The sequence below is a fragment of the Strongylocentrotus purpuratus genome, unplaced genomic scaffold, assembly GCF_000002235.5.
Source record: "Strongylocentrotus purpuratus isolate Spur 01 unplaced genomic scaffold, Spur_5.0 spur5_scaffold_14, whole genome shotgun sequence".
In the NCBI taxonomy this organism is placed as follows: Eukaryota; Metazoa; Echinodermata; class Echinoidea; order Camarodonta; family Strongylocentrotidae; genus Strongylocentrotus; species Strongylocentrotus purpuratus.
In genome coordinates, this window is record NW_022145599.1 from 7,912,906 (window position 1) to 8,028,463 (window position 115,558).

Consider the following 115,558-nt stretch of genomic DNA (forward strand, 5'->3'; position numbering starts at 1 on the left):
ATGAACTTCCCCCTGTCGGCTATTTTCAATCCCTGGCTGTATTCCGAAGGAGAGACTTCACACCAGCGTATGGGTCTTGCAGCTAGACAGTAATTTCCTTCTTCTCGTTTACTTTCAAGAGAAATATTATAAATAGCATGTAGCAGAATGTACTTTCATAGCGTCCATGTACAGAATGTTGTTACACTCGTTGTAGTCTGACATGGGAGAGAAGATGTTTCAGGAAGAGTAAATTCTCTTGCACATTTGACAGCCATCCAATCGATCACGCAACCATGCTACTGACGCTGTGAAGGGGCAGTCACTGGAACACAGCAATGAGATCATCAAATCCCATATCTAGGAAATGGGGAAAAGCGAGTGAGAGAGAGGGGGAGGGAGAGACGGAGAGTGAGAGAGAGGATGAGAGAGAGAGAGAGAGAGAGAGAGAGAGAGAGAATGAGAGAGAGGGGGGATGAGAGAGAGAGAGAGAGAGGATGAGAGAGAGAGAGAGAGCGCGAAGGGGAGAGAGTGAGAGTGAAAGAGAGAGAGAAAGAGAGAAAAATAGAGAGGGAGAGAAAGAGAAGAGAGGGGAAAAAAAAGAGAGAGAGGAGGAGGAAGGTAGAGGGGAAGGGGAGGAAGGTAGAGGGGAAGTGGAGGGAAACAGGGGGAGAGTCGGGAGGAAGGGAGAGAGGGAAAGCAGGGGGAAAAAGAAAAACATCATATTAGGTTTGGCAATGCTCACATTTCCTTGGGATTACTTTCTAATTCACCACTTCGAATTAGAGCTTACAAGCGGTGATCAAAATGGGAAAATCATGATCTATGAAAGGTTATCGCTCAGAGGTGTTTCCGAAGTACAGATAACTTGTTATTCTTCAAAACAAAATGATCACATTAGATAAATGATAAGAGATATGAAACTGTTTTTCAAGCACTGTACAGGTACATGTATCAATCTACTTTCAATGTGAACCTGTCTCAGTTACGTTAGTTAATTTAAGGGGAGGGGCTGGGATTGTTTTTTATTCTACCAAGAGAAGGGGGGGGGGGTGAACTGAATTGGACTACAACAAAAAATTCCAATAAGTCAAAATGTATTCAATTTTTTGTTTAAACTACAAAAGAATTTCTACCAGAGGATTGATTTAAATAAGATTTAAAGGAGCATCTCGTTTTTAATAGGAAGTCACAGTAAATTACAATTACAATTCAGAAACCATGATGAAAAAGGGCGGGGGGAAGACTCTGTAGGTGCAAGGCACTAGCAGTTACACTGGATTCTGTCCATGAGTAAATACATTTATAGAAGGATTCACACCTGTTAGCAAATCACCCGTTCATTACCCTTGGAAATTTGATTATTTAAAAATTTAAAAAACTCCTCCGTAACTCAAGAATGAAAGGTGGACTGACTCAATGAGGGCCTTTGTAAAATAGCCTTTAGGTGTAAGCTTTGATAGGTCACATTCTCAAGAAATATAAATTAAAACAAACCAATTTTTCACTTATTTTATAAAACAAATCCAAAACTTGAAAAGGGTATGAATGATTACATGTAGTTGTTAACCTTACATGTATATGTAGAAGGTTTCACATAGACATTCAAAGTACAACTTTAAGTGTAAGTGCGTTTACTGCTTTCCATACGGCCACTGTGTACATATATATATCCTTGCAATCCCACCATTTGACAGCTTAGTCGCAATAATCACCGCACTCCTCTATAGAAACCTGCCAATGAGTTGTTACAACTAAAGGGGGGGCTTATGTATACAGACTTCAGTAAGCTCTTATTCAATCATTGACCCCCTTTTGTCAGCTGCCAAAAGAGATTTACATGTTAACTGCAGATCCTGTTGACATCTTGCCAAGGTGCTGCTGTACCATTCAGGTTGAAAAGTAGATCTATCATTGGACACTGGACAGGGTCCTTTTACAATGTATTTCATTTCCTACATCAATGCAGAAGAATCTAACACAATCAGTTTATACTAAATGTAGGCTGTGTGTGCAGATATTGAATTGATCACATTCACCTGAACTTACATTTACCTGACTCTATGAGAATATTATAAGGAAATAAATATTGCATTGATTCACTTTGTACAGTGTAATAGTTAAAATAGTTTTTAATCTAAATATTCTGAAACTTTGGAGGTATTCTGCATTAAAATATTGACTTTAAAACCCTTTTAAGCTTGCCAAATGCTGATTGTGCAATTGTATGTCCAGTCCACTTACCTTCCAACAAAAATAACACAAAAATCAAACAAACAGATTGGTAACAACTTGAACAAAATTAGGCAACGATTTTGAACTTTATAATATTAACATGAAAATAAGTGAAAATTTCATTCAACTGTGGCACACGTACGGTACCTAGACAAATCCCATTTGTTTCCAGTTTTCTTCTAACTTTCCCCGGAGGGCAAAGTTACAATACATACATGTAAGTCTCCAAAAACAGAAGTATTCTACCCAGCCATACATTTTTGAGTAAATGTGACTTCTCCTGTCACTCTGTGTATTACAACATATTGAAGAGTTGTCTGCCCCTACATTGTACATCACAAAGGAATTACCAATTAGATTTAGTGATCTACCAGTTCCACAAAGTTCATGAACAGCAACTGAGGGATGCAGCTGCAGAATAAGCGACATAATTTCTCCAATCAGAAATCATATCTCTCATGATTGGTTGAAATTATGTCATTTTAAATTTCAAAGTTTATCCAAAAATGTATTTTCTCCCTCTTCTTCTACATGTATTCAAAGCTTCATCTGCTGTGTCCTTTTTATGTTCCTGCCCTTTTCCATTTCCTTGTTGATTCATATGTGCAATGTTATTCTTATCATTATGCATATAACTGTATTTTATCTGACAATTTTTCTATGAATTGTATTTCAATATAATATGTAATACTTTGTATATGTTTTTAAATTCTATTTGTTTCAGCCTCTCGCTGCTTTTTTAATGTATATTTTAAATTCAATAAACCAGTTCTAATCCAGAGAGAAGATTAGTGGATACAAAATGGACAATCATTGCCAACTTCTACAATACATGTTCATGTAGGTGCTAATGAGCAACGGTAGGCGACATTTTCCTTGGATTACTACACCTTTGAATAAAATGCCAGATGAGGAAGAGAGATAGGATATTTAAGTTTTCCTCCTATCCAAGAATAATAAGGAGCTGGAACCATCTACCAGGCTCAGCAGCCAATGCAAAGGGAAGAAGGGCAATTCCACGGTAACGGAAGGACACTCAGACAAGATTTTTGAACTTCAGGTTCATACTAAAAGAACTGTTTTATTAGTATAAGATGTGAAACAGTACAGATATAATACCTATATAAGTGCCTTTAATTCTCCCCCAAAAAATTGTCATTATAGTTAAGTAGTTTAAGAATGTGCATATTAATTATCTCGGTAACGGAAGGACATAAAAATGGACATGGTTTTTCCAGTTAATTAGTGTTTATCCAAACTTTGTGAAGTTGATGAAGCTTTCCACTTGACTGAAACACATTTTGTTCCCCATAGTTTAATACATACTAATAAAACATTTCTTTTAGTATGAACCTGAAGTTCAAAAATCTTGTCTGAGTGTCCTTCCGTTACCGTGGAATTGCCCAGAACCTACATCAAGGAGGCTGCTCTATCCTTCATTTAGAATGATGTAGCCTCATGTAGGCTCTCTCATAGTTTAAGTTTACTGGCAAGGTTTTTACTTGCACTGGACTTATTGAACTGTACATTGTTTCACCAGCTTTGTCTACACACCACTTCTGTACAGTACTGTATGGCACACCTTGCAGCCACTTGCCTCACCAACTATCACAGTATAGCTTCCAGAGTGAGCTGCTAAAGGTATTTAACTCCATCAATTACCAAGTATCTTATTATTCAAACATTTATAAGTTTCTTATTATTTGTTTAATTTCTTTCAAACTTTCCCCATCTTCTGTATTTCATTTCTATTTTCATATCAATCAATTTCTTGCAAAGGTTGTTTCGATTTATTACCGTAATTTCTTAAGGTATGACTAACTTTTAAAATAGTGTAAGTTCATAACAATTTTGTAGACTGAAGTCTCAAAAATCGATAAAAAATGAAAAAGGCAAAAGGAAGCATTTAAAAGGTACAAATACATTTTGTAGACTCTAGACCTCTACATGGATTTTGCATGTTTAGATCTATAAGATCTCCACTGGCACTGGTACTGGCAAAAAAAGGCAATTCTAACCAAATCTTAATAATACATGTAATATAATAATAATATTTATTATAGTAATAATAAAACGGTGCTTACTCAGCTTAGTCATATTAATAAATAATTAAAGCGCTTTCCACCAAAGTCTCTCACACACGACGCGACACACACACACAGCTGCTGCACAGATACTAAGATAAACAGTCTTAACTTATTAGATATTGTTACCGTAGTTTACTTATTATTTTACCGTAGTTTACTTATTACAAATGCAAATTGTCTTGATGCAAATTAGACACAACATATGTTTTAAATAGTTGTTCCATGATAGATTTGATGGAATCATGAGAACGCTCATTATCATTTCCAGCCAGAACGCGTAGGCATTCAACACCCATTTCTTCGCCCGTCCGGCCCCCGGCAATTTGGTGGAAGAAAGCCCCCACCCAAATTTGACAGCAAAAGTAACAAACACTTTCACGCAGACATTCAGAAAAGAAGACACACAAAAACCACATTGTCTGAAAAACAAAACATATTTTGGTAATAATAGCCCTTTAAACATGACAACTTACCCGTACCATATCACATAACGATGGTTTTACCACAGTCTTTCTTTCCTCAAGACAGAACAAGACGGACTTTGAAGATGACTCACTCACTTGGCCCTTTACTGGTTTTACACATTTACGCTGCACGTACGGACATATAGCACATACGTACATGCGATCGCAGGATATAGTAGCGCTAGAGCTGCCATTCAGCAGCAGCGCACAACATATCACAGTTCACGCGCATTGAGATATATCTTCAAGACTTTTCGACTTCCGCATTGCTAAATGCGTTACGCTTCTCACTTGCGCTACATTATCAAGGTTGTGAAATTTAATATTGTGGAAAGAATTCTATTTTCTTATGAGCGCTGATTCGATGCTGAGGGACACGCAAGCCAAGAAATAGGTAATGAATACAATACTAAACATTATTCAAAACAGAAAAAACATTCCAGTGTTCAATGTTTATGCCAGAAACAAGATTAAGACAATGATTTCTATGAGCTTGATGCAAAGTGTAGTCCCAGATATTGCCCTTTGTGTTAGTTGTTTCAGATATTTATCGTTAATTTAGGAATAAGTTACAGTTGTACTTGTAAGAAACATGTCATTTAGACATCCACTTCTCTTGCTCTACTACTAGACGTAGACTACCCTAGTACAAAGCATGACGAAAATTTGTAAAAACAGTGTTTTGTTACGTGATGCTAATCAATCCAAGAATCGGGGTTTTTTTATGTAAAATTTCACTCAGACAATTACGAAATACGAGACACAGTCTTCTGAATCTGTTCTGTTCCTCGTGCGGATCATAGAAGTAAGAAAAAGCAACCAACAACTAATAAGAACGTTATCATATGAGAGAGAGAGAGAGAGTGTGTGTGTGTGTAATTTATTTAATGTATTTAGAGTACATTTTGTACTATAGAACTCCGTGTTGAAATTGTTGCAGCCATATTTTAAACTGTCAATGTCAATGGATGATGTCATCCTGATCTTCCTTCATGCAAAGTAACAGTTTAAAATACGGCTGCAAGAATTTTAACACGGATTTCAATTTTGATGAAGAAAATCTGGAATAAAGACCCTTTAACGCATCATGTAGTCAATCTGGTAAGTGGAACCGATGTGTAGGCTAAGGCCCAATTTTCGAGAATAAATGTATCGGATATGAATCCGCTAAAATGAAATTTTTAGTCGAAAGTCTGGTGGCACAATCGTGCCAACAAAGTTTGCAGAGCAGACCCTTTGGTCGGCTTCTATCTCTAAAGAGAAGAGCTGACACTACCCAAATAAGAGACAGAAATTTTTGGTCTAGCCTAAATCCTCTCATTAAAGACTGCACCAAATAAATGAATAATTCATCTTTTAATCTTTAATTTAGAATCAGTTAATCTGCCAGCTCTATTGTTGTAAAGTGTGTGGACACACACCCTTTTATCCCATATCTTGGATTATATCAGGTAATAAGAAGTGAATATCTGTTTTTAGTAGAAATTTACAATGTTGTTATTTTCTTCTCTTTTTTAATTTTTGTATTACAAGAAATGGAGAACACTCCCAGTGGTCGGTATGACGGCAATCTTGGTGACATCATGCAAAATGAGCGACAGATAGACAGATTCCTTGATGTTGTCTTTGAATTTTTATATCGCAGGTAAAAATACATAATACATCAATTGTAGTGATATCTCTCTCTCTCTCTCTCTCTCTCTCTCTCTTTCTCTCTCTCTCTCTTTTCTCTCTCTCTCTCTCTCTCTCTTTCTCTCTCTCTCTCTCTCTCTCTCTCTCTCTTTCTCTCTCTCTCTCCCCCTCTCTCTCTCTCCCCCTCTCTCTCTTCTCTCACAACCCTGTTGAACTGTTAAGCAGTAACTTTGAAAAAAGTTTGAATTTTTATTGCTTTGTTATGTTTAGTTAGGTATGTACAGTATATATTGATATATTATTGAAGTATCATTACAAAAATTACATGCACATGCACATGTTTCAAGTTCAATGGGTTCTTGTTACACTTTCTAAATGTGATGAAACTGCTCTCGGTAAGGTGCTCATTTAAAAAATGCAAATAGACTGCATTGTAGGATAACAACTAAAATCTGGTCAGTTCAAATAAAATTTTACAGAACATTTATGAAATTAAAAATGAAACATGATTATATTCAGGAATTTATCTTAGCCAATTTCCCATTTCAATTTTCATCGTGAAGGGTAGAGGTATGCAGTAAAACTAATTCTTTAGAGGGATACTAAAAACTTTCTTTTCTCCTCAGGTCTGATTTTTATCGCCTCATGAAGCATGAGAACGATTCCATGGGTCTCCCTCCAGGCGTAGCTCGTAAACACGTCATGCAGGTAAGCCTACTTCTTGAGTTCATGATTATCATGCCAGTGATAGTTAAACATGAATCATCAGTAGTATCTGAAGATGTTTTGTTTTGTTAATAAGTTTGAAAAAGTACCTGTAGTTCAATGCTTCCATTTTTCAAAGCTTTGCATAAATGTTAGATGCTTATCTAGTAAACTTTATCATTTTTTCAGCATATTTCACTATCAATAGGCTAATTTTATAAAATGTTTTGTATCTTCCAGATATGTCAAATGTGAAATGTATGTCTTCTCATATTTGCTTAATATATGTTAATTTCAGATTCTTTTTCAGAGGCATGTAATTTGTCATTAGACAATCACTGTCATAAAAAATATGATGGGCTTTTAATATCCCTTTGTTTTTATTCTATATAGGCCTTTATGAAATATGAACGCATTGCTCAAGGGACAGAAAATCCAGCCTGTAGACCAAAGGAAAAGAAACAAGCAACGAGTGAACCTTCTGTTGGTAAGATTTACACTATGAAACAGAGACAGATCATTTGTGTGATACATGCTCTGCTGCAAATTGCTCTGAGCTTCTGTATCAATTCCCTGCACTAACCAAATTCCTAACTCCAACCCTAGACCTAACACTTTACCTAACCCTAAACATAAAACTAGGAAACCCCTAATAAGAGCTACCATGATTGGTCCTAACCTTATTATTATGTCTTAGACAATAAAAAACTCTTAACAAGTGTCGCCAGAGCATATGTCAGAGTTTTAGACAGATTGAAATGCTGGAGAGGGAAACGTAGTATATTATTGTGATAGATTGGTACAACTTACAGTATAAATACTTGCTTAAACTATAATGCCCAACCTTTTGTCTAGACCCATCGAAAGAATTGACAGCTTCTAGAAGACTCAGAGACAGAGTCTGAACTAAACCTATTTAATGATGGTAATGATTAGTTTCATGGTTATGGTTATTTCATGGATGGCTATGGTTTCATATTACATCAATCCACCAATAGTTATCCTTGAACAATTGTGTATGTTGCCAACATGATTTATTGGTGATTCTGTTCATAATGTGATCTCATATGATATTCAGCATTTAAAGGTCTAAGAAGTAATTTCAAGAGGATTTCCAGTATGGTTTCATTGTGTCTGTCCTAACCTAGATGCCAACCAGTTGTATTGTACATTTGTACCAGCGTCTAAAGAATCTGTGGTAAAATTAACAACAGCCACTGAAGAAGCTGGTCATCTCGTGTATGATCAGCAATGAAATAGGATATTAGAGGATTTTACTTTAAAAATTATGAAATATTTATTTTAGAGTTGGAATTTTTTTCTGTTAGAGAGTCAGAAAATTAATGTTTATTGCATGTTGCTCAATCTACCATTGAACAGATGTACCTGCAGTAGTCGAGTCTATCGTGGAAGTCACAGCAACTACTGAAGTAACTGATCTTCCAGGCAGCCCCTCAGGTGGCCCTTCTTCTTCATCAGCTAGCCCATCACCTGTAGGCACTAGCCCCAGTGCAGGGGCTAGCGGTCCGAGGTTGAACCCAGATACGGGTGAGGTGATAGCTGACACAGGGTGTTGTACCAAAGGCAAGACATCAGCAGCTCCTGATAAACCAGCTCAAAGGTATAACCATGTAACATATTCCTTTTATTTGGACAGCACTTTGGTATACAAAGGTGCATATGCTATTGCTAATGAATTATGTATTTTTAGGTTTCACAATGGAACAATCGATTATTCCAAACTCCTACTATCAGATCTCATAATAGAAAGAGTAGCAAATGAGATTTTTTTAAAGGGAAATGGTTAATTAAATGAACATTATCATTAATTAATCTTTAAATGTTGATCATTCATTTATATATGTATTACAAGTGCCAAAAGAGGCACAGAGTGGGATAATGGTTTTGTAGGTGTAAGTTTTTTTTAAAGAAATTTGCTTTTAAATAACTTTGGTGAGTAAATGTATACTCCCATTTCCTTTTATCAAAGCAGTCTATTATGTTGAAATGTTTATAGAAACTACTATAGCTAAGTACTGTTCATCTTCTTCTTTTCAGACATAAATTGAATGTTGCAGACACATACAACGGTGCTTCGAGAGATAACTATGCCTGGTCACAGACATTGAAAGATGTAGACCTGAAGGTTTTTGTGCCACCCACAGTTACCAAAGCAAAACAACTCTCAGTTGATATCAAGAATGACTTTATTAAGGTAAGCCCTGTCAAGCCCTGTATTCGTAGCTTCCTGAATGGTTTACCTATAAAAACATAAATTATTTTAATTAGTATTATAAAGATCTTTGTTTAAACTTTTTCTTCTTGGGGGGTTTTGAGACTTCATAAACTAAAAATGAAGGACCAATATATGTTGGAGAATTTTGAATTTTGAATTTGCTGGTCCAGATAAATTTCAATTGCACAATGAATGAGTCAGAACTATCTTTAGCTATTGTTCTCGAAATGCAATGCCACAACCAATACTCAAGATTACCATTTAAGTGACTCGGTTACATTGCCTCAGATTCTGAAACAAAATCCTGGATTTATCTCATGCTGCAATCATAATTATAAACCTTTAGGTCAGTCAGGAATCCCATGACTTTTACAAGCCGATGGCCTGTCTGATTATCAAGATATTTATGATTGGAAATCAAAATTTCATTTTTTGTTTTCCTAACAGGTTTTTATAACACTACAGTCTATTGGGGAAAATGAGTACCGGTATGATAAAAACCGGTCACTTAAATATTTCCACTTTTTTAAGGCACTTTATGATCATATTAAAGCGCAATTTTTTTAGGGCTTCAATATTACCGGTACACCATATTACAGACACTAATACCACGTAGGGCCATGCATCGCAGATTTAACATTGGTAAACGATGACTTTAAGCTGACTGCCAGAACCCTCTTTGTTGTGTTCCTTTGAACTAGATTGCCTTGAAAGGAAGTCCTTCGGATGGACAAGGTGGGAAGATTTTAGTTGAAGGTAAACTCAAGGAGAACATCAAAGGAGAGGAAACTATCTGGAGCTTGGATCCAGGAAACTGTGTGCAGGTAAGGACAATGATGACAATGTGCATCGATCAACAGATCTGGATAGCACATATTAGCAAATTATTTTGAAAGGGATTGCAGCTTCTGCATAGGTTTAATGTGAAATGAACTTACTAAGCCCCTCTCATTCCTTTAAAGAAGAGAATAAGAGTGACTGAGGATTGTTGAGAGGAAAAGAAAACTTGGCCTATTGGCACTTCCCACACCCAAGTACCATTTTTGATAATCCATGGAAACATCTATTTTCATCCATCCGAAATGAAATTCTTTATTAGAAAATGGTCAGCATCTATATTTGATTCAATACCCTTGTCTTGAAGCTGATATTGTAACATGATGGAAGAAGTACAACAATTTAGTGAAGAGAAACCCAACCATCCACACTACATGTACTTCTGACCTAGATTAGCAAGTGTGCACTTGTAGAAATGCTCCCCTGGGAGTGGAGAATGTGCATACATTGTGTGCGGGTAAGCCTGAATCTGATGACCAGGGTAATAATATATATATCTGTTGAGCGCTTTGAGAGGGCCTTCGGTCCTGAAAAGCGCTATATAAAAACCAGCTATTATTATTATTATTATTATTGAATTAATTTTCATTTCATTTCATTAGCTGAACTTTGAGAAGAGGAGAGAGATGTGGTGGAAGGGCGTTTTAGAAGGTGAGCCAGAGATCGATCAGAAGAGCATTGATAATACCCAGTATGTACATGAGATGGACGACGACTCCCAGGCAGACTACCAACGTGTCATGTATGACATGGAACGCAAGAGACAGGGTCAACCATCCAGTAAAGAAGAGGTATTAAAGCCCCCCTACTGCACTACTTATAGCTACTTGCACCCTCTATATAGCAAACAATGTCTAATTGGTGACCATTGGTCCCCCATGGTCCCCTTTTGTTAATGTTAATTGAGAGCTGATTTGATGAGATAATCACCTGCCAGTGACCATGCAGGGAAGTCTAATCCATCCTGGTCAAACTAGTGCAGATAGGCTTTTAAGGATTTATACATTCTGTATGCTAAAGCTTATTAGATAATTTTTAAACTAGTCTTTTGTCTGTCAGGAAAGGTAATCAAGTATTTCAAATGCGCAAGACAAGATTAAAACTCCAATCATCTTCCTAAGCTCAAGTGAAATATATTTGTAAACCAATTTATAAATGATATAAAAGTATAGCTGGCATTCCGTCAGTCATCCATAATTTTCCAAAAACGTTGTTACCTATTTTCATTGCATCATGTATATAAGGACCCTTTTAAATTAAAAAGAACAGATTATAATTACCCAAATCATTTATCATACTCTCCATTTCATTTTCATATTGAGAGACTTGTAACTGTATTTTTTGACATGTCACCTTTTTTTTGGTTATTCACTCTAGGAAACACAAAACATTCTAAGGAAAGCCTGGAATGCTGAGGGGTCACCATTCCAAGGGTCGGAGTTTGACCCTTCAAAGATCAACATATCTGCATCTTGATGTTGCCTTTGTTCTGAAAAGATATGTGGGACAGTGCATATAAAGTTAAACAACTATTTTTAATCAATTCAAGCCTTGCTGGCTACTGGATTAAATCCATAATCAATTTTCAATTTGCAAGATTGTCAATGACACTTGCATGGTTAAAATTGCATAAAATGATTTCAAAGCCATTGTACATAAAATTGTGTGATGTTTGTACTTTAAGTAATCTTATCAAGATGTGTGCATGTGTAAAAAGCCAAAGAGTGTAGATCGTTTGGATGGAATGGAGGTGCTTATGTCAGAAATTAGTTTAAATATGTAAAGGGTGGATAATGAACCTCTGCTACTGTTGTATACAAAAGAGTAGTGGTGTTTGGTATTCAACAACTTCATATTGCTACCGTAAGGGCAGCCATGCTAAAGCCAGGGTAATGAAAATGGAGCGCCAGGAGTGGCAATGTGCCAAACATGTGTGCTATATAAGACTCCACTATTGTTATTATCATTATTACAAGCCGTATAATATGAACTGTATGCTGTAAATGGAAGTTACAATAAATACTTTCATCTATTCTTGTGCATGACGTATGTATGTGCATGAATTATTTTCATAAACAAGAACTTTGGTACACTGTGATTGTGGAAAGGTGAACATATCTTCTTTTCATTGTAAAATTACTTCTTTTGCTCAAAGCTTGTGACCTCTTCTTCACGAGGCAAATACACACACTGTTGTTGAGTACACAACTATTTTCTGATGCAAAGAAGGTATTGTTTAATGCCAACTACAGATGAAAGATGTTAATATGATGGTTCTTTTGATACTGCATGTATGAACATTCCTGCATTCCTTTTTGAATTTTGCCTGGAAACTACTTACATTTTGTCAGGTGTAGTTTATTAACCCAGAATATTTTGAACTTGTACAATTACCTTTACACAAAGATTACAGTTCCATGTGTGATAACAGAGTTATGTACTTTAAATTTTGAATTGCATGGAACTATTTATATTCTCCCATTTGTTGCATGTCACCTTACATCTGAATGAGCATTATGAATATCTGTTTACCCTTTATAACCTTTAAGTGTTAATAACTTTATGTCACTTTTCAGATCAGAATTTAACCGTAACAGTTGAGTTTACCAAGTTAAAACAAATTGTTCTTTGTTTGTTTTGTTTTTCTGTAAATTTATCACTTTGTATTTATGAAATGCTGAATTTTGTATTGTTTTCACTGACCATTCCATATGGTGAATGTTGTATTCAATAAAGAAAACACTTTCAAATCTGATATAGTGGAATATTTCATGTCATTTTATTACTCTCTGATTTATCTTCAATATAAATACATGTATAAACATCTCAAAAATATTCTTGTTATACAAAGACATTAAAACAGACTTCTCACATTTGGCTTTCTAATTGTATCATGAAAACTAATCCAAAATCAGCAAATTAAATTTGGGACTTTTATCTTACACTATTTACTAAATACTCTTCAATGTTCGAACCAAGGGGAAAATCAAGTATTGAACAATTTCCCATGGTACATTGTAATGCATGTACCAGGAACTTTCATCTAATGAAACTTCTGTTAATTGTTTATAAAGGCCAATTTTTTCTTCAATAAAAGCATCCCTATACTAGTTCAGTGTTGTGATTCAGTTATTGTATGGCGTGCAACTTTTGCAAATCTGGGCCCTGTTTCAAAACACATTTTATCAGTCAAATTTCTATAAAAAAAAGCAATGATTTCAGTAGCTAACCAGGGTTATTGTAACTCACTTAAAAACCAGACCAATCCCCTCCTGGAATTGGCCAACGTTTTAATGAAAATTTGGGATGAGTGTTTCATAAATTCTATGTTGGAGTTATTAACACAAACATGTACCAGTTCAATTTTTTATTTTGTATATTTGGGATGAGAGTTTCAAACTGTCAGCTGGTACAGAATCATTACCACAAGACAAACACATTACTTTAACCCTGATGCAGGGTAGGTTCAGGTATCAAATTTTCAAGTGTCCCAGCTTTTATCAAAGAGGGCATTTGATGTTGATTGGAAAGTTATAGATCTTGATAGCAAGGAATCATGCCTCTTCACATATGTCATGATGTGGAAGGTATCTTCTTGGTTCCATTCATAGAGTAATTTCAGGTAACAAGTTTTCAAGTGTTCCAGCTTCCATCAAAGAGGGCATTTGATGTTGATTGGAAAGTTATAGATGATGATGATAGCAAAGAATCTTGGTTCCATTCACATATGTCATGATGTGGAAGGCATCTTCTTCTTTGTCATCTGTTTGTTGATGACTTTCCTCTCTGCCTTCTTTTCCCGGAGGACCTCTAATTCCTGGATCTCAGCTGCATAGAGATACTTGAGGGTCGGAAGGAACTGAGGAAGCAGGTCAAGCTCGGAGAATGAAACCTATAAATTAAAAAAAAAGGGAAAAGAAATGGATGTTTGAATAAATGGGAGAGCTCTGGCTCCACTCATTAATTATAACACTTCATGGGGGCTCGCTGGGAAGAATGATACTCTGCATGAACCATTGACAAATTAATACCAGCATGCTTCTCCTGGGCTGAGATTGCCTATGATCTTAATGACTCTTCTTCCACCCTCTCTGTCTCTCTCTGTCTCTCTGTCTCTCTCTCTGTGTCTCTCTGTCTGTCTGTCTGTCTGTCTCCCTGTCTGTCATTCTCTCTCTCTCTCTGTCTGTCTGTCTGTGTGTTTCTCTCTCTATGTCTCTCTCTTTCTCTCTTTCTCTCTCTCTCTCTCTCTCTCTCTCTTTTTTCTTTGTCTGCATTTCTCTACATCTTTATGTTTCATTGTCTGAATTAATGTCTTTTTCAGAACTATCATATCCCTTTATCTGTCAGTCTATCTCTATCAACATCTGTCTGGTTGTTTCTGTTTTTTCTCTGACAATACATTCTATTTGCCTGTTCACGCTTCTTTTCTACAACATATTGACTGTTAAGAGCTGATCCCCCACTTTTTGATACACTAGAAATTTTAGAACAATATGTAAGTCACATTTTGTCATCATTAATACAATGAATTATACAGACTCCAGTATTTTGACACTATAAACTTGAAAGTCATTATCCAAAACTACGGTATTACGCAACAAAATGAAAGAGAAAAATCCTACACGTTACAAGAAATTAAGAATCCAGGAAATAACAAGAATCCTACAATGAGTCTGAGGCTGGTACCTTCATACAAATTATTTTATTTTGTGTACAAATAAAAAATGGCTGACGCAGTGTTCCTCTACTCACCCTCATGTTATCAAATGCGATGCCTATCTTGCTGGTGGAGGACGTCTCAATGAGGGGTACCTTGGGGTAGCGTTGACTGAAGTGAGTCAGGAGCAGAAACTTGGCCTCCATGGATTGGCCTACCTCAATGGCCTGGGAGATCATGCTATCAGAAGAGACATATAAAATGTGCATATATATAAAGTGTGCATATATTAAAGTGTGCACATACATGTATATAAAGTGTGCACAAAAAGCGTGCATATATATATAAAGTGTGCATATATATTACAGTGTGCATATATTGAAGGTGGTAATTCATGAAATAAGAGCTAGAATAAATGTCAGCTCCTACTTTAATATACAGTCAAACCTGCTTTAGTGAACACCTGTCTAAAAACTTAACAAAGACCATATTTTTTGTTTCTCTCAAAAACCGTTTCTCATTGATACATGAACTAAAGGAACCTGTCTTCAAAGACCACTTTTTGCTTTCCCTTGGGCGGTCGCTATAGACAGGTTTGACTGTATATACTAGTTCCAAGACAAATGATACATTGCACTATTTAAAATGGAAATGGAAATATTTCATGCTCTAACATATCACATTTTTAAAAAATGGTAAGGATTATGAATTCAATATCCTCTATTAATGTCTCTATTGAAGAAACTAGAAAACCATGACATGGGAAATATTTCTTTTATTGAGTCATGATATGGGTCTTGGTAAAGACCTACAGTATTTAACATCACTTTTACATGGAGTGTAATGAAAATAAACCACATTCTGTTTGTGAGACTGAACATTCATTCATGAGAAATTGTTTTATTAAAGCAGTGTGTGAGACTGATGTGGAAAAAGTTGAAACATACTGGTCAGAAGGGCATTTAATCCCTGACATCATCTTGTGTAGTAATGGTAAAGTTGCCTTGAATAATCATCAAACGTATTATGACAGAATTTGTATGTAAACCTACCTGTGTCTTTTCTTCTTTGCCTCTTCTTCCATACCATCCTCGAGAGTAGCTTCATGAATCAACAGATCAGCTCCCTTTCCTGTTATGATTAATATCATGCAATTAATTTGAATCAAGATTTATCTATATCTGGTACGCCTTGTTACCAACATGGAGAAGTGAAGCTCTGATCTAATTGAGGAAAAGCTTGCTCGCCTTCATGACTTGGAGGTTTCGGTAAAAGAAAGGCTTCATGAGTTCAAAGCTGTGAAGGAGTCATTGGAAAGGGTTACAGAAGACACAACACGAGTTTCTCGTGAGTTAGACCAGCTTCGGCAGTATTCTAGGCGTAATAATATTCAAATCCTAAGTATTAAAGAGACACCGAATGAAAACACCCGACCAGTTGGTCTGTCAAATCGCAAGAAGCATCGGAGGTAGATCTAGCTCCAACTGATCTAGACCGCTTGCATCGCGTATCGGGACGTCCGCAGGAAGGACCAATCCAGGACCCGCAAGGAAATCGCTCATTTGCTAACGCGACACGACGCGATCTTCAGATTCGCGCCCAAAGGCCATCATAGCCAAGATGATGTCCTACAAATCAAAGGAAGAGCTAATAAGAAGTAGACGCAAATTAAAGGGCTCAGGTCAAGCCATCGTGGAGGATTTGACAAGAACAAACGCGGAACTACTGGCAGGCACATCGAAAATGAAAGTCAAAGTGAGTTCGGCCTGGTCGATTAAAGGAAGAATAATGGCGGTGCTGACATCAACAGGAAAATACAAATAAGATCACATTCTGACTTGAAAATTATTTAAAAAAAACATTTTTTGTGCAGCCATGGAAGTTCATGGTGCAATAAATACTATCCAATTTATATGCTGATGAAGATAAACACTTAAATATGTTATTCATTGTAGGCTTCTGATCTTCTTTTTATCAAATTATATAAACTTTTGAATTCTTAAATGTATGTACTTTTCATTGTGTTAATGTGCTTATTTACCTGTCTTTTCTAAATATGTCTCCCTGTATGTTGTATCAAAGTGCAATTGATAGCTTAGATTTGAATAAAATATCAAATGTCTTATCACCCATGAATGGATGAGGAAAATTGCCCTGGGATAAGTCTTTTTTCTTACCAGATGAATTAAACGAAAAACTTTCTTTCATTACAATAAATTCCATTAATATTTCAATGATGCATATTAATTGTAGAAGTATTTTGAAAAACATGGATGGCATTTTATCACTGTTGAATAATTTATTTTCAATGTGGACTTCCCCTTTAATATATGAAGTTACCTGCTTTGATGAGGTTATCACAAGGCATGGTGTCTCCAGAATAGACCATCTTCCAGCCATCTTGATGCGTGAGTGTTACTCCATAGGCATTAGCACAATGCCTCACATACACTGTGTTGAACTGTATGACATAGCAAACATATCATTAGATGCTGCCTATACACCTTGAAATTGCCTCATATCAGCTATATCTAACAATATAGTTGCATAAATAAATAAATCAGCATGAAAAAAACAAAAACATGCTTAAGCGCAATATAGACACCTTCAAACTGATATACACTTTGTTGTGTGTGGTAATTCATCTTTTGCAAAAAGAAGATGGTACATTGGACATACGAAGTATCATATACTTTATAAGAACTGGGCTTAAATAAGCCAGTTCACGGTTGCAGTCTGAGCATGAGCAGATAAAGGTCATTGCAGACCAAATTGTGAAATACACAGAGACAAAATACTGGATACATGCTCATGAAAGTTATGTAACCATTATTCATTTATGCACAAGCAGTGCACTCCATGATACACAGGTGAAAGTATTCTTTGAAAATGGGAAACAAAGGCTATTTATGTAGCACCTCCATCGCTGTAGGAGTGATTATTTCAAAATGTACAAAGTGGGACCTCTTCATGTTTTGAAGATCTTTTGATATTTGGGGTCATTTGGAACATGTGCTCACAGTGAACTGGTCTATTACCAAAGATACTAATGCAAACAATTTTCATAATACTAATTTCTCCTTCATATCTTTCTTGTTGTGATCTACCTACCTCTTTGAGATTAAACCTTGACAGCAGTGATGCTTCATGTCTTGATCTCTCTCCTTGTTGGTTGATGTTCAGGTCTGCTAGCTCCACAAACCTTCAAAAATATATAAAGAAAGCCATGAAAACAAATTCCCTAGGACTGTAATAATTATATAGGAGTGTATTAAATCCTGGATGTTCTGACACACTCAGCTTTTGTTAGTTCTCTTGAAAATAAACTAGATTCACTTACTTTCATTTTTATTCAATCACTTGTACAAATTTGTACAATTCAAATTGATGGCTACAACACAGATTTTCAATGAATATACCATAAAAAGAAACAAGAACGTAACAAATTCAAAACGATGAAGAAAGGGAAATTAGAAAAGTAAGGATACCAGGTATTTTTTTTAAAGATACACAAGTATGTTGTAAATAGAAGGTGGTCTATGCAAACACATGGAAACTCATGTTATTATGAAAATGGGATCACATCCAGACCTACCTGGTTCTATGGATGAACGACTCACAGTGCTGGTCAAAGAGATTGAGCCAGATAAACATCCTCTTCGGACCGATCAGAATCAGATTGTTCCCAGAATCATCTGACTTCTATTCAAATTCAAGAAAAAAAGTATAAGATTAATAATGACAATATATGACAGAAAGCTAGTGTCTCATAGTAGAGATAAACATCCTCTTTGGACCAATCATAATTAATTAACTCCCAGAATCATCTGAATTCGATCCAAATGCAAGAAAAAATAAAGTTACAAATTAGTAATTTAAAAGTAAGATTAAAGTTTCAAATTACAAATTTGACAACAAGTACCTTTCAAGTTTCAACAAAATTTTATCACAGCTCTGAGAGACCAATGGCCTTGATTATATTTTGTTGATTACACAGTTAATATGGATTTTAAAGCAAATTTGTTTCACACACATTTGTTATTTGAAGCTTTCACCACTCAGTGTGAATTTGTTGGATTCTGTAACAGTTCGCTTCTTTTTTTTTTGTCATCATCACCAGAAGAAAGTTGAGATTAATAAGCATGTGTGTTAAAGATAAAGACCAGTATTGGAAACGCCCCAATTTCAAAAAATGAAATGGAAGCTCTCATTACCAATCATGTGAAAGAATGTTTTGACTAATACATGATGATAAAAAATTTGCCGGGAAACCGCCTACTAATTCATATATTTGGTAAATTTGTTTCTCTCATGGTCTGTGAGAGATATAGGGTAGTATACATATACATCTTTCTGTGTATAGTGCTTGTAACTTTTCGAAGAATGGGCCAAATTTCTTATCATTTTGATGATTCCAGAACCTTGCAGATGCTAGATGCTAGATGATCAACCTTTTCTGATCGATTCCACGTTTCTTTCACAATGCAATTGCATGACCATAACTGGTCTTTACCTTTAAGCATCTACATACATGTGTGGATTATTCAATAAGATTAAGCAAATCATAGATGATACTTACTGTAACTCTCTTCCAATGTTTCAGTAGATTGATTAGACCCTGCAAATCAAAAGATCACAGAAATAGTAAATAGAAATATGAAAGGTGGGAAGGAAGGAAAGAAATAATACTGCTGTCCCATTCACATTTCTTTGTGTGTTTACACACAAAATGGTAGTAAAATCAACTTGTCATGATAATTCCCTCAAACTGAGTACAGTATTTGTCAAATGGAGCAAATTATATCTATGCTATCAAATAATAAATACTCTCCCGACCATTTTCTAAAACAAAAAGTTACAAAATTGTTGTTAATTTTACATCATGTACGAGGAATAATGAAGAAAATAATAGATAAATTCTAGCTTTTAATGACATATTGAAGCTTTTCATCTTGTGCTCATTGAAGTGGGATGAAAGAATACAAAGTCAAAATCACAACAATTCATTGGGGAAAAGGGAAGAGGATCTAACTCTGAATGAATGCTAGAAGAAAAGTTTCAGCATGTCTTTCAAAACTATTCTTTGATTTTGTAGTACTGATCATCTCTCTACGTACAATTCAAACAGACTTTGGAGACACATCTGTTCTGAAACCATACGCATTCATCAAACTCACAATGTCACTGCTTAGTATAACTTGTCAAGATTTTAACTATAACACTGACTCATGGGTGGCGTCCAATGTGCTTTATATCCAGTGGAAAAGACGTTATACAAATTGGCATGAATGACTACTTGTTTGAAACCGTATCCGGACACCTACCCGCTAGACATCCATCCCCCGGATAACCGCCCCCAGTCAACTACCCCCTAGGACAACTACCCCCTAGGACAACTAACCCCTAGGGCAACTACCCTCTAGGACAACTGCCCTCTCGGACAACTATCTCCCCCCCCCCCCCCCGCAACAATTACCCCCCGGACAACTACCCTCCAGTCAACTACCTCCAGACAACTACCCCCAAGGACAACTACCCCCTAGGACAACTATTCCCCCCCCCCCCCCCGGACACCTACCCCCTAGGATAGTGTCCGGGGGGGTAGGTGTCCTATAGGATGGTTGTCGTAGGGGGTAGATGTATGGGGGGTATTTGTCCAAGGGATAGTTGTCCGGGGGTGGATGTCCGGGGGGTGGATGTCCAGGGGTGGATGACCAGGGGAGAGGTGTCCTAAAACCGTTTGAAACAGATACTTACCGCATGGTGATCAGCATGGATATGGGAGATGAAGATACACTGGATGCTGGCCATGACACCATCAACTTTATCACCATAGTAACGACACAGCTGACCAAACGTTCCTTCTCCACAGTCCATGATCATTGACTTGTTCTCACTAAGCAAGAAAATTACAAACAGAAAATCACAAATGTAATAAATGTAGACAAGTTTGTAGGAAATAATGATTGAGCAACCCTTTAGATATCATGATTCATGTAGTATTTCCTGGGCCCCGTCTTACAAAGAGTTATGATAGATCCAAATCAATCGTAAGTCCTCCAATCAATCGCAAGTTTGCAGTCTCATATCTCTTATACATAGTTGCGATTGATATCAACTCTTTGTAAGACGGGGCCCAGGGATTCTATAGTATAGCTTTGGGTTCTTCAAGGATTGCACTCTGCAGGCACTCTGCCATACTGTATTCAAGCATTTCAATCACTGTTTGTTATTGCAGCTAATAATCAAATCAGGTTAAAGGTGATATTTCTGTTCCAAATGGCAATAAAGATACAAACAATTAACATAGTAGTCTTAGGCCCATAATATATATATATTTACTTCATAATAATAATAATAATAAAGTTTTTATATAGTGCTTATTACAATCACTAGGTGCGTCCAAACTGGGAGATTATTACCTTGTTCACCTTTTACATTTGTTAAATTTGTTAAATTGGTACTGGTAGGAAAGAATTCCTTGAATGCTGTGAGCACTGAAATTAATAGCAGAGCAGAGCAGGAGTCATGTTGGAGCATCTTGAGCACCTTGCTTGGTGGATAGGTGCGATATCAAAATATCCAATACAGTCAAACCTGCTTTAGGGACCACCTGTCTACAACAAGCACATGTTTTGTTTCCCTTGAAAATGGTTTCTAATTGAAACATGTACTAAAGGAACCTGTCTACAAAGACCACTTTTTGTGTTTCCCTTGGGTGGTTGCTGAAGACAGGTTTGACTGTATTATTATTACTACCTGAAATTGAGAAGTATCCCTGAGACGTTACGAGCCTTGTTAGGCATGGCTGATCCTGTCCCCAGGAAGACCACCTCAGGGTACTTCTGCTCCGTTGACTCAGTGTGGTCACTCTTAGTCTCTTCCAGTGTAGCTTTGAGTGTCTTCAGACTCTCCTGGAACCCTTTCAACGGTCCCAGCTCGTCAAGGAACCTCTGCCGGTCTTCTGAGATGATGAAGTCTCTGGAAATCAATTGAAAGATTTTTTTATTTTTTTTAAACATTGATTTTTAGCCATGTTTGTGAATTCCAGAATGAGATCATTCCTGGAAAGCAAGAAAGCTGCTACATGGACATGTATAATACTTTTTTGAAGGGAGTCACTCGTCAGTTTCCATGTGCAGAAGGCCATAATTGGGTGACACCAGACGTGGTGGATAAAAATCATTAACGTGTGTACCTGTATTAGGTCTACACACAGCGAACCCGTAGGCCAATCGAGAAATACCCCCTAGCTATCGGAGATCTCCGGGTGAGGGAAAAGTGAGATAATGACTTTACCATGTGGAGGAATGGTGGAAAACACAGTACATTACATAAGGCCTGCTGGTCATAAAACTGAAGGCTAATCCTGGTGATTGACAGCACCTCTTATTGGGTAAACACCCGAATGGTGTTAAATTCCCCATGAGAGCTAACTACTGAGTGTTTTTAATATTTAGTCCAAGGTTGTTATTGCAATGCTTGCATATAAAATCAGCACCCTGGCTATCCAATGATACTGTAATAAAGAGGAATTGGAAAGATTCTTTAGATAGAAATTATTGTCTGTTCAGAGCCAGAAGGGCTTTAACTCAAATACTTTACTATAGCTTTGACAACCTTCAGGCTCTGACCAGATGATATGATAGATAAACCTGGTGATGTAACTTTATTGTTTCTATTATGCTTCATATTTCAGATCTATTAACTTGAATTGTCAGTAAAATCTGAACATTCATTGCACTCACTTATAATTTACTCCACGCAGAAGGAAATATGCATGCATTTGGGAGAACAATCAAATAGCTTTCACATTTAATTAATCAAACTTCTTTCATCTTTAATGAAGAGACAACAAATTCTATGGTATGATTTTTATCACCAATCTCACCTTTCCCACCCTTTAGCTGGCTTGAGATGGAGTTTGTTGTATATCTCTGCATATGTCACTTTAGCTATAGATTCACTGCCATTGATCTGCAATGTGGAATAGCAACAATAATTAGCACACAATATTAAATACAAAGAGCATATTAATTGGTTTGTGTGGACAAATTTCCATTGTGTTTATTTACATATTATCTGTTTGGATCTACAAGGGCCTTAAAGGGCAATATAACCCTTGCAATAACTCTGTGATATGGTACAGAAAAAAGGGGGAAATTGAACGGCAAAAATTTGATATAAATTGGGCCAATAATAAGGGAGTTTCAAATGTTCGAAATATGAGATCATTATGAATCTATGCAAATCTCTAATTGGCAGTTTGGTCAATAGATTATATGGGACACACTGCATGGAGAATCATCCAAATGTATATATGTACCTTGATTTGTGGAGGAATGGGAGTGGCTTTCAAGGTGTGAGTTGGTAGAATTGGAAAGATGCCTTCATGAAGCTGATTGAGTAATGTCTGCTGCCCTCTACTTGCGTCTAACCTCAGACTTTCACACGACTCGTTGAAGATTATATGCTCCGCAGTTGCTCCAAATCTGCACAAGACAATTCCATTTTGATTATAAAACAAACTTTGACAAACATTGCCTGCAACAAATACCAAAAGCAGAATATATCGTTACCAATCCTTCATCTAGAAAAACATACTTCAAAACCGCAAACTTGACGTTAACCTTTCACAAATCTTTCATCTTTCACAGCAAGAAATTGGAGTGGATAGAAAATAAAAATCAGAAAAAAAATCAGGGGTGTGATTCATTTAATTTTACTGCATGCAACTTTTGCAAACATGGATCGCCCACGAAATGAACGTAACTTTCTGGTTTTAGAGTAGTTTGCTACAATTTCAGTCAACCCAAAAAATAGGTTTGTTTATTCATGTTCTCATTGGTAAATAGCTATTCCATTTACTCCCTTCTTTTTCCTACTTCTGTTAATTGCCTCCTTACAACTACATCAGTGTTTTGGGATGAGTTACCTGGTGATCCATTGCTGGTATCTCTCATCATGCAGGACCTCCTCAGGGCACATATGAAGAACCAAGCTAGCTGCATCCTCACCACAATCACTGAAATGCCTGTAAAAGTAATGACAACAATTGTGTGTCTTTATAATAACAGTAAGAATGAATGGAACTGTCTCCCCACTGAAAAAGGGGGATTTGCAATCCTTAAATATTTCCAAATGACGATATAGAAAAATCTTACTGGAGAAAATAAAAAGACATCTCATGTACTTGATTACAGACACAAAATAAATTTTGTTCTTGTTGTTGTTGTTTGTTCTGTTCTATTCTCTTTTGTGTGTTTTTGTTTACACTATATCACCATAGGTTTTGCAGGTACTTTTGTATTAAAAAAGAAGTAGAGAATGGGTCAGCCTCTTTTAAGGGCTCCTCTGGTTTAGCAGATACCCACTTTCGCAATGAATTATTTTACATTTTTTATCCACATTTTAATTATTATACGTTTTATTGTATCGTGAATGTGATGTTTAATTGTTTGTAACGGTCGTTGTATAATGGTTCTCTTTGAAAAGTCAAACGGGTTGAATAAGAGATGGAATGGCTTACCTGGTGAAAACCTCATTGCTCACGATGGGCTCAATGTAATCTACTGATGGACATTCCAGAACTAAAATAGAAAAACAAACAGAGAAGACAGATAAAGGAAATAAATTTTCACTTTTTCAATTTCGATAATAATTGAAACTATATATTTTTAATGTTTCATTAACAAAATATCTCAGTGTATATTCAAACTACTGAAGTTATTGACTTAATATCAACATTACAAAAGGAATTATGTATACATATATGCTGGGTATGCATTTTTATATATACATGTAACTAGTAATTAATCATTGTATTTCAAAATACATATACCGGTAGGCACAGATAATAGGAAAACTTTTACATTTTATACAATTTGTTACGCCTCGGAGAGAATCAAACAAATTCAAGACAAATCGTTCACTCAAAGTGACTTACCAATGAAAACTTGGCCAGGTATAACTGGGCCCAGGCAATCTTCAGCTTTCACCTGCCACATACAGAAACAAAAATCACCAACATGAATCATTATGTGAGGGTCTACACAATATAATAAATTCATTCAAATCACTTATTCATTTCCCAAATACATTCTTAACAAAATAATGTCAGAGCAATATGAAGTAACTTTATTTATTATTCACATGTCTTTGCATTTCTATATGCAGTTCCATCAAATAATAAATTCTTTAATAATGACAAACTACTTTAAAAACCCATTCAAATATCCAGATGTGAAATATATATATTTCAATACACGTATATATATATTTCTAAATTCTGCATATAACCATACGTACCACGGTACCGTCGTCCAATGTAACTGATTTTCCAGATTTGACAAGCTCAAAATGAAGATTCCTAAACCAAAGAAGCATGTAAAATAATAAATATGAGAATCAATACATAGATTGGCAGATTAGAATTAATATGATACAGACGGATATACAGAATATGTTGACGTAAAGCAAAAGAAAACAGAAATATCAACTACTTTACGGTACCCCCTCTCATAACCCCACCACAATTCCTCTTCCCTGTCAATTCTAAATGGCAAAAATCTGATTTGTTTGATTCATATTTGTCAGCCAACAGTCAAATTGATCAATTACATTTTCTGTAACGATCCAAATGGCTGTTACCTCTGTGTAAAGTTATATGAGTTAACATGATTTTTTTTTTTTAAAGTAAAATGTACTCACGGTTTGAGCCCCATCTGAACAGCTTCCTTGACCAGTAGCTTTCCAGGTTTATCATGTAACTAGAAAAAGGGAGCAAGAAGTATTATTATGTAGTGATCAATACAGTAGTCAGTTAGTAGTATCAATCCCATTCCAATACACAGTGACTTATTCATTAATCTTTACCACTGTGAGGAATAATGATTTGATTTGATTATTTATTTCTGTTTGATTTCCTTTTTCTTTCGCATTTTTACAAATATATAACAAACAAACATTTCAAATTTACACATGACAAAAGAATATAATAGAATAAATTAACTAATCGAAAACTCAAAAAGGAGGGTTGACAAAGTAAGCAAAGCTTGATAGCATGACTACCCTCAAAGGATACATAATAATACAAATATGGAGGAAAAAATATAGGTAAAAGTAGAAAAAGACAGAAAAATATAGCACATAATACGTCTCTGATGTCTGCATTGCTTTACAGATAAATATTGTCTTACCTTGCAAACATATGCAATAGTCATATCTGGTAATCTTTCCGTTTTCCTCTTCTTTGCAGCTGTAAAAAATAATATATAAAGAAAGAAATAAAAACAAAAATAAACAAAAACAGAAATAGCTATTGTTATCAGAGTATGATTGATGCATATCAGTTGAGTTTTCCTTCCACATTTAATGTATAAGCCATTCTTTTTGAGAGGGTCTTATCTTTGTGATTTATGTAGGTTTGCAATGCTTTGTTTAACAACAAACAAAACTGTGCTGGTGAAGCACATATATGAGCATTGTATAAGTAGTGTATGTAGCCTGCATTAATTGTTACTTACCACGCGAACAACTCTTGAGAATGTCTGTGTCCTTGTATATATCATTCACAGTCACTTAATCATGTCTTTCACTGTATTAATTGAAGTTGTGTAATTTCACCTAAATTTAAGGTTCCTGGGAACTTGTCAGAAATATTGAGATTATTCAGCACTTACAGGCACCTGTGCTTTGTAGTTTTACGTTCATGTCAGCTATCACATCCAATGGGCTTGCGGCTTTCCTTTTGACTCCTGATTCTTCACTTGGCACAGGGGAGACATTATCTTCCCTGTCACTGGTTTCGGAGCAGCCTTCTTCTCCTTGGTTATCATCTGTTTCTGTTGAGACAATTGTGTCTTCATTCTTGGTCGCTGATGGGAAGAGTTAATAAGATAAAGAGAAATTGTTTGTCTAGTAGGGAATAAAATGCTTTTGCAGCATCACTTTCCAATCAGTAATTTCCGTTCTATGACTAACTTTGTGAACAGACTGTTTTATGAGGCTGATACGATACCGGACTATAAGACAACTATTTCTTAAAGGGATTGGGTTACTTTGTCTCATATTCTGAATCTAAATCCTGGATTTAGCTCATGCTGCAATGATAATCATAAAGCTTTAGGTCAGTCAGGAACCCAATGACTTTTACAAGCCGATCGTCTGTCTGATTATCAAGATATTTATTGTTGGAAATCAAAATCAAATTTTGCGTTTTCCTAACGGTTTTCAAACACTACAGTCTATTGGGGAAAATGAGTACGGTAAAACCGGTCACTCAAAGATTTTTACTTTTTTGACGCGCTAAATAATCATTTTGAAGGGCTTCAATATTACGCCATTTCACAGACACTGATAACACCTAGGGTCATAAATCTCAGATTTAACATTGTTAAACGATGCCTTTAATCGTGAAGCCAAATTGATTTTGTTAACCCTAAACCTCTGACTTGGACAAAATACAGTCTAGAGAAAATTTGCCAAATCAGGTGTTGGGGGATGGCCTTAAAAAACACTTACAAAAGAGAGGTACAGCAGTCACAACCATGGTGTCATTCATGAATGGTCCTTCACTGTAAGGCTTCAGATCTACAAAAGAAATAAAACAACAATAAATACATAATTGAAAGTCCTTCAGCAAAATCACATTTGTAACATCCTTGTAAAGGGATATTTTTGTTAAATATGTCTTGATGAATAATAAAGTGAAAAATTCACAACTTCTAATATAACGCTTCAAAAGAAACATCATTTTGTTTAATTACAAACTGTAAAAACAATTTAAAAACTTGTATGACAAGGGTTTTGTCATAAACATATCAAATATGAACATGTATATCTTGTCTGCAAGATAAACTTTAAAAACTGTATATTTCCTTCACCCTTGTTATGTGACACAGAAACTGCCATGGCTTAATTTACAGAAAAGTACAGAATTCATTTATAAACGCTCTTAAATTTTGCAAAGAGCCTTTCCAACCTCACTCGACAGTAGGATGCTTGACATGAAATACTTACTGATGTCAATAGCTTCATGCTTTGCAAAGATTTGTATTGCCTTCTTGAACTCTTCCTGTAAAATAAAATCATACAATTAATCAGGGAAAAAAATTAATATTCAGGGGCTACTTTTCAAGCTTGCCTGCATGAAAATAACATTCTAAATTTGTTTTGCACTGAACTATATGCAAATTTACAGGGCTCTTTTTGGCATTTCGGGGGCTATTTCTCCCCGAACCCCCATGTATTTTTTTCACTGCAACAAATAAAAAACATAGAAATAAATTACATTTAAAACAAATAATAACTTTCTGCTTTATCTATTGAGAGCCCGGAAATTTCCTCCTGTAAGAATGTATATTCAAATTTTAAAAAATAATAGAAAAGGAGACTTTTCAATCATTAACAGGAATAACATTTGTTGACTGAATCCAATTCAAGCCAAACAAGGTTTCATTTTATTTTCACAACAAATATGTACATTTTGAAGACCATTCTAGCAGAATTGTAAAAAAAATGATGATATGATCTGTAAATTGTATTGTAAAATGAATGCACGATATCAGCAAATGGGTATATATTTGCATTGTTTTCTAAGATTAAAAGGTCTTACTTTGGTTTAGGGATTCACCATAATTTTCTGCCATGTTAATATGATGTCAATGAATTACTTGAAATCAAATACAAGATCTGTTCTGAAATTCCACTAAGATGAAAACATACCATATTTGGTGGTCCATACATCGTCACTCGTGGAATTCCAATGTTCTTCAGAGTAATGGTCATGCCTAGTTTCAAAGAATATAAAAAAGAAAGATTCAATATCAGTAATGAAAGAATGCTGAAGAGTTATCAATAAATCAATAATTGCTCAAACTGATATTCTTATTGCAAGAGGATAACTCGTCATCTCAGCTACTGGTGAATGCTCAATGAGGCTAACAAAACAAAAATAGTACTAGGCCATCTTTTGAAGCAATTTTATCTTTTTAATGTTGGAGAAAACGATTTGTTATAAGAAACTAAAATTGCACAGAATTATCACATACTACATTGGTGCTTGCACAGATGCCTTTTTTAACTTCACATGAAAATAGCCAGCTTTGCACAGATATCAATCAATGACTTGTCCTAATTTTGACTTGCTATGACAATCAACATACATGTTGTTTTACCCACATGAAAGACAACATCAAATTCAGAATGCCATCCCTGAACGGTACCAGTCCTTTTTAAATACAGCATCATGAAGTATTTTCCATTTATTTACTAGGGCTTACCGATGGCTCCTCCAACATTCTCCCAAGACATTCTGGTGAGGAATAAGTGTTCAAGCTTTGACAGATTCCTCGTCCTGTGAATATGGTAGAATAACATGAATAATGATGTATTAGGTAGTACAAGAAGTACTGTACATGTAATCTACACAGCCCCTCCCCCCTCCTTCAAATAAACAACTAATAACCCAAACATCTATATATGTACACCATGTCACAAAACTCAATTAGCATGCCCCATTGGCCCCGCCCACCCAACCGGAATGTATCTGCTGTACTTTGATTTTACACACTGTACCTCCAAAAATAACTAACTTCTCTCTATCTCGATCTCTCTATTTTTTTTTTCTTTCTTTTTTAGTTGCTCGACTGATATTTAGGGCATTGTAACCCGACAGGCTAAGAAAACAGCCCACAAAATTATCAAATGTTATTGTTTCACATCAGTAAAGACTCAATTACACATTTTTTTAAAATCTTACCCACACTCCATCAGCAACCTCTGAGTGCCTTCTCCACAGTTGAAAATATATCTGGAAAGAAAACAAAATATACCATTAAAAACAATTCATAATTCAAATAGCATCTATTAATTAACCTGTATAAGAAAGTCTAAAACTTTCTAATATAATATCAAAGTCAGCAATATTAGTCCAATCTGATCTGAACAGTATTTTTTCTGTATTTAGGCCAAGTACGCCTTATTCACACCTGAGCTGAATTGGTCACAATACTTTAAATTACATTACATCAATGGGCAAGGAAATCAAAATCACGTTTTAATATACAGTAATAATGGTCTTTTTAAAAAAAAATAAAAATTGTCAAGTGTTTTAATTGATATTTACTTTTTTGCCCACCTCGCATGCTCACATGAACAAATTTGACCAATGGCGATCATTTAATGATCTTCAATATTCTGGTGACAATTAAGTGCTCGCCATATATACAGGCTTCATTTTTTATTTTCATTTTCTTCCATAAAAATATGGCAGTGTACATTTTTATGCACTGTGCTAGAAACAAAAATTCTGGTAATATCAGAAATATTTGTAACATATTTGCACAGAACTGTAAAATCTATCATTAATTTGAATACAATGTTCTCATGCTCTTTCTCTCTCTTTCTCTTTCTATCACTCTCCCTCTCTCTCACCATCACTTCACACTCCCTTCATCAATCCTTTTCTCCCTCTTTAATTCTCTCTTCTGTCTTGCTCTCAACAGGATTAGGATAATAATAATTTATATTTTCAAGCACTGATTCTGGTGTTATCCATTGAACACACACACTCATTCTTTACCTAGACGTATCAGTGATGATAAGCACAGATGGAGGGCAATCGATTGATCCATTTCCAACAATTTGCAGTGAAACTACTCCACTCTGCTGCGGAGCTTTATCTAGTTGAGCTCTTCTCTCTCTGTTCTTCAAAAATCGCAATTTAGCCTTGTCCGCCGCCATTTCCCAGTGTGATGATGCAGCCCTTCGCTGGATGCCAAATTGTGATGAAAAGCTCCACTTGCTCCGGCTTAGCCTTATTTGACTTTCGCTTTGAAATGGATCAGAGTAAAATGTTTTTGTACACCTTAAATTCAGCCAGTTCTTTCCGCTGGAGATTCTTCGAACATTACAAATGCTGAGAAAATTTGTATTTTCAGTGACAATTTTAAGCCTAGATCTACTCAACAGTCCCAATGACAATGATGTTGAGCTCGTGCTCGAGTGTTTACAACTGAAAGTGAAACTTGGGCATGCTATCCCATTTTTTGAGAGCGTGTTCCTAATAATCACATTCTTGCAGCATCTGGCTGTGGATACACTGAACGACGAGAGATACATAAACTTGATATAGCTCTGAAATGGCAAATCAAGTCTGTTGGGCAGCTCAGCTAGCCTATTTGTCAGTGATGCAGTATGTTGCAATAATCAAGCAAAAACAATCTGCACATGTTGCACAACTCGCTATCATGCATATCAGCAAAGTCGAGATAGGTATGCTACGCCCCTTGAAACTGGCGACCATTAAGCCCGCGACTAATAAGGAGGAGGCTAGCCACCAATAATGAGGCTGTAGTGTCTCCAAATCGTACAATCAAAATGGAAAAAGAAAATTTTGCACGTCTCGGCTGACGGTAACGGCACCAGAGTAAGAGATTAGAATAGATTTGGATGTTTTTAAAACTATTTTATGACATTTAAACTAAATAAATACCCACACCATTGTAAAGCTGAAGTGTTGATCTTTATTTCATATATGTCACACTCCAAAACTTCTTGTCTAGGTCTTATTGTCTTTTTTGTATCGGCCTATGTACAGTGCCGAAAGCCTTCCGAGACCCAGGCATGAAGCTTTGGCATGTGACATATATAAGGGTAAAGAACAGGTTTTTGACCTTGAAAATGATGTAGGTCATTATTTAGTTAAAATTTCATACAATATTCTTAAAAGCTTTTAAACTTGAAAATGTATTTTAGCCATTATAATATACATTTACAGCAGGGGCGGATCCAGCCAGCGTCGAGGGAGGGTGCCCAATTCGTGAGAAAATATTCAGCGGCGCATAGGCAGGGGGGGGGGGGGGGGTAGTGATCGAGTACTATTTTTTAAACTCAACACCCCCCCCCCCCCCCCCCTTGAGCAGAACAAAAAGGTAAAATATCTCCTTTTTTTTAAAAACTCCCCTCCCCCCAAAAAAAAAATCAATGTGAATACCCCCTGTTGCAGATTTAAGATTAAGGTAAAACTGTCGCTATACCATCTTTTTTTTTGCCAGGGCAGATAAACTCATAATCGTTAAATTGAGCACGAGCTAACTTGAAGACTCCGGACAAAAAAAAAATTGGAATCATTCAAGTTTATGGGAGTAATTACTACCTTTAATCTGATAAACGTCTTTCCCCCTTTTCACACAGGGGTAAAATTCTTTAAAGCTGATTATCAGATTAAAGGTAGTCAAGTGAGTCATTGAGTAGATGAGTGAGTCATTATCTCAACTTGAAACTATAATCAGACGTTTTCAATGCTTTAAATGTTTCAGTTTATAAAGTATTTGCTCTGCTTTAATACGCCACGTTTTATAGCTTAGTTTTATCTAATTTTTCTCCTTTTTTCACCCAGTTACACATTCATTTTTGTTTTTTCTTTTGAAGACACCTTAGCTTGAATTCTACTGATTTCCGCGCTAACTTCGACTGAATCCTTAATGGTCGCCAAATGTAGCGCCCTATTATTATCATGTTGACTGTGCGAAGGCTCAACTCCAACTTGACAGTTGTAAGCAGATTTATTCGTACAGGATCCACATTTACACAGCCAAGCGATCAGCAGAGCCCAAATTTTGGAGGTATGTATTTAATTTTATGTCATTTCATGAAATAGAACCTAGTACAGTGATCAATCAAAGCTGAAACGTCCAAAAATTTGAATGTAGTCCCATGTGTTTTAATTTGCGTAGTGGCCTGGGGGTGGGTCGCATGAACAAAAAAAAACAAAAAAAGAGGGGGGGGGGGTGTAATAACCTACTTCTACTATCGCTCTTTTTCCATCACAAAATTGATGCTTCTCGTTCTAAGACTCTCCAAAGCTCCTAACCGGTCTTATTTAAACATTTACTTTATTTGGACTCCAGGAATCTCCAAAACAGTGGAGGGATCAACTAAAAAGAAGAAGAAGGTGTTGATTTAAAAAAATTGGTGCTCCAAATCGGTACTTTAGTGACAATTGATGACACCTAAATAGCATTAAAATACAATTTTTTTTGAACTAACTGATGTTCTAAATATAAGGTAATAAATCAAGTTTTGCCAACATTTTAGTCATCATAAGTCAGCCCTGACTGTTGAATGTTGGATTGCAGAGCAACAATCTACATGATAACAAACAATCAATTGCAAGATTGTAGGTTGAGAAGTTGACTCGTAAAACTAAGTTCCCAGCCTTGAAATACATGCACAATACTTCACTGATGCCATTAATTTTTAATTTTTTTTTTAATAATTATTATTAGACCCCTAGTTATTATTATTATTATTTTTTTTTTAATCGTTTAACCGAAAACTGTCCGGTTTTGACTAGCGGTTAAACGGAATATCTGTGATGTTACAACACTAGTTAGAAAGAATAAATTGTGGGGCTACTGTCGTACTTGCTTGCAGCCACATCGGCATCATTGTGTGCATTTGTGTGTTATTTGTGTATTGACTATTCATGTGTGCAATTGCTGCCTATTAGCACGTAGTGCAGCACTAGAGGCCAATACGCATTAGCACTGACTCTCTTTGCTTTGCTGGAGTGCTTCAAGTGGGTCCCAGAGTATGGAGTCCTCACACCTAATTCTTCTTGCATTCATCTTCTGATTTTAGGCAGCCGGCCTTCTCTAGCGAGATTGCACCACATCCAGACCGTGCTCCGGCCCCAACTCAGACTGTGCCACTCTGCTTCTACAGTGACGAGCCTACCAGACATGAAGATCACACTTCTCTCAGCCCTGGAGGATAACTACATGTACCTCCTGACTGATGAAGCCACCAAGGAAGCCGCCATTGTAGACCCTGTCGACCCAGAGAAGGTTAACCCTCTGACTACTGCATTCTCCCTTTTACTTAAAGCCTATCTGCACTAATTTGGCCAGGAGGGATTGGACCTCCCTGCGTAGTCGCTGACAGGTGGTTATCTCATCAAATCAGCTCTCAATTAACATAAGAAAAAGGGGACCATGGGGGACCAACTGGCACCGCTTAGGCATTGTTTGCTATATAGAGGGCGCAAGTAGCTACAAGTAATGCAGTCCTGCTTTAATACAGGAGCCACCCAATTCTTTTATGCAATCAGTTAACATTCATTTCATCATGACTTGAGATATTATAATCACACCTGGAAGTAATAAAAATGGAAACAAGATGAGCGGTTACTACAGGCAGGTTTTCTTCTGTATAAATATTCAACTATGAAATATTGATCGAGGAAATCAGGGAAAGTGAAATGATCTGTTTGGAGCCAGAAGAATATTCCCCCGTATTCTTTCACACAAAGTTAACAACTCCCTTCTAGCTCTGAACATGAATAATAACGTATAACTTAGCTGGCTAAACACAGAAATCCATTTCCTGAGGCCTGGATATACAGGAATTACTGTTGTTCCACACTGTTGTTGAAAAAATCCAATAGACGGGTTCATATTCTGAAGACCATTTTGTTAATGAATATTGATACCTGTGTGTTATTTATTTTGTTATTACTTTCTTTAAGTGGCAATGACTTTAGTTGAATGGCACTTCTTTTACTGATTTTTTGTTTTCTTTCAGGTTTTGAAAGCTGTCCAAGAAGAGGGTGTCAATTTGACAACAGTTTTGACCACACATCATCACTGGTGAGATTTGTACCAAATTTCTTTTTCTCCACTTCTCTTCCCCCAAAATCACAAGACTGTTTCGCCCTGTCATAAACTGTATTTCACTATGTCTTTTCTTCTAACCATATGAGTCCATCTTGAGCTACACCTAATACCATTCAGTTCTTTCATTCCTGTCTTCTTTTTACCCTTCTTCATCCTTGTGTCTTTGACTGAACTACAACGTATGTAATTGTACTTTAAAAATGATATTGCCACAAATTTGTATCCTACACCTTTCTTCATGCCATCATGCAATATTAATAGAAGAACCAATCTAAACACTTAATGGTTACCTTTATAGTATGAACATAATTGGATTACCTTCCTGTCAAGAAATATATGAGAAGCATAATTATGCAGACCACCTTCTCTCTATGTTCAATTCAGAGTAATGTTGTCAAAAAATGTATATATATAACCTATAGAATCTTTCTTTGTTCCCAAAAAATGCATATTACAAGTTGGCATGCATTCCTTAAAGTCACAATAAATGTATGGCATGTTTTCCAACTATCTGTGCCAATTTTCTTTGAATAGTCTTGTATCTACTCTACTTGGCCAGATCTACATGTATGTAAAGAAGTCTAATGGTATCTCTTGGCACAACGGTCACAAAGAAATCTCATTGTGATTTGTTTGAAGGGATCATGCTGGTGGGAATGAGAAGCTGGTCAAGTTGACCAGTGGGCTGACCGTCTGTGGGGGAGACGATCGCATCGGTGCGCTCAACAAGAAAGTCGGTCATGGGGATGAGTTCAAGGTTAGCAGTACTATAGAAAATGCAAACAGAAACTCTTTTAGGATTTGTTCAGTTAAATCAGTATTACGTCTCTGTAATTATGTTGAGTTACTTTTTGCATATTTGGACCATTTGCAAATTTGCCAAATTTTCTGGTTTCACAATAATCATATCTATATATGAGGATATGTGTGATTAGACTTTGAATTGAATTGACTAAAACCAGCCAATGATCAGAGATTTACAATCAGTATCTGTTTGTGTCATCATACGTTGATATGTTCCCCAGTTTTCATTTACATTTTTAACATCAAAATTTTAAAAATCAATTTGAAAGAACCATACAGAACTTTATTTTTTCCAACTTTTTGATGATGTTACTTTTTTTCTGCAGCTGAATTTGTTGTTCTCAATTGCATTATAACCAATGCATGCCTGTTCACAGTGTTTTAACTTACAGGATTAAACTATTTCTAGCTTTCATTTTAACAGTCATGTTTATTAAAGAGATTGCTCCATTGGATACAGACGCTTTTTAATGCCAAATTATATATTTTCAAGGGGAACTCTACATTCACATTTAACATAAAATATGCATATTGTTATTCTTTTATTAACTAGGTTGGTAATCTCCAAGTGAGATGTCTGTTCACGCCATGTCATACAACCGGTCACATCTGCTATTTTGTCCAAGGAGATCCTTCCGAAGCCCCAGTTGTATTTACAGGTGAACTTTATACCCTAAAGTATTCATTCTTTTGTTGAAGTTTACTTGCAAAACACTTCACAATGCGAGTTCAAATTCCCAAATATTTGTTCTTTTCTAGAATCACCCTGTCAAAACACTTTGAATGTGCAGCACATTGGCTGACTATGCGAGACACATTTACGTGTAGGCACCATACTCTTTGATTAGTTGTTCAGTTTTGGGATATTTGACTTAGGTATTTACTTACCAAATACCACACCAAGGGCTGTTTAATTTGTATTTTATTTGCTCATATATTTCTTTACTTAGTTTAAGATGTATACCCATCTTCAGGTCACATGCATTTAGAATTTCCCTAAAGAACTATTAAGCTATATAAGTTTAGGCTTGAATTTTCTCTTATGAATTATTTATATACCCATTACTACAACCAAGGGCTCTGTAATTTTTTTAAGTTTTTTTTTTTGCTCCTTGATTTACTTTTTTCTCTAGAGATATTCCTTAAAAGATATATATGTACATCTACAGGTAGCAAATGACAAGAATTCTCTGTAAAAAAGTTTACTTCTGTAGGCTAGAAATTTCTATAGACTTCATTTTCTTAATAAATTTTGTGTTCACACTCTGTAAACAGGTGACACACTATTCCTATCTGGCTGCGGGAGATTCTTTGAAGGCACGCCTGACCAGATGTATGCTGCCCTCATTGAGAAGCTCAGCAAACTGCCTGATAACACCAATGTCTTCTGTGGGCATGAATATTCAGTGTCTAGTTTGAGCTTTGCCCTCAGTGTGGAACCAGATAATGTGTCTATTCAAAAGAAGTTAGAGTGGGCTAAGGTGAATGAATATGTATTGACTGTTTCCTATATATCTATTTCTAAGCAGTAAGCATCATGAGGTGCTTTTTTTTTTTTTTTTTTTTTTGAGCTGTCAGCCATTTTGTAATCCAGTATAAAGCATATTTTCTAGATGTAGAGTTGGTCTCAATAAATGTAAAAAGCTTTCTAAGGTTTCTCCAGTCTATGTGATGCTGTTATATTCAAAATTTATGTTAGCGAATTTTTTTTGGAACAGCTGAATAAAAATGACTTTTCCTTAGCTATTGGGCCAGAGAAGAAAGTTTACTTTTGTGAATATGTTATGACATTGACTTTAGCAATTATAAGTTGTTGACAGATTTTCAGCTAATTTGATTCTGTGAAGAAAATTTTTTTTTATCTGAGTAGGTTCACTTATAGAATAGAGGATAATAGATTGTTGATTTCAATTCATCAAAATAGTTCAGAATTTTGTGATTTTAGCAATCTTTAAACAAAATTTATTTCAGATGTAGAAATACCTAAAGACCGAGAGCTAATGAGAAAAACAAGTATATTTAGATTTTGGTGTCAATTTAAATAATAAAATAAACCATTGCTTTTTCACTATTTTACATCTTTGATTACAGGATCAAAGAGCCAAGAAACTCCCGACCATACCCTCTACGCTAGCTGAAGAGAAAGCATACAATCCTTTCATGAGAGTTGGGTAAGTTTGTTTTTTCTTTTCTTTTCCATCATTTATTAATTGACTGATTAAAAAACACATAATCTTAATGATTACAAAGAAAAACACATAGATAATACTTATATCACAAAATTAATTATATGTTTTTTCACATTTTAACATTTCCTTTGATTATATTTTGAATATGTTTGTAAAGTTACATTTTCTTTTTTGTTTAACAGTATATATAGTTGGATAAGTTATAGAGACAAGAATGTTGTGCCATCCTACAAATCTTTAAATGACTAACTTAAAACTCGATTCAAACATAGGAATGTTACAAGGAAAGCTACATAACCCAGGCTATTTTATGTTTGAAAGTTAAACCTTTACAAAAATGTTACCTCGCTGTTGAAGGCTGTAACTAAGCAGCTACAAATTTCAAGTGGTGAAAATGTTGTATTAAGATCAAAATTTAAATTTCAAACACATGTTTCACCAATACAGATGAACTTTCATGGTAAAATTCAGGCTTTCTTTATCTTGTGAGATCAGATGTATCTCTTACATTTTTATACTGTAGATTTTTTTTTACCTCTTGTGATAGAGATTATATTACTAATGCTCACTTTAATATAAATATTTTTTTTAATGAACTTTCTTAGAAGAATAAGAGATTACACAGTTGTAATTCTTGTATTTTCTTTAAAATGCATTGTTCCTAGGACCTGGTCTAAGTGGTATTTAACTTTTATTTATTTAAACTCAATCCCAATGTGCTGATACCAATATGATATATTAATTCTCTCTCTCTCTCTCTCTCTCTCTCTCTCTCTCTCTCTCCCTCCCTCCCTCCCTCCCTCTCTCTCTCTCTCTCCCTCCCTCCCTCCCTCCCTCTCTCTCTCTCCTGCTTTTTCCTTCTCTCCCCCTCCCTGCTCTTGCCTTCTCATTTTTTCTCTCTCTTTGCCCTTTATTCCTTCCCTCTTTCACTCCATCCTTTCTTTTCTCATCTACAGAGCCAAGTCTATTCAGGATCATGTAGGTAGCACTGAACCCATTGAAGTGATGGGTAGGTTACGCAAAGAGAAAGACAACTTCAAGCCTAAGAAATGAAGCTGTAAACTAAAAACAGTTAACACATTTTAATTGTTCTCAATGACTCATGGTACTACACAGGTGTATTCATGATCTAAATTGGAAAAATGATCAAATCATTCAAATGTCTAATTAGTGCGGTGTATCTCTGTGTGTCAGAAATTAAGATTTCTTTCTTCTGCCTAGCAGAACCTTGTAGACACCCTGCAAAATAAAATTATTGTTCTTCATTAATCCTGTAAGAATAGAAGTGTTGTTACTACATTGATGTATTCATAATCTAAATTGGTACTACATCTATGTATTTACAATCTAAATAGGAAAATGATCAAATGTCTAATTAGTGTGGTGTATTTCTCTCAGTAGAAATTAGGATTTCTTTCTTCTGCCTAGCAAAATTTTGTTTTATTCACCCTGCAAATAAATCATATTGTTCTTTACTAATCCTGTAAAAATAGAAGCATTGTTTGCCCCCTCCCCCCCCCCAAAAAAAAGCAAAAAATTAATTACAGCTTTCCTTTTGGGGGGAGCCTAGGGGGTATTATAGTGAAAGTGTTGCCAATGAACAAAATAGATGTATACTTCTGGAGGTGTTGTATCTGAATTATTTTTCGAATAATCAAACAGTATTATCATATGGCATATGTTATAATGACGACTTAGAATTTGTTTTTCTTCTGAGAAATGTGTCTCTACATCCTGTAAGTTGTTACAATAATACAAGTCATATGCAAGGTCTATGTCTAACTGTGGACCCTGCCATTGACCTGCGATATAAATTATCAAAAAATATGTTAAGTATAGATGTATGATTTACAAGCAAGATTTAATCTACTGAGAATCATTCATCATGTACATCAATTTTGCAATAAATTATTTGGGTTTGAACATGCTTTATAGGTTTGGTTCAGTATCATATCATTTCAAATGGACAGAAACGTATACAAATATTGTTCAAAAATAGAAAAATGAAGTATGTAAAGAATTTAAGGAGGCTTATAAATTGTGTGGTATCTGAAGCATTTGATGAGGTAATAAACATCCAAGGTATATTTTATGCTTTTTCCTCTCAGTTGATATGTTGGTGAATGAATGTGATACAGATTATGAAAGAATCGTGCTTCCATATGAATTTTATTTTTATGTTTTATGTACCAGATGATGAAAGTTCTTATGAAACTGATACAATTTGAATTAAATGCTGCTTATAATTATGATGATGCTTATTAATTATGTTTACATTTGGTTTAAACATTACATTTTAACTAGCTAATCTTATATAAACCCATAATCTTCAATTCAAAAATCATTTCATGATTTTGTTTTCTATACTGTATTATTATATATTTCAATTATCTTCTCATTGTTTGGGAAAGCCCAATAAACGTTAATTATACTGTAATCATAATACCTAGATACAGACTTTTTATACATATATGTTTGTTATTTAATGATTGAATGACGAATGTGTATAAAAATGGTAAATTGTCATGGTCAATGTTAACATTAAATTCATTTTACCTTTGTATCTATATTATTGATGGGCTTGGGCAAATATTAATATATTTACCTATATTCTTACACTCTTAAGCTATTTTCAATTTTGATATCAAATCCAATTTTGCAATCATGTACATGTAATTGATGGTCATGTTTTGTTCAAATTATTATTTTTGTATCCCTTATATTTTGTTCAGATATGATATTTTATGTTTGTGGATGTTACCATACATGTCCAGCTAGTACAGTAATTAGTTTTTTCTCTTTCTATTTCCCAAGCAACCTGGCATGCTATCTTCCTAATGTTCTTGTGGGTGTTGATGAGATACTGAATAAAGTATTATTTATTATAATAATCAAGTTACCTTAATTTGTATTAAATTTTATATGAAGATTATACCAAACTTTCTTTTGAGCTTAGGTTTGCATTTTGTTTATTAGAAAATATGGGGAATGAGTGCAGGATGTATTGTTGGGAGAATTTTAGGCAATTAAAATATTCTTGGATACACATGTTGATTTAGAGAAAAATAAGTTAGGAACAGGAAAATTGAGCAGGGATGTGACTAGACTATTTTTTGATAGGGGTGGCCATGGTGTGTCGGACAAAAAGTTTTACTCAATTTTTTCTTGAATATGTTCTTACATGAGAAAAGAAAAGAAATTGATAACTTTACTTTGTGGTTATCAAATTTACTGACAGGAATTGTGAACAATTTGAACAGGAAAAAAAATATATATCCACAACTTTATTCATTTGCTGCCAGCTTTTTACAAATTCTGAATTTTAAATTAAATGTTTACATTTCAACACCATGAAAATATGAGTCAGGAGTGTCATCACCCATCGCCTCCTTCCCTCTCCATACCAATGGCCCTATAGATGAGGATGAGAGAGAGAGAGAGAGAGAGAGAGAGAGAGAGAGAGAGAGAGAGAGAGAGAGAGAGAGGGAGAGAGGGGGGAAGTGAGGGATAGATCGATCGAGAGGGGGCAGGGGGAGAAAGAAGGGTTTCATTATAATTAATGAGTGAGGAACATAAACAGATTGAGTAGGTGAATGTATTATAACAATTAATCAACATATTCATTTAGATAAACTTTATGATAGAGAGATTGCAGGACATATTATAGAGATCGTTTTATCAGAAATTGATTTTTTTTTTTTTGGACAAATATCAAAGAGAAATCAGAAAAAGATATGAATCTAATATATAAATATGATCGTTTTGATTAGAAAATGATTGTGCAAATTCACTCATGATTGAAAAATCAATCAATCATCTGAAGATAGGTTGCCGACGAACGATTATCAATTTTGAAAGGGGAAATTCAATTTAGAATTTATCGATTGTTCTTAACCTAAATCGTGCATGGTACTACCCATGTACCAGGGAGAACTTCACATCTCCCTGTACTCGAGATCGAATGAAATGATAAACGAAAAAGAAGCCCCGCCCACTTATACCGTGGGAAATTCTCATTAGCACTCTAATGTGTATGAAAAGCACAGCGTGAATGCAGTCATGAAAACCGAGATTCGCCAATAGCAGAAAAGCACGTAAAACTCGCAGTATACTGCATGCTAGGGTCCAGGGAGCTTATTGAATGCTGTGAGAGTTCAGTTGAAATTACGGCCGGGAGATCTTGGACAAATTCAATCCAGAAAAACGTTGGATTGCTATGAGAAATGGCTTCATTTTATATGGCTGTGTCCATGTGCATATTTTACTGCATCTGTTTGATTTTACATGCCGTCCACCTCGAAGCAAAGGTGACAGACCCGCACAGGGAACCGTCAAAATGCGAAGGTAAGAAAATTTAACACTATTCTGTTGAAGAGCATGACGAGGCCGATGATCTTTTAAGGACTCCTTTTATATTGAGGAGCTTTGAAAATATTTATATTGTGTAAATATGTACAGGTTTATGTATGAACGCCTTAATGTTCATATTTTATCACTACAGATTTGTGCAGGTTTCACCTCATGAAAAAAATGAAGAATTTAAACTCGATCTCATTCAGTCTCACACAAGTCACAATAGACCCTATTGAAGAATTCTTTGAAAGCACATCTTTTCTACTAATACTGAACTTCTTTCTTGTTTGTTGATTTATTCTGTATCCCTTGAAATGGGGCTTTATAAATGAAGTGTATTATTATTATTACAGAGTTTAGTAATATTTGTATTTGTAAACCCTCTTGAGTCTTGTTATACTCGAAGAGTCGAAGTATACCGGTACTGGGTATTGGCGGGTAATTAATATTATAGACTAATTATTGTTGATGTTGTTGTTATTGTTATTATTACCTCTAGTCTCTACTAGGCCTACAGTCAAACCTGCTTTGGTGACCACCTGTCTACACAGACCACCTGTCTACAAAGGCCACATTTGTTGTTTCCCTTGAAAATGGTTTCTCATTGAATCATGTACTAAAGAAACTTGTCTACAAAGACCACCTGTTGGGTGGTCGCTATAGACAGCAGAGACGCCAAGTTCAAAGATCGGCAATGCGTGACATTTTAATTTTTCGGCGCACAAGCGCGCGTGCGAGGGTATAACACAAGGTATGTATAGGTATAAGGTATAGCCTTTTTTCTAAATCTAGCGCCGTGCATGAGAGCATTTCCAGACCCTCCAAATGCGTGATGTCACGCCTAATGCGTGTCACTTGGTAGCTCTGAGACAGGTTTGACTGTACTAGAGTAGATTCTAGAGCAATTATACTATTAAAAAGTATTATTATTTTGAATATTTATGTAAATTATAGTACTTAGGCCTACATCATTATCATTATCATTCATTACAGTTTGTAAGTTTGTAGCCACTGAGCTACAGGATACGATGGCTGATACAGGGAAAACCTCTGACGTCCTCCATCTTGGGTATCGGATAGATCAACCTAAGAGACACATCAAATACAGACTATCGTGAGTTGGTGTTTTTCATTATCATGGAAAAACTGTAGTATTGTTGAGTATAGCCGTTGCTAAAGACATCATAAATTTTTGTCTCACTCATTCTAATCAACTTTCCTCCTTTGTAATGGTCTTCATAAGCATGCTCATCCTATGTCAGTTCTCACATCATTTCCACAAATTGTTTCTGTTTTTTGTACAAGTACGCCCTGCATGTACAAAATGGAATGATTTAATGTTTAAAGTCAAACCTATCTGATGTAGGCATACTCTACTTCTGCAAGCATTTCAAACTGCTTTACTGCTGTTGAGCAATATCATTTTAACATTGTAGTTTGTTTCAGCCATCTGATGGATAAAGTACATTACTTAGGTCTGGGCTTTTTGTTTGGGGGTGGGGGGGGGGGTCAATATGGGAGCTCATAATTATACTCACAGAATTATTCCACCACAAAGAGCTCGACTAAGAATTGAAAAAATAATAGACTGTTCTAAGTATTAAGTAACAATTAAACCAGCTTATCCTTCTTTCCCACTGAGATTCGAATCCAAAAAAGACGGAACGCTATTCACTGTCTGTCACTGTAATCCATTCTAGAGAACAGTGTGCCCTCATTAGTGGCCTGCTGACAATAGACAGATGTCCTTGCTTGTGGTATACATCTCCATGTATAGCTTCTAAGCTTCCAACAAAAGGGTTACAACCCAAGAAAACGATTAGGAAGGTGGAGACAAATTTAACACAAATCATTTTGCTCTTTCAGAAAAGTCACTGCACTTAAATTTTAAGGTAATCGCACTTACTAACTTCAAATCCATGTGACCTGACTGTGATGAAATTTCTGTTTTACTCTCTGTATGATTTATTTGCATATATATTGTATATATTTGGTTTACTGATTTGGTTTCTAAACATTTTGTTTCAGGAGCGTTTGAGCTCATGTGGCAAAAGGTGTAGATAGATAAAGACTTTTGTTGTTATTAATTTATAAAACGCCTCTGAAAGTATTTCTCTTATATAAAACGCCTCTGAAAGTATTTCTCTAAGTTATTTCCTTGCTGAAATGGAAAAGCAATACAAGTTTTTAATGTAAAAAAGTAGGCATTATGGAGAATTGGAGATGTCCATAATTCATTTCCTTATTCTATGGACAAAGGAAATTTGAATACAAAAATGAGAGTTTGTAGCTACTTGTGGAAAGTGGAAGGAAAGGGAAAGTTCACTAAAAAGATCATTTCCTTGTATGATTTATATGCTGAGCACTGATGAATAAAGACTACTCTTTGCTTGAAATAATGATGATACATGTTATTAATGATAGCCATTAATTAGTAAGTGTAAGCATAATAAATTAATTAATAACATCTTGAGTCTTGAATCGCAAAGACTAAGACTAAGCAGATAATACATGCGTATGAGGACATGTTCATACATAGTATATTTTTTTTTAGTTTACACATTTTTGTTCTAAAGAAAAGCATTAGATAAAATATCATATAATTGGTTTTTGCTCATTATGTCTATCACATGAATTTTAACCACTGATAAATAAAATAAAATAAAGTCTACAATTTTGATAAAATGTTTTGAAAAATGTTAATAATATATTTCTAACATTTGACAACAAAATTTGGGTAGTGATGGGTGTAATTTGATAAACCCAACTGGTATTAATAAATTAATTAAATTGCATGTAATATTAAGTACATGACTCTACCTTTTTATAATATCACAGGCTTAGAAGTATATTTCATAGAACTCTTCCTCAAACTAGGACAACCCTCCCCCCCCCCCCCAAAAAAAAAAAAACAAACAAACAAACAAACAAACAACAACAACAAGTCAACAACATAGTATGTAGATGAATATCACCACCTTTTGCTACACAATTTGGTTATACAGTAGAGTAAACATGTGCACTCAGGAAAGGCGCGCACTCTGTGAAGACCTATAGATGCAAGGAAACCTGCCTCATTATGTATGCATTAAAATTTCACAAAGCCATTATGTAGAAGCTTTCCATATATTCTGAGCTTAGCTAGGCAGGCCTTAGAGTAGGAGAAGGATATTAAAGATTTGCCTCGAGCAAACCAAGTAATTAGATGTATGTATTTCCTTGTTTCAGTATCCATCTCATAAATGATGGTTGTATGTCAAGTCATTCTAAGTTGTTGTTTTTTTCTTTATCAATTACATATCGGAACTTGATGAAAATTAGCCTGGAAGACTTGATGTACGGTATTAGAAATGCATCTGTCTTAAAGTTACTTTTAAGATAAGATATTGGATACATAATTTTATTGATATAGTGAACCCAGGATTATTCTTTTGTGTCAAAAATATAGAAAAACAATAGTCTTTTGGGGATTGAGACACGAGACCCGTAGTAAAATAAAATATAATAAATACAGGAATAAACAAAAGTTCTAAAACACAAAAGATATTGTGATAATGGTAAAATTCAGGAAAATTTCACTTGAAAAGATTCTAGTACATACATGTACCAGTATACATATTTAAGCCTTCTGCAGTTTTACCAGCCTCCCGTCATTTAGAGACTGATCAATGATGAAGTTGTGAATTTAAATAAATTTAGCTCAAGGTTTTGCATACTGGTAGTTATTAAATGAGATACAACACATATACTACCCCTCTTCAAGTGTTGATATATAGTGCTGTATAGTTAGAGTACCTTAAAAAATGATAGAGAAGTAAGTGATATTTTATTACGAGAGCTCCACAAATCACTACGCTGTTTTAAATTTGATATGGTAACTATCACTTTCAATGCTATTAATGACTTGTTAAAGGTACTATGTCCCTTTTGCAGCCAACCTCAAATTCTGTAGAACTTTGCAGGAATTATGAATATGTCATGTATGTCCTATCTGTGAAATTTAAACGTTAACAGTGTCCTCATATTCAAATTATGCAAGGAAACCCGTTTACTTGCTAGACTTCACTGTCAGACACTATTGAGTGACTGACTGGCTTTTTTTCTTCTTTGCTAATAACATACATGAAAATAGTTGTAAAGGGTACATGAGCATTTGTCTACATCAATAACCCACTTCTTGTGGCGGCCAAGATTAAACTGATTGAATCTTTGCGCAGCATAAAACGTATGACCTTTCGGTACAATTGTCTGAAAATCAAGACTATTACTTTTGGGCTCTATAGCCCTAAAGTCGTTTTGACAACTAATAGTCGTTATTTTCCCACTTGAAGACATTTTCAAGCCCCACCTTTTTCAGGGAAGTTCTAAATTAGTATTATCTTTCAAATGCAGTTGGAATTTAACTTTTTCATTTTTTTGGCCTGCAAATTGGACGTAGTACCTTTAAGCTTCCTGAAAGTCTTTATTGATAAATTGCTTTCTCTCAATCATAAAAAAAGGCTTGCATATAATTAAGTGCTTCATTCAACATTTGTACTGTCATTATGCTGTATACCTGATATAACTACCGGTAGTTCTGCTGCTTTCAAAAGATACCTATCACCAAAAATTATTTTGTTCTGAATGTTAGTAGAACCGTGTTGTAATGCTACTCAAAGTATGAGCTTTAAATACTTCCGTAAGAGATTTTGCAATTAAGTTTAAATACACTCTCATAAGCGATTTGTGAATATTTTTCAAAGTAATATTGGTACACTTTAACAGACATCATTATTTTGTATTTCAGAGAGCTGAGATTACTGGAGACTTTAGATGAGGTTTGCCCCAAGATCCTACAATATAACATCCATGCTGAGAGACACAATTCAAGAAGGTCAGTCATTTAAACCCATTGTCTACCAGAACTGGGTGTTCCCTGTGTTAAGCCTATGAAAATTAGAAAATTCAGTATTCAATGGATTAATTATTGGTTGATTCTATTGACCATCTGTCAGCAAGTATTTCCCAGAAGGAGCTCTGATTTTGTCAACTTGTAGTTCCCCCTTTTTAAAGGGGGGGGGGGGGGGAGGGGAGAGCAGGGTCCCGTCTTATAAAGATTTTATATTCATTGCAACTTATTAGTGATTGATGTGAATCGTAATAATGTACATAAGAGATATATGGTACTGCAAACTTGAAATTGATTAGAGGACTTGCGATTGATTTGGATCAATCGTAACTCTTTATAAGATGGGGCCCAGATAGAGCAAGAGAATGTAAGAAATCAAAGGCATGGCTAGCTTTAAAAGGATCGTTTAACAATGTGTTATCAGTGTCTGTGATATGGTGTAATATTGAAGCTCTAAAAAAATTGCGCTTCAAAATGATCAAGAAGTGCCTCAAAAACATAAAAAATCTTTGAGTGATCGATTTTACCAAACTCGCTTTCCCCCAATAGACTGTAGTGTTATGAAAACTGTTTGGCAAACGGTTTTCAAAATTTGTAATTCCAATTATAAATATCTTGATAATCAGACGGGCGATCGGCTTTTAAAAGTCATGGGGTTTCTGACTGACCTAAAGGTTTATAATTATCATTGCAGCATGAGCTAAATCCAGAATTTTGTTTCAGAATCTGAGACAAAGTTACCAGATCCCTTTAAATAAATGGATATACAAATACAGGAGTTCAGATCAGGTGAATGCACATTATGGACGGAATATCTGCTACCTCAAGTATGTTTATACTGGTAGCATCATATATCAGATATTCATGAATTTATACCAGTCAGTGGTGTACTTTTTTTAAAGTCTGTATTAACTCTGAAAAATTGCACATTTCTTTCATTCTTTCATCAGATTCTCCAAGGGCATGAGTGAAACCATGGGAACGCTTCATGGCCTTGTCGATAAAGGGGTCAAAGTTGAACTAGGCATACCGTTAGAGATGTGGGATGAGCCGTCTGCTGCAGTGACTAAGATGAAGCAATATGTAAGTAAAATAGTCTTTATAGATGAACCCTTCTATTTAATTGATCTCATAATGATGTCTTTATCATGATTGCTAAATCTGCTTCTTGTCAGGAGTGCAGAAAAATATGTTATTATTTGGCACCTCTTTGTACAAGGAGCTCTAATCTATGACAGTAACAAATATCAGAAATGGTCCACAGTGCCTGATGTCTGGGAATATGCAAAGAAAAATTCAGTGATTAGAGACATTTTGAGTGTGAGTTTGCATTTTCAACCCTTTTACTCAAGATTCTCATTAGGAACTGACACTTTAGAACTTAAAATTCAAACTCATAGTCATACTCAAATTGCCTCAAGTACGTTAAGAGGATTTCTCCTTGTGATATTGGATTCAGTGTTTAATAAAATAAAGTCCTTTTGCAGGATTGACCTATGTCTGGGCCACTTGTGAACTGAAAAGTTCTCTACCTGCCACACTTTCTGGCTTTACATTTAAACAATTATGAAACATTACAAGGCACTATACTGACACAAATTCCAGACAACCTTATGTATCAATAGGACACTTCTGCCCAAATTTGTTGGCATCGGGATGGCCGCGCCCACTTCCCAATGATCGGTGTACATGTTGCGCCGATGGCAACCCAAAATGTTGCAATGGACACTGAAACCAAAAAACGAACTGCAGGAAGTTCCTGATTCGGCAATGGACTCCTTCCTTCCAACCGAAGTGCCAAAACATTTAGGCAGTAGTGTACAATTTTTTCAAATTGTTGCTATGATGACACCTTATTTTTTGCAGTGTGATACTATGGTGGAACAACACGAGGAGGCGATAGAGAACTGGTTCTTCAAGACCGACCAAGAGAAACCTTTGTTGGAGTATCTTTGTCGGGAGAGGGTATTACCTAAAGAAGAGTCAGGTGAGAGGAAATATGTCCTGATAAAAAGAGGTGTCATAGTCAAGTGGTTTAAAAATTTGTGTTCCTACGATGACAATCGCTCCAGGCTTTATTTTGCCAAAGGCATAAGGTTAGGGTTAGGGTTGCAGTTGGGTTTTAGGTTAGCTTTAGGATTATGATTAGGTATAGTATGGGTCCAGGGTTGAAGTTAGAAATTTGGTTAGTGTAGGGAATTGATGGCATGCAGAGCCTTCATCACAGGAGCAAGTGTCATACAACTGTTTAAACATGTGACTGGACACATGAAGGTCTTGGGTTCAAGCCTAGGGCCCCATTTGACAAAACTTGTCATCAGTGCAAAAATGACAGTTTTTGTTATAAGCTAGTGAAATCCTTGCTTCTGATTGGTTATCAGCAGATTCGTCACAGATTTTTGTCATTTTTCATTGAAAAAAGGCTTTGTGAAAGGGGTCCCTGATGTGACATCAGTGTGCTTGACAAAACATAAGCTACATTTGCAATATTTCTTTATTATCATTTTAATAGTTTTCTGGAGTTGTGGATTTTAAGTTGACATTTTATCATTATACTTTCTCTTTTGGCAAAGAGTATCCCTTTTTTCAAAAAACAGGTGTTATTCTACCATTAGCTCATTGTAAAAAGAATAGCAGCCAATGCTAGTGTTGCATTATTTCTGATAGCCAATCAGAGATTGTTACTTTATTCCCTATAAATAGTTCCAGTTTGTATTATGTGATATTTGCTATTTTGTTCATTTTTCAGTAGACCTTTATTTAAAGCTTTTCTCATTAATAATTCAATCTCCATATTTTCTTTCCATGGCCTTCTTTTGTTTTCAACTGCAGAATGTCTAGACGAGGAATGGACAGGGAATGAGAAAGTAGATTACAACAGGGAGGCTGAGGAGGAGAGAGAGGAGGAAGAAAGGGAGGCGAAGTTGAAGAAAGAGAGAAAGAAGAAAAAGAAGCAGGAGAAGCTAGCGAGGGAGAAGGCGGCCAAGAAAGCCAAAGGATTGACGAAAGGCGAGGAGGAGGATGAGCTGGAGGACGATGATGACGTGGCGGAGAGGAAGAGGCAGATGAGGAAAGAGATGGCAAGACAGAAGAAAAAAAAATCACCGAAAGAGATGAATAGAGAAAAAAATGAGGATATTTCCAAACAACTCAAAAAGAGGAAAAAGAAGACAGAATTATGAGGAATATATCATGTGAATTCATGATAACATACCTTTGATATATTGTCTAAAAAATATTCAATATTCTAACCTCCAGAAGTTTGCAAACAATCAGGAAAAAATTGAATTCCAATCCAAAAGGGTGTGATCATCTGATTCTTCTACCCTCTAAATTATTCTTGCCATTGGGGAAAACTATGACTGTTTGCACAATGTAGGTATAACAGAGTAACCCCACTTTGTCTACACATTTTAATGCTACTTATAGTGTATTGTGACTAAATTCTACAAGAAAATATTTTATGAATGATTTTAGAAGCAACAAATTGCAATGAAATACAAGGTTTTGTTACAATGTAAGTACTTAAATACTTAATAGGGACTTTTAGATTTGCGTAGACTGATACGTGTGACGTCCATTCAAGGCAGTGCATTAAAAGGACGTCGATCATAGCAATCCCCATTGTCCTCGTGCGAATCTAAAAGTCCCTAATGTCAAATTCTTGAATACATACTATCAGAGTCTTGGATACTTATTGTCAATGTATTGTTGTAACTGAGCAAAAATATATGATTACATTTAATTAATTCATAATTAGAAACTGACAATCAGTAAAGTGCACAAATATTGGAGTGAATATGAGTTATATGATTTATTGGTATGAACTATCACTTGTGGAGTATAGATGCTTATATCCATGAATACAGTCTATGCACAGGGAATTGCTCCTGATCAAAATTTATATTTATAAGTCTGTTATTAAGCTGAACTGTTTAAAAAAAAATCTTTTTGCCTTCTTTAATTAGACTAGTGGTTTTAAAATAAATATTTACTGTTCTCATCCATGCATTCCACAGTATATTTTGAAGTACTTTGCATCTTAATTTTTGCATCTTTCATGCAAACAGATGATAGTCTAACATTAATTTTTGATGTTGGTATATCCAAGGAAACAAAATGAATTTGTATTACACAGCCCAAGAATATCTTTTTTTTAATTTTAATTCGAACATACCGGTATATATTTTGGTCAGAATTGATTGTATTGAAGCGAGTGAGAGATAGTAGCAGTGCTAGTAATCACAGGGTCACATTCTATAGTCATTGTACTTATAATTCAGGGAAGCAGAAAATACCAAAGTAAAGATTTGGGTTGATTAAGAAAGTATGCATATTTGAATCTTTTAGCGTACCATTCACATATAAGAATATTTTGTGTCGATAAAATTTACTCCTAAATTCACCCTGCATTCTATAGGCTATTAGGAGTTTAAAAAAAAAAAAGAATAACATAAACTTGTGCATTTGAATTCCAAGTCCGACCTGGGTCCGAGCGGCCCCATCTTATGCAAGCATGTATGGGTGCATCATACAATATACTCACAACGAGGCACTTTTATGTTAATTCAGAATGTATTTAAACTTCAAAATCTCTTCACAGAGGTAATATTTAAAGGCCTTATATTGGACATAGTGTTATGACATGAACTACTAACCCACAGACCAAAATATTTTTTGGTGATTAGTACACTTAAAGATTTAATTCTTTTGTTCAGTGAGCACCGGTAGTAGTGAGTATGAGGAACAAATCATCTTTTTATGAGCCAGCTGGGTACTGGCTGAATGTAAGGATAATGTGTAGCACCTTCTTGGTACCAGCAGACAAAGCTTTAATTTCAGAATCATTGCTAAAAGTTGTTATTTCTCTGAACAGACCCAAATTATGACAACTCTCAGTAGTCATTCAAATTGGACTTACATGAAAGGCCTTCTTACCTTTGTTCCTCTTAGCAAAGAGCTCATGCACTATAGGAAAGAACAATGCACGGTCACATGGTGTCAGTTTACCAATTAGATTGCCTACCTTCTATGACCCGTTTTATGATTCCTAATGGTACCAGAGTACAATTAGAACGCTGTAGCTGACAGGGTCATTACATGTATACAAAGTTACAAACATTTGTTGCTATAGCATTTCACTGCACCTTTCGTCACGTTTTTCCTTCTTAAATCATCTGGAAATACAATGGTTTGTTTTAGCCATGTCCTATGTTGTGTATATGTGGAATCAGCTCATTTTCTAAGTACAAATTTTGTTGAAATGGAATATCTTATGTTCCATTGTTGTATATTTTATTTAAGGCTGCTTGTACATTTTGTTGCATATTTTGTAAAGATGTTTTTCATGTGTAGTTATAGAAAGTTAAACAATATTTTCAGGTCACTGTTAACATTGTTGTGTCAAAAGAAAATGTAATCAAGTTCTCATATTAACCGAGTCACTTTAATGACATACACATTGTATGATTAGAGAAAATTTTGTTAATTTCAAGTTTTCTGCTTTTTGACAATCCACCGTCATTACCTGTATGGTTAATTGTTCATGATTTTATTGTATTTTATTGCTTTATTGTACTATTTATGAACTGAACTGTGTATAGTCTTTGTAGTGTCTATGTCCTCTTCGTTAGTTAATACTTACTAACAACTCTGATTTAAAGGTGCTATTCTTGATTGGGTTTCATGCTGTCTAATTATATTTATTATTATAATTTCTCTGCACCTGGTAATACGTGTTCAATCTATCACTTTGTGCCTTTAGTCATCTAATTTTTTATTGTCAATTTAACCGCACAAATGCACAATGAAATGAATACAGTATTAGATTCAATTTTTTGAATGGCATCCTTTTAAAAATGATAATTCCATCGCTGTCTAGTACTTAATCGAAATTCATGAAGATTGTAAACTTATTTGTGTGATGATAATGAAAAGATATGATTTTTGTTTTTACCAATCACCATTCATAGATATGTATGTGAAAACTTTTTTTAATGGAAAACATGATCAGTAGATGAGAAAGAGAAAGGCTATGATGTGAACTACCTGATATTTGCCCTATTTGTACTCTTTCAAATCTTTTTGAACTGTTTCCTAATACTTCTCAGCTCTTGTATGATTCTTAATTTCTTATGATTCTCCATTTTACAGATGTACAGTGATTAATGTTTAATAAACAGTGTAGAATTAAATAGTAACAAATCTTATTTTGGACTACATCTGTAAATGGATTTGTTTGTACAGGAAACAACATTTTATTTTAAAGGTATAATGAATTAAAAGAATCAGTATTAAAAGGATTAAATGTATATATAAATGCAGGTATTGTAATTTGAAGATGATTGATTTCCTTTCATAAAAACATGTGATGAAAGATATAGGAAAGCAGTGTGAATGAATAAATGTCTTGTGTTGTTTTTAGGTACTGTTGAAATGATATCATATCTCATTGTGAGGCTGTACAATGCATACATCTGTGCCTTAATCAAAAACTGTGCATCACATACTTAAAAGCTGTTGGATAGTACTGGATCTATTGCACAATTTTTCATTAAAAAGTGTGGGACAGTCTGTTTGTTGCCACATTTGACCAGTCATTTGATTAAGATCTAGGAGTGATCTGTTGAATGATATGAATATTATTAAACATAGCCTTGATTGTATAATCTCAGTTCAAGATAAATCGTAATATGTGGCATTGATGTTATAGTGTGCTTGTTAAATGGTACATGGAATATTTTCCACCTGTATGTATATATGCGATTATTGTTGTAATCAATTTGGAACCAAAATGGTATATTTGAAATTACTGTTTTACAAATGTGCATCTGTAGCTGATTAAGATCTAGTCCAAGAATTAAACTTGCAACCATGTTATATATAAAGAACCACTTGGAAAACAATAACCTATCACCTTGTTCCAGATATCGTGTTCAAAGTCACATGGTTTAGTGACGATCAGTCTGCGGTCAGTATACAACCCAAACCAAATTAATAACCTTAACCCTGGACCAAACAATGTGTCTAACCCTAATCGTAAATCGAATGTAAACCCCAATTGCTATTTTAACCCTAACCTTACATATTTTACAAATAAAGCCCAGATCAATTATCAGTAGAGCAAATTACGGGGCACCCTACAATCATGAGAAATTTAGGCTCTGTGTACATTTACCGGTAGCTTGATTTCTTTACTACATTTCCTGTGTTTAAGGCCAAAATGAAATCAATTCACAGATGAACCAAGAAACTCATTTAAATAGTATCCCTGTGCCCCCTTTGTCTTTTCACTGGCTGTGCAATAGCTCTTCATAGTTTTGATAAATATTTTGTAAAGAAAAGCTGTATATACATTTTGTAAGATATAACCAAAATTAACGCTGTCTTGAATTTCAAATTTCAATGTACAAGTTGTCTCTTGTGGTTTGTTAATTCAGAATTAAATGAATTTGTGATGTATTGACTGCTTCTTTCTAACAAAATGCAGATATTTCAAGTAGCCATTTCTGCCTTTAATTGATCAAGCTATTCATAAATGCTTGATGTTGGAAGTAAATTGTTCTGATGGTTATTCGTTGTGGACATTTACCATTACTGTGGGATCAAGAGGAGGACATGAATGTAAATGTAAACTTCTACTAAATTAATTTGACATGCATTTGCTATTTGCTCCTAAGTACCATGTAAAGTCAATTTTAGGATTCCAGTGGAGTATACCATACAACAGTTTTTGAAAGGCCTAACTGACTCAAGACAAACAATTAGAAATAGGAGCTTATGTTTTAACATCTTGATGTCTATGGATTTTCATTTAAAAATATCAAGTTTGGAAGATTTGATGCTCACAACATTTCTCACATTGAATATAAAATTGGTATGTATGATAAGTTCACAGCAAGTTTTTGTAATAGTTGTTAACTTGGGAGATGGTGTTACATTAATGTAATCAGATGCCATGATATCTTTTCTTGACCAGGGATCGACATATGAGAGAGAAGAGCAACGGAGGGGGAAATAAAGTGGTCTGTGAGGCTTACCCCCACAAGTTAGAATATGAAGACTTTGCCTTATAGGGGGAAATGGAATTCAACTCACTTTTAGAATGCAAATATTTTTCACATGTTCACACCAATGCACTTAATATTATCACTTGATCGCTTTGGGATATAAGATTGTATTTGATTAGCTGTGCTCTTAACACATTTAGTAAATGTTTGCTATTATCTTTTACACATGCTGTTATGTTCCAAAGAAAATTGGTCAAAATAAATGTTTGAATACATATTTCACTGCAACAACATTTTAGCAATAGTTTGTGTTTATGTGGTGTGTGTGTAAAATATCAGACATAACCCTTCAACACTAGACTTTAAACCAATATCATGGTGTGCAATGTAAGAAAAAACAAAGTTTACTCATACCAAAAATAATCATCAAAAAGATAAATTGATGTTGATACTTGAATATTTTAAAGGAATTATATGAGAATTGAAACTGACAGAAGTTCATGCTTCCCTTTCAAAATTATTAGCTCACTATCCAATAGAAGAAAAAAAAATAGAGGAGAGGGTTGATGGGAAATAAAAGATGTACAGAGAGAAGAGGTGAAAACTAATGTGAGAGAGGGGGAGAGGAAGAAAAACGCGAGAAGGAGGGGGGAGAAAAGAGAGAGAGAGAGAGAGAGAGAGAGAGAGAGAGAGAGAGAGAGAGAGAGAGAGAGAGAGAGAGAGAGAGAGAGAGAGAGAGAGAGAGAGGGAGGGTGAGGGAAAAGAAAGGAGAGAGAGAGAGAGAGAGATATATATATATATATATATATATATTCCGGGTATTTCCCTAAACTGCTATGTATAGAATACTGTTCAGACCCTAAGCGGCTATCGTCATCAATTTTAATGTGCCAGTTTTTGTCTAAAACTCTAAATGATCATTTAGGATGACTAGTCAACATCAGTTGTCGATACAAAAATTATACTAAACTATCTTAGTACTTTTCGTAATATTTGAGATCACATGAGTAAACAACTAGTTGACAAAATTATTAAAGTTATGAGAGTTATCTGAAAAAAGACAATCTCAGATTCAGCGCTAGACTTGCGGGAATCGTGGAATCCGACTTTTGCCTTTGTTTTGGCGAGTAAATTTGGTGAAGACAGAAGATCCTTTTCTTTGGTGGGTTTCTATTCATTTACAGTGAATCCAATCCATATTGTATGATATCGTTCATTATATTGTATACATATTTAGTCATAATCCTGAATGTTATCCCTAATAAACTATGTAAACATCAGTACAAACGTGAGTGACGGAGTTTAACATTGCCATTGGGATAAGGTAGCGGTAACTGCGTGAAGCTTGACGGTGAGGCGTCGGTGCCGAGAAGTGGTGATAGCCAGTCAATATAGACTCAGCTCGACAGTCACGACAGTCACGACAGTCATGATATTTGCAGTCCTTAAAAATCTTGATGCTTAATATTTCATTAACAAATCAAAATGTAATTTACCTCGCTACCATCATGATCATGTGGCATTTTAATTTTCAGGCTTGGATAGCCAGTGATGATCTTCCTCGATCCTTTACGCCGCGCCCCTAGTCTAGACCTAGTAGTTTTAGTAAATGTGCGGACAGCAGTAGAGTAGACTAGTTGAACTGAGACTGAGTAGGCACAGTTGATTTTTATAATAAAATCATATCTGACTTCTACCAGGTTAAACATTTTGCATATTACCTAACTTTATTTTTGTATGTCATTCGGTATATTGAATTTTTCTTTATTTTAATCTCCTCTTTCCCTTAGATGCCGATATGTATTTTTTTAAAGTTACCTGAGAGTGAGAAAACATCAGTGCTGGCATTTACACCCATCTGGATTTCACAAGTGGTGTAATATTGATGCTGCTAACATTTAACTAAATACAGGAGTTTATTGAAAATGAAAAGGCACAGATCTGGAGATACATTTGCAGCAAAGAGGACAAAAGTGGCAGCCAATTTTGGAAAAGAAGAAGCCCCAAGAAACCAAGGTGGTCTCCAGATGATCCGACCATTTCCCATCAAGCCAATATCACGATTCAACCAGAAGTTTCCATTCTTCAGACAGCCCACAGAAGTAGGACATTTCTCTCTGGACTCCAAACGGGGCGTCCATTGTGACGCGAGACTGCTGAAGGTCTACTGTCCTCCAGCGGACCCTCGAAGGACCGACTTTGACCTGAGGAAAGGTTACAGGGATTATATCAAGAGAGATGATGATGTGAAGGAGAGGTTGAACAATATTACCAAATGGATGCAGGAGAATAAAAGACTCATAGCTGCCCCACCCACCAGTACCTCTGAGAGAAGTGAAGACCAGGGAAACGAAAGCACAAGTAGGCATTGTGAAAGGTACGCTGATTAGGAAATGACTACGCCCCTGCAAAATGTTCAAACAAATATGCCAAGCTGTAGCAATGAACCCTTATGATTGGAAGAATTTTTTTAAAGATGTAAGATTTAATCTAGATTTTATCTCTTGGTTGGAAATTAAGTCATGCGTTCAAGTTAATGCACAGAATTTATATCCTAAAAAGCAAGGTACATGCTTGGTAGATTGTATGACCTGATTAAAGGCGACTCCCTAAAATTTTACCTAGTGGAGTGTATTGACAGAATTTAATGGGGTAATGATGCAATGTAAGCACTTTCATCAATGAATGACTTATATTAAGAAGGACATTTAATGATTTTTTAAAACTATTATAGAATTAATTTCCATTGAATAGAAAACTCTGTGCTCTTGGAAAATTGAACAAACTATCAAAACCATGCATTTACAAGGAACTAAATTCCTGCAGGTGAGTTAGCTGTATAGCTTTCATTTCTTTAAATATGAACAAATTCTAATGGTTTCCCAATTTTTCAACAGAATCAACGCTGACTTTGTAATGTGGAGAGGCCACATGACCAAGTTCCTTTGCACACCGTACGAGGACCGAGAAGGCTGGGCTATGGCCGTCACCCTCTACCGAGGGACGTACTACATCAGTGAGGTAGAGACAGAGGAGAACAGAGCTAGGAGGAAAGGCATGTCTGACCGCGAGCAGGAGATGTCCTACTGGGGATATAAGTTTGAGCAGTATGTGACAAGTGGTAATTGGACTTTATTTGATATCAAAGGATTTTTTTTTTAAAGTAATGTGATTTATATTACTATTGTTATTATTATGATCATTGTTATAAATATAATTATGATTATTAGTAGTGGTAGGCTAGTGAAAGTAGGAGTAGACTTGTAGTAGTATTATCATTTTTATTATTGATATTGTTATTGACATTATTATCATTATTATTACTTTTACAACTATGTGCATTGCACATTTTTCAGTTATCCTAATTTTAAAAGGGTTGTAATTTCAAGTTCTTATTACTGAAACATATTCTCATACTGGTTAATGATTTGTTATCACCCTTGCTTGCATCTTGCTTTCTTCCTCATCTCTCTCTCTCTCTTTCTCTCTATCTCTATATATATATCTCTCTCTCTCCCCATCTTTTTCCCTTTGTGTCTGCCACAGTGAAATGATCATGATAGCAAATCAAACAGACCCACAAGTACAATCATTTAAAAATGTGACATTTTCATTGTCTCTTGGGTAGATGACGAGAGGAGTCAACCAGACACCACCAAGCCTGTAGATACCCATGAAGCCTTCTGTTCGGTGATCAGAACAAGGTTAGATTCTCACTCCCTGCTGTATAGTGGTGAAGTAGACTGTAGGATACCAAACTCAAAGAAGAAACCTCCAGAAAACTACATGGAACTCAAGACGACAAGGATTTGGTACAAACACAACAATGAGAGGAACTTTTACAGGTACATATTGTTTTCTTTATGACTTTGATTTTACTCTAATGATTTTTCCCTCTCACTCTTTTGTCATTTTTGTGTAATAGTATTGAATAAGATATAGAAGGAACTTGGACCTCAAATATTCTACTCAGGACCCAAGAATTGTTTACATGTCAACAAAGGTTCTTTGCAATCTGACCCAAAATTCGTCAACCAGAAAATGTTTAATGTGGAGCCATTTAAGGAGAGGAAGAAAGAGACGGGAAGGAAATCATACAGAAATGAAGAAAAAAAAAGGAAAGGGGCAAGGAAAGAAAGGACTTTGTTGTATTTGCTTACACCTTTGTCATGGATGTAATCCAAACAAATATATTAATCAGTATTATAGTCGAGACTGAGGGTACTGAGAATACGTCCTTGGGAACAAAATTAGATTGGATTATCTTCATTTAGTTAAAGTTTTCATGGTCACGAGTCATGACCTAGACTCTTAGAACGAGATCCATTTCATTATCGCATTTGAGTTTTAAACAAAACACTTTATTGTTCTTCTTAATTTAGGTTTAAGCTTCTCAAGGTGTGGGCCCAGTCTTTCCTTGTCGGCATCCCGGAAGTAATCGTTGGTTTCCGTGACGACGAGGGCATTGTTTCGTATCTCAGATCATTCCAGACAATGCAAATGGCGAGCAGTTCACAGGTATTACCATGTTTGATTGTTTTTTATGGTAATTGTAGGATTTGTGCTATTGAGTTGGTATGGTATCAAGTTTAGAAGGAATTTATTGATTTTTTTTTTCACCCGACAACTTGTATACATTACCGTAATATGAAAACATGTAAAAATTTGTCACTACTATCTTCGCTGAATTATTCTTTGTGATAAGTTGTCAAGAAATGTTTTTAATGCCTTGTATTAATAAATCTTTCCGTAAATTAAACGATAGAATGTGTTTGTACTACAGACTCTGTTCTCAGGTGTTTTTTGTTAATTTATATATACCCCGGTATATACATATACAACTGTATATAATTAGGTTTAAGAATTGTTTCCCATTGTAGTAAAGTGGGTTATCAAAAACTCCAAATGTACTGTCTTCCAATTACAAGCCATTCATTTTCAAATACTGCTTTTTAACATAACCACTCTTGACCCAGATAAAGTAATGGGTACCTATTGGGAAGAAACTTATTAACATGCCTTATCATGGAAGCTTGATTAAGCAGGATTATGAAAATATGCAGCACTTTTATGCTCAAGGGGGAAAATGCTATATAGGTCCAACTACCAGTAGTTTTATCAACTAGTGAAAAATTTGATTCTTTAAGTTTTATGTTTTATGTCTAATAGTTTATGATAAATTATTAATAATCCTACTGGGGCAGACATTTTGTATGAATAATCGTTTCAATTTCTCTTTTTTTTAACAGGGTATGTGGGATGCTGCTGTCTGCTTTAACTTTGCCAATCAACTTCTGACATACATCAAAGAGATTGTGACAATAGACAATCCTAAGTGAGTTACATGTACACAAATATAATTCTTTCTTCCTCCTCTCACTTTGCTTAGTTGAAAAACTTTGATTGTATGTGTTTTGTATTATAATTATTATTATTTTCAGGAATTGGATCTTCATGTATTATATTTTGAGGAAAAACATTTTTGTAAATTGAAGCATTGAAAAACTGCTTCTGAATTAGATTCTAATATTGATAGAGGAGAAAATTTGCAATGAGACTTTTAAGATAATTATTTTTATCTTATTAGTGTGAAAAATCATGAAGAAGGTGTAACTTTCATTTGAGAAACCAAGCGAAGCATGATTGTGAATGATTAATGATGTGTACCTAAACTAAAGCAAATTTTCAAAGAGACAAATATCAAAATATGACACTTGTATGATCAAGTAAAACGGCAAATTAAGACAAAAAATTAAGATATTATTTTATTTCTTCCCATGATTTCATTGCTATAAGCATGTTATTTCTCTGTTCTCTTTCTTTCTCTATCTGTTGCAGGGTTGTTTACATGTTAAAGAGAGCTCCGGGGTCATCTGAGGTCACCTGCACACTGCATGCCGAAGGGGACGAGCAATTCTTGTCTCAGGAATATATTGCTTCATTTAGATAGTTGGAGTGTGAAATGAATTGTCTAGTAAGGGGATGGAAACACTATTCAAAACATTCAGTATAAAGCCTCGGTCACAAATGCCATTACGAACTGCTACGAACGCCATACGAACGATTTTCAGACAATGGAAATTCGGGAAGACAATGGAAAAACAGAGAGATTCGTACAAAATTATCGTTCGTACGAACCTTTGTGACCGTAGCATAAGGATGGTTTAAGATAACCTTCAGATTAAGACATCAAATAAGTAGCGGTTCTACTCGCCCCCCTAATGCAAAAAATTATTGATTATCAATGAATTTATGTTAGGCACATGTAGAAAATGGATGCAAGAGCCCAGAGCCCCAAAGCCAGCACAAGCTACACCCCACCAAACAAAGAAAAAAAAAAGATAATTTTGGAATTGGTAAAATCTTTAGATATCTTTAGATTAGCAGGGCTAACACAACAAAAAACAATAAATGACAAAAAGAGTGCGACCAGCAATATTACCTTGTTGTACTTGGACTCTGTAGTAATTTATAGTTATAATGAGGCTCCTTTATAACAAGGTTCCGTCAAATTATAAAATATTTTTTATATCTTTGTAAATATATGAAATAATTATTGACAGTTTCATAATTGGCATTCAAATTTAGCTTATTCTGAGTGGTGAAAAGACTCTTAAAGCATGTTGTTTGTATTCATGTACCCACATTGTACAACATTAGTGCGATGACTCGTGAAGCATGTTTGTTTTCATGGAACCATGTTTTTATTACATACAGAGAGACTGTGTTAAGATGATTAACATTTGGCCTTGTGTTTGTCTGAATAACATGTACCATAACTGTAATTGCCAACCGTTTTGCATCATCTTTATCAACTGTATCCTGCCAATAGATGCCTTGATAAAGCCCAGATTTTCACAAGCCATTCTTAATGCATTTACGTGTGGGAGAGATTATTGTAACTGGTGGACTTGGAGGAACATGAAGTTCTATGAACTTGGGAAGAAATCGAGTTCACAAATAAACCCATTTTCGTTACTGCTTGTGTCACAGAAATGCATGTTGCTCATATAAATCACACAAATTTATGCAGATCGTTATCGTACCAACTTACCAATATACTGTTAAAGTTAAACTAAGTATTTATCCTGGAAATTCAAAACAATTCATGAATTTTTTCGGTGAGATGCAAATAACACACCAATCCTTAGAAATTATTCAAATGCATTTATATCAAGATTGATTGCATTAAATATTTGATACAGATGTCACCCATTTATTTGAATGTGCAATATCCGCATTCAATTATGATTAATTTTCTCTAGAGCTTCTATATCCTTCATTTGATATGTATCGACGTGATCCAATTATTGTCTGTGAGTATAGGATTTAAAAGAATAGTTGAGTTCTCGTTTAAGACCACAAACGCCTTCAAAATGCATGGTTATTGCTCTTATTCTTATTTATGCCACATTTCTAGTGCCCTTTTAGAACCTAAAATTGCTATGAAGGTAATTTTAGACCCCGAAAATGTGTGAATTTAGATTGAATACGGTCATACCAATTCAGCTCCACTTTCGAAGAAATATGGTGACCGTTAATTAATTAATTAATTAATAGTAATACACAGGCCGGCTGGTTGTGCGTATTATAACCAACACAAAAAAGCCAATATTGGCATTGGCTGGAATAAAACATATAAGGCGCTATCTCGTTTTTTAATGGCTGATTGGTTATATTTATGGATATTTCAGCCGTCTCTGAACCCATTTTGATGAAACAAAGATGATTTTGTCATTTCAATTGTATATTCTCTCAAATTTGAGACTCAGTTTTTCATAATCTCACAAAAGAATATTTTGTGTAGCGCCCTCTCCAACAAAACTCAACTATCCCTTTAAAACGATGGATTTGGCAACAATTTTTTTATCTGGATGAAGGGAGTGGTATTAAGATAAACTTGAATAAAGTTAATGATCATGAATGACCTGCTGTTTAAATTGTTTAAATTTATCATTGTAACACATATTCTGTCTTTTATTATGTTATTTTTCCATGCAGTCATGTAAATTGCGTTTTCTTTATCTCTCATTTAAACCTCTGCCAAGGTTAGGCTCCTTTTCTTCCTATCTTCCATGCATTTTCATATCTCTCTCTCTCTCTCTCTCTCTCTCTCTTTCTCTCTCTTTCTCTCTCTTTCTCTCTCTTTCTCTCTCTCTCTTTTCTCTCTCTCTCTCTCTCTCTCTCTCTCTCTTCTTTTATTCTCTTCTTCTCTTTTACCTTCTTTTATCTTTCTTTCCTCATGTTTCCCCCTTCAGTTGACCCCCTTTATGATTTGTTGTAACGCTAGTTGCAAATCATGAATTTGTATATGGGAGGAAAAAAATAACCGAAGAGAGTGAGAGAGAGAGAGAGAGAGAGAGAGAGAGAGAGAGAGAGAGAGAGAGAGAGAGAGAGAGAGAGAGAGAGAGAGAGACTCGATGCATTTTAGCATTACATATTGGCCTCGAATGGCGAATATTTGTTTCAATGATTAATACACATCACTATGCCTACACTATTTTTGCTCTCGCTTTTTCAACACTTCATTCAAGCGTTCGTGCTCACGCTCACCTACTATCATAGTATAATTAATTAGGTTTTTATTCATTTATCCATTTATTTGTAAAGTGCAAGCACACAAGATTGTTTTGGTTAAAATTTGGAGACATAATTCGAAAACTTTACAATGTTAATTTTTCTTTTGACAAGTTCGTTTTAATTGAAGGTTATAAATTGAAAAACAAAATATTTAAAAGTTTAAATTTTCTTATCATATATGCAAAATACGCAGTTTATTTAACATTTATGCAAGCAGAAAATCGCAAACTCATGTTTCATGAAGTCTCTATTCTTTGTATTTTCAAAAGACTAATCCACAATCGATTAAAGATCGAAAGGAACTGTAAAACAAAAAAGATATGCATTTTTGAAAACACTGTTATTCAAGAAAACGAAACATGTTTTATTTGAACTATGCTAAGATGCTACGATGTTATTTCAATTGATTGTGTATGATTGTTTGTTTTGTTCAAATGCATATATTTATCAATAAATTCATTTTACAAAAAAAAAAAAAAAAAAATTAGGTTTTTATTCAATATACCAATAGAGGTGTTCATGCCATGGTTCATTGTATGGATCATGATGATATGTGTATGTCTAACACGATTCATTGCACTTCTGGTCGCCATGGCGTTCATTCTTTCTCATCTCGTTTCTAGCTGTTACCAATGCTGAGAAATAATGGTTTCATTTTTATCGTACTTTTTCACTCCACATCAGGGATTTTATTGATTTTCATTTGCAATAAATTAACAAACATATTCATTCAAGGTAATTCATATTTATAACATGAATAAAATTGACTACTCTAGATACAAATATTTGTTGAACTGTCGAGTTAACAGAAGACATACATATTTTCAATAATGTATTTCTGATATTCATGAACAACAAAAATGGAAGAAATAATATAAAAGAGACATAGACGTATTATCCTTTGATTATTGGGCTATAATATACACCTACTTTGTTATGACCACTGCTAATGATTAAAAAAAATAAAAAATAAATAAATAAAAATAAATATATAAACAAATTCCTGAATTGAAATCATTTTCTTGTGATCTTATTATTTTTACAATTCGAATCTGCAATATACTCTTTATTTTTGAAATAATTTAAAATCTAAACTCTAATATTTCACCCCATGCGATTTTGTGCCCTCCCCCCTTTCCCGGTAAGAAATGCCTGAATCCGCCAGTGCATATACGTCATATATCACATCACTTGCTTAACTATTCTCCGATTCTGAGTCCTCAAGTACATCACTATATACAAAAATAAAAAATGTGCTCTTACCCCCCCCCCCCCACCCGCGGCTGGCAGAGGCGTTGCGAAATTTTCGACCCGATTTAAAAATGTTAACCCCCCCCCCCCCCCTTGAAAAAAATCCTGCGTACGCCACTGTCCACAGATATATTTACCACTGCTTTTCAAATTTTACAAACAAGTGAGGGGCAGTTTTTTTTCCTTTTTTCTTTCTTTTTTTCCCCAAATTTTAGTTGCCACTTCACCCGAATAGGTTGATTTATATTTGTCCCCGATCCTGGATAATTTACATATTGTAGGCAGGGGTGTCGATTTGTATCCGTGGTTGAGGGGATGATAGGTGCCAAAATATTTTCGGCAATGGATCAAAGCAACCAAGAGGTAGAAGCGTGTGGCAGGTTGCACCCCTCTCTTCCAGGTTATTAACTTGTTCAAGTCACGCTCAATAACGATAACATTTCAGAGAATATGGGACCCATGTGGGTCCCACATGAGCTTGCTACCTGGGTTATTATCCTCTCAATTAAGCGCGTAGCCAGGGTTTTATTTTAGGGGGCGGTAGTGAGCACGCGAAGCGCGCTCCCTAGGGGGTTGGTGCCAAATTAAGGTTGGTGCAGGCTCCCACGCGGAAGCTTTGATGTTTTATTAAATTTTTGGAGAAAGAAGACGATTCGTTGTACCGTTCTAGACTCTTAATCCTTGTTTGAATCAAGTTCCCCTTCCTCCACGCGTAGCAAAGCAACCACGAGGTAGAAGCGTGTGGCAGGTTGCACCCCTCCCTTTCAGGTTATTAACTTGTTCAAGTCACCCTCAATAACCGTAACATTTCAGAGAATATGGGACCCATGCGACTGCCCCCGCCCCCCTGGCTACGCGCCTGTATCCTCTTTGTCTCTCATTATCTCTCTCTCCCACTCTCTACTTCTTTTTTGCACCTTTGCGCTTCGCGCTTAACATTTAGCTCGTTGCTTTTTAAAGCTGCGGCTTTGCATTTGGCGCACTGCATTTCTATGATGCTGTTGATTGAATAAATTGAATAATTCCATCAATTCCTGATGAAACCGTATGAGCGAGAATTTAATTTATTCTTGTCTCATATACGGTTGTCTCATTTACTTCGTTTTCTATTTATACATGTATGTATTATGAAAATTAGATAGCAAAATGTGTATAGTGATGGTCATCTTGCGAGTAATAACCATTAACTACTCTCATCGGGCTCTCATCATTAATTTTTCTCTGAATTGTGTGTGTGTGTGTGTGATGGTGAATTATTGGGGGGGGGGGATGATTGTACAGGCCACCCCCTCCTCCCCCCCCCCACCTGAAATATTGGGGAAAATATCCCCCCCCCCCCCCCCCCCCCCCCCCCCCCCCCCCCCCCCCCCCATCCCCCCGGGATCGACAACCATGATTGTACGCCTCATTAGCATACGCGCTACGGCACGCGCGTGGTCTGACTGCAGGCCAGTGTGACCCCGGCCGAGCACGCGCGAGCGAGAACAAAAAGAATCTGACGGAATCTGGCATGGCCTGTTGATTGACGTGAAGCGACGTCGATGGCGACTGGATCTGTATGATGCACTGAGATTACAGTTTACTGTACACGGACCTTATCTACTCAAGATTGCAATGAATGAATGTGAGATTTAAAAATACAAGCTATTCGGTTTAATTGTCATGGCTAAGATCTAGATTTGTGTATATTATTTTAAGTCAGCTAGATCGGCCAAATAATGCATGCTTTTTTGGTAACATGAAGTGTGTAGATTCAGATGTTTGAAGAATTTTTTTAAGAATCTACTAGAATAGTATTTGTATTCACAAGTGTCGAGTGAGTGAGGAGGAGGCAAGGTCAGCGTAGCCAGTGGAAAAAATACAATTATGCTATAGGGCAGAGCAGAGAAAATTATCTTGCTACATCGCCAAAAATTATGCCACCCCCCCCCCCCCCCCCCCCCCCCAGACATCGAATTTTCAGGAAATATTTTGCGCCAACTCAGCCAGCCGCTGAATAGCGGGGTGGGGGTCTGATTTTTTAGGAAATATTTAGCGGCGGCTTAGAAAACAATATAGAAAAGTGGAATGATTTACCATCATAACTACATGTACTTCAAAAATGTATTGAAATTATGCTTAAAAAAAGCTCAAATTATGCCAGAATTGTGCCATAAACAGCCAAATTATGCCAGATCTGGCAACGTTGGGTTACTACCATCAGTGGCGGATCCAGGGGGGGGGGTTGGGGGGGTTGCAACCCCCCCCCTAGGGCGGCCCAAAAAAAAAAAAAAAAAAAAAAAGGGAAAAAAAAAGAAAAAAAAGAAAGAAAAAAAGAAAGAAAAAAGAACGCACGCTGGAGAGAAACCCTTTCAAGTGCAAATATTGTGAGAAGATATTCAACTCATCTGGTAACTTAACCAAACACATGATAACTCTGGATATAACTATGTATTAAACTGTTACTTGATTTAAAAAGACGTTATCATGCACTGCTTTTTATGGTCTCCATTGTGTTAATAGATGCCAGGAAAACATCACTTACGGGGTTCAAATAAACACCCCCCCCAAAAATCGGCTCGCCGCTTCGCGGCTCGTGGACGATGCTCCGCATCGTCATTATTTTGGTCAACCCCCCCCTTAGCAAAAAGCTAGATCCGCCCCTGGGTAGGCCTACTATGGAAGAAGAATAAAGCGATCAAGTGGTATGGATACAAGAGGTTTAATTGCTCTCATCCTCCTTCGATTGGTATATGGTAAATAGAGAGAGAGAGAGAGATAGATGGACAGAATAAGAGAGTGAAAGACAGTTTTCAGGGAGAGGGGAAAGAACGTTAAAAAAGGAAGATCAATTACGACATCTTCACACTCTCCCAATATATTGCAAGAAAGAGAGAGGGGGTGCACGGTGTTGTTCTCCTCGTTTGACCTAATTCCTCAGTTTTTCATTGCGTCGGCAAATAAATATGAAAATATATTTTTTTCTGTGTCATTATTTAATATTTTGCTTGATATCTTTGAAAATGTTGTCGGACACCACTTTCAAATTTAATATAGCAAAGTTCTACTTCCACCCCTTCCACTCCCCCTCCCCCAGCTGTTGGCCATGATTTCCCGCATATCTTTGAATTCCACCTGTACCTCTGACAATTAACCTCTCACTGGTTGGATCGAGTTTACATGTACGCCACTGTATTTTAAACGTCTCTGATTTAAAAAGGCCTAGATCACAAAAGCTATCGTTTGTTTGATGAGGATCCACGGTGCATTCCAATACGTATTTGAAAGACACTGTTAAATATATTCACCTGTTCAATTCGAGTATTCAGCTGATTTTGCATAAATTATTGAAATCCTCTCAAGGATTTAATTTCATACTTTTCTTTTCCTTTCTTTGCCTTTACCTTTTAAGTCTTCGCTCAGTAAAATTATTCAAGAGAGAGAGATCATCAACATGTGAGAGAGATCGTCAACATATTAAAGATCCATCTCGATTAATATTACGTGCCATTAGGATACGAAAGAGTGCGAAGACGGTTTGGTGCGCTTCACGATAAATAATAAACTTGGACCTTCTTCGAGACTGCAGCGCAAATCCATTGTGAGCGCCCATCTGTAAATAACATTCCTTGATGTAAATTCATGAATTAGCAATGTCTTTCATCGCATTCGATCCATTTTGAACTGTGCGTGCACCCTGTATACACAATCAAACCCAAACAACATTGACATACTTTTTTAATAGCTGCATGTTGTCATCGAATCTCCTGGTTGCATTTAAAATGGAGAATAATCAACTCTTGGAGGAAATGCAGATGTAAGATTACCAAACTATGAGCGACACAAAATGGAAAAATGAGGCAAAGGGCTTCTCTGAACACGTCCATCTCGGAAATTTCTCTCTTGATGAAAATCGGAACTACTGCGACGACCACCGCAATCGTAAATTCTTCGTCGATCCGGGGCTATGGCCCAAGTTTGACCTCCTCCCAGGTCATTCGGAGTATGTTGATCGTAACCGTGGCGATGATGATGACGGTGTCGACGTGAAGTCGTTGGATGTTTTGTTGAGATGGATGCGGGATCATCAAGATGACCTTCAACGAAGGAAGATCTTGGAGATTCAGGCAGATGGTTCGAAAAGGTATTTTACTTTGAATCGCTTGGTTTACTTTTAATTGCATGTATAAGATAAGATTAGAACCAAACACTTATCCATGATATTGGTTGGCTTTTATTTTGTCTATTTCAAGCTTTTTTCGCCGGAAATTGAAATTGCTTAATATAGGCTGGAAGTTAATCTGAAGCTCAAAAAATTATCCATTTGGAATTGGCAGACCAAATTAACAGATGAATGTTGTTTAAAAAAAAAAAAAAAAAAAAAAAAAAAAACTGAAAATGAATATTTTAAAAGATCAGTAATATGGCAAAGAGAGTATGTTGTGTAATCGTAAGCATTTTAGCTTTAACATAATTGGTCGAACTTTTCATGTGCAACTAGCATTTCAAAGCCTCAGAAAGCAGGTTTTCTAGTTTAAAAAAATAATGATAAAGATAGTTATAACATTGAAATATATCCTTTTTTTTCAATCTTGTAATGAAATGTAATTATCGTTAATGTCACAAAGTTGATCCAGGGGCGGATCCAGGATTTGCCGATAGGGGGGGGGGGGGGGGGGCCTAAAATGTGAAAATCGCGCCGACCAATATCTCGCTCAGTGGGGGGGGGGGGGGGGGGGGGTAGTGATCATAATTTTTTTCTCGTAATTGACCTCGAATGTGTGAAAATCGTGCCAACCAATATCTCGCTCAGTAGGGGGGGGGGGGGGGGGGGGTAGTGAGCATCATTTTTTTGGTATATGACCCCGAAAATGTGAAAATCGAGCCTACCAATATTTCGCTCAGTGGGGGGGGGGGGGGGGGGGGGGGGCTAGTATGCATAATTCATTTTTTGTATTTGACCCCGAAAACTTTTTTCTTTTTTTTAAACCAGGGGGGGGGGCCGGGCCCGTCGCCCCCCCCCCCCCCCCCCCCCCCCCCCCCCCCCCCCCCCCCGTGGATCCGCGCCTGAGTTGATCAATAGAGGGTGGATTGGAATTGTTTTTTTCGGACAGGGTGTGGTCAGTGGAAGGGTAACATTGGCAGGAAACGAGAAAGTAAGAGAGAGAAGCATGAAAACAATTATTGATCTGGCCTTTTTATCACTAGTATGTTACTTGCTTCCTTTTGATTATCATCATCAATACCGAAGATCTTGTGAGCCATCTCCAGGGGCGGATCTAGCTTTTTGCTAAGGGGGGGGTTGACCAAAATAATGACGATGCGGAGCATCGTCCACGAGCCGCGAAGCGGCGAGCCGATTTTTTTGGGGGTGTTTATTTGAACCCCGTAAGTGATGTTTTCCTGGCATCTATTAACACAATGGAGACCATAAAAAGCAGTGCATGATAACGTCTTTTTAAATCAAGTAACAGTTTAATACATAGTTATATCCAGAGTTATCATGTGTTTGGTTAAGTTACCAGATGAGTTGAATATCTTCTCACAATATTTGCACTTGAAAGGGTTTCTCTCCAGCGTGCGTTCTTTTTTCTTTCTTTTTTTCTTTCTTTTTTTTCTTTTTTTTCTTTTTTTTCCCTTTTTTTTTTTTTTTTTTTTTTTGGGCCGCCCAAGGGGGGGGGGTTGCAACCCCCCCAACCCCCCCCTGGATCCGCCACTGCATCTCTTATTAGATTTCTATTTGAAATTAGACCACTATCGGCTCACCATCCGCTTCAGTAATGCATTAACACTATATAGAGTTTCACAATTATTGTAGAAGGTGAGATGGATAGGAAGGGGCATTTTCCTCACCAACTTCAAGATAAAACTAAAAGGGAGTGTTCAACTTCACGGAGATAAATGACAACAAGCCTATGTAACTTTATATATTCTCAACAAAATTTCTTTAAAAGAATCAAAACACTTGCATCTTTGAAACATGCATGTCAAAAATGTCCCGCCTTTTCCACTAGTCTTGTTAGACGATGATAATTGTTTTAAAATTCGTCAGCACCCCACCACACGCCACACCCACACCCTCCCGTTCAATTCAAACCGATTTAATCAATATTCAACCCTATGGTGCCCAAACAGATTGGCGTTGGATTTCGTCACCCGGCGAGGCGCTTTGCACGACCTCTTCAAATCGGCCCACCTCAATGATCGGACGGAGTACCTAGTCACATTCTTCAAAGGAACTTACTATCTGGAGCAGCTGGAGCTACCGGGTCGGCACGACAATCCAAACGATCCTGACGGGACGCAGGTGTACAGCGGGAAAAAGTTTGCCCAGTATTGCACAAGCGGTGAGTGTGCGAGACTAGTGGCGTATCCAGCAGAAGATAGGGCTGGGGGTACGCCCCCATCCTTCTTGATACGTCACTACCGTTCGTGAACATTGGGTGGATGCAGAGAGGAAGAGAGAAGGAGGGAGAGAGAGAGAGAGAGAGAGAGAGAGAGAGAGCGAGAGAGAGAGATAGAGAGAGAGAAAGAAGGGGTAGAGGCGAAGACAGTGATGAACTGCACTATAACTATAATGTATTGTCATTAAATTAAACGAGGGAAAAACTAAAAATGAGGTGCCTCGTTTGGTCTGATTAAGAATTCCGGTCAAGTTCTGCTTCATAAATTTTGTTTAATTTGAAGGGCAAAAAAGATCTACAATAAAACTTCGCAACAATTGTCTTGTTTTATCCTGTTTCATTTCTCCCATATTTATTTGCTTTTGGTTGTGTTTTGGGGGTAAATGATGACAGAGGTTGATTACTTGGCTTTTATTCCTTACCATTTCGATTACCTATTTTCAACGTCATAATCAGCATGGAATATAATAGGCCTATATCCTTTCCCTTACCATTTCTAAGTTTGTTCGAAGGCCCTTTTTTGTTTAACCTCCCTCTCAAGAAAATGGCGCCAAGCCAGACACCACGCAGCCGATCAACGACAACCTTTCCTACGAGGCTGTCATGGCGGCACGATGCGGCGACTTCAAACTGATGTTCGCCGTCGAGGTCCATGCCGAGAGCAAAGACAACAGAGAGATTCCCTCGACCTATCGTGGTTTACATCATCTGAACTACGTGAACATCAGGACTACCAGAGACTTCAACGCATTGACTGAGCTTCAACAGTCAAAGGCTTTCTTTCGGTTAGGATTTTTATCAGTATACAATAAAATATTCCTTTTTATTTGTATTATGTAGTGTTTAAGGTTGTCTATTTTAGAAGCTTGATTGTTTATAAAGGCATAATCCTTTATACCTTAGGTTTACACTGTTTTATCGGCAATTCTGTTGATTTTTTTCTTCTTCAAGAAGTAAACTGCATGGATGCAGAACACAATACTAATGGATTACGACCTAAAAGTTACTTTTTTAACGCAGAAGTACTCCGGAGATATTAATCACAAAAATTGTTCATATGATGATGATGACCTGCATCACTTGTATGGCGCCAATTATCAGTTTCAAACATTCAAAGGCGCCCATAACGTTCTTTTCCTCTTGATTACCTTATAAATATAAATAATCTTTATTCCACTGTCATCTGTTAGTTCTGTTTATCTTTTCCTTTTCTTTTTTAAATACGAATTATATACTAATTTTAGATCCCGAGCATTATGATGTCAACAATTTCAATGCTATTATATACGTGATGTGTTTTATTATTTTTTGCGACCTTTGTATTTCATTTCAGTTAACCCATTGCCCCCTGGCACCGGGGATTTCTGTATAAGCCTATGGCAAAGAGAGAAATTCAGTAGTAAACGGGTTAAGAAATGAAAAAGCTATACATTTACTCCTGTCCTCAAACCCCAAAGGAAGAAGCTGTTTCAGTTTTGGTCCCAGAACCACATCGCTGGTATACCCCGTGTGATCCTGGGCTGGCGGGACGATGAACGTCACGTGATCACAAGAGCAGAAACATACAAGACTGAAGACATTCCCAGCTTTCCTTTGGTAATCATCATCTTTATATTTCGGATATTAAAACAAATCATCATCAAAATGCATGCATCCAAGCAATATTGCTTGATAGTGTATTATTCTTTCTCTTCAATTCTTCAATTTTGTAAGCGCTATTGTAGATTAACCTTCTGGTTTTCGTTCCCATATTTCCGATATTTTCATTACCCTCTTTTCAGTGTTTTTCTTTCTTTTTAATGCAATTAAATGCGTTGTTATAGATGTTTTGAAAACTGTTAAAACATTGACAAAATGAATAAGACAACAAAAAGGGTAACTGCATCTAAAAGAGAGCCTAGGGAAGAGAAATTTGTTGTCGATCCGGAGAAAGGGAAACAAAAAGGGGAAGACTCAGAGGGAAAGAAGTAACGTCAAGAATTTCGAAAGGTAAAAAAACAAAAACGTTCTGCACTAGTTTGGCCAGGAGGGATTAGACCTCCCTGCATGGTCACCTTCAGTTGGTTATTTCCTCAAATCAGCTCTCAATAATTAACATAAGAAAAAGGGGATCATGGGGACCAATGGTCACCGATGAGGCATTGTTTGCTATAAAGAGGGCTTAAGTAAAAGTAGTGCAATGGGGATTTAAAATAACCAATTTGATTGATCTGTTTACTTTCATACTTATTATATAATATCTTGTTTTGACAAGTTCTGATTATGATACATTGTCTGTTTTATATCGAAGTGCTCGTGGAAACCTGGTAAATACTACGCGGCGATTCAGACTCTTCTCACCGAAATCACTCGGCTTGTGACAAATGATGACGATCCAGGGTATGTCAATAACTTTGTCTGTCTGACTGTATGTCTAGTTTACGACCTTTCCATCTGTTTGCAGAATACCTATATATTTTATCCTTCATTGTGTTTTTGTTTAAAACTGATTAATCTCCACGAACTCCATTTCTTTCGATATACACATAATATATGAAATCTTCTTTTTTTTCATCAATAGTATATTCCCTTGTGAATGTGGCAAAGACGGGTGTCGAAACGCAACGGAAAACTTGCCGATTTTTCTCCTCTCTGTCTCTGTTTTCATCTCTCTTGTGTACCGACCTGCGAAGAACAGTTTCCGTCTGCGCGCTTCAAAGAAATCAAAGGAACAAACACCGTTATCTGTTATGCCTCCTCCTAGGCAGTGCCGATCGATGTATTATGTTTGCACATCCGTCCGTCCCACTTTTTGTTACCGCCATAATCTGATAAACGTATTGATGAATTCTAAATATATCTCTCGCCACTATTCGTTATTCTACCGCCCATATTTTTGTCCTATTCAGATACTTATGGTAGCTTCGTCGTTTCTTTACATGTCATTTACTTTCAGTGTTGTCCACCATCTTGTCTTGGAGAGGGTCGAGAGTGCCCCTTATCCAGAATTGGCGGCAAAGCTCTGCAACCGGACATTCAAGATAAAGAGACACGCAGACGGTCATCATAGGATCGTCACAGACTGGTTTATCAAGGATGTTCTGAACATCAAGTAGCCATGACATCGTAAAAAATAGTCGGAATAACACATTACATGATGATGATGATTATAGTTGTTATCACTACAGACTATACCACATATCTGAAGATATTACTTACGCCCCCGCCTTGACAATAAATCATATCGTGATCATAAACGAGAGTGTTATGCCAGCACCATGCAACGAGCCGAGATTTAATACTTGTTATAGGGAAATATAAAAGCAGTGAGGTATTACTGATATGTATAAAGCCCGAAGATTGAATGTGTCGCCATGGTTGCAGACATTAACTGAGTAGTAAATGTGCAGGTGCAGTCTTACATGGAGAACATTACGCTGTCATACTAAAGTCCGTTTTGTTTATAACATGGGAAATCATGAAATGTTCTCCCAGTTTTTTTCTCTCCATTTAATCATGCTCAATTTGGGATTATTCTATTGTTCCCATTATACTTTTCTTCCAAAAAAAAGTGCCATTTGTTCTCTTTTGTCGTCGTTTTGTTTTGTATGACTGTAATGGAAATCCGAAGTAGATGTTAAAATACCAATTGGTTTCGTCTTCTTGTACAATGGAATTACACCTTGCAAATCTCTTTCACTTCTTCCCCACTCTCTCTATTTCATCTCTCTCTCTCACACACACACACACACACACACCTCTCTCGACCCTCTCCCTCTCTCTCTCTCTCTCTACCCCCTCTCTCTCTCTACCCCTCTCTCTCTCTCACACACACACACACACACACCTCTCTCGACCCTCTCCCTCTCTCATCTCACTCGTCTCTCTCATCTCTCTACCCCCTCTCCCCCTTTCTCTCTCTCACACACACTCTCTCTTCACCTTCCCATCTCTGTAAATTAATCCTATATCCATGTGTCTTAAGGTGTTTAATTTCACCATGCTAGAATATATCAACCAAGTCTGCTCGTTTCAGTCAGGCCGGAGAACATCTAACAAAAACCAAGTTTTCATGGAATGCTCTTCTTTATTTCATCATTATTTACATTTTCACATTGAACTAATGTATATTTCATTCATTTTATTTAAACTAACAATATGTATACTAATTAATACTGCTTAGTACGCATTGATAGAGAAGAGGTAAAGATTTACTTTTACAAGATTATTATTTCACAAAGATTCAGCCTGTAGATAATAGTTACATCTTTAAAACAAGACTACTACCGTTAAATGGAATAATCATGATTTTTTACAGCATGATCATCTTTTTGAAGTACAGTTTAAGTTTCAAAATGAGAATATTAGTATGAATCTATAAAATATTAGATTTTGTGTCTTTTAAAATATTGTTTATTTTTAGTGTTGCAAATAAAATAAAAAATTGCTTGAAAAAGAGTCTACAATGATAATATACATTTTATATAATCATAAAGTTTAAATATTAAGAGATAGAATGGGATAGTAACAAGAGAAAGAAAGAAAGGGAAAGGGAGAGAGAGAGAGAGAGAGAGAGAGAGAGAGAGATAAAAGAGAGAGCGAGCTATGGAGGGAGGGTCGGAGTGAGAGAAAAAAAGAGAGAGAGAGAGGAAGAGGGATAATAGAAGTAGCTTCCTGTTACTTGAGCAACATGAAACAGGTAGGAAGAAAAGAGACAGTGGAGAAATGAAGTCACAGAAACAGCAGGGAAATAAATAAAAATTGAAATAATAGTACCAATCATTTCTCTAATAGATCCATAGAATAGTACAATTAACATTTTCTACTCCATATAGAATAGCTGCTAAAGTAGAATTATCCAACAAACTGGAAGCGTCACAGAAACCAAAAGGAAATTCTCCAATCAAACAATGTTTTCTTTCAAACATGTCACAAAGCAACCCCCTTAAAAAAAAAACTTACTACAAACAGTAAACTTCACTCAATTTGGCACTGAAAAAATAGCAAAGTGAACTCAATGAGCTAGCTACCTATCACAAGAAATGCTCCATTCTATAGTTTATACAGATCTTATATCACATTGTAAAATCACAGATTAGAAGAAACCAATTTTGGAAGTTTTAGACCAGAAGAAATAGGAGACATAGTTTTAAGGCACCAGGAAAAATGTTGCTTTTTTTGGAAAGGAAAAAAAAGCATAGACAAACACGTGATTATAATACAAAAGAAGTAAAATGTTCTAACCAAACTGACAGTTTACAGGAAATCAGAAAATGTCATTACTTGAAAGAATTATTGTACAATTTTTAAAATGTTTTATCCTTTCTAACAAAAGAAAGCTACATTCATCTGTATCTAGGTACTGCTGACCAGAGATCCTACTGTGTGGTATGTTCCTTATTTTTACTGGTAAATTCTAGCACACTACATCTTCAAGCATCTACAAACCTTGAACAAGGTGATAAGATATTTGTCTTTACTCTACCCTGTTTCTTCCTACAATTCTTTGAAATAATATATACTTAAAACACAAAAGTGGAGTAGATATCGATATTCTTGGGAATAAAATGGCAAAAGAAGAATAGCAGTGGAAAAAGATATACTAAAACTTGTCTGTCATAATATGTCTCTATTCACTGTTATTCTTTGATATTGTGGAAAAAAAACAATTATATGTATACCGGTAGCAAAAATAAGCAGATATAATACAGCTTTGTGTATTCTTTCAAACCTCTTACACACACCTGATGTGCACAGATTTGGAATGTAAATACAAGTACATGTACTAATTCACATATGTAGTACTTGAACATTTCCCAGCATATTCATAAAAACACATAAAACACAAGCTTTGAAGACACACTGAAAGACTGAAGTGTACAAGTTAAGGAAACATTTTGAGAAAAAAAAAGATTTCTTTGAAGCGGTAGTATACGATACAGACTTGTGATTTCAGTACCAGTATACAGAATGAATTGGAATTACGCTTTGTTCTTTTGCAAAGCAAAATGGAATGAACAGACTTAAAAGATACTTTTAACCATTAAATATGAAAACGGAAGAAACAAAAAGAACACATGTGAATGGATACAAAAAATTGACAAATACCATCAATTCTACACATTAAAAAAAAGACATTAACACTAATTCTTTTCCGTTTACACATATTTCCCCCTTACTGCTGTTGCATGATTTAAACTTACTCAAACGGAGAGATCCAATAGATACAATCTTCAATTGTTTTGAAAATTATAGACAGAAAATTCTAACACATAACAACTCTTGGTGTATGAAACAAATTAAAATTAAAATGGAAGAAATATTGGAGACATTTGCTGTAGCATATGATGGCAATATTGCCAGGCAAAGATTTTAAATCTTTTGAGAGCAAAATAAAGTCATTTTTGGAAGTATTATTTTTCTTTTTAGAAAAAATCAATAATTACAGTTCTTTCATAAATCTTGATCTCAAGACCTCTTGTATTTCAAAATGCAAATTAACAAAATTGTTGACAAATCTAGACAGATGATTGCAAACCACTTAACAAGGTTCAATGAAAAGCATCATTTTGTCAACATTATTTTTGTAAAGTTTTGCTTTCCTGTTTGTTTGACAAAGGTGTGTTCACAAGCGGCTGTTGTTCTGTATCAATTTTATTTTCAGAATTTGTTTTTTCCCCCACTATTTTTGTGTTTCAACAACTGTTAAGGTTATTAAACAATAATTATAATAACTGTTTTTCATAAAAGCGCTTTACCAGTTAAAAGTGATCAAAGCACTTGGAGCATAATAGCCTGAATCATGTTGAATCATTATCCCTACAATTTGTGGTATTCATTGTCTTTTTATTTTTTTAAAGACAACCAACAAAAACACACAGGCAAGACAAGACAGGAAGATTCTATTCAAACATTTAAAATTCTATAATTTTTTATAAACTATTTCATTCCAATAAACTTTTCTCACTGGCAAGTGGCAACTAAAAAATGTCTTAATTAGAATTTCTCGTGTTGTCTTCACAAGCTCAGGACTTCATACCACTTGTATCATCATCCAGAGTGTTCACCATGAAAGTTTAATATATACACATGATTTCATCACGATACTTCATTAGATCCAAAAGAAATAAAACAAGAAGCACATTTGTTCTAAGCCACTGACAAGAATGCATACTGCATACTGAGAAGAATTTCTCGGAAATTTTGAAAGACTCGTTCGCTAAGTTACGAATACTGATCATTAGGAAAATTTTGAAAGATGATCTAAATTGTATGTGATCCTCAAAACAATGATAAAATAATTATCAACCTCATGTATATATCGATTATTTGTTCTTAGAGCAAGTTTAATAAATGCTCCACTCATAAAATACCGGTAAATGTTTAAATAAATGACATTCAATGGCATTTTCCGATAAGAATTGAATTGAAGCATTAATGTATTGCTATACTATCAATTTAATGCCTCAAAGGCAAAATCATTATTCACATCATTGTACTATAATTTACTACACTGACATTTTACATTCTTTATCAAATTAATAATTCTTTCCATAATGATGGATGTGAATATAAGGCAAATTTACATTGTAGAAAATATACAGGTAGTATTATTTCCGTGATCGCATCGAAATAATATATGTTGGTAATCGTACAATATTGACTCCATTTAAGGGGTGTTGAATGTGATTCATGATGATGATTTATGGTCAATCATTAAATTTGTTTACTGCAAAATCGTCAAAGATACTTTGTGCTCAATCTGACTGCAACAAATACATGTACAGATTTAGATCTGAAATTTTAAAATCAAATTCAGCCCTTTTCCATTGAAATTGATTATGTCAGTGATAGAGATCATGAAGGTCTTTTTATGAAGTATTCTTTGTGGTCCACTGGCACTACAAGAACACGCTATTTGTATTTTTAATTTCTTTCTTGAACCAAATTATCCTGTCGATGCGTGGGTTGTCTAGAAACAAATGATATGGTTTTTGGAATGAACTTTTTCGATTTGCAATGTTTTCTCAAAAAAATTAAACCTGTCATTGCATGGGTCATGGAGATGTAGAAACAAATCAAAATGTCTGTTGGGTATATCGTAGGCAGCCTCTAAAGGGGTCCTAAAACCATTCACTTTATGATGTAATCAACTTAATGTTGATTAATGAACTATTACCAGTCTCTTTTTTATGTCAAAGATTATATCATGTTTTGTGTGGTTTTGAATAAAAATGAACTTGAAATGAAACTTGATGTCTCATCATTGGCAGTGACGATGGCGGCATGAATACATATCAAACTACAGCTAAGGGGTTTCAGCCTTTGAAGACATCTCCCTCCAGACCTCCCTCACAGCTTCCTACCGATGGAGACGGTCTTGCGTGGTACAGCCAGCCCGGACACAGAGAGAGATCCCCTGCGCACCTGGGAGGGGATGGCCACAGGCTTGACGGGGGGACCCCTGGAGGGTTTGGTGGCAGGGACGGGGGAGGTCCGTTCGGAGAAGATGTCATGGTTGGATATTACACCGGATGGTTGGGCTCCTAAGATGCGGAAGAATTAGGCAAAGTAAAGAGAAGATAAGGATTTAGTTGTATGCATACATTCAACATCACTCATAAATACAGTGTCAGAAAAGTTACTTTTTTCTTATACATTAGGTTATTTTGATAAACAAAATTGAATAGTGTCAGAAAAATTACAATTTTTTAAATTTATTAACACATTTTAATTAACACTGATAAATGCAAAGTAAGAACAGATACCTCTTTCTAAAATATTAGAACAATTTGAGCAGCGAAAAAAGTTTTAAAAAAAATATTAGCTCCAAAAGTATTGTCAAATATTAAGCTAAATGATTTATCAACATTTCAAATTCTACTATTGACATTATATGCATTTTAATCTCTTAATTTAGAGTATGCAAAATCATATGCACATCCTTTGCATTTCCCTTGTTATCAGGTTACATTAGACAAGCAGACTATGATAAGTACTCAGCCCCTGGAAACCTGGATGCAATATTGAATTTTTTCGGAAGGGGGTGACTTCTTCCTTTTTTAACCAAAGCACATGCACAAACAACCTGGTCATGGTTATAGATACTTGATATCTCGCAATCTTGCATGGTTATAGATACTCGTCCCTTGGATAGGACGTTAAATGGAGGCCCCGTGTAGAGAAGGGTCACTACCTTTCCATGTTAAGAACCCACTGCATTATTCACATAAGAGTAGGGAGAAACCCCGGTGTAGTGGTCCACCTGCACACACCCCAGTATAGTACGATAATACTCTGTAAAGAGGTATGTACTCAAAATGTAACAAGAAGAAGAAAAGAATGTTACTGAGGATGATAATGTCGTACCTTTGTATCTCTTGACGAGAGTTTGGCCTTTGCCCCTGTCTGCACCAATCTGTCGTACTGTGGCAGGGGGTGAGGTGTTCCTCACCATCAGTGTGCCAATGTCTTGCTCTCCTGGTTAGAACAAAATAAAACAAAATGAATGGTTAAGCTGATATAGATATTGGGCCAGAATTCCAAGGCAATATACACCTACATGCTGATATACATGTACACTTATTCCAATCTACAGAAGAGGTTTACACCTCCTTCATGAATTTGGACCATGAATATTATTTGTATTTTGTATAATTTTTTTTTCAAATGATATTTTATTTGGTACTCAAAACAATTTAACCTGATATAATATAATACATGATTAATAAAAACAATATTATAAAAGCATTCTAGTACATCTTGTAAAACATGACACAGGAAATCAATATTTGATTTTTGGAGCTTAAATTAATTAGATTAGATTAGATTATTTGTATTGACATCTCATGAAAAGGGGCATATCTACAGCAACTTTCAGCTTTCAAGATTAACTGTATAGATTTTGAAATATAGCCATGATCCTACAAGTGACATTACTGTGTATGAATACAATGTCTAGTATGTTATTCATGATGATTTATAAGAAGGAGCATTTGTGTTTTGAAATTGACTTAACACTTTGGAACACAGACATTACGAAGCTTATTATGAAGTACTATTATCATTCTATTTCTTCTACTGAGCACCTATGTAAAGATATCTAAATACTAAGTTTAAAAAAATTAAAAAATGATTGCGCATAAGTACAAAGTGAGGTCTTTGAGTTAGTTGTCTTACCAGCTTGGTTGACTTGAAAACGCTTGTTTGGTTTGCTGCCCTCGTTGATGCTGAAAGGCGTGGACTGCTGAATGCCCCTCCTGGGGGATACCTGAGCTACAGCGCCACCTCGTCTGACAGCAGGCTTAGGGATCAGGGATAACTGGGAGAAAAATCAGCGACAATCAATAAATAATGATAATACTAATTTGGATATATATATAGCACTTAATACAAAATACCGTCTCTAAGCGCTTCACAAATATTATTACCCCGGTCATTGGATTCATTCCCACACAATGAGCACCATCTCCACTCCCTGGAGAGTATTCCTACCATAAAATCACTGTGAGGGCATTTGGCAATTACTAACACAAATGCTTTTGTCACCCTATTAGGTCCCCATTTGTCTCCTGGGTATGGAGTGGCAAATGTAGATTAATGCCTTGCCAAAGGACATTAGTGCCGTGTCGGGGATTAAACCCATGAATTTTGCATTTCAAGTCATGTGCTTACACCACTCGACTATGACACATGTACAAGTATATAGCAAGTATATATATATATAGAGAGAGAGAGAGAGAGAGATGGGTAAGATCAGAATGGATACAGGATACATTACAGTATGACATTTTCCAAGGAATTGATATCACTGTGACTCTGGTTTGTGCTTAATATTCACCAATGGTTCGTAAAATTGTACATCAATACACTGTTTTTGTAGCGCATACACATTATTATACCATGTATTATAAAGCCTTTTAATAGACTGTAAGGTTACTATTAAAGTGGCACATTCCCGCCAGTGTAGTTATCGCTGCTCTAGTCATTGTCATCTTGGTTCCGAAGATCGACTTCTAATTTGCATACAGCTGTCAATCAAAGTACGCGCGGCCTGGCCTGCCTTCGCCAAGCCAGCTGATCGCTGACGATCGCGACGTCACGAAAGTGGGCGGAAACAGCAGCCGAATCTTAGAGCCGAACTGCGATTGGCATTACTTCGGCACATGTATGCGATAATCGGTATTGTCCGGGCATTCGGAACATGCCATCTGCGTAAGAGCCGTATTCTGTTGGTGTCAATAGGCAGCTAGCACCGTCCGCCAGCGGGTACGTATTTTGAACGCCCTCTGGAATACGGGGAACATGCCTCTTTAAGCGTAAGTCTATGGCTCATCGTGTATTGATCAAATTTATGATCAATCGTAACTCTTTATAATACTCTTTAAAATCAGGTCTCTTTATGCCTGCAATCGATATTGGCAAACAGCAGGGCCCGTTGCATAAAACTTATCATTGATGGTAACTTTGCCATCAAAGGCAACTTCCATGGTAACAGGGCTCAACAGCCAATCAAAATCAAGGTTTCCATGGTAGTTACCCATTCTTGGCAAAGTTTTGTGCAACGGGGCACAGGTATTTATTTCACGCCTGGGCCAAAAGAGACAATGTAGATAAAATGCCATGACTCGGAACATATGCAAACATGCAATAAAATCTACCTACAAAGGTCCCTTGAGGGAAACAGTATACTGAAAACTTGATACAGTTTACCTCTAAATAATGATACAGTCACTGTAATATTAGGGGCTGGAAAAATTAAAATTGGCCACTGTAAAGCACTGGCTGATTTTTTAAGGTGATCAAATTTAGTAAATCTTCACAAACCTGGTCAAGCGATTCTCTCTTCTGTCTTTTCTCTGCCACACTCCTTGCAAATCTTGACTGTTGCTTGTTCTTCAAGGGAGTATTGTGATTATCTTGAAACCTCGTGTCATAGGATCTCACCGATGACGTGTCATCAAAGTCACTCACATGTGATTCGATCGGAGAACTTGTATAGTGTATCCTACTGATCTGGGAAAGTCGGCTATTTACAAGTCTGCTATCCTGAGTTATTCTGGGTTCTGCGACTTCTTCCAGAGCTCGCATCGATGCGAACCCTCTCTCATGAAGATTCAGTTTCTCCGGTCTGGAGTATCGGTCGTTCACTTTCTGGGATGTGCGCTTGCGAGCGGCCACGGCAGCGATTTTCTTCGTCCTGTGCACAATCTCCTTACGATTAATGTCGGCTTCCGACTCGCTGAGGTTAAGTTCTTTGAAGGATTTGACAGGATGTGTCATGATGCCGTTGGGAGGGGTGTAAGGACGTTTGGTAGGGTGCTTGGTGCTGTGGGGGCCGAGGTCTACCAGGCTCTCATGTTTGGTGATTGGAGGGGTGTAAGGGGATTCTACCATCACCCTAGGGATGGACCCCCCTGCTGGTCCTAGACCTCCATTCTCTCTCAGCTGCCTGGTCCTGGGGCTAGGCTGGAACACTCGAGGTTGACCAGAGGCAGCAGGTTTACTAAGAGTAGAGAATAACATAGATATCAAATTATTCTTACAATCACAAATCATGTGTTTTCATATCTTGAAAGCAATCAATACCTTAAATTTTAAAATCCTTTATTTGTTTTTAATGTTTCACCGTGAGAATCCCCATAATATTTTCTCCATTCAACCTTTTTCTGTTCTCTAAGTCACTGTTCTCAGTTGCACTTTCGTTAAGGATCTCTTTCTCTCACCCTCTCTCTCTCTCTCTTACGTATTTGTGCTCGCCTTCCTCTAACTCATACTGCCATCAAATTCTATTTCTCATGGGAAGTGTGGCTATTTGTGGCTACGACAAGCCTTGATGAGGTAATACTATTCCAGCTAGCTTACCTTTCAGAATGAGCATGCTGTCTCTTGGTAGCTTGCTTGCTTTGTTTAATCTCTACCGATTCCTTCTCGGGTGAGTTGCTTTCTTCCCTCTCTTCCTGTAACTGTCTCGCCGTCATCTTCTTCAAGTTGAACGTTGATGAAGATTTTGCAACCTAAAGTAAACAAAGTTTTCAGACGTCATCCATGAGCACATGTGCATGTACCGTCATGTCAATATAGCAGTTATTATTTACTTGGTGTTGACACACTGTTGTCCAACGTGCAATATCATGGCCTGTTACATCATTTTGAACAGACAAGTATCCAGAAGAAGGGTTTAGATTTGGGTATTACTAATATTAAAAATCTCACAGCTTAAAAACCTCCTGCCACGCAAACCAGTCCTGTTACTTACATTAGTTTATATACTATCTGGTTCTTTAAATCAACAATTCAAATTCTATTTATTAATTTCTTTGTGCACAATATCAGCAGCAATTTCTGAGAAGAGATTATAGAAATTCCCCACCAACTCAGGATGAAAGCAATCCAACAAATAAGTGCATTTTGGTTCACCATTTTACAACTGTCCAAAAATCGTAGTACAATACAACCTTTCAAAGGTCAGAGGTGAAAGGTCATGCCTACCATGTTAAGATGCTGATGCATAGATGAGTGTGCGCGCATGTCTTCATACAAGTCCTCATTGACCCCCATGGCATACTTATCATACAGCTCCTCAAGCTCCATGGGTACTGGAAGACTATGCTCTGTATTAGGATTTTTGAAAATGAAGATGGTGTAAGTGTCAAAAGAATATCATCCATTTACAAACAGTAAATTAAAAGTTAACTCACTTTTCTGTGGTCACTTGAATGACTTGTAACTTTATGATATCATACTATTCTATTCTAAATTATATCATATTTCTTTCAAAAACCAGTTTGCACTACTGCTATCTCTATTTCTGTTTTGCCACAATAATTGTCCCAAGATCCCCCCCCCCCCTTCACCCTTCCCTTCCCTTCCTGTTGATACTGTACCCTGCACCACTCCCCCTCCTTCCTCCCCCTTTTCTCTACTTTTCTGTTTTGTATCTCTCTCCCTCCCTCCCTCTCCTCCTCCTCCTCCTTCATCTCATGCTGTTTCTCACTCTCGCTAGCTCTCTGTAACCCCTCTGTTTCTTATTTCAAAACTTCAATATGAATAAACAATATCATCAAGCAAAAATGTAAGAACGAGCACTTGTTATGAATGTGTATTATTTCCTACCCCACAGTGTCAAACATCTACTAGCAGAGGTTAAGAGCAAGGATTCTTACCTGTAATGAGTCTGCGTTGTTCACTGATGATCTGATCACAGACCTGCTTGTGTTTCTCATATCTTAGAATGATACTCTCTTTCTGTTCACAGACATGCCTGTCCATCAAAGCTCGTGATTTCAGCTCAGTATCTAAAGTGAAAGGAATCTCTGGCTCAGGAAAACAAACCACACTGAATAATGTATGAGCTATCATTTTCACAAGGTTTTTTTCTTCTCATGAACTTCTTAAATTATTTTAGGGCTACAAATTTAAAAACATGTGAATATGATTGCAGGGCCCTCAGGGAGAACAGTATGAATACTGATGAGGCTACCCTGGGTAAACAAGACATATTATTATTATTATTATTATTATTATTATGAGCTGGCAACACATATATGAACATGTTATCTTTGTAATCTGATGTTAATTATGGAGTCCTTAACAACTTGCAAAAATGTTTGTGCCCTTGTAATCCGCGAAAACATCTGTACAAACCAAAAAAACATTGCCTTTTCTAATATTGGTATTTGAATTTGTTTATCCTAGCTATCTGTTATGTGTCCTTACTTGAATTGATGAGAATGATACTTATGGAAAATTGCAGTATTGTGTTAGAAAAGTATCTCATTGAATAATTATTAAAAATGGAAACCTAAGCACAGCTTCCAAATTTATTTTCATTTCAAATTTTGAAAGGCAATACAATTAGTGTCTAGCTGTTGTCGATGATATGGTGAAAAACAAAGACTAATTCACTAATCAAATGTTGAATATATAACCCCAAAACAGCAAAAGTTTTGAATAAATTTGCTGATGAAAAGGATACTCTCAATCTCCAGCTCATGAACCTTGCAGAGCATCTCAAGCAACTCTCTCTGCTCCTCACTAGTTATCTTCCTTGGAAGTACCTGAATAGATAATAAACGCAAGAGATATTGACGTTAAATATTCTGTGCACACTACTTCACAGTATAATTTTACATTGTGGTCAAAATCTGTATCAACAGTGAAGGAATATGAAAAGGAAGCATTTAAACATGTACAGATATACATGTACTTTGCATATTATCATTTAATACAAATATCCATTAATGAACATGCTGTGAGCTTTTCTTCACACATCATTATTCTTGAGATGTGAATAATAATGGACATATTACCTAGTATTTTTACTTACAAGATCAAGCATGCAATCTTTATTGACTGGGTGCAAGCCAAAATTTCTTTACAAATTTAAATTAATCCCAGGAAGCCTAACATTCACATCACCTAAGAATTTTGGAGCATTTAAGTGTACAATACAATGTACATTTTAATTCAACTTACAAGTCTCAGTGCAATCCCCTGCATACAGGATAACAGGGTATTTAAAAGTTATCACTTTATATTCTTTTTTCTTAAAGGGATTAGGTATCTTTGCCTCAGATTCTAAAAAAAACCTGGATTTAGCTCATTTCGCAATCATAATTATAAACCTTTAGGTCATACATGAATCCCATGACTTTCACAAGCCAATTGCCTGTCTGATTATCAAGATATCTATGATTGAAATTAGAAATTTCAGAATTTGTTTTCCTAACAGTTTTTATAAAACTAGTCTATTTGGAAAAATGAGTATGGTAAAACCGGTCACTCAATTTTGTTTACCTCTTTGAGGCACTTCATGATCATTTTGAAGCACAATTTTTTTAGGGCTTCAATATTACACCATATCACAGACACTGATAACACATAGGGCCATGCATCTCAGATTTAACATTGTTAAATGATGCCTTTAATCTAACATAACTCACCTCTTCAAGCTTGTTGGCAGCTACGCGCACATTCTCCAGGTATTTCTCAAGCTTCTTTCTCTCTGACTCCTTCTGTTTCCTTGCTAAGACAGCGGTGGTGAGACTATCTCTAGCCGTCATGATCTCCTCGGGGTCGGCCTCGGGGGAGTAGGAACCAAGACTGTCTGTCTCTAGGTCCTTCTCTAGTGCACGTTCTGTTTGGTGAAAACAGGGTTAGATATATTCAATCATTTCACTAGCCTAATATGTATCCTGGTTTCATGAAAGGGAAGTAGGAACCGATGCTGTCTGTCTCTAGGTCCTTCTCAAGGGCACGTTCTTTTTTAGTTAAAACAGGGTTAGATATTATCATTCATGTCACTAGCCTAATATGTATCCTGGTTAAATGAAAGGGAAGTAGGAGCGGCCTCAGGTACATGCGAGACCCATTGTGATCGGTCTCAAGGTCCTTCTTTAGTGCACGTTCTGTTTAGTGAAAACAGGGTTAAAGATTTTCATTCATTTTTCTGATGTAATATTCACTGTGGCTTCATGACACAGAAATGGATTTCTTCTCAGGTATGACCCACTGCTGTCGGTTTAAAGGTTCTTTTCAGGAACACATACTGTTCAGCAAAAGCAGGGCTTAGAAATAATTATTCAATTTACTACACCAATATGCACTTTGGTTTCATGAGAGAAAAGTAGATGAAGCCTTGGAAAAGAAGCAATCTTTACTATCTGTCTGTAGGTCCTTCTCTAGGACTAACTCTGTTAAGTGAAAACAGGATTAGAGGTAGAATTGTAGATTTAGCAGTGTCACAGGTCAGTAATCCACACTTGACCACACATCCCTTATTACACATACACATACATGTATATCACATCAACTGAATAAACACACACACAGCACCGACAGCCCAACACACAAGCAAGGTAAAACACCTTGAAATTGCATAATCATTTCTAAGTTTATTCCGAAAGTATTTCTCGTACTAATTTTTGCTATGTTCATGATGCTTGACTATGATTGAGTAATATTAAGTTTGTATGCCATGTACATTTGTTCATACAATGTATTTGTTTCTGTATGTGTTTGCACTTCAGAACCCGAAGAAGGTCTCACAAGCAGAAAGCTCGTAATAAAATTGTGTAGTACAGCTACGTCTCACGTTCCTAGACCATTTTCTTCACGCCTACATATTCTGGAACACCCGTTGTCATGTCAGAGTTGAGAATTCTCACACTTTTATATATATATATATAGGTGTGAAGAAAATGCAAGGATAAATGCAAGAATAAAACGTCAGAAGGGGCACGGCAATTATCAGACGAAAGCACTTACAAAGAACTGGCACAGGACCCCCATTCTATCCCATCTTGACAAAGTTCAAAAAGTAGTAAAAGAACTAGACATAAACCTACAGACACAAAAAGGTCTGATACCCAAGACTACTGTCTGCCCCAACCTCTACTTTCTTCAAAAAATCCACAAACCAAACAATCCAGGCCGACCAAGTGTTTCAGGCTGCTCGTGCCCCACAGTACAGATCTCCAAATACCTGGACTTCTACCTACGCCCCCTCACCGGAAAATTGCCCTCCCACATAAAAGACACAACACTTTCTGAACCACATCCAAGCAATAAACATAGACTCTTACCCCTCTCCCCAAGAACCATACTGGCAACAGCAGACGGGTCTTCTCTGTACACAAATATACCACACGGAGAAGGCATTGAAGCCTGTCGGGAAGCCCTCAACACTAGAAAGGAACAGAACCCACCTACAGTTCAATTAATACGATCCGGTAACTTTGTCTTAGATCCTTTAGAAATAATCCTTGATTTAGCTCATGCTGCAATGGTAATTATAAACCTTTAGGTCAGTCAGGAACTCCATGACTTTTACAAGCCGATCGCCTGTCTGATTATCAAGCTATTAATGATTGCAATTACAAATTTTGAAAACACAGTCTATTGGGGAAAACGAGTATGATAAAACCGGTCACTCAAAGATTTTTACTTTTTTGAGGCACTTCTTGATCATTTTGAAGCGCGATTTTTTTTAGGGCTTCAATATTTCACCATATCACAGACACTGATAACATGAAGGACTGTGTATCTCAGATTTAACATTGTTTAACGATCCCTTTAATACGATTACTTGAACTCATCCTTACACTAAATAATTTTCAGTTCAATGGAGAAAAAAAAAGCAAATTGAGGGAACAGCAATGGGTACACCGGTTGCCCCCACCTACGCAAATATATTCATGGGCCGCCTAGAGAAACAAATACTCAACACAACACAATCACCCACCCTGGCAAACTCATGGAAACGGTACATAGACGACACCTTTTTTTCTTTGGACAGGCTCGCCCAGAACATTTTCCAAACTGCAAGAAAAAATGAACAATATACACCCAACTACAGTATCAAATTCACATTTGAATCATCTAATGACAAGACTCACTTTCTCGACGTTTCACTCAAACTATCGAATAACCAAATAGAGACAGAACTATACACCAAACCTATGGACTCACACACATACCTCCTGCCATCCTCCTGCCACCCTAGCCACTCCCTAAAAAGCATACCATACAGCCAAGCACTACGAATTTGAAGAATCTGCTCAAAACCTAATCGTGAAGATCACCACCTCAAACAGCTACAACAGAACTTTGAAGACTGAAATTACCGACCAGACATGGTTAGACAACAAATAGAAAGAGCTAAAGAAAAATCCAGAGAGGAACTACTTAAATACAAACCACGCTCTGAAAAAACACAAGAACACCGTCTTCTGTACGGTACCCTTCTCCCCCGCCACTGCCAAGATTCAAGGCATAAAGAAAAAACACTTTCCCCTTCTACAACAAGGAAATACAACCAAAGCCGTCTTTCCTAAACATCCAACAACTTTGTACAGACGAGGGCACACGCTACGGGACGTACTCGTTAAAGCAAGACACCCATTCCCCTTCCAAAACGAAAAGGAACTCGGGACCCCCATGCCTAAGGCCTAAAATAAAAACTTGTTGTATTGCCCTTTGCGACCGACCCCAAAATCTGAAAATCTACGGTCGGCATTTTTGTTCAGTTTTTTTTTTTAACCGTTTTTTTTAGATTTATTTATTATTAATGAATACAAAAATATGTATTTTGTTTGTTGGGATAAATGGGATATAAATGCATAAAATCAAATCATTCCCAAATTCTCACTCGTCTTCTGCCCTAGTTTCAAAATCCTACTAGCGTAAACATCTCGATCAACACAACATTGCAAACCATGGATGATTTTGAGGTGAAAAAGATATGAATGGAATGATGACGCTGAAACACATGTATTAAAGCATTACTAACTAACTACTAACACATAACAAACACTTCCAATTTCAGAAGCACAGTGACTAACCAAGAATACCCCATAACCTCACACATCAAATGCAAATCCAGTCGGGTGATATATCTCATCACCTGCACTCAATGCAACAAACAATATGTTGGCAAAAGAGAAACTACACTATACACACGGTTCAACAACACACGATCCGAAATAAAGAACTTCCCCTCGGCAACACAACACAAAATACTACCATACACAGAACACTTCAACCTTCCGTCCCACTCACTAGACAATGTTCAAATCACCGGAATCGAATGAATCCACAACAAATCACGCCACACAATCCTCCACAGAGAATGTTTTTTGGATATCAAAACTTAAAACCCTACACCCAGATGGGATCAATGTTGATCAATAAGGCAATTAACACACCGACATATCAGACGCACTTAAACTTTTGATCATATGATAAAAAAACTGCCTCAATGCAGATATTCGATCTTAATTTTAATTTTATTTTTAGTCTTTGTTTCTCATGTTTTATTCTTGCATTTATCCTTGCATTTGTTATACAATGTAGAGTCAATATACTGCTACCTATCGGACTGCGTACACTCCAATGTATTTGAATGAAGCCTTCTATCCTCCTCCCTCTCCCCTCCCTAGACACAGGTCATGACACCGGCTGTGTCATAGATCAGTAACATCCGTGTCACAGGTCAGTAATCCACACTTGACCGCACATCCCTTATTACACGTTCACATATATCACATCAACTGAATAAACACACCGACAGCCCAACACACAAGCAAGGTAAAACACTTTAAAATTGCATAATCATTTCTAAGTTTATTCCGAAAGTATTTCTCGTTCTAATTTGTGCTATGTTCATGATGCTTGACTATTATTGAGTAATATTAAGTTTGTATGCCATGTACATTTGTTCTTACGATGTATTTGTTTCTGTATGTGTTTGCACTTCAGAACCTGAAGAAGGTCTCACAAGCCGAAAGCTCGTAATAAAATTGTATAGTACAGCTACCTCTTACGTTCCTAGACCATTTTCTTCACGCCTACATATTCTGGAACACCCGTTGTCATGTCAGAGAATTCTCGCACTTTTATATATAAAAATCCAACTTTTTAAACTCTTTTAAATGTATTTTTCTTAAATGGAATGTGCTATTTAGAATTTAACGTGACAATACCCACTGACTCATCATCAGTTAAAAGCATTATTACAATCACTGGGATCCAGACCAATAATCTCACTTACCTTTGTCCCTGTTATCCATGTCCACTCCCATACTACTGGTCACTCCTCTCAGCTTACTGGGAGCATGCTGCCTCAATCTATCCTGTTCAAAACTTCAAGAAGAAGAGAACAAAAAGAATATATTAGATATTTCATAATGCAACATTTTTTTCTCTCTTTTCATACACATAGGTTACACATTCTGGATTATTCTCATACTCTTTCTCATATATTTGATTGCAGTCTTCTCAATATATATATATGTATGGTCTTGACCTTTCTTTTTAGAGTTTTATTCTTTTTTCATCTCTGTCTCTTTGTTGACATGCAATCCTCGATCTCACAATGACCTGTTTATCCTTCAAAACAAGTAAGCTTCCAGTGATAACTCCAATACACTTAAAGTTCCTCTCTCATATCTTTTTGGATTTCGACAGTTACTGATCACCCTTCCCCCTTAACCCCCTTCTCCTCTCATCCTCATATCACTATGGAAGAACTTACTCAGCTAAGACGGCCTGGTATCTTTCAGCTTCTAGTGATAACTCCCATGTATCCTGTTCAACATTCATCAGTTTCTGTCTGATATCCATCTGAGTCTGAAATTTATCAATCATGTTCTATCCTTACTCTTTCCCTTATCAACCCCCCCCCCCCCCCCACCCTCCGACAGCACAATATATACTTACTCAGCTAAGACGGCCTGGTATCTTTCAGCTTCTAGTGATAACTCCCATGTATCCTGTTCAACATTCATCAGTTTCTGTCTGATATCCATCTGGGTTTGAAAGTTACTGATCAGCTGGTGTCTAAGATGATCCATCTCCTCTCTGCTCTGCTGGGTGGCCGACAACTCAGGTCCAGCTACACGGAGAAAAACAAGACCATAGCTCAATTAGTTTTACACATATATACAGTCAAACCTGCTGTAGTGACGACCTGTATAGAAAGACCCCCTGTCTACAAAGACCACATTTGTGTTTCCCTTGAATTGGATTCTTATTGAAACATGTACTAAAAGAACCTGTGCATAAAGACCACCTGCCTATAAAGACCACTTTTCTTGTCCCCCTTGGGTGGTCTTTATGGATAGGTTTCCCTTTACATATTGAGTAATCATATAAAGGACCATAAATTCCACATACAGAAAGCACAAAAAATGTCTTCTGCATTTTGCATTTCACATGGGGAAAACATTTTGATAGCTCCAAATGTACAAAATCACATGAAGAAAATGTTAGACTTGAATGGAGTTATCTACCCCTTCTCCCACCATCCCTTCCCCCACCATCCCTTTCTCCCCCCCCCCCCCACCTCCCCTCAAAAAAAAAGTTATGAATTATTTTAATTGTTCAAGGTAATCTAAATACCAATTCAAACACCAATGTCATATTAAATTGTATATTTTAGAGATCACTTTTGCACAACTTGATATCACTGACATTATGTACATGAATCATACATCTAATATTGTTTACAATGTTCTTCTGAAGGTTTGCGAGATAGATATGACAGTAAACATTTATAAAATTGCATACGTCCTATTTGCCCATACTTCAGTGTGACAGATAAACAAAAGAAATGGATATACTCACAATGAGAGGTTTGTGCTTTGAGAGCATCTGTCTGACGGTCAGCTATCTTGCCTTTCAGTCTCTCTATCTCCTGCTTCAACTCTGTGATGATGTTAGTGTACTGGGCAATGTGGTAGTTCACATTCATCTGGTTTGGCTTGACCTGCAATAAAAAAATGTAATTAGAATGCATAACAAATACATTCAAATACACCACATTCACATAGTGGTTTAGTGGTGGTATTTTACCTGACTGTTAAGAAAACATAAATGCTTGTTAGTAAGCAACCAGAGGACCGACGGCTTTAGGTCCTCTCCTAGTCATGAATGATAACATCTTTGGGAACTTTTGCAAATATTGACCCGAGTAATTTCTATGGGCAAGTGAATAATCTCAAGAGTCAATGACATTTGGGTCTTATGACAAGTGAGTCAAAATTATACATACTGTATCTCATAGAATTTTCATTCCCACAAAGTATTTATTTACTATATATGGGTAGAACAAAAACATTATCTGATGAAAGGGCTTATCTCTGGGAAAAGTAAGGAACCTTAAGTCAATAGCACAAGCAAGTTACTGGCTGTCCAGAAGAGAAATGTTCATTATATCATAGAGTAGATATCAAATTAATATGTAAAAATTAAAAGTCTTTGAAAAAAAAGCATAAAGCAAATATTAACTTTTCAGTTATTCCTAGTTATAATTCCCACATGTAGAGGATCAAGTTTGTCAAAAATTGTCTTAAAACACATTTATTCAAAATTGCCTTTGATGATTAACTTACTCTGTTCACATTGATGTATATTTGTAGGTTTATTTGCACTCTTTTGTTATGTTTAATATGTAATTATATTTTGTTCGTTATAGCGCTTAGAGACTTTGTGGTAAGCGCTTTATAAGCACGGATTTTATTATTATTTATTATTATTATGGCAAGTTTTAGGACTAGTTGCGCTACCTTTAGTTTGATTTTCTTGGCTCTATCAGCATACAGCAGTGTGTTCTTAGACTCCTCAAACAGGTAGTCCGCAGGGCTGATGTTGGCTATCATGACAGTGTAGCAGTTCCCACCCAGCGAGTCCTTGAGCAGTCTGGTCAGTTTGCTGTCGCGGTAGTTGACGTACTTGCCCCCCAGACACAGGGCGTTGATGCAGTTGCCCAGAGCCAGCAGCGAGCGGTTGATGTGAGCGCCCTCTATCATCCGCTTGCCACGATTCTAATAAGGGGGAAAGTAAAATGATATCATAATAAAGAGGTGTTGCATCACAGTTGAGGTTTACTTGTAAAAGAATACAGAATATTAAAGCACAAGTTGTTCCAAACAAAGCAAGGACAAATTTAATGCATGATAAACACAGGTACAACTCCTAATCCGTTTATCTAACATATTACAATATTCGGTTATTATATGCTACATAGATTTGCTGATAAACAAATCCTGGATCTGTAGGTATATCAATTAATGATATAACCGATATGTTACAAGAATGTTCGACAGTAAATGAGAATGTTTCATGTTTGTCATGGATATTCATTTATCAGTCACTAAATCAGATTCTAATTAATTGGCAGTCCACTTTGTCAAGTAGGTGCAAAACAAAATAATTCTGTGACCCCCAGTGCTGAAGTATGTAGATGGACATTTAAACATTTTTTTTCATCCCTTTGCCCTACTCTCTACATAAAACACAATGCTTCACATGGACAAGCCGTAGCCGTCCTCCTACACACACACACACACACACACACGATCTTCATTCAACATCCTATCCAAGAGACTACCAACCTTGGTCTGAGAGGCCCTCTCTGACCCGGCCAGGTCGATCATAAAGAGCTTTCCAATCTTGATCTGCTGGCCGGTGCCACGGATCCTGCTCTGCTCCTTGACCGTCACCTGGAGAACGGCATGGGAGCGGGAGGAGGTCTTGTTGGCTGCCGTCGGCTCCTGGGTACGCTCCTTGTTGCCTCGCATCAGCAGGTTCATGATCTGTCGATATTATCAGAAACATGATCTCATTAGAAATTCAGATCACCAGATAATGATGATTTATTTTCACTCTCACTTTTATTTTTCATTTCCAACAGAACAGTGATTTTGACAAGAAATCAGATATATATTCCAATATTGAATAATATAATATATTTTACATGGTTTAAAGTTATAAAATAGAAAGTTAACATAAATATCCAGTAGTATAGTTCTTTTTTAATGACAGAACTGACAACAAAATAGTGACAATGGTCAAAATAATGCTGAAATAAGTAAGCCTGATGTCCAACGATAATGAACCAATTATTATTTATGATTATGGAAATAATGGTTAAGATGGTGATGATTGTGGCTATAGTGATGGTAATTATGATCAGATTATTAAAGTGAAACAATAAAACTCTGCACACAGAACCCACATCAGAATATGGTTGCATGATTGTTTGTGAGCCTACTCGTAAGCGCTTTTACCTCCATTAAGAGTGTATCTTAATAAAAAAATACTAAAATTTCACTTCACAGAAGTAATATTAGAAGCTAACATTTTTAATAAAGTATACTGGCACGGATCCTAAACAGATAAGGCAAAATGTTTTTTGATAATTCAAGTGAATTTCTTACCTCTGTTGTGGAAGTGGTTGAGATCTGTTGGATACCAGCTACTTGAACATTACCCGATGCATCCTCTCTTAAATCTAAGAAACCTGACGATGGGTACAGGAGATCTCGGATCATCTCATTGTAGATCTACAAGTGAATAAACACCATGAATATGACGTGAATATTCAATAATAGTACATGATCGAGGAGGTAATGCTTTATCTTCTCTCCCTACTTGTTGGCTTGGAGACACCTAAAACAGGAGCAAAATAATATTCTTACCAGGAACATCGAAAAATCACCCTTGATCTGTTGTTTAGGATATATTGTACAGAGCTGAATTTTACCAAAACTTTCTTATTCATGACAAAGTTCCTTTGAAACAGGGATATCAATAATTAGATATTATAAATATTTAAACATGCCTGAGACAATGTGGGCAAAAACATCCTCTAATTCCTACATATCCTAATTCTTCAAGAGAGTTTGTTGAAAGGCTTCTTACACGATACTTGTGCATGACAGTGTAGACTGATTTCGCTTCACAGTCCATTTTTTTAGGTGTAAATGATTAAAACGTACTTAATTAAATTCTGAGAAATGGAATTCCCTACTTCAAGTAGGAGTTTACTAATTTTATTTTATCACTACCCAGTGTATGAGCTGATATTTAATATTCAGATATATTTGCAGATAACAGGGTCACAGAAATTTGTGCAAGCTGTTGTTTCCGTCATAATTCAAACAGACTACTTTACATGTACGTTAAATACTTGCACATGTTGCCAACTCATCTGTGTATGTAGCTGAAATTTCGGAACCTGTCTATAGTGACCTCCCGAGGGAAAACAAGAAGGGATCTTTGTCTTCAGGTGGTCTTTGTAGACAGGTTCCTTTAGTACATGTTTTAATTATAGATATGTGGTCACTTAAGCAGGTTTGACTGTAATACCTCATGAAAGAACTAGAACAGCTTATAGTAAAAGGAATTATTGAATCAAGTTTCTCACCTCCAGGTATGACATGGTGACAGAGAAGACCTTCTCTTCTTTCTTAGATTCCATCTCAGTGAAGAGATGATTGAGAGCTCTAGCCATGATACCTGGCTCATCGTCCGTACCAAGCATGGTGTACGTCTTACCAGCACCTGTACAATCACAATGAGAGGAGAGGGAGAGAAATAAAGACTTATTATAATCATAATCATATCAAAAATTTTAAACATAAACAAAATAATGACCATGAACATAATCATAACCATAATCATTTATTCATAATCATACAGGGGTTAAAATTATAATTATGATCAGTCGTAGTCACAGTCATAATCACAGTCATAATTATAATCATAATCATAGCCTTAATCCTAATTAAAAATATGATCATCATCATAGTCAGTCATAATCATAATCATAACCATAATCAAAATCAAAATTCTAATCATAATCAAAATCATAGCTTAGCATAAAGATTATCACAATCATAATCAAAATCAAAATCATAATCATAAACATAATCATCATCATCATCATCATCATCATCATCATCATCATCATCATCATCATCATCATCATCATCATCATCATCATCATCATCATCATCACCTTCATTATTACTATCACGATATTCATCCGATTTCCATGCTACTGTTTTTTTTCTCAGGGGTTGCAATTTGAAATGTTAGGGTCTGCAGGGAATAATTTTCCTGGTATCGCATCGCAATTTGCTATGCATTTTCGCATGACTGCTACACAAAATATCTTTTGTGTAGCAGTTTTCTTCCATAGAAATGTACAGAATTGCATTTGAAATATTTATCCATCGGCTGAAATTGCTAATCAAAAAATTTGAGGAAAATTATTCCCTGGTCTGTAAGCATTTTAATAATGTAAATCTGTATAAAAGTTTAAATTTTGAGGGTCCAGAGAGGGTTCACAAATATGGACACAGAAATACAAGATCTTGTCAAGAAAACTAATAAAGAAATTAAGAAAACAAAACATCTTCAAAAAGCTATCAAGCTTTAAAACAAGCAGACTCCCCACCCCCATTTACACATATTTACTATGATAGTTATCCTATCATCAGGAAAAAAATCATGAAATCATAGTATTGTTATTATTGAAACATGGCATGTATCATGCACATATATTCTTTTTGTAAAGATATACAATCAAAATGATTTTTTAAGTATTGACAAATCTGACTGGTATTTTTTGTTTTACCTGTAGCACTCATATTGGTGTGTACGCCACAGAGCGTTCGTCAGACATAAATTATGAATATTAAAATTGTTATTTGAGAAACATGGCATGTATCACGCACATATTCTTTTCATAAAGATGTGTACAATAAAGATGATGATTTTTTAAGAAATGACAAATCTGACTGGTACTTGTTATTTTACTTGTAGCACGCATATTGGTGTGTACATGTACGTCACAAATCGTTCGTCAGAGTGTTTGTATGACGCAGGTGTACAATTTAAAAAGATAAAAATCACCTGCTTTTTCTTAAACCATAAATATTCATCATTCTACTTAAACCATGGAGAATGAATTACAATCATGCAAGATGATTTGTGCAATCAATCAAGGTCAATTGAAGTTGCGAGATGACCTCTATACCAGAGAAAAACTATGAGGAATGCAAACATAACTTTTCCTAAAAGTTTTATGATTCATTGAGTCTGACAGCCCTACTTATGAGGAAGTTTGAGACATGCTCATGGAACATATTTAGATTGATTATTTGATATGTTTCAATCAGTCAAGATTTAAAAGAGCAGGCACGATACAATGACTTCATGCATCAATTGAAAACTTAATTTTCTTTAATTTGCCTATTTATCTAGTTCGAGTGACATGTCATCCAAGAAAGGCTACTTTCAAATAATGCACCATATTCTTTTGATATATTTCTTGAGAAGAAAATCAGCAACTATCACCAACAAAAAAAGACTAATAACAAGCATTTTCTTTAAGTCATCCATTTTTTTTATTTTAAAAATGAAAACATGCAGAAGGATTAACAATCTTTAAGAATTGTTCCTTCTCACCGCAGGTGGACTACAGGTATATAATATCATGTTGACCGCCCACTCATTCTTGAGGATATGATTTCAATTTAAAAGAAAAAGCGGGGAAACAAGCAATCCATCAAATTATTGGCGAAACATCCGCTCGCTCAAGACGTATTCAGTATTCACCGAGTATGATAAAATCATTCAGCGACTAATCTTCGGTTTGCAACAATACATCTCCACCTGCCTCTCATGATACCAACATTCTCGGGAGAATGTTAACTAGGTGCTAGCAGGTGTTATGTGATTCACAGACGTCATTAATACACCCCCACATTAATCATAATCCACAGAATATGAGAGAGAGAGTAAGAGAGAGAGAGAGAGAGAGAGAGAGTGAGAGAAAGAGGGGATGGAGAGAGAGGGGGGATGGAGAGAGATTGGGGAGGAATGAAGAAAAAATACAGGCGGACAGAAGATGAATAGAGGAAATAATGAGAGCTAGGGATGAAGGAAAAAGAAAGAGAGAAGAGAGGAGAGTAGTTGAAGAGAGAAGAGAGATGACAAGACCAGAGGAGATGACAGGATAAAATAAATAGAAAAAAGACAAGAAATGAGAGAAGAAAGAGGAGATCAAGAGAGAAGACAAGAAAATACAAGATGAAGATGAAAGATGAAAGAGTTCAGAGGAAAGAGATTAAAAAAAGGAAAATGAGAGGAGCTGAGAGAAGATGCAGGACAAAGGAGAGTTGAGGACACAGGGATAGACTAATTAGAGAGGAAGGAAAGGAGAGGAGAGGACAGGAGAGAAAAGATGAGGTTAAAGTGGAGTAGAAAGAGGGGCAAGGAAGAATTGAAGAGGAGATACATGTATAAGGAGACGGGATACACACATCCTTTTAATGAGCTCAAGAAAAAATAGAAAGGCAGAGGAAGAGAGAAAGAGAGATATACTGTACATGTATGTACAGAGAGAGAGAGAGAGAGAGGGGGAAGAAAGGAGAAAGAGAGAGAGAGTGAGGGGGAGAGAGGGGGAAGAAAGGAGAAAGAGAGAGAGAGAGGGGGGGGGGGGAGAGGGGAGAAAGAGAAAGAGACAGAGGTGGAAGATAACAACATGTGGAATTGGTGTGATTAGCTCATGCCTGATTTGAGCAATAACACGCTGGCATGAAAAGAGGGCGATGAAGGCGGCCTTTTCGTATCCCTCCAAACCTTCCATCGATTTTTAACAGGTGATTTAACAGCGACCAAGGATACATGTTTCAATAATGGACAAGAGCGTGGTAGCAAAATGCTTTTGAAATTCAATTTCACAGGCAGATCTTGAATGGACAATCTAAGGATCTGGTTATAATTTTTTTTTCAATTGCTTTCATTTATGTTTGCTGAGTCTGAGTGATGGTTTAAATTTGGTTTCTATTAAAACTGGGTCATAATAATCTTTTCATTATTGATAAGCATCATTCTAGGAGAAAACAATTAGCAAGGAACAAATACAAATTCTACTAAACAAAATTTAATGCACAAGAATTTGTTTTCTTCATTTGAATAGTTCCTGTTGAATTGTATATTTTGTTGTGTTTATGTACCTTATACATGTATGTAATGCTAGTGGAGAACACAGTTTCATATTTTGTAGACCAGAGTGCATTATCAATCTATTCTAATGAGAAAAATTGTTTCTTATCAATGATCAATTTTGGAATTTATATTTCATTCACCTTGTTCTACATGTACATATTTCCTAAGCAAGAACTTCATAAATACACACAAAAATGTCCATACGGCAGCCAAAAGAACATACAATAGAGGTATTTTACAGTAATATAGTCTGGAATGAAACAAATACCGGTATGTATATCTGACAGTGTAGAATCCATACGATCCTTGAAAGAAACAAATCCACAGGAGCTCGTGTTAACTACATGTACAAATAATTATTACACTGATTTAAAGGAACAGTATTTTTCATACATCAAAGACGGGAATCGCAATAGATTGAATACACTCTGGTGGATACAAGGAAAGTAAAAATAAAAATAAAAGTTGTTAAAGTTTTTGTACCTGTTGCTCCATAAGCAAAGACAGTAGCATTGTATCCCTCTGTCACACGCTGTATGAGGTCCTTGGTTGTTACGTCATAGACCTCTGCCTGAAAATACAAATAAATAAAAGAAAAATCTTGATAGGACACAATTTCATTGGTTCCAAACAAATTGTGCAATAGAAGACAAAAAACTATTCTGACAAGGATACCAAGAAAACCTCTATGAAATTTATTTCAAAGGAATGAAAAAGGCCTTTACAAATTACTCTTATATAACTTCTACTGGACTAGTAGATTTGCTTCTTTTGTCAAAAGATTTCATTTAGTTTAATTTATGCCATTAGCTATAATTGCCCAGACAGCAATAATACTATTGGCATGCTGGTATGAATAAACCATTTAATTTCCGCTCTGGCATCGAGGATAGGCTCCAGTGGAGCACTCAAACACTTTCATCATCACATCTTCTATCCCTTGGAGTTGTCATCCTTTTTCATCCAACCAATTCAATACCATCCTGAAACAATACCTCTATCTAGACGTGGTAATATTTGCAGTATCTCCATGGCAACAGAGCCGAGCCAGACAAACGCACTGCTGACTTGCAATCAACTTGATTAAAATGTGATACTACAAAGGCAGCAGATAAAAACGAGTTAGGGGCTCTAGGTTGCTGGCAATTAAAACCAATCAATACCGCTGTATTTTATGATTGCATGAATTCAATAGCCAATATTAGAAAGTGAAAGAATAATAGGTACATACAGAGTGTAAATGTTTCATGACAGAAATCATATTGATTAACTGTTATCAATCAATTTCAAATTGATGTACTTGTCATATATGATACAATGGCAAATGATCGGTATAGAAATTGTATCAACTGGAAACTTTGGTTTTTGTTTCCTCTTTTCCTAATTTTTAAAGGGGAAAATGTAAAGTACTCTGTCAGGTATAACATGGGTTTGAGTATGAATAGGAGGAGCATTCAGGTACCAGAATACATGCATCGATCAAAACGTTATCATTCATCAGTGTAAAAAAAAATGACAATTTTATTTTTGTTGAAGTGTGGCAAATTATCTCTTCTTTTTGTTTCCTATCCATTCACAGGTACCGAAATGCATGTATCGATCAAAATGTAATCATTCATCAGTGTAAAAAATGAAATTAATCTTTTTTTTGAAGTGTGGCAAACTATCTTTTCTTTTTGTTTTCTATCTTAAATAAAGATTTTTTAAATGCATTGCTCCAGTGAAGTAGAACAGATAGTTTGAATAGGCAACTTGATAAAGCCTACCCCCGGATGGTTTTCTTTCATTAATGAACGGATATATGCATGTACATTGTCAATCACCATGGATTAATTCAGTAAAACAAATATAGTGCAACAAATGAGACCTTCAGTGCACATTATGATGGAGAAATACAATATGTTCTCTCTGCCAGCAAAGGTTGTGGTTCAGATTTAATACCTAAATTTAGAATTCATTATGAATAATGTTTACTTGGGATACAAAGTGATGTGCAGACGAAGATAGCATTTGTGTTTGTGAAGCGAGAAGATTACGAGAACAAAAGAAAACTTCATGTTGAAAAGAGGACAAAAATGAAAGGGGGACCTTCTGGTGATTCAGTTTGCCAGCCCCATTCCTGGCAACTTGTAAATGCTCATGGAAGTCACGATAATTAAAACCAAAAAAATGATTTTCATCCTTTGTTTTGTATGATTTGTTCTTCTATGTAAATCTTTTGTATACACTTTGCTTTGCCAAATAAAATAATAATAATAATAATCGGCCAAATGACAGAAGTGTAAAGGCAACAAAGAAGTGAAAAAAATAATGAGATGGGTGGTGGAAGAGAAATTAAATAAAGTTTTGTTTTGTTTTGTTTGTTTTGTTTTAAGATTAGATAATGTAATGCTACTGTACAACAATGCCCCATTGCTGGATGCAAGGTCAAAAGACAGAGAAAATACAGTACATAAACATTGCACCCTCCAGATCTGTTCATTGAGAAAATTAGCTGCCAAATTTAGAAATTTCATTATAAAACGGAACTAAATTTTAGAGAGATGATAGGCAATATACAAGTCAAGGTTTCAAATTGATATTCTCTCTTTTTTTAAATTAAGAGTGTTCTGCTGTCAATTGCAACCTTGAATTTCTCTCTTCTCAAAAAAAAAAATTTTTTGGACAAAAAGGCATATATTTCTTACTGTAGTCAGCATCAGAACTTGTATAATTTCCCTTTCTGAACCCCCTCAGTTATTCATGATCATCCTGTATCACGTTTTCCCCATGCCATTATAATTTTTTGGAAAAAAGAATGGATTTGGGAAATTAATGATTAACAGACTCCATTCTATCATCACGATGCCTCTCCATCTCGCCAGCTGTGTCCATAGCAACCTTCCTCCAACATATTTATTCAGGAGGAGATCGATAAAAACTGTGATGATCTTTATGTGAATGATTCATTATATTCACTCTATACTCTGTTTGATTGAAAAGTGAGGATGACTTTTTGTTTGTTTGGTAACTATGGAAACCAATGGAGAGTTGACAGCTCTTCAATATGAATAAATGGATGTTGTATAATAACTAGTAACTCTGTTCACGTTTAACACATAGAGGTCCACTTTATAGCTGCTGTTTTCTACGCAACGGTGGATTACTGCATTACAGAATTTTCAAAATTAATTAATATCCCTCCCTAAATATACAAGTAGCTCTAACCAAAGGATAATAAAATTGTCGATTTTTTTTTTCCTTCTTCGATGTTTGCCCATTCCATCATCAGTCTGCAATGTACATATTGACAGAGTCACAGATGTGGAACAGAGCTTTTTTTATCCAATCTCCTTTTCATTACAGGCTTTCATCGTCCACTACATTAACCTCTTTTCCCCCGTTTTTTAATCCTTCCTGAAATATTGCTCTATTACATGTACACTGGTTTCAAGGTACAGAGCTTTCAGACTGCTGTTTTTTTACCATTTCCAAATGAATGCCATTTACATTAAAAGGGTTTGGATTATTGGAAGGCAAAAGTGGATTAGTACTTATCCATTCAATGAACTAAAATATATAATATGGATAAAAGGTACTTTCTGGATTTTATGCATTCCCTCAAAGTATTACATCAAAATTGAAAGAAGTTAAAATGAAGGAAAAATTGATTTAAATAACTGGCTTATGTTTATCCAATCAATCTTTAATCTAGGTTATACATATTGACAAAGTCACAGATGCGGAGCAGACGTTTTACCAATTACTCTATCAATCCACTTATCAGTTCTTACTCGCTGTAAATGCATCTATGATCAAAAAGGTAAAATATAAAAACCTGTTGCCTAACATAATAAACACCATATTTGCTCTCTTGTGCAAATTTTCCATTATCCTTGTTTGGGAAAGGAAAATTACTTAAAACTCCAGTTGAATTCACTTCAAGCTGTGTACTGAATAAATACCATTTCTAGTTTTCTACATGTGCCTAATATTGCCCTGGAGCGCCAAACATCTGTTACACTGTTTATTACTTTCGCTCTGTCGTAGATGAATTTATTAGATCATATTTCTATAGACTACAAAAATGTAGAATGCAAGAACTCACATGTAGAAAACAAAACTTTGTCAGTCACACAATGTTTGAAAATTTCATATACTGCAGTCTCACGAATCCACTTGACAACAGACTGAACTAAAAGTTACATTACATCAAAAAGCCACATTCTGTTTTCAGTCGGTTTGGTGGCATGACTGGTGCATACCTGCCAATCTTTCATGGCAAAAGTTAGAAATTTCTCAAAGCAAAATTAAGATTTAGTCTATCTTGTTTACTTTTCACACAGAATAATTTAGAAAAAGAGAGGAATATAATAAGGTTTAAAACAATAACTTGAAAGTCCCAAACATAGGAATAATTCCTCCAATTGGAATAATTGTCAGCTACATTGTATGCTGGTGTATGAGCATATTGCCATTCTACAGTGTACATACATTTACATGAAGATCTTAAAATATTGAATACTTTCATCAACATCAAGGGTGGTAGGGTACATGTGTAGCTCTAGGCAGTGGCATAGTGTCAGTGGGTCAAGATTTTGAAGGGGGTTATCATATTAGCATTAGGAAGGGAGAGCCACTGATCTATACTCAAATTCATTTTTTTAAACGCTTTTTCATCTTTCATTTTTTCATTTTTCATTATTCATTTTTCATTTTTTTTTTTTTTTTTTTTTTTTTTTTTGGGGGGGGGGGGGATTGATTGGGGGCGTATGACAGCCTGGCTACGCCACTGACGATAGGGACAAATGACAAAGCGCCATACCTGTGTACTAGTTTCATCAAACGCCCTGTCAAAGACATAGTGCCTCTCTCTGGATCTCTTGGCCCTGAGGACATCATCTGGGTCATCTGTCGGATCTCTCAAGATAACAATCTGTGGATAAGAGATGAGAAATAAAGTCGGTTTAGTCTACAATATTCTTATTCACATTACCTGTAATTACACTGCAACAACAAAATGTCAAATTTTGTTCACATCCCGGGGTTTCGCCGTTAGTTGCTTCCGGCAAACACACACAAAAAAAAATCACAATAGAAAAATCCACCTCTGGAGTGTGGTATTTTTAACCGCCTGCTGAAGTTTCACCAATTTTTGCAGTGTAAATGCAAACTTTGGTCAGACACCTACCAATCTTTGCGACTCTCCTCCCGGATAGTTGAGTTCTGTTGCAGAGGGCGCTACACAAAATAATTTTTTTTGTGAGATAATGAAAAACTGAGTGTCAAATTTGAAAGAACATAATATTTAAATGACAAAATCATCTTTGTTTGATCAAAATCGGTTCAGAGACGGCTGAAATATAACGATTTCTAATACTTGTGTACCACCACAAATATTAGATATTTTGAAAAATTTGAAAAAAACCGTTGAAAAAATGACATAACGCCTTGCACGTCTTTTTTAAGCCAATGACGATGTTGGCTTTTTTGTTGGCCTTTTCGTGTTGCTTATATTACCCACAACTAGCCGGCTCATGTATTGTTATTTTTGATTGAATAATTAATTAACGGTCACCTTGTTTTTTTGAAAGTGGAGCTGAATTGGTATGATCGTATTGGCTAAATTTCACATATTTTGGGGTCTAAAATTATCTTATAGCAATTTTAGGTTCTAAAAGGGCACTAAAAATGTCATAGATAAGAAAAGAGCAATAACCATGAACTTTGAAGGCATTTACGATCTGAAAATAGAACTCAACTATCCCTTTAAGTGCTAATGCATGGTAGTAAAAAACAAATTGTGTTCATCCGTGATCCCATATTTGCTCTGGCAGCAATTGCTCTGGGATTTACATGTATTTCATCAAAATATAGGGTTAGGGTTACTATTGGATTTGAAGTTACATGTACATGTACATGTAGGTTTAGGGTTAGGGCTAGGTATAGAGTTGGGTTCAGGCTTGAAGCTGCAACCATTCATCCAAAATAAATGTAACACTGTCTGCTCAAAGTCAGGGTATTAACATCTTTCTGGCTCTCTTCCAGAGAATATGCCGAATCAACTACTTGTCCAAAAGAATCAATTATTCTGCATAGAGTACAGATGTACTTCAAAAATAGAGTATCACCCCAGGCATGTACACACAAAAGATAAGAGACAAATGAACGCTGAAGAGCAATTACTGAAGAGCAATACTTGATGCATGCACAAACAAAAGATAAGAGACAACGATGCTTTGTATATATTTGAATTAGTCCCAGCAAAGGTGAAAAGGTAAATAGTGTAGACCTATACATGTAGCTGTAAAAGAAGCTTGAAGCTTGACGATAACGAATTAATTTGGACAAAATGCAAGATTAACACTACACTATTCAGATTTACATGTACAATAAATATGCATACCAGGCATTTGAATGAAAAAAGATAAGAGACAAAAAATATTGTGCTAATCAACCTGCTTTTCTTATTTACTCATTTCTCATTGTTTTCATGACAGTTACCATATTATACATGTACAGTGTACATGCACATGTGTAGATTTCACCCCCTTCTCTTTCTGTCTCTGCCTCCCCCTCCCCCATCTAGTCCACCTCTTTCTTCCTCTCTCTGTGTCTCTTTGGTAATTCATATTCAATGGATTCAATTCAACAACAACAAATTCTTCTTTGCATCTAATTTTCATCAAACAAATTAAAATGGCCATCGATCAATCATCCTTGCACAAAATTGTATGATAAATATATTTTTTCAATCACTTGGTACTTGGTACTTGGTACTTGGTAGGATTCCTCCAAAAGACGCCGTAAAGGTGTTTAAACTGGAGGTGTGTCGTTGTGTGCGGCCACCAACTTAAGGTGCTGGTTTTAAGTTGGTTTTAAGCGCAGATTTCAACGTATTTAAGGAAGGTTGGGCTACAATTGAGGGAGAAAGACTGTTCCAGTCCCTAACTGTCCTTGGGAAGAATGAGTAAGCGTATGCGTCCGTCCTGACTTTGTTGATATAGAATTGTTGGTCATGGCCCCGTCTTGTTCGTTCTACCTTGGGTGAGATGTAATTCTTGTAGTTGATGGATATTAATAAATTGTGACGTCAATGTATATGTATGATCATCACAAACAATATCTTTACAATTAATGTACATGTACACCTTGCAAATTCATTCGTTTTGTAGTAACAAAAAAATTACCGGTAAGTCGCAAACCAACAAATACCATAAAAACTACCACAAAAATATGAGAAAAAACTGTCAGAGATTATATACAGTACATTAGGTCATATAGAGCTTTTTTTTTTATATAGACATTCATCATGCAATGCACTTCAGTCAAATCTGAAAATCAACAGTTTAAAATTATTTTTCTTTGTACAAGTATTAGCATTTCTTGTCATATTACAGTGATTGTTTAATGTTGATCATACCCAAGAGCATTTCATCATCAAGAGCATTACAAATGTTAAAAAAATGAAATTACATTTTGATGAACAGTTACACCGTTCGAAATTGCATGATAATGAACTCATTAGCAAAAGTGACTGATCAGTGGTCTCCAGTGACTCATTTACATATTATTTATACAGCCATTAAAAATTACCTTGTGACTCATTATTAGTCAATAATGCTAGTAAAAGTTTAAAACAAGATTGATACCATGATACTAATAAGCATTTAAAATGTAAAATGATACACAATGAATCATAAGCTGGAACTTGGAAGTCACTAAATATTTCTTTGGTTCTCAATTTTTTAAAACATGTTTACATCTACTCATGACAGGAATACAACATAAGAACAAAGTGAATGACATATTCATAGCTAGTTTCATGAAATGGCGTACATGTAATGCTATATTTAAGCCTAGAAACAAATACCAATATTTGCAAATCCAGGGACAAAATAATGACACAGGCATGAATAATTAAGTAGTAATGGCAAAACCACCAAATTGACATGCACAAAACTAACGCGCTGTAATACCAATTATACAAAAGCGATTTGTTCACGGCCATCTGTACTTGTTTTCTACATCTCTGCATTGAATTGACATGGCAGCCTAGAGCTATTTTCATACTTGATTAAAAAGGATGAAAGGCCTGTGTCATTGTTACCTAGTGATCCACAATCGATTGGCTAACGGGCATCACTCATTCTACTGACCAGGGCTGACCAGTGCTGACCAGTGCTGACCATTCAGGTCTATAGAGCTGGACAAGATGAGGATCGGGTAAAATCAATGACATTCCATTCACGTGTTGTAAGGACTTATTGACTGACCACAGCAAAATGGCCGACAAATTTGTTTCTTAAGTCAGTCCAGGGCACATTGGCTACCCTGTTAATACTGACCCCACAAAAAACATTTATCTTTCATGTCATCATCTTCTTCTCTTTTTTTTTCTTCCTTCTTCTCCCTTTTTCCTTCTTCTTCTCTTTCTTCTCCTTCTTCTCTTTCTTCCTCTTCTTACACTGTATGTGGCTCTTCCTCCCTTTCTTCCGCTTCTTCTTCTTCTCCTTCATTTTCTTATTCTTCAAAAAAGTATGTGGCAATGCTGCTTTAATAATACAGACCACATCATTATTCTATACTGTCCATATGATATCCTTCTCAATTAATTTCCATATTCAAGTAGCCTAGTATTCCACTTAAAAGGAGTTACAGAACTATGAAATATTAAACCTGTACATGTACTCTCCCAAAATTGAATTCTATGTGAATCTATTTTCAGTTTCAAGGGCTCAAACAAAATAAATCAATCTTTTCAAAAGTAGCAAATATCTTTATTAGCTCTGTTTTCAGTAACCTTAAAAAAACTTCATACTGTGTATGTACAGTATGTACAGATGGAGAAACACTGTTGAAAACTGTAGGGTAAAAATCATTTAGCTTTTTGTTTTTTAAATGGTTAGAAACCATATAAGTTCTTGACAGTCATGATAAACTGTTCAAGTTAGTTTTATTGCATTTTCAACTGTTGAAGGTTTCCAGTTAGATGACAATATTATATAGGCCTTGTGCACTAAAAAGTCATGGAACTCTTCTACGTGTACTGTTTATAGTTCACTCAATATCTTTTTTATTCTATCTTCAGTGGTTTTATCATCCTTGTTCTGGATATTATTAATTCATGGATGTCCTTCAAGAAGTACGTGGATTCGAGGAAGCCTTCCCCTTCTAACCTCAGGAATTCAATGGCTGGCTAAGAAGGCAACTTACCCATTGTGTTTCACCCTGGATTAATCAGTGGGATTGAGACATGGGCTAGGTCAAACTTGAATGGGGCTGCCTACTACCTGCTGTAAATGAAAGCTCTATTGATCACCAACCGTAGGGGGGCTTTGGTACAATGAGCTCAAGCCTCAAGGACCCAATGTTGTCAACAATTCAGACAAAAAAAAGTCACAAACGAGCTTCATCATGTGATGTGGAAAGCAAGGTGGGATAAGAGGAAGATCATTGGGTTTATTGGCTTTAGGAAAATAGGGACAATGTGACTATCATCATACATGGACAAAAACTTCATAAATCAATACAGGAAGAGTTTTTTTTACTCATTTTTTAAAATCAAGTTATATATCTCTTGCTAAGTACTAAACACGGTTTGTTCCCGTTTCTCTGCATGCAAGTTATAAACTTCAACTTTCTTAAACTTCATTTTTGCTTAGAAGCCTTAAAAGATTAATCATAGTACAGTACATATCAGGTAAATCAGGTACATGTACATGTATATTTGAACTTTCAATACATGCAAATTGGCAACATTTTAATATATATCTCATTTTGCTGAAAAGTCCTGAAAAAAAATTGAATAGTAATTGCTCATTGCTAAATTTTCATATTAAATTTTTATTTTATTTCCCTAAATTTCAATAATTTTTTGAAGTATCGTACATATAATTACTGACACAAAGCCAAAAGGATTTAGAAATAAAGTGGAAGAAATGAAAAGTGTTATCTGGACTTCCTACATGTACATTTGCGTATTTGTACAAAACAAATACAGGTACCGGTACATGTACAAGGTAAAGCAAAATGAGAGAAAAATCCCCCTTTTAGTTTGCTTTTAGTATTTATACAGTCTCAAGCTCCAAATCCAAAGTGCTTGTACAGACCTCCTGATGAATAGGAAATCCAATCAATCAATCTGCATTCTATAAACCTCTGACATTCCACTGATCATGGTGTACAGTAGTCATAGTGATCACATGTGCATCAAAATCCATCTATGATATATGCCATTCAATATTGAATATTTGATTAGAAAAGCTTTCGGCAATAAAGTGCAGTGTGAATGACTGATAAACCTTATCGTGAACAGCACAGCTAACTTGTAATAAGCACAGACTAAATGTCAAATTTTATGAACAATATTTTATATATTAATTTGTCATCATGTACTCTAAAACAAAATTAATTTCATGTGGCTTTCAATAAATCAGTATTGGCCTTTCCAACCCTTTTTATGCTATCTAGGCAGTTTTAATATTCCATTTTTGTTTTATCAGTTATTATAAACTTATTGAAATAAAGTTTTACTATACATGTAAACTTGTTGTTTTTTAACATAAAAAAAGAGCACATGAATTGTGAAGTCTGATACCCTTGAAAAAGTAATTGTTTCCACAAGATGAACCCAGAAGAGAAACTCTGGTTAAAACTTGTCTTATCATTTTTTTTTGGTGACACATAAATGTTTGGAAACTTGGTGACACTGTGAAGATTTTTCACTCTGTAACAGTGTTTACAGAGCACAAAATTATGGGCTGGGCTAAACTGTCAGACTACTCTGTTTATAACTTTACAAAGATACATGTATGTTGTGTGGTTTTCTGCACATAAAGACAAACATCAGTAATTTTGATAACATTTTCTTTCTCTGTGTGCAATCATCATGCAGATTCACATACTTAACATGTGGTTGAGGATTCAACCCATAATGTGTACATTAAATAAAAATGTATCGCCTTTACTCCATGATAAATGTACCAGATAACATCGTAAAAGTGGCTAATTCAATGATGTATCTGATATTAAGCCTACTTTAAGGGATACAAATTATCTGTATTTCCTTTGGATACCCTTGGCAAAGAGTGTTTGTTTCACCAAAGTATGCAAACATAGCAAATGTACACTACCATAAAACAAAATATTAATCGGTGAGCACACATTTTATGAATCCTACAAAATCAACAATAAATGCAATTTCTCAAAAAATGCAGGCATAGCACAGGAAATGAAAAATAATTGTAATAACCCTATGGTTAACTCATGTCACAGGAAATGATTGCAGAAACAAGAGTACACAGGGCTTTAAATTAATCCAAGGCCGTGGCCGTGGATGCCCCTTTGATTGGCCTCAATGCCCCTCTCATTGGCCTTGGAGATTTTTTGTGCCCTTTCCAATTCTTCCTATTTGTGCTGTAATATACATGTAGGAATGTGCCCTACAGAAAAGTGGCCTTGCCCTAAAAATACTGAAATTTAAGGCCTGAGTACATTTACATGTATATCATCTGTTGAGCACCAGAAGGTCATTGTGTATGACACGATATTAAAAATTAATGCCCTTCTGGCTCTGAGCAGAGTATGATCAAGGTTAGAATGTTTTTTTTCTTCTTTCTTTTCTTCTTTCTTTTCTTCTGCTACTTACACTATCTTCCACTGCGTGAGCCACAAGATTGGAGCCTCTCTCAGCTTCCATAGGAGTCAACGGCCGGATCCGAAGGGCAACCTTTGTCATAGAAAAAAAAACAAAGCAAAGTATTATTTTTAACTTTATTCATAATGCATAGCAAAAGTTGAATCATACAACACAATCATTTGTTTATACTGGTCCACAAACAGAAAGAGTTTACGACTCTCTATGTTACTACTTTGCTGTGGCAGGACTTAAATGTTTTCATCTAATAAAAATTTAAGAGCTTGGTAATTTGGAAGATAGAAATGCACATTATGTCATCAAGACAATGAAAATTAATTTAGAAGTAGTTTCATACAGAACTATTTCAATGTCTATTTCATCTTAGTTATTGAACTATTTCAATATCTATGGGTAGGCCTATGATTTTTTTTAGATTTTTTTGTAATTTTCTCACTTCAATTTGATTTTCCGTCTAGTGTGGAAGCCAAATGTGAATAATTTACTTGTCTTATAACCAAGAAATAATTCACAAAATAATTGTTAAGGTGCAATGTAGTACGGTAATATAACATGTATTGTTTCATACTGTATATGATTTAGTTTAGTCAATGTTTAACAATACAGCAATCTGTAACTAAAATAAGATGAACAAAATTACAAAAAAAGGGTGTTAAAGGCACAAGAGGTAAATATGTACATGTATAAAGGGGAAAAGATACTTTACCCCTCAGGATAAACAAGTCATGGTTTTAGCAGTTATTTAATTTAAGGGCTCTTTTTCAATCCAATATGCTCTCAGCTCATAATGGTATCAAAATAATAAAAGCATGTACTGTACATTCTGTACTCCAGATGAAAACCAGATGAAGCTAAATGTACTGTACATGTACAGTCAGAGGGCTGTATGAAAGCTGCTTCTTCTTCTTCTTCTTCTTGATTTGTTTTTGTTTGGCAATCAGTCACAGTTGACTATTTTTGCCACACACTACTTTATGAATTATTTATACATAGATCTATGTACAATTTCATGTCATAAATGACCATTTTTAGGATTCTTTCTCTTTCTATCCCCTTTCCTTCCTCTTTTTTTCTTTTTTTTCTTTTTATACCCTATAACTTTTTTTTTCTTTTTTTTTTAGAGAAAATTCAATAAATTAAAATTTTTGGATCAGCATCAATTTTGGATCTGCATCAGCTACTTCAAGACAATAGTTCAGGCTTTAATTTTGAGTGCCAGCGGCAAATTACAGACATGCAATATATAACTTTCAGATAGGTATAGTATTTCTTACGAATCAACAAAGTGAAATCATCCCTGAATCCTTCGGTCTATTGTTTCACCAATCGGGTGGTGAGTAGAATATGAACAGTAGGTAAATGGCATTGATGGCAATAAGACTACCGTGATTAGGCCTAGTCATTGCTTGTCATACAACAAACAAAGCCTTAACTGAGATATTAAAAGGAAAAAGGAAAAGGAGAAAATGGGTTGTGAAATGTTTAGGTGTGCAGCAGTGCAGAAGTGAAAATGATACAAAATTGAGAGCAGTTTAATACTCACCATCAACTGGTTTTCCTTCCACTCACTTTTGCTAGCCATTTTGCACTGGCTAGCAGAATATTTTCTCTGTGCAAGATTCCAATTCTCTTGTTTCAAATGTTTAATAAATAGTTCATGTTGTTGTCAGTGTTATTTGGAGTAACTCCGGGTCTGAAGTTGTACTCCTTGGTCCATATAAAAGTGCTTTCATGCAAAATGACAGCCATCTCGATGATAAAAAACAAAAGCCAAGGAGAGTTTCTGGGGGTGGTCGCCGCTCACGGCGATGATGGGGGCATCTTCGCCACCGACTACGGCATCGTTCCGTTTTTATCAACACTGAGCTGTGTGGCAGAGAAAATAAAACACAATATCTTATTACTGCATAATCTAGTCTTACAAACTACTGTTCAAATCATCGGGGTCACAAGTGTGCCGTGATAATGAATAAAAAGAAAGAAGCTGACTGAATAAAACATTGCGATGGGATGGCTGTCGGCCGATGCCTCAGCTTGCCTGGTTTACTGACGTCCCCACTCCCGTGCTGAGCTACCCCGAGCTCTGGGGATCGATGCGGCTAGAATAAGCTGTATGCACGAAGAGCCAACCCGACTTTCCAAAATTATCCCCGTCAAATGAAACGCAAAATTAAAACAATAATAACATTGCTCCGGCGAAGTACCTATTAAAGCTTGTAAATTTTAAATCCAGAAAGTTGAATATCCTGTTGATTGGTCAAAATATCACATTCTGGCGCCGTCATTTGCGTTTTCCTGGCCAGTCTCATTTACTTTTTTCCCTTGGAACTGTGGTTTTGCGAACGTGCTGCTGGCTATAGCTCGATCAGATCAGCTCAGCAGCGCAGACGAACGCGCGCGTATGAGCATCTTATGCATGCAGCAGTTTGTTTACGATTTTACGTCCATCCTCCATTTACGCTATTATGTTTCATGTAGTATTTCACTCTTAATTCTGAAATTCAAGTATATTTCACATTCTCTTCGATACATTTCAATACCTTAGTTGTGAAAGTATTCTCGAAGTAGCAACTTTTTGATCGCAATAATGTCATTATTTACATTTAATGATTGCATTACGTAATCTTTACTGCCATGACAACTGTATACAAATGTGCGTGCGTGCCCCACAGAACTGGATCTACGTGATGAGTGCTCATTCCGTATACAAGCGACGACTGAGTAGGGTCGCTGATGGTTCAGGGACGTCTGAAAAACTTTCCTATATAGTGAGATGTTGAATAGCCTTATATTATTACGAAGAAAATGCACACATACCTACATTAACTTCTCTTTTGATATCATTTGTTCGATGATTAACAAGACAAATTTTCTTTTGAACCGACAGACATACCGACCCCGTATCTATAGGAACTATCTCATTACTGATATGAAACGGAACCGTATTATGAAATGACTTTACCCTAAACATGTTGCTTCGCCAACGAAGAAATATATATATGCTTTAACCCTATGCCTTTATTGTTGATATTCATGAGTCAGTTCTGATGCGATTGTGACTGATTATGTCAAAACACTATCTAAAATTTCCTTGGAATAGGAGCAGGAGCATCGGACGTTTAAAGACTCTTCCATTTCAGTGCAAACACTTCAAGTTTCAAGTTTCAAGTTTTATTTATCTTTCTTTCATAACACACTTTACAAATATGACATGAATATAACAAGTTTACAGAATATGGCGTTACAAAAGAAAGATGAGGTGACCTTGGTTGAAAGCAAGGCTTGTGGATTTAAGGTCCCTCATGAGTAGCTTATGAATATGTCCTAAAAGAACAAAACTCGTCAGATAAGAATAATGCATACATTTAAGTGCTGACAAACTAAACTAACTAAACAACTGATAAAATATAAACATAAATAAGTAAAACACTTTTTATTTTCTGTCTTTTGTTTTCTTCATATTTATTACAATTTATCTTAAATCTTAGGAGTATTGATTTTTTACCAATCATAATGGGAAGAAATACAGTGTTGATCCAAGAAACTAACAAGACAAATACGATTGCGTTTCCTATGCCTCCGTATTTAATTTATTATAGGAAATGGATAGAATTATTTTTGACATAATCGCGCACGATGAAAACAAAAAGCCTATAATCAGTGTCAACTGAC

At 35.8% G+C, this 115,558-nt stretch overlaps 7 protein-coding genes across 9 annotated transcripts; 5 read left to right on the forward strand and 2 right to left on the reverse strand.

The window, feature by feature from the left end:
- Positions 1-5,019: 5,019 nt before the first annotated feature.
- Positions 5,020-12,930, forward strand: LOC100893318 (nudC domain-containing protein 3). The gene is made up of 9 exons (XM_003727085.3): positions 5,020-5,159; positions 6,299-6,410; positions 7,024-7,105; positions 7,496-7,589; positions 8,483-8,723; positions 9,161-9,317; positions 10,040-10,162; positions 10,778-10,966; positions 11,553-12,930. Exons 2-9 carry the CDS (start codon positions 6,301-6,303, stop codon positions 11,649-11,651), a joined length of 1,095 nt encoding a protein of 364 aa, XP_003727133.1. The 5' UTR covers positions 5,020-5,159; positions 6,299-6,300; the 3' UTR covers positions 11,652-12,930.
- Positions 12,931-12,932: 2 nt separating this feature from the next.
- On the reverse strand, positions 12,933-31,129 carry LOC578654 (zinc phosphodiesterase ELAC protein 2). Its single transcript, XM_003727084.3, has 24 exons — positions 30,416-31,129; positions 29,594-29,644; positions 29,115-29,188; positions 28,558-28,622; positions 27,853-27,907; positions 27,355-27,423; positions 26,514-26,708; positions 26,031-26,089; positions 25,543-25,601; positions 25,141-25,201; positions 24,779-24,830; positions 24,362-24,422; positions 23,768-23,866; positions 23,159-23,324; positions 22,724-22,809; positions 21,592-21,813; positions 20,590-20,728; positions 19,412-19,450; positions 18,428-18,534; positions 17,944-18,034; positions 17,173-17,293; positions 15,885-15,963; positions 14,928-15,072; positions 12,933-14,067 (listed from the first exon to the last, which is right to left on the reverse strand). Exons 1-24 carry the CDS (start codon positions 30,952-30,954, stop codon positions 13,906-13,908), a joined length of 2,796 nt encoding a protein of 931 aa, XP_003727132.1. The 5' UTR covers positions 30,955-31,129; the 3' UTR covers positions 12,933-13,905.
- Positions 31,130-32,292: 1,163 nt separating this feature from the next.
- On the forward strand, positions 32,293-38,956 carry LOC578596 (hydroxyacylglutathione hydrolase, mitochondrial). The gene is made up of 8 exons (XM_778755.5): positions 32,293-32,459; positions 33,478-33,683; positions 34,420-34,484; positions 35,151-35,268; positions 35,869-35,974; positions 36,591-36,796; positions 37,407-37,486; positions 38,461-38,956. Exons 1-8 carry the CDS (start codon positions 32,351-32,353, stop codon positions 38,555-38,557), a joined length of 987 nt encoding a protein of 328 aa, XP_783848.3. The 5' UTR covers positions 32,293-32,350; the 3' UTR covers positions 38,558-38,956.
- A 2,624-nt stretch (positions 38,957-41,580) lies between these two features.
- Positions 41,581-50,724, forward strand: LOC578545 (protein canopy homolog 4). 2 transcript variants are annotated; one of them, XM_778707.5, is made up of 6 exons: positions 41,581-41,848; positions 42,851-42,971; positions 46,644-46,730; positions 47,696-47,828; positions 48,612-48,732; positions 49,578-50,724. In XM_778707.5, the coding sequence occupies exons 1-6, from the start codon at positions 41,728-41,730 to the stop codon at positions 49,925-49,927; spliced, it is 933 nt and encodes a 310-aa protein (XP_783800.3). In that variant the 5' UTR covers positions 41,581-41,727; the 3' UTR covers positions 49,928-50,724. The 2 variants fall into 2 exon arrangements, with proteins under 2 accessions (XP_783800.3, XP_030839965.1); XM_030984105.1 differs by lacking the exon at positions 42,851-42,971 and having other exon boundaries at positions 41,605-41,848.
- A 5,101-nt stretch (positions 50,725-55,825) lies between these two features.
- Positions 55,826-62,131, forward strand: LOC578481 (decapping and exoribonuclease protein). The gene is made up of 7 exons (XM_778645.5): positions 55,826-55,916; positions 56,545-57,131; positions 57,652-57,875; positions 58,383-58,599; positions 59,137-59,272; positions 60,004-60,089; positions 60,593-62,131. The coding sequence occupies exons 2-7, from the start codon at positions 56,680-56,682 to the stop codon at positions 60,702-60,704; spliced, it is 1,227 nt and encodes a 408-aa protein (XP_783738.3). The 5' UTR covers positions 55,826-55,916; positions 56,545-56,679; the 3' UTR covers positions 60,705-62,131.
- A 6,026-nt stretch (positions 62,132-68,157) lies between these two features.
- LOC100894108 (decapping and exoribonuclease protein) lies at positions 68,158-74,063 on the forward strand. Its single transcript, XM_030984974.1, has 6 exons — positions 68,158-68,708; positions 70,700-70,959; positions 71,510-71,753; positions 72,426-72,564; positions 73,259-73,407; positions 73,904-74,063. The coding sequence occupies exons 1-6, from the start codon at positions 68,398-68,400 to the stop codon at positions 74,061-74,063; spliced, it is 1,263 nt and encodes a 420-aa protein (XP_030840834.1). The 5' UTR covers positions 68,158-68,397.
- A 2,797-nt stretch (positions 74,064-76,860) lies between these two features.
- On the reverse strand, positions 76,861-114,237 carry LOC756332 (kinesin-like protein KIF19). 2 transcript variants are annotated; one of them, XM_030984107.1, is made up of 21 exons: positions 114,091-114,237; positions 113,430-113,752; positions 111,878-111,958; positions 105,053-105,163; positions 100,732-100,819; positions 96,656-96,792; positions 95,667-95,792; positions 94,842-95,042; positions 94,014-94,271; positions 93,073-93,214; positions 92,167-92,341; positions 91,499-91,590; positions 86,892-87,085; positions 85,925-86,006; positions 85,113-85,244; positions 84,439-84,560; positions 83,812-83,963; positions 82,774-83,452; positions 81,127-81,268; positions 80,317-80,427; positions 76,861-79,493 (listed from the first exon to the last, which is right to left on the reverse strand). In XM_030984107.1, exons 2-21 carry the CDS (start codon positions 113,466-113,468, stop codon positions 79,300-79,302), a joined length of 3,258 nt encoding a protein of 1,085 aa, XP_030839967.1. In that variant the 5' UTR covers positions 113,469-113,752; positions 114,091-114,237; the 3' UTR covers positions 76,861-79,299. The 2 variants fall into 2 exon arrangements, with proteins under 2 accessions (XP_030839967.1, XP_030839966.1); XM_030984106.1 differs by having other exon boundaries at positions 113,430-114,237.
- Positions 114,238-115,558: the final 1,321 nt, after the last annotated feature.

Coding starts and splice junctions, on each gene's coding strand:
- LOC100893318 (XM_003727085.3), top strand. CDS start 6,301: ATGGAGAACACTCCCAGTGGTCGGTATGACGGCAATCTTGGTGACATC. Junction 7,106..7,495: donor CTCGTAAACACGTCATGCAG/GTAAGCCTACTT, acceptor TATTCTATATAG/GCCTTTATGAAATATGAACG. Junction 10,163..10,777: donor ATCCAGGAAACTGTGTGCAG/GTAAGGACAATG, acceptor TCATTTCATTAG/CTGAACTTTGAGAAGAGGAG.
- LOC578654 (XM_003727084.3), bottom strand. CDS start 30,954: ATGTATCTCTCGTCGTTCAGTGTATCCACAGCCAGATGCTGCAAGAAT. Junction 27,424..27,852: donor GCATGAAGCTATTGACATCA/GTAAGTATTTCA, acceptor TTTCTTTTGTAG/ATCTGAAGCCTTACAGTGAA. Junction 19,451..20,589: donor TCCATGCTGATCACCATGCG/GTAAGTATCTGT, acceptor TTTGATTTGCAG/GGTCTAATCAATCTACTGAA.
- LOC578596 (XM_778755.5), top strand. CDS start 32,351: ATGTTGACTGTGCGAAGGCTCAACTCCAACTTGACAGTTGTAAGCAGA. Junction 35,269..35,868: donor GTCATGGGGATGAGTTCAAG/GTTAGCAGTACT, acceptor TTTATTAACTAG/GTTGGTAATCTCCAAGTGAG. Junction 35,975..36,590: donor AGCCCCAGTTGTATTTACAG/GTGAACTTTATA, acceptor CTCTGTAAACAG/GTGACACACTATTCCTATCT.
- LOC578545 (XM_778707.5), top strand. CDS start 41,728: ATGGCTTCATTTTATATGGCTGTGTCCATGTGCATATTTTACTGCATC. Junction 41,849..42,850: donor GGAACCGTCAAAATGCGAAG/GTAAGAAAATTT, acceptor CATTCATTACAG/TTTGTAAGTTTGTAGCCACT. Junction 48,733..49,577: donor ATTACCTAAAGAAGAGTCAG/GTGAGAGGAAAT, acceptor TTTCAACTGCAG/AATGTCTAGACGAGGAATGG.
- LOC578481 (XM_778645.5), top strand. CDS start 56,680: ATGAAAAGGCACAGATCTGGAGATACATTTGCAGCAAAGAGGACAAAA. Junction 58,600..59,136: donor AATGAGAGGAACTTTTACAG/GTACATATTGTT, acceptor TTCTTAATTTAG/GTTTAAGCTTCTCAAGGTGT. Junction 59,273..60,003: donor AAATGGCGAGCAGTTCACAG/GTATTACCATGT, acceptor TTTTTTTAACAG/GGTATGTGGGATGCTGCTGT.
- LOC100894108 (XM_030984974.1), top strand. CDS start 68,398: ATGAGCGACACAAAATGGAAAAATGAGGCAAAGGGCTTCTCTGAACAC. Junction 70,960..71,509: donor AGCAGAAGATAGGGCTGGGG/GTACGCCCCCAT, acceptor CTCCCTCTCAAG/AAAATGGCGCCAAGCCAGAC. Junction 72,565..73,258: donor ACATTCCCAGCTTTCCTTTG/GTAATCATCATC, acceptor TTTATATCGAAG/TGCTCGTGGAAACCTGGTAA.
- LOC756332 (XM_030984107.1), bottom strand. CDS start 113,468: ATGGCTAGCAAAAGTGAGTGGAAGGAAAACCAGTTGATG. Junction 95,793..96,655: donor TCACCATGTCATACCTGGAG/GTGAGAAACTTG, acceptor ATTCACTTGTAG/ATCTACAATGAGATGATCCG. Junction 83,964..84,438: donor TGCATCAGCATCTTAACATG/GTAGGCATGACC, acceptor TGTTTACTTTAG/GTTGCAAAATCTTCATCAAC.